The sequence below is a fragment of the Gobio gobio genome (assembly GCF_949357685.1).
Source record: "Gobio gobio genome assembly, chromosome: 10".
In the NCBI taxonomy this organism is placed as follows: Eukaryota; Metazoa; Chordata; class Actinopteri; order Cypriniformes; family Gobionidae; genus Gobio; species Gobio gobio.
In genome coordinates this window covers 46,247,182-46,391,360 of record NC_137116.1, presented here as the reverse complement: position 1 = coordinate 46,391,360, position 144,179 = coordinate 46,247,182, and the positions used below count along the sequence as shown (strand labels likewise).

Below are 144,179 nucleotides of genomic sequence, written 5' to 3'. Positions count from 1 at the left end.
GGTTCCACTCCAACCCAAGCGCTGCGGCGGCCCGAGACAGCATGGCTGTCAATTCTGGGTCCGACTCGGGCAATGCTGGCGCACCCGAGGGTGGCAGCACAGCCGAATCATCATCCTCAGATGACTCCAGCCCACCTTGTGATGCGGCGATAGACATCTCTTCGTCCTCCGCCGTGCCTAGCGTCGGAGCTTTGTTCCACACCGTCACCCTCAGATCACCCTGGCCACCAGCCAAAGTGCCGCCTCCGGGGGAAACCGCAGATTGGGGGGTGACAGAGGGGACTCTCGCTCCGGCATCAGCACGGAGTTCACGGAGTCTCGATCGTAGCACCGAGATGGCCATGTTCCTGCAGAGAGAACATGAGTCATCCACGAGCGCTGCCTGAGCGTGCTGAAAGCCCAAACACGTCACGCAGCGCTCGTGCCCGTCGAAAGGCAGAAGAGATCTACCGCACCCAGAAGTGCACGGACGAAACATCCTGAAAAGGACGTGTCACGTGCAAGCTCTTTTGTGAGAGGAAACTTTGCAGTCGATGCCGAAGCGCCCAGGGAAACACACACCAGCTGTCAGACAGACCACTGCGCAGATCAGCAGGCAGGAAGTATGCGATCACTGGAACGCGCCGTCACACCAACACCGACTGGAAAGCTGCTCGTCTCGAAGAAGCTGACAAGTCTCAGAAGGCTGTAGGAGTGAAGAGGTCCTCTTGGCTCCGAAAGCAGAAACATAATACGATATTGCCACGTACTTCCTTATACTGTATACTCACGCGGTGAGGCGGAGTTACGTATGCAAATTCCGCAGGCCCCATGGCATTGGCACGCCATTGGGCGTTTTCTCTAAACTCGAAGTTGATAGGCTTCTAAGCGAAACCCCCATTCGTTAGTCACTAACGTTACGTCGTAGTGACTGAACGAAAGGGAAATCAACTTTCCCTTGAGCTTTTGATATATAAAAGGTCATGGTAATATAAGAATATCCTGTAAGTTTCAGAGCTGAAAACTTCCTTGTTAGTCAAAGAAAAGCTTTTATTGACACCTGCCCCAGAAAACGAGAGCTTTCAGAATGTGCGAATCTCTTACGTAATAGGACCTAGACGCCGCCTCTACAGATAAATATGCTTCTGTAGCCCCGCCCACCGACTCCCTGCCACCGACGAAGGATCGTCCCTGCATAAGCTTCCTTCTGAACACACACTTATGTGAGTAGGCTAAAACATGTTTTTTTTTTTATATGTGTTAATTTTGCATAACATTACAGATCGTTTGAAATCTATTGATTACATACCCTAGAACGCTGTCACAGGGTGGAGAAGGTGTTATTGAATTGGTTCACTCGTGATCGGACTTGTAACGTTATGGGCCAGGCGTGAGTGTGTGTGTCTCTGTGTCCGTGCGAGTGAGTGTGTGTGTGTGTGTGTGTGTGTGTATGTGTGTGTGTGTGTGTGTGTGTGTGTGTGTGTGTGTGTGTGTGTGTGTGTGTCCGTGTCCGTCCGCGCGAGTGAGTAAGTGTGTCTGTCCGCACGAGTGAGTGTGTGTCCGCGCGAGTGAGTGTGTGTGTGTGATTTAGTGTTTGTTTGATATTTTGCGAGTCCTCTGAGCATTTCCCCCAGACGATTCCTGGGACAGACGGTAGCTGAAGCTCATTAAATATGCAAATATTATCCAATCCTAGCCGTGGGCGTTTACTTCCAAGTCTTCAGTTCGGCACGCCCATCAAATCTGAGTGTTTCTCAGAGAGCCTCAAAACCAAGGCAGAAAATAGCCTATTACTTATTCATTATGATGTTTTTGAATGTAAAAACCACACAAATGTCAAAAGTTGAACTCAGACAACAGTATACATTTTTTTCAAAAGCCAGTTCATGACACCTTTAATCAAGCTACAAAAATGGCTTGTGATATTGCGGGATCTGTGATGTCACATGGGCAAAAACATTTGCATATGACTGCCTCCTGAGCAAGACATCCACGAATAGTTATACAACATAGGCCCCGCCTACCGGCATTCAGTCGCTTATATGGCTGACATTTTCCTACACTGGATATCATCGTCGCATCTAGTCAAAAGCAAATAGAACGCATTATAATCACTGATACTGTCTACAATGGATACAATATACAGATGTGTGTTCAGTTTCTGACATAGACTACTCCATGAACTTTAGTCTGCTACAACTGTCACACCCGTAAACAGACAGAACCCAAACGCAGAGTGCGAACCCGTAGACGCCCAATCCCCTCGATAAACAAAGCTTCAAGTTTCATCAGTTTCCTTTGCTTTTCATAGTTTTTGGAAGAAGACGCGTTGTGAGAAAAAAGCCTTTCATTTACCTCTCAGAAGAAGAATGCAATGTGACGCGCGGCATTGATCCAGCATTTCTGATGTGTAAGTAATTTATTCTTAACTACATTAGTTAAAGGTGCAGTGTGTAGTATGTATGAGGATCTACTGACAGAAATGCAATATAATATACATAACTATGTTTTTAGTAGTGTATAAAGACCTCACATAATGAACCGTTGTGTCACTTCTATCTACATACACCGCGGGTCCCCTTACAGTGAAGTCACCATTTTGCGCCATCATGTTTCTACAGTATCCCTAAATGGACAAACTGCACTACAGAGCGCTAGCTACTCTCTGCTGTCTCAGACGATGACATCTTTGTCCTGTTTCGGCCACCGTTGATTCTCTATGTGCTTTGAAAGGGAGGGGTGAGCGGTAGACGGTTGCAATTCGCAACCTCACCTCTAGATGTCGCTAAAATTTACGCAGTGCACCTTTAACCTGTTATTGTTACATAAACTTGTATACATTTTACTAGTTGGACTTTTCCCAAACTATTGCCAGACTTAAATGTGTTAAATTGAGTGAAACATGTTGAAATCGCTCGTCAGTGGAATATGTTGCCTACAGAGCTAAAAAAAGCACACATTTTTATACCTTCACACGCCAAGCAAAGAAATGGCTTTTATCAAATCAAATTTGTCCCCACATGTGACCAGATATGTGTATGTGTGTAAGTGTGTATTCTAAGGTCTAAGTATATGAAAGGTGTGAACATGAACTTTTGTACAATTTTTATTTTATAATTTTTTTTGGCAAGTGTAAATCGTATTACTCATGTATGTTTATATATTGTAGCTTAACATCAGCCTGCCCAGGGACTACGGGTGAAAATTAGCTCTTGAGCTAAAACCTGGTACTATGCATCTCTCCCTTTGAGGTTAATGTTTATTGTACGCTGTCCCTGTTTCTTTAAATAAAAAAATAAAAAAATAAATAAAAATTATATATATATATATATATATATATATATATATATATATATATATATATATATATATATATATATATATATATATATATATATATATATATATATATATATATATATATATATATATATATATATATATATATAGGCAGGTATAGGCAACCTTTCATTGCTAAATGTCTAAATAAATCTATATGTCCTACACCGCGAAGATGATTTATGGTCTATAATATTATAAAGCACAAATGTTTACACTCTAACAGGAATGTTAAAATGTTTCGATTTCGATCAGTGTTTACTGTGAAATACTGTGTTCTTAAAATATCTGTTCGAACATAGATGTGCTAAATAATAATAATTAGTTTCTAAAATACAAAATGTTGTTTTTGTACATCATGATAATGCAACACATATGTGCATATATGACTAAAAAATCATGTTTTTCTATGAGTGGGCAGTATTAGGGATTACTGATATCAGCATCAGCATAAAATTAATTAATTGATTTATTTTACAGTGACCAGATACATGCACCGCAGATGAGTCCATGCTGACTTTCACATGATTCTATTCAAACTGTTGTTCTCTCAGAGCAGGTCATTTCAGACAGCGGGTCAGAATGGTGGTTAAAAATAACCGTTTTTCGACATGTATATTTGTTTTTGTTTTTGTGTGAAAAGCTTTATTAACATTAAGTAATCCTCAAGGAACATATAAGAAAAATCCAATACTAATACTTTTATGTGGCACTAGAGATTGGAAGACTCAGTTGCTCCATCACAGGAATAACATATATTTTTAAATAAATTAAAAGGGTAAACAGTTCTTTTAAATTGTAAATAATATTTCACATTATTACTGTACTTTCGATAAAATAAATGCAGCTTGCTGAGCATAAGAGACTTCTTCCAAAAACAGTACGGTAGTGTAAATGCCATGGGATCTCCAGAGCTGGTGAGGGCAGCAGTGACCAAAAGGTCAAGGTTTGGCTAACATTGGGGAACAACATGAGGTTGTAACTACACCATCTGGTTCTGAAAAGCAGCTTTCTCCACTGATGGCTATTTTAAAGGGGTCATGAACTGCGTTGTTTTATTGTTTTATGATGTTTCCTGGGGTGCACTTATAATGTTAGAATGCTTTTTACATACATTTTTTTTTCATAATTTATAAATAAAAGGCATTTTTCCTACCCCAATTTTAGCCCTCTGCTCTGAACGCTCTGTTTTAAGGGGCGTGTCCACTGGGAGACTTCAGTGTAAACACCCACTGCTGTGATTGGCTAACGTCTTTCCATTTGAAATAGTATTACTCTCTCTTTTAGCTCGTTTTTACTAGTCCAGCTCTCATGTTAACTAAACGTGAAAAGTGTTGCATTACATTTAGATCTATGGCATTATATTAAGATCTTGGCATGAAAGGTTGCAGTGATGATCATTGTTGCCGATCATACACATGTAGAGCGCATGAAAGCAGTGATCTCATCATTGCAACTCAGTTTCTGTACACTAACGAATGCTTTCATCTTCACTAACCGTGCAAACGTGATATAGTTAAGAGATGCGTTGAACAAAACGGGAGTCACTGATAAACACGTCACTGATAAACTCTCGCTGTTTGATTGACAGGTTCAGCAAGTGCTGCTCCAATGATTGCAAAGGGAGCTTTCTTTGATCGCTTTCTTTATAGAATTTAATTAAATAACAGATTATTTTCATCCTACTAAAAGAAACAACGCAAGTTGACGTTTAGTCCATAGCTGTCAACATTGAATATTGAAAATAAGGGAGATTTCCCGGAATCCATCCACAAAATAAGGGATTTTTTTTACACGATTCTTACCCAAAAACTTTAAAAAAAAGAGTCTAAAGAGTTTATAACTACACAAAATATTTTGATTTTGGCCGTCAGCGTCCTGATCCATCATTGCACATCACACTCATCTACTCTCCTTGAAGTTTACTTCCTGCTACTTTTTCCCTCTTCCTCTCGCCCGCCGCTGCAACTGTCTTCTTCTTCTTCGATAGTAGCCTAAGCCAGTGTTTCCCAACCTTTTTTCAGTAATTTTATCATACGTTACGCTAGGGGTGTAACGGTACAGTTTGCTCACAGTTCGGTTTGTATATCGGTTTTAGGTTCACCGTTTCGGTACGGTTCAGTATTTGCTATTTTCAGGGAAAAAAGGACTACTGTCAAATAAAAAAAAAAGAAAATAATAAGAACAAATCATTTAAATACAAGCAGCAGCACAAATAAATACTATCGAGCAAAGATAATAAAATAAACTATGCTTTTCAGGTTTTTCAGGTACGTCTAACATTAGTTTTCAGGTACAGAAATTGATCAAATGTAAAATAACATTGCATATTTGACTGTATAAATTAAAGATTAATCCTATTAAACTTACAAAAGCTATTCAATCAAGAGCAGTGAGTGATGCCCTTGTCTTTAGTTTGACATTAAACAGACAGCTGTAAAGGCTACTGCCCCTTTAAGACCTCGGATATGCGTCGTCTTTTCTGGACTGTGTAAAGTTTACTCAAGGCATATACAGACTATGTCTGCTAGAATATTCATCAAGATGGACATGTTGACATAATTTTTGCGTGAGTTTTTCCATTCAAGAGCAAGCTTGAAAGAGAACTCAATATTTGCGCGCTGAGAGACGTGTGCGCGCTCTCGGATGAGTGCACAGACAAATTTTCTCACAGTGCGTGCGACTTCTCATTCGCGTCTTCTGGCACTACACCAGATAGTTGCGTGTTCTGAGTTAACACAATCAGAACGTAAAAATTCGGGATATTTTACGGGAAAATACTAAAACGGGAAGACAGCGGGAAAAGAGCTAAAATACGTGAGAAACCCGGAAAAAACGGGAGGGTTGACAGCTATCGACTGGTTTGATTTACTGACACACAGACAAAGAACATCTGACTACATGAATCATTACATTTCAGATCAGGCATTAGAATGAAAATGTTGCATTACTGTCGAGCCCAGGCACAGCGTAATATCTTGCTATCTTCGGCATGTTTATTGCTCGGTAACGCTTTCCGTTTAGCTCCACGAGTCGGTGGGCGGGGCTACAGAATCAGGCGTACATATTTACGGTGTTGTGCAAGTTACTTCCAAACTGTAATACATTATAGATTTCTTATTACTGTTATTTAAAAGTAATTGTTTACATTACAATATTACTGTCTCAGAATTGTAACGCGTTACATTACTCATGTGTTACTTTTGAGTTACTTTCACCAACATAACTACAGAAGAAGAACTTAACATTCTTAAATGACTAAATGTACGCTACTACAGAGCATTTTACATCCAGTAGAAGGCTATCCAGGCTACTAACAATATAGCATATAATTGGCAAAGTGAAGGCTCAAGACAATGCAAGAAAGGATGACAGACTGAATCACAAATGATCCAAGTCTGTTAAAAGTATGGTAGAGGTGATTATCTGGGAATAGCTTGGGTCTATTCATATTAGACGCAACAGAACTGTATGTAAACTCTAATTCCATGACAAGATGCACATTTGTTCTTTTCTTATTGTTGTCATTATTTTATTCTCTTTGAATTCAAGAGGTTCACAACACAAAAACATCATTGCAAGTGCAAGAGATGTTTTATTTTTTAATTGCTAGTGCTATTTCGCGACGTCGATAGTTCTTTCGTTTTTAGACAAAGGTTGCATTTGACTGCATTTGCATTTGACTATTACGTTCTTCTTGTCCTTATCTCTGACAAACTCGAAGTAATGCGCATATACGCCCATCTCGCTAATGTAGGCCTACAGTCTTCTTCTGCCATCCTCATTCATTAAGCCTTGTTTATTTGCGTTTGGCTCCACAGTAAGTGTGAGCCTTCGCCTCCCCGTTTGGGGAGGTAGGCTATACACGATGTGCTCGCCGTTGTGCTATTCTTTGAAACGACAAAGCCTTTAAGCCTTCTTTAGCCGCTTTTCCACTGGCCAGCGCAAGCACAAAGGCCGAAATCATGCCTTGCGGCACTCCTGTAAAACCCGCCTTCACTGAACTATGTCACACAATACAAAAGTACACCAGCAAGAGAGAGATTAATGAAATAAATCGCTATACAAATATATCAGAAGCTGTCATTTAGTCTTTATTTACAAATTGGACACCACACGTGGCTATTGACTGACCACGAACAGGTAATAACTTGCATGTCATTCGTTAATGTCTTTCTGTTTCTTTTTTTTGGTTGTTACAATTAAATTTCGGGCTAAAAGTGTGTGTTGTAATGCAAGCCTTACTGAAAATATACTGAGTAAAATATTACGGCGTTTCAGCATACGATGACGTCAAGGGTCGACATATTCTGAGATTGAGCGTTTACTGGGCCTGGTGTCAATAAAAGCTTTTTTTTGACTAACAAGAAAGTTTTCAGCACCGAAACGTACAGGATATTCTGATATCACGGAGTACTTTTATATATCAAAGGCTCAAGGGAAAGTTGATTTCTCAATTCTAGAACTATATTTGAACAAAATATTTTGTATGCAACATATATTACATGATTAACTGCATACATTTTTATCAACACATTGAATTGAATTGATAGCCCTAGCCTGTCGCAGGTAGCGCAAAAGGCTTTGAATCTAAATGCCCCCCTCTTTAATTGCAGCCACCGATTCCCTTCTTCAGCGAGTTTGCTTTCTTTTCTCTGATGTGTCTGCAGCTTCTGGCAATTACATTCTGCCATGTGCATGTTGTTTACCACTGCTAACAATTCTAGTCAATAATAATGGCCGGTTCTCCCTCTCTCGCTCTGTGTCTCTGTTTCTCACGAGGGACACTTCTTTTACTACTATAAGCAGATGGAAAGAAACAGAAAGACACAGAGAGATGGGTCCATTTTCAGCTCTTTTCTGCTCCCTCTTCATTATAATTCCCTGAGAAGACGTAGACCATTCTGAATGGCTGCGATTTTGAGAGCAGAGTACATTTCAGGAGGCAGATCAGAAGATCTGGCCACTGTTTGATGTGTGACAGATTCAAACACTTCTCTGTGTATTTGGAGACTGGGCTTAGGGGCACCGGCTTAATATAAAGCCAAAGTGGACCCCCAAGACATATTCGCACAACACACTCTTTCCTTCATCATCGCAGCTCTCAGTGTATCGATAACAAGGTTAAAATCCCTCTCCAACCCTCTTGGCTTTTGGCCTGTGGTTTTTAAGAAGATCCTTCACCGCAGCAGCTCAATCTTTAAAGGGTTAGTTCACTCGAGGAAAAAAAAAAAAAAGAAGTAAATCCTGTAATCATTTACTCACCCTCATGTCATTCCAAACCTGTATGCTTTACTTTCTTCTGTTGAACACGAAAGAAGATATTTTGTAGAATGCTCTGGTAACCATTTTATGTTCCACAATTGTAATTTGTTAGGGGGTACTGTCCCTTTAAACAAGAAACTCCTCTGAGAGGGACCTGTCAGTCTTGTAAAAAACGCACATGGTAATTAGCATGTCAATTGATTATGCGTTCAGCCCTTCTACACTGTCATAATTTATGACAGCACAATATCTAATCAATTTCAAGATGAAAACGAAATGAATGCTAAATACATGCTGTCTGTTTTTACAGCCGATAAATGCTGCAGTTCGATTTCAGGTCCTTTTGCGTCAACTATTGGACAGATACATCATGCAGGCAGACTGCCTAAGTGCCGTCCAATGACTGTAGAGCACTCTAGGACATTTTGTACTCATCCGTTACTCTATTTGTATGATAGCATAGGTGTTTCCTCTTTGCGCATTGTGTGCACTGAAACTGTCTTTCAGGGCCCAATATGAATGCAAACTGCACTTGTCTTGTCTAAGAGCTGAAACTAGCTGCATTTTGCAAGATGGAAGCTGGAGAGAGACTCGTCCACAGCAATCATCTCTGCACTATGGGGCACCACAGATGGCTCTCATTTTCTCCTCTCATCCCTTTGGCTCTGGGGATGTGGATGCCTTCATTTGAGATGGACAGACAGACAGCAAAAAAAAAAAGAGAAAATGAGAATGATGTGTCCATAACTCTTGTTATCGCGTTCATTTATGTCTTTTGAAAAATGAACAATAGGAAAAGAAGGTTTGGGGCAGAGGAACGGAGGGCTGGGGTGCCATCTCAAGGTTTCCTCCTCCGAAGCTGTTTGAGAGCTGCCATCTCCCGTCATTCGTATTAAATGATTCCTTTTCAATACGAGTCAGGGCTATGAAAGACTTTTATGATTTTTTTGTTGTTGCTTGTTTTCTGTTCTCCTGAGGGACAGTGGGTGGCTTGAATAAACTAGCAGCGCTTTAAAAAAAGAAAAGAAATGGGATAATGAAAGAAAACTAGCTAATTTCACTTCTCCCCAAGTCACCCTTTGAGTTCAGAGACTGAGCGTCAATGAAGAAAATGAATTTAGCTACAAGTAGGTTTTATGTTAAATCAAATTTTACCTTTTTATTAAAGTTATTATTATTTTCATTTTACTAAACCACATAGCTATATATTCTGAAGGATTTGGACAAATGTAAGTCAATCATTAAAAAAAGGGTTTGGAGGTATGACGACTCTTTCTCATGAATATTTAATTAAGTAAGCCCCTTCATATATTACCCTATATATATATATATATATATATATATATATATATATATATATATATATATATATATATATATATATATATATATATATATATATATATATATATATATATATATATATATATATATATATATATATATATATATATATATATATATATATACACACATCGATCAGGTGTAACATTATGATCACCTACCTAATATTGTGTTGGTCCCCCTTTTGCTGCCAAAACAGCCCTGACCCATCGAGGCATGGACTCCACTAGACCCCTGAAGGTGTGCTGGGAATAAACTGTTGAATAAACTAGCAGCGCTTTAAAAAAAGAAAAGAAATGGGATAATGAAAGAAAACTAGCTAATTTCACTTCTCCCCAAGTCACCCTTTGAGTTCAGAGACTGAGCGTCAATGAAGAAAATGAATTTAGCTACAAGTAGGTTTTATGTTAAATCAAATTTTACCTTTTTATTAAAGTTATTATTATTTTCATTTTACTAAACCACATAGCTATATATTCTGAAGGATTTGGACAAATGTAAGTCAATCATTAAAAAAAGGGTTTGGAGGTATGACGACTCTTTCTCATGAATATTTAATTAAGTAAGCCCCTTCATATATTACCCTATATATATATATATATATATATATATATATATATATATATATATATATATATATATATACACACATCGATCAGGTGTAACATTATGATCACCTACCTAATATTGTGTTGGTCCCCCTTTTGCTGCCAAAACAGCCCTGACCCATCGAGGCATGGACTCCACTAGACCCCTGAAGGTGTGCTGGGGTTTCTGGCACCAAGATGTTAGCAGCAGATCCTTTAAGTCCTGTAAGTGGCAAGGATCGGACTTGTTTGTTCAGCACATCCCACAGAAGCTCGATTCGATTGAGATCTGGGGAATTTGGAGGCCAAGTCAACACCTCAAACTCGTGCTCCTCAAACCATTTTCTGAACCTTTTTTGCTTTGAGGCAGGGTGCATTATCCTGCTGAGAGAGGCCACAGCCACCAGGGAATACAGTTTCCATGAAAGGGTGTACATGGTCTGCAACGATGCTTAGGTAGGTTGTATGTGTCAAAGTAACATCCACATGGATGGCAGGACACAAGGGTTCACAGCAGAACATTGCCCAAAGCATCACACTGCCTCCGCCGGCTTACGTTCTTCCCATAGTGCATCCTGGTGCCATGTGTTCCCCAAGTAAGCAACGCACACGCACCCGACCATCCACGTGATGTAAAAGAAAACATGATTCATCACACCAGGCCACCTTCTTCCATTGCTCTGTGGTCCAGTTCTGATGCTCACGTGTCACTGTTGGCACTTTCGGCAGTGGACGGGTCAGCATGGGCACCCTGACTGTTCTGCGGCTATGCAGCCCCATACACAACAAACTGTGATGCACTGTGTATTCTGACATCTTTCTATCAGAACCAGCATTAACTTCTTGAGCAATTTGAGCTACAGTAGCTCGTCTGTTTGATTGGACCACACGGGCCAGGAACAGTGGTCAACCGGCGACAGGGTCATGGGCGACCAAGGCTCATTGATGCACGTGGGGTGTTCCTTCCCTGGACCACTTTTGATAGATACTGACCACTGCAGACCAGGAACACCCCACAAGAGCTCTGACCATGTCGTCTAGCCATCACAATTTGGCCCTTGTCAAACTCGCTTTGGGGGGTCTAATGCTATTTCATGCATTCTGAATTATTTACACTGCCAAAAAAAACTCCTGGTTTCTCAGAAGTTTCTGAAAGTTTTTTTCGAGTCTTATTATGAAATCATAAAGGGTGGAATTCCTTATGTGCATTTCTCCCGGAAGAGCATGTGCGCACGTCAACCAGAGCGAGAGCAAGATCACGCCTGTCATTCGGGTAACGCAAGTCGAGAAAGATTTTTCAACAATGTCACCAAAGAACTGTGTTTTTAGCTATCACCTTGTTCAGCTTCCCAAATAACCCAGCGTTAAGGGAGCAGTGGATGCAGATCGTTTTTCCTGGGCAGTAACGGAGTTGTATTTCTATGTTCCCGGCATTTTGGTGATGAATGCTTTGTAAACAAGGCCAAATTCGACGCTGGATTTGCTGATCGTTTCAAACTGAAAGATGGTCCCAGCGATAAAACATCCCGGTCATGAGTCAGAACTGCAGGCGGTGAGTGAAACTGCATCAAATGTCTGTGTTTGGTTGGCAATCGGCGTGTAAGTGCATATAATGTAAACAACACAAACTCTTTAGCTCCGCCCACTGCATGCCTTCACGAATTCGGCTGTTTTCGGTACAGCGTATCTGTCTTTTATAAATATGATAAAACTAAAGTTTTTTGGAGATATGAATAATGCAATACCGCTCTATAGGTACTCAAGATTAACATTAACATTACACTCCCTTTAAGTTACCCATTTTTGCTGCTTAACACATCAACTTTGAGGACAATCAAAATTGAGATATTCAGCGTTATTCACTTCACCTGTCAGTGGTCATAATGTTTTACCTGATCGGTGTACATACGTATATACATACTGTATGTATATATATTTATACACGCACAATACATACAAAAAATGATATACTGTATATACAGATTGACAACTTTGCACAATTACTTTTATATTACAGTTACATTTAAATACAAAATAATTCGCAAAATCAAAGCAATATATATATATATATGATCTGTCCTTTTCAAAATCCAACTAGAATGTGGCACAAGACAAAGCCTGCGGTCAGTACAAACACAGTCTGTCCAGCCTCGCAGTTCTTTAAAGGATGGATCAGCTTGGCAGATCACCATCATTCTCTTATGGAGCCAGCCCAGGTCCCTTGCCACGTCTGCCCTGATCACAGGAGGTTCGCCTGGGGCTACAGGAGGGTCAGAAGGATCTAACTGGCACTGGGAGAGATAGCAGGCGTCCCTGGGGCCCAGGAAGGTCCGGTGAGTATAGGATCATAAGAGATATGCACAGATGCCAGCTTGTTCATGGAGGGGGCATAGACTGCAACCACAACCCCCCTGGTATGACCATAGGCATTTTGACGGGGCACCGAGCTGCTCCATCTGTCCCAGAGAATCGAGCTCTGTGTTCAGAACAGAGAATGGAGCTTAACATGCCTATTCTGAGACACATCAGATTCCATCCCTCTGTCTTGCATGGCAGAATGCCAGTTTAGCACCAGGCCTGACAGACAGACCATGACCGAGGGCGATGTCCTATGCTACTTGTTCACATGAATCTGCTAACAAGTTCACAGAGCAGTGAGGATTTGTTCGCTATTGATAGTGCTAAATACATCTTTGTTGAAAAGGCAATTGGACTAGCAGTGAAAAAACTAAGTGTTGTTAAAAAATTAAAGCAATTGTTCCGCCAAAAATTGTAATCCTGTCATTATATACTCAAACTCATGTTGTTCCAAATATGACTTTCATTTGTGGAGGTATATTTAAGAAGAATATCTGTTAATGAGACTAGCCATGTCTGATATGTGAATGATTCATTTTGAGCCAGATCTTTCTGGTTCACAAAACTGAACTGAATAATTAATTATTGAATCAGATTGATCTTGTTAAATCATCCAGGCTCACTGAAGTGTAAGATTATTTGTGAATACATATTAACATTTCCTTGGTATAGACTGCTTTTATACCGCATTTGAATCCTTTTTTCATTTATTGCAATTGTATGAAACAAAGTGACTAATACATTATTTAAATTTGTTTTCCACATACGATTGAAAGTCATATAGGTTTGGAATGGCATGTGGGAGTAAATTATGACAAAATCTCCTTTTTTAATTTATTTGTACTACACTTTTTATAATAATATATGACATAAACAAGCTGATATGCAATCTGATAGTTTCTGCTCTCTGATTTGATGACCATTCTTAGCCAGCCATCTTTAAACCCAATTCACTATGCGTATGTGTAAAGACACACACATACATATACCGTTCAGCTCCAACCAGGTGGGCAGGATGGAGCATGTCGCGGCTTGGAATGCAAAGGTAACAGAGAGAGAGAGAGAGAGAGAGAGAGAGAAACATTTTCCTTTTCCCAGCCCGAGGTAATGAGTGTATAACACTATTTACCACCCAGAATCTCTGGGATGTTTTTTACTATATATTTTTTTTGATGTTGCTGTCAAAAATGACCTCAGTTTTAAGGTAGCTTTAAAGGAATATTTCAGTAATTACTGTGGGAACATTTGGGTGTTTTTAAAATGATGTGGCCTTGACAGTTTCCCAAAGAACAGATGATTAACTATCTCTGTTAAAACATGAGCCAAGAGGAAGAAAATAAAAAAAAGTATGCTGTAGGGTCAGTTTAGGATCTGTTTCCGACTGAAATGTGACAGTTCAGGTGGAGTATTTATCACACTTCCTATCATCACAGTATAATTGTTAGATGCAGATGGCTATGGAAGAAGTATGTTTGTTAATGAGGTGCTCTAATTTGTTGTAGTTATGTGTAGTAATTGGTCTGTAGTGGTTATGAATTGTCATTCTCACAGGTAGCACGTTGATCAATTTTTATGCAAAAATACATATTTTCAAAACTAGCGTGGGTTGACTAATTGGTTTTTAAGAATATGACAGAATAATTATGCATATAAAAGATAATTATGCAAGTTTAAGATTCCAACTGAATGCAACTGGATGCTTTTCTTGTAGAACTTGGCATGTCGGTTTTCATGCACTTACACTATCATTCAAAAGTTTGGAGTTGGTAATATTTTTTTTGTTTCACCACGGTTGCGTGTAAAATGTGAAAATATGTGTGAAATATTTTTACAATTTAAAATAACTCTTGACTATTTTAATATCATTTGAAATGTATTTTTTCTGTGATTTCTGTGTATTTTTTTCTTTTCAGCATCATTACGCCAGTCTTCAGAGTCACATGACCATTCAGAAATCATTCTAATTTGCTGGTGCTTAAGAAAAATGCATGTTTATAAAAGCTAAATGTCCTAATTAAACTAAGGCCTAATCCTGGTTTAATCTAAGCCTTGAAACCAGGCAGAGAATCTGGACCAAACCATCACATGTTCTTAGAAAAAGGAACAGGATGCAGTCATTTATCTTGCTAACACAGTGGATTTAGAACACGAGGCCTCTGGGTGCTTGGAAATGAGAGGAAATGAAAGGTGGGCTTTCTCATCTTCATTCATTGTACAATATGTATATATATGTATCTGATATCGTATAGCACTAATGCTCTCTCTGACCCGCATAGTTGTCTGTGTAATTGTTTAGTCATTGTTCTACATGCTGCCACGACTCCATGGCGGGCAAATGTAGAGTAGCATTGCATATCCCTGTTGTGCCTGTGGGTGTAGCGTGACCTTTGCCCTCTCTCAACGGTGCCGCGGCTGGCGAGATCCTCAGGGACTCGCATGGAGTCGCATTCATTACGCCTCAGTGCTTAATTAGCTGTTTAATGCAGTCGAGTGAAGAGCAAGCTGTTACTACTCACCACAGGAGGAGCTGTCTGCCCTGACACATTTATCAACACACTGCTTTTCTTTTCTTTTCTTTCTGTAACACAGTTTCTTCTGTCTAGTCAGCTATTATTAAAGGCAGGGTTTGCGATTTTGTTCCGGAAACATTTGTTATGGTGGTTGACAGTCTCTTCACATCCTGATAGCAATGTGTATATGTGTATATATATATGCTCTGTGGAAGGTGTAGGACCATAATGCAATGGTACGATGTCTTGTCTGCTTCAGCAGTCTAACAGTGCTCGTCAATGTCAAAATTATTAAAATGACCAATCAAATCAAAGTAGGCGGGGTTTATCGTTCGCAGAAGCGAAGCGTAACGCAAAGCGTCAGTTTAATGTTGAGAGTTACCCCTTTTCCACCAGAATGAACCGGGTGCTAGTTCAGGGCTAGTGCTAGTGCCAGTTCTTAGTTGGTTCCATTGTGCTCTCGCTGTACTCTGATGTCATACGCCGATCATCTCGAACAAGCCTTCCATCAACAAAAGGGAAAACGTTGTGTTACTATTGATGCTCATGGTAACATCGGCATCAAAACACAGCGAATCCAACACATTCGTGCAGCTCGCCGTGATTTGTATAGACGGAGATTACAAACGAGCAGCAGCTGTTAGCTCCATTAGCTGCTATTTCAAAAATGGCGGTCACAAGTTTGTATTCGTCTTGTTGGCTTAAAGGGTTAGTTCACCCAAAAATGAAAATTCTGTCATTAATTACTTATCCTCATGTCGTTTGACACCCGTAAGACCTCCGTTCATCTTCGGAACACAAATGAAGATATTTTAGTTGAAATCTGATGGCTCTGAAAGGCCTCCATTTGCACAATGCACGGTTCACTCTCAAGACCCTTAAAAGGTACTAAAGACGTCGTTACAAAGTCCATCTCACTACAGTGGTTCTAAAATAACTTTATGAATCGGCGATAATAGTTTTTGTGCGCAAAAAAACCCAAATAATGACTTATATGGTGATGACGATTTCAAAACACGGCATCATGAAGCTTCGAAGCGTTGTGAATTCGACTCACTGATTCATAACACTTCGAAGCTTCATGATGCCTTGTTTTGAAATCGTCATCACTATATAAGTCGTTATTTAGGGTTTTTTTGCGCACAAAAACTATTCTCGCCGATTCATAAAGTTATTTTAGAACCACTGTAGTGAGATGGACTTTGTAACGACGTCTTTAGTACCTTTTAAGGGTCTTGAGAGTGAACCGTGCATTGTGCAAATGGAGGCCTTTCAGAGCCATCAGATTTCAACTAAAATATCTTAATTTCTGTTCCGAAGATGAACGGAGGTCTTACGGGTGTCGAACGAAATGAGGGTAAGTAATTAATGACAGAATTTTCATTTTTGGGTGAACTAACCCTTTAAGAACCACTTTTCCTGGTTCGAGCTGGTGCTTAGGGTGTGAAAAGACAAAGAACTGATTTGAAACTAAGCTCTGGCTCCGAACTAGCACCAGCACTGCCTTGGTGGAAAAGGGGTAAGAGGGTTGCCACCCGTCCCGTAAAATACGGAATCGTCCCGTATTTACATGCAAAATGCCGCATCTCATATCAAACCAATACGGGATCCCGTATTTTCCATAGGTCCACACATAGTTCAATAAACACATACAGATTTTGTAGTGTGGAGAATACTGATAGAAAATGTAAAGAAATCAATTTCACAATAAGTAGTACAGGAGCTAATTTGTGCGTGATTGCGTTTTAGCGGCTTTGTTGCCATAGCGGCGGAGTCTCGAGAACATGCGCTGAGTGCCTGTAAACTTGCACGGTTTTTAAAATACATGTCGAGCTCGCCTCGCGTCCATCATTTGAACGCTAGAGGATCTCCAGATATAGAGCTGAATATCAAATATCATCAATGGTATCAATGGGTCTGTCTCACAATGAACCTCAGGCCAACTGCACACTTTATGAGAAGCATTTCAGTTGCTCAGACTGTCTGACTTAAAGCAGCAGCGCTGACAGACACATCCGTGCTTACAAAGGTAGTGGCCTATAGTTTTTTTGGATAATATATTAATATAATATTCCATACATTATCAGAGCTTGGCAGACAGAATTATTATTTTTTTAAGACAGGTTAAATCATAGATTATAGCCTAATAATTAATAATTAATTTATAATTTAGCTAGGCTATATTAATCATACATAGTAATCCTGTCATATAAAGTGTATGACATTTAAAAAAATATTTAGATACAAATTGGACAAATAATTACATAATAATATAGTCATAATTTAAGTAAATTAATTTAAAAAAAAAAAAAACTATTAAATTCAAAAAAGTGATTACTGGTTCAGAATGACTGCTTAAGGCCCGGGTATACTTCACTTACCGCGCCCGGACGCGTCACGCGCGCAGACCTGTCCGCGCGTATTTCAAAGGATCCTACATCCCGGATGCGCGCGGATGATCGCGTTCGTCACATGCGCAGTAAAAAAGTGTCTATGCTCTACCAGACATCGGAGGGCAGCACTGAGTCCTGTCATCAACGGAACATTCGCTGGGCATGATCGGAGAAGAACTGTAGTGCATCCACCATTGCAACATAGTTTGGAAGAAACACTGAATAATCAAAAATTCTCTCTTTTTTTTCAAGCGTGTTGTTTTTAAACCGGTCTTTGCACACTCTTCTTCGACGGCTGAACACTGTGCTCAATACTGTGTGTATTGCCACCTAGTGGACTCTCCTGTACTGCTGGCGCATGCGCTGTTGCACGCGGACCGTCCGCGCGGTCTAGAAATTTGGGCTGCGCGCGGACGGGGTGTGCGGCCGGCCGCGAGCCCTCCGAATGACGAAAATTACGTCATGCGGACGGTGCACGAACGCGGACGTCCGAAGTATACCCGGGCATTTAAAGGGACAGTTCACCCAAAAATGAAAATTCTGTCATCATTTATTCACCCTCTAGTTGTTCCAAACATGTATACATTTCTATGTTATGTTGAACACATAGGAAAATTACTATGGTAGTCAATGGTGCCCCCAAAGCAGCCTGGTTACAAACTTTCTTCAAAAGGTCGTGAATGGATGTCCCTTATTTTGCCACACTGAAGGTGGCAACCCTAGATGTAAATAGCAAAACATTTAATACACGTTAACTGTTTTGCGATAGAAATGTTAAACGACTGACAGTAACATCCAGTGATGCAAACTACTCAACTTTTTTCTCAAATATGGCAGTTTTGAATTGAAAATATTTAGGTGATATTTCCTAACCGAGTGTGAAGCTAGCTTTTGTGTACAAATTTTAATGCCAAATATTATTTGCAAATTGTTCAAAATGATTATTTCTCAACTAGAATTAGACCTAGAATTTCATTCATTGTTCTATTCCTTATACTTTATAAAAAATTGGTCCTCCCCCAATGTTCAAGACATTGAACATGGCTTTTGTTCATACCTCTGTGCACCCTGATCGCGCAGACGTCGGAGTTAGACAGACGTCAGTCACTGAACACCACAACCGAAACACCAGCCACCTTTGACAGTTCCATCGAGCTTATGCTACGTTCACACTATAACTACTTGCAAGAGATGGAAACCTGCGACTTTATACATGGAGTGGTTCGTGACTGGAATGTATGCATTTCAATGGCAACACTATCAACTGCCGAAATTAATCTGCAGCAGTCAGGTGGTCCAGGTCAGTGCTCTTTAAGTTGTTTATGTTTATTATAATTGTATATGTGCTTTAAGACATGAGGTAGTTCAAAACCGTCTCTCATTTCGTGACACTTTGCAGACTCTGCTGTGTGTGTTCATCTGTTTTGAAGGAGGCGTAGCTTTGGACAGCACTCTGAAGGGAGAGATCTCATGCTTTCAAAGCTAGCTTGCTATTAGCCGCTCAGAAAATTGCCTCCTCTACCTTTAAGGCAAGCCAGGCTTGACTGTACTTAGGCTACTAAACTGACATTATTATTTTAATTTCTGCTTAAAAAGTCTGTTTCTAGTGTGCGGGCAAGCGTCTGTGCACACCAGCAGCATTTATCCTCTCAGTGTCATCTGGCTTTGACTAGACAAACAAACACAGAGTGGTTGATTGATTTCCTATTGATAGTCTTTGTTTCTGCTTGTCATTGTTACAGTGGCAGATCAATCGCACATTTCACAAAGAAATCAGTCCAGCCTACAGCCCAGTCAGACACACACAACATACAGGTCAACACAAACCTGATAGCTCTCATGTATATTGCTTAGTTTATGTATTTCAGTGATCAGTAGATGAAAGTAGCTGATAACTACAGTACCACAAGTGACTGGATCTGAGCACTGCCATTGTAAACAACTTCTCAATACCTGACTGTATGTGAAAATTGGCTTTGGCGAGGAAATTAAATGTTGCTCTGCAGTTGGCAAATCTTAAGGCACTGAAACATATTGCATGTTTTAAAATGAACTGTAAGGATGATAGTATTACTTTTGTAAGTGATGCAAGCAATTCACTTCAAAAACATACAAACTTAATGAGGTGCATCTTATGACTTTTGCATGGAAAATTCATCGGAAGTTCAGAATTATATACAGTTGTTTTCTCCAAAACTCTCCAAAAGCAAGTTCTTACATATTACTGCATATAGTAAATACACACTCACTCACACACACACACACACACACACACACACACACACACACACACACACACACACACACACACACACACACACACACACACACACACACACACACACACACACACACACACACACACACACACACACACACACACACACACACACACACACACACACACACACACACACACACACACACACACACACACACACACACACACACACACACACACACACACACACATTTTTTATGTTAGTGCTGGGGAAAAATTATTCATGATTAATCGCATCCAAAATAAAAGTTTGTGTTTACATATGTGTGTACTGTGTAATTATTATGTATATATAAATACACACACATGCATAGACAATAATAGATAATTTATCTTATTTATAAATATAATTTTTTTAATAAAAATATAACATATTCTTCTTAAATATACATGCATGTGTGTGTATTTATATATACATAATAATTATACACAGTACACACACACATATATATATATATATATATATATATATATATATATATATATATATATATATATATATATATATATATATATATATATATATATATATATATATACATTTCTTGATGATTCGCAGAAAGACAATTCTCAATTCTCTGGCAATCCATCAGTCAATATTGCGCGATAATAATTCCCACCTTATGGTTACGCACCGGGGATAAAAAATAATTCAGCAGAGGCAGGGATACATAAGCTAGAAGGGGGGAAATCCCCCCAATTCCCCCCTACAAATATATATATATATATATATATATATATATATATATATATATATATATATATATATATATATATATATATATATATATATATATATATATATATATATATATATATATATATATATTCATTTAAATTATTTAATAAAAAAAAAAAATCTGAAATATCATATCCTGTAATCAGACCCTTATTAGTTGAAGCACCTTTGATTACAGCCTCAAATCATTTTGTGTATGATATAATATCGTATTGTTTGATGCAGGCATGTGGGTTACTTCAAAATCAATAATTAAGCTTCTTTTTACTATAAAAAATGCATTTAGTTAGGGTAATGGTGAGTCTTCTTCACGTCTTATTGAGAAATATCTATTCACTGTTTAGAGCAATCTTCTTTTCAGAAAATGCAAATATTCTTTTACTGCCACTCAGACAAATGTGATCTTTATTGAAGTAGAATTTAACCTGTCAATTCTGTAATGCTTGATAATAAAACGCATCACAGAATAGCCGCCAGTTTGGAACACTCTAATGAAGTGCAAAGCACCTGCCTGAAGGGAATCTCACTTCTAGAGTTTGTTTCCAGGGAAACTATAGATTACAGAATGTTGATATCATTGTTTGTAGGTTGAATAGAGTGTACTGAGCAAATCAGCAGCATAAAGTGAAAATGAGAGACTGAAATATGCTTATAGGTGATGTGTATAATGGTGTTTCCATACATTTTTCACAATGCAAAGTGAAGACAGCACTATCAAAAAATAGCTGTGTTTGTTTAAGCATCCTGACAGCCTGCTCTCATCGTTAATACATTGGTATTAATATATAGTATAGTAACAATATAGCATTAATCCTACACCTACCCCTAAATCTACCCATAACCATTTCTCAAAACTATGTACTGTTATAAATAAAAGCATAACGGACAGACAAGTGTAATCACAATATATATATATTTAAAAAAAAAAAAAAAATTTTTGCAAGAATGTCAAAAGCTCTACCAAAAGTAGTTCAAATGACGATGTGTTGCAGTCCCATTTCTCTCTGGCAGTATAGTTTTGTATGGGGTACAGAGCAGAATTTAAGTTATTAATCCATGAAAATGTTAATCCGGCTTCTTTCTGTGAAGGCGCACATTTCACATTTCAAATGTACATAGACTAAAACACAACATGTCGCAATCTGTGACGAAGCAGACGAGAGCCAATGAGCATTCGATACCACTGCCGTAAAACATGTCGTAACGTGTGCAAATTTTTTTTTTTTTATTCATAACAAGTCAAGCGTGGGATTTGACATTTATAAGGTCGCTGTTTTGAATTGAGATGAAGATGGCTGGATAAAGGGCTAAATTTGGATCTGTTCCTTGCAAACATATGGATTCTAAAGATTTTGATTACAGCAAACAAATAAATTTGATATCTTTTGTGAATTTATGTTGTGTTTTGGTGTATTGTATTTTCAGTCGCTGCATAGGAGAAATATTACAGTAAACATACTGAAAACATGTAATTGATATGACAATTAAATACAATAGAAACAAAACATTAATGCCACAATTTTAATATTCATGCATGGCAACTGCTACACATTCACACGGATACGTAAATATTTTACGTTTTTAATACTGTCAATATGTAAATAATTTACGTTTTAGTGCTCTCAATATTGTACGTTATAATGTGTATGAAAACATAAGTAAATGTATGTGTGGTATAACCACACTTTATGTAAAAATAGACATGTATTCTCATGAGATCACATTGATCCTGAACGGCTCAACCAATGCCGCGGGACTATATTTTTGAACAACCAATGGCAGATGGGAACAGTGTGAAGCCATCATTATTTTTGCTGTGGAATGTACACACTCATGTGGACTTAAATTTTTAACGGCAGACATAAAAGCCCCTTTCAAACCTAATCTGATCTGAGAAATCAGAAAGAACTAAAGACACAGAGAGAAAATGGCGTAAAGTCCACAATCTAATCCAAGATCTCTGAGTGAAGTTGCAGAAATGTGGCAATTTAAGTGCTGTCTCTTCAATATTAAAGTATGAAGAAGTTATATGACGTAAAAACCTGGAGTAACTGTTTACTTGAATGACTTGATTTCCAGGCAATGTGGTGGCAACAGTGGAGATGAGAGCTGATCTGTGTTTAGAGAGCTGGAAGTCTGTATATGACGGCCTTGTGACTACAAGATCCCGCTCATCTTTTGTTTGTATATGTGTGCTTGTGTTAGAGTGGAGTGTATGTGTGTTCCTCTGGCCCAAACCCTTCAAATAAATACATTATGTGTTATTAATAAAACAACTTAAACCAGCCGGTTTGCTGGATTTAGCTGGTTTATATGGAGGAGTTCTACATTGAATAATGTATGCATTTAAACTGGTACTTGTATTATTATTATGGTCCCACTTTATATTAGGTGGCCTTAACTACTGTGTCCTTACATCAAAAATAAGTACAGTGTACTTATTGTGTTCATATTATATTGCAAAACACTTTTGCTGATATTGAGGTGGGATACGGGTAAAGTTAGGGACATGTGTGGTGGTATGGGTAAGGGCAGGGTCAGGTGTAAGGGAAGTATCAAAGGTGTAATTATAAATGTAACTATAGAAATTAATTACTTGCAGGTAATTTAAAAAATGTAAAAACATGTATGTACACAATAAGTGCATTATATCAAATGATTAATTAAAATGGTATAACATAGTAGTTAAGGCCACTTAATATAAAGTGGGTCCATTATTATTATTAGTAGTAGTAGTAGTAGTAGTAGTAGTAGTAGTGTGTGTGTGCGCGTCTACAAGCTACTTTTTTTGTGTGGACAAGTGTTCCAACATAGTTTGCATGCAATGACATATAGGCTACACGAAGAAAAGGTGCGTGTCTTGACTTTTTAATGTGGCATAATTGTATTTACACAGGAATCACAATTGAGGGAAGCAATCTATCAAGTACTTGAATGTTACATTTTTGACGTTGCACCTGTGAGCTTCAGGGCAAAGCAAATCTACTGCTGCTTTGAGGCAACACCCATATTCTTTTTTTTTTTGTCTGCAACAAATAACAAGTACAACTGGATTCCACTGAGACAGATTTCTTTTAGTTTGTCATCAGTGTTTTGAAGTTTTTAAAATGTAAATGGGCTGAAATATAACTTGATTGCTCTCTGTGACATATAAGCATGACACACACTCTCTTGAACAATGTTCATCATGCTTGCGCACACTACACCATCTCCTAAAATGCTTGCAATTTGCCAAACCTACAATGTGTTTGTCAGTAAATAACTTTATATGTTTGCAAATGCGACTATGGTTCACTTACTTGTTACACAACAAAGTAATCTATGTAACATGCATTACTTGTGGTTTTGAATTCTGTATATACATTACAACAGATTTTTATTCATGTATAAAGCAGATGGTGTAGTCTTCCTAATCCCGTCCTATAAAAGATGCTTTCTTGTATGGTATTATAACCTGCTTTTATTTGCAATGCTTAAGATTACAGAACTCTGTGAAAGGGCATGAATACTGACACCCACAATGTTGTGATGGGAACAGTAAATCCCTCAGCGGTGCCTCACCCGAGAATCAAACGGGCAAGATGCCAGTTCCCAACGGCGGGCACATGGGAACACATCTGAAGCCTCAATAGTTGACAGCCAACCACACCTTCATTTGTGAAGGACATGGTCCTGTGAGAGCCATTAGCCTGGAGGAGGAGAAAGACAATGGCTTTGACAGCGCACTGCTGGGATCCAAGAATTCAATAGTATTCTAATATGAGCTGAATGTGATTGTACAGTGTAGTGTGACAGATGGAGGTGTGAAAAGGTAAACGAAGCCGAGCTTTGCTGTCTCCGGTCATCAGGCTGTCGGTGAAACTGAAGAGCAGCGCATAACTGCTATTAAATCACTTTCTGTCAGGCCTCCTTGTGTGTGGAGACAGCATATATAGAGTCACCGTTTCCAGGTGTGACAGACATGAAGGTACGCTAGCAGCTAATGGAGTGAAATGCATGCATGTGCCTGTGAATGAGCATATAGAGTGACTAGGCATCCCGATATACGATCAGGGGAGACCTGATTTCATTCCAACAGAGTTGCCATTTGTCCTTAAAATTAGTCTTAACCCTATGAAAAAGAAGTATACTTCAAGTTCATTTTATGAAGTATACTTAATTAATGTTCAAGTATACTTTATGTAGCAAGTATACTGATATCTGTAAAATCCAACAGTGATTCTAACTAACACTTTTTAGTTAACTTAATTGTAAAAATCTAGTAATCTGTACTATTCACCTACTATTCCTTGTTTACTTAGAAAACCCAAGTTAAGATTAATTGGTTTGAGTGCCATTTTGTCAAGCAAATTTTTAAAAATAATAATAACCTCACCATTATGGTGATCAGTGTTCACTTGGAATATTCATATTATTATAACTCTGTTTTATGCAGCGATGCAACAAGAAATCACAGTTATTTGGTTTCAAAGGAAGAGAAGTAATAAATAGGTTGCTTTTAAAAGTTGACCTAGCTTCTGACTGAATAATTAACTAATGATTTAGTCAGAAATGAAGGTCACCTTTTAAAATGTAATATTTCACTTTATGTCGTAATGATCGTTTACAATTTTATTGCTAACACTTACGTCATAAACACTTCTGAAATCTTTCAAATCGGGTTGATATAATCCCTCTGTTGCAACAATATTTTGCAGTTGACCATGCTTGAGTCACACATTCAGCACACAAAACACAACAATGGTAGCTATACTAAGTCAAGAGTAAATCTAAAGTAAAAGATCAAGTACTCTCTACAGTTCTTTTTTAGTAACTAGAACTCTTGTGTAAGTAAACTATATTAAGCATTTGTTAGCACAACATACTATTCCCATTTCACTTTACTTGTATTTTTTTTAAAGCAATCAGTTTGCATGCTTTTTCTTAAGTAAGTCTAACTAATTCGATTTTACAGTGTATTAAACTTATAAGTGTACTATATTTCAATACTGCTTGCAACTAAATTGGCCCAATTTTAATATATAAAGTATATGTTTAAGTGTACTATAAGTGTAACAGCAGTAAACTTTACGTGCACAACTAGTTCACAACAACCTTTCTCATTTGTACTGCATCTGTACAACAAGTAAACATATAAGTATGAGTAGTTTACTATTTTAATACTTGTAGCACACTTTTAGTTTGAAGCATACTTTCTGTAAACTACTAGTTTATACTGCAAGTATACTTTTAAGTTTTATTTAACATAACATCATACTTATAATTTACTATTTATATATTATTTGTGCACTTTCAGCACTACTATGCTCCTATTTAGGTATTATTTTGTTATACTTGAAATATAGCCTACCCTTAACTGTACTTTAACTCTTTCCATTAATTTTTTTTTAGCTTCATGCATCCTTTATCAACACTTGAATGCAGGTAATTTTCCTAAAAAAAGTAACAATGATAAAAACACAGATGTAGTAGAGTCCATAAACACCCCCAAAGCTTCACAGTTATTTCCTCTTCATGGGTTCAAAATTTCATTTGTTAACATTTGGCAGTTTCAGTGCCGCAGCTCCCATTACGCTGCGCGTAGGGCACCACAAGAAAATGCTCTCTCTACCCCCCCAATTTTAGTTTTCCAAAATTTGCGAACGCCACCACCGCGGGCATCATAAAGTGATTACGCTTAAGGCATCAAAACGGCCAGCGGCGGGACTGGTTTTGACTTGCTGTTTAATGTTTGAAAATCACATTGATTTACATTTGCGTAAGCAATATCTATCGCTTGTTTCTGCTTCTTCACCTGTGTTTTGATTCAGAGATTCTGTTCTGGAAGATACGCAATAACACCCCTACATATAACAGTGAAAACATGGATAGCCGGAAAATTCAGTCAATGGTGGGGAAAGAGTAAAGTAGATTTCCTATGTATGTACACTTCCAGTGGATAGCCGACACAAAAATTCAGATACTCAGTATTATATCTGTTTTCTTTATAAATCAATATTTTCAAACATTTCAAAGTTTATAAGACTGTATGTAATACTATGTGGAAAAAGGTATTTTCCAAATAGGCTATACTCATCAAAAGAGTAAATACAACTACAAGTTGTATTTAGAATACTTAGAATACTTGTACTTAGAATGCTAAATTATACTTTTAAGTATATCTTGATCAAAAGATTGAGTACAAGTATAGGCAAAATATACTTAGATTTTTCTGTCAGTATAAGTCAAGTATACTTAAGTGCAATTTTAAGTATATTTTCTGAGACGTAGACTGAAAGTTAGGGTCAGGCATACTAATAGCACATTTGAATAAACGTATTTTTCGTATGGGTAGATTTAGTTTGTTTGCGATAAATAAAATTACATCACTGTGACCTTTTCTCTCAAGAGCTGTATATCCTTAAATACCAAGAGTGGGTGGGTAATGTACTTTGACCCATTATTGAATGGTATGACTACATAAACCATTACATATACAGGTGACAACATCAGGTGTGCCCATGCATAATTATGATTTATTTTTCTAAATACTCTTATTTTATTGCCTGACATTTCAAGTAAATCAAATATCGGTAACACTTTACAATAACGGCTTATTTGTAAACACTAGTTATTGCATTAACTAACAATGAGCGACATATTTTTTACAGAGCATTTATCAATTATTATATGTTCACGTAAGTTCACGGTGCATTAACTAATGTTAACAAATACAACTTTTGATCCTAAAAAATGTAGTATTAGTTGAGATTAACATTAGCTAAGATTAATAAATGCTAGAAGTATTCTTCATGTTATGTTAACCAATGTTGTTAATAATGAATAATAAATGAAACCTTGTTGTAAAATGTTATCCAAATTTTAATTGGCAGTGATCTTTTTATAAATGGATTAAAACGGGAAATATTAAGAAATGTAATATTTAAAATTGTATATATATATACACTCACCTAAAGGATTATTAGGAACACCTTTTCAATTTCTCATTAATGCAATTATCTAATCAACCAATCACATGGCAGTTGCTTCAATGCATTTAGGGGTGTGGTGCTGGTCAAGACAATCTCCTGAACTCCAAACTGAATGTCAGAATGGGAAAGAAAGGTGATTTAAGCAATTTTGAGCGTGGCATGGTTGTTGGTGCCAGACGGGCCGGTCTGAGTATTTCACAATCTGCTCAGTTACTGGGATTTTAACGCACAACCATTTCTAGGGCTTACAAAGAATGGTGTGAAAAGGGAAAAACATCCAGTATGCGGCAGTCCTGTGGGCGAAAATGCCTTGTTGATGCTAGAGGTCAGAGGAGAATGGGCCGACTGATTCAAGCTGATAGAAGAGCAACTTTGACTGAAATAACCACTCGTTACAACCGAGGTATGCAGCAAAGCATTTGTGAAGCCACAACACGCACAACCTTGAGGCGGATGGGCTACAACAGCAGAAGACCCCACCGGGTACCACTCATCTTCACTACAAATAGGAAAAAGAGACTACAATTTGCACGAGCTCACCGAAATTGGACAGTTGAAGACTGGAAAAATGTTGCCTGGTCTGATGAGTCTCGATTTCTGTTGAGACATTCAGATGGTAGAGTCAGAATTTGGCGTAAACAGAATGAGAACATGGATCCATCATGCCTTGTTACCACTGTGCAGGCTGGTGGTGGTGGTGTAATGGTGTGGGGGATGTTTTCTTGGCACACTTTAGGCCCCTTAGTGCCAATTGGGCATCGTTTAAATGCCACGGCCTACCTGAGCATTGTTTCTGACCATGTCCATCCCTTTATGTCCACCATGTACCCATCCTCTGATGGCTACTTCCAGCAGGATAATGCACCATGTCACAAAGCTCGAATCATTTCAAATTGGTTTCTTGAACATGACAATGAGTTCACTGTACTAAAATGGCCCCCACAGTGAACAGATCTCAACCCAATAGAGCATCTTTGGGATGTGGTGGAACGGGAGCTTCGTGCCCTGATGTGCATCCCACAAATCTCCATCAACTGCAAGATGCTATCCTATCAATATGGGCCAACATTTCTAAAGAATGCTTTCAGCACCTTGTTGAATCAATGCCACGTAAAATTAAGGCAGTTCTGAAGGCGAAAGGGGGTCAAACGTCTCGGTTACGGATGTAACCCTCGTTCCCTGAGGAGGGAACGGAGACGTAACGTTAGTGACTAACGAATGGGGGTTTCGCTTAGAAGCCTATCAACTTCGAGTTTTGAGAAAACGCCCAATGGCGTGCCAATGCCATGGGCATGCGGAATTTGCATACGTAACTCCGCCTCACTGCGTGAGTATATAAGGAAGTACGAGGCAATATCGCATTATGTTACCTGCTTGAGGAGCCAAGACTGAACTCCTGCGTTCCAGGTAGCACAACTGATGTGGCAAGGGGACGTTACATCTCCGTTCCCTCCTCAGGGAACGAGGGTTACATCCGTAACCGAGACGTTCCCTTTCGTTCAGTCACTACGACGTAACGTTAGTGACTAACGAATGGGGGTCCCAATATAATCCCGCCACTCAGCTGTCTTCCAGTGCCCTGCGTAAGTGTGAGTACCCTGTCGTAAGGCTAGTACGGACGAAGGACTCCCACTTAACACAGGAATACCAAGGTACACTGGGAAGCATATCCCAGTGAGGAAATGCCAAAATGCCTACCCGTGGGGAGGACTTAAGAGACACATATGACCCGCTGAGGGTTGCATATGGAAGATCTCTAGGGTACCAGCCGAAGGTGGATTTTTAACCCTAGGGGTGGCGGGGACACGCCAAGGGAAGAAACCCGCTCACTGCGGAGACTTACGGTGAAATACACATGTGGGGGTCGCCGGAGGGAACCATGCACATGGGGCACCTGGCCGGACATGAGGGTCTGGGCTCGAAAGGGCAGACTGAACTGATGTCGGCGTCGACAGTGCTGGAGGAGCTCAGGGCTCTCGGGGAGCTCACCTGAGGAAATATCGCACGTATCCAGTCCGTGGAGTGGAGTGGCGAGCAAGCGAAGACACCTGAGCCTGGCCCATCACCGGCCCCTCGGGGGGGCGAGTACATAGTCGGACACTGGCTCCACTCGGAGATTGTAGAATCTGGCGAATGTGTTGGGTGTCGCCCAGCCTGCAGCTCTGCAGATGTCTGCTAGCGAGGCGCCATGCGCTAGAGCCCAAGAGGAGGCCACACTCCGGGTGGAGTGTGCCCTCACACCAAGGGGACATGGTCGGCCTTGCTGCTGGTAAGCCAAAGCAATGGTGTCCACTATCCAGTGAGACAGCCTTTGCTTCGAGAGAGCACTTCCCTTCCGCTCTCCACCATAACAGACAAAGAGCTGGTCTGAGGTCCTGAAACACTGCGTCATGTCTACGTAGGCGCGGAGAGGGCGTACTGGACAGAGCAATGCCAAGGCTGGGTCTGCCTCCTCCAAAGGCAGCGCTTGCAGGTTCACCACCTGGTCCTTAAACGGAGTGGTGGGAACCTTGGGCACATATCCAAGCCGGGGTCTCAGGATCACGTGAGAGTTAGCCGGCCCGAATTCCAGGCACGCTTCGTCAACCGAAAATGCCTGCAGGTCCCCGACCCTCTTGACTGAGGCCAATGCGGTCAGCAGAGCCGTCTTCATAGACAGAAACTTAATATCGACCGACCGCAAAGGCTCAAAGGGAGGTCTCTGCAGAGCAGTTAACACTACTGCGAGGTCCCAAGAGGGTACGAGAGGAGAGCGAGGAGGATTCAGTCTCCTGGCTCCCCTCAGAAACCTGATGACCAGGTCGTGCTGACTTACCTTCTTGTTCTCCAAGGGATCGTGGTGGGCAGATATTGCGGCCACATATACTTTGAGGGTGGAGGGAGACAGCCTTCGCTCCAGCCCCTCTTGGAGAAACTCAAGCACGGACCCGATCGGGCATTTCCAGGGGTCTTCTTGGCGGGAAGAGCACCAGGTGACGAAGAGGTTCCACTTCAACGCATAGGCATGCCGAGTGGACTCTGCCCTAGCGGAAGTGATGGTGGCGACCACCGTAGGTGGTAGGCCACTCAAACCTGCCGCGTCCCGTCTAGGAGCCACACGTGGAGGCTCCAAAGGTCCGGACGCGGGTGCCAATGGGTGCCCCGTCTCTGAGTAAGGAGGTCCGGTCTCAGAGGAATAGGCCAGGGAGGGGCTGTCGCAAGGAGTATGAGTTCGGGGAACCAGGTCCGGCCGTGCCAGTACGGGGCGACCAAAAGGACCTGCTCCTTGTCCTCCCTGATCTTGCACAGGAGCTGTGCGAGTAGGCTCACTGGGGGGAACGCATATTTGCGTAGGCCCCGCGGCCAGCTGTGGGCCAGTGCATCCGTGCCGAGCGTGCCCTCGGTCAGGGAATAATACAGGCTGCAGTGGGAAGAGTCGTGGGAGGCAAACAGATCTACCTGTGCGTCGCCGAACTGTTCCCAAATCAGCTGAACCGTCCGGGGATGGAGTCTCCATTCTCCCGGGAGAGGCTGAAACCGCGAGAGCTCGTCGGCTGCGTGGTTCAGGACTCCTGGAATATGGACAGCACGAAGGGACCTCAGGCGCTTCTGACTCCATTGGATGAGATGGCGGGCGAGTTGAGACATACGGAGGGAGCGTAGACCGCCCTGGTGGTTGATGTACGCTACTACGGCCGTGTTGTCTGTCCGGACAAGCACATGTTGACCCTTCAGCAGCGCTCGGAAGCGGTGCAGGGCAAACCGTACTGCCAGCAACTTGAGGCAATTGACATGCAGAAGGCGCTGGGGTCCTGTCCAGGAGCCCGCGGCTGCTTGTCCATTGCACATGGCACCCCAGCCCGTGGCAGAGGCATCCGTCGATACGACAACATGCCTGGAAACTCGTTCTAAGGGCACACCTGCCCGTAGAAAGCTGAGGTTCGACCACGGGGTGAGCGTCTGTAGGCAGGGCCGAGTCACTTGGACCCGGAGCGTGCCAGACTGCCATGCCCATCTCGGGACTCGATCGCGAAGCCAGTGCTGAAGCGGTCTCATATGAAGCAATCCGAGCGGCGTTACCGCGGCTGCAGATGCCATATGCCCCAGGAGCCTCTGAAATAGTTTCAGTGGAACCGCATTCTTGCTCTCGATTTGTTGGAGGCAAGTCAGCAGAGACTGCGCGCGCTCGCTCGAAAGCTGCGCGTACATGGCGACCGAGTTGATCTCCATACCGAGAAAAGAGATCCTCTGCACGGGGCAAAGTTTGCTCTTCTCCCAGTTGACCCGAAGGCCCAGACGGGTTAAGTGGTGGAGAACCAGATCTCTGTGTCCGCAAACCTGCTCTCGAGAGTGGCCAAGTATGAGCCAGTCGTCGAGGTAGTTCAGGATGCGGACCCCGTGCTGCCACAAGGGGCGCAAGGGCTGCCTCGGCGATATTCGTGAAGACGCGAGGGGACAGAGATAACCCGAATGGGAGAACTGCGTACTGGTATGCCCGCCCCTCGAAAGCAAACCGTAGGAACGGTCTGTGTCGAGGAAGGATGGAGACATGGAAGTAGGCGTCCTTCAGGTCGATCGCTGCAAACCAATCGTACAGACGAACGCATTCGAAAAGGCGTTTCGCAGTCAACATCTTGAACGGAAGTCGGTGAAGGGATCGGTTCAAGATGCGAAGGTCCAGGATTGGCCGAAACCCACCGGTTTTCTTGGGTACAATGAAGTAGGGGCTGTAGAACCCCGACCTCATTTCGGCTGGAGGGACAGGCTCGATCGCACCCTTCGCCAGTAGAGTGGCAATCTCCGCACGCATGACGGGGGCATGGGCCCCGGTCATGGTATAGCGGACTCCCCTGTAACGGGGAGGAGCCTGCGCGAACTGAATCGCGTAGCCGAGCCTGATGGTCCGGGCAACCGAGCGGGACAGCCCCGGAAGCTGAAGCCAGGCTTCCAGAGACTGCACCAACGGGGTCATACGGACGACAGACGTACCCTGGGTGGGGCAGCGAGGCAGCGTTACCGGCGCGGACAGGGGAGGCTGTTGGGCGTCCCCGGGTCGGAACACGGTTAACGGCTGCGCCCTGACAGAGGAGACCAGGGAAGGACTCGCGTTCCACTGGGGTCTGCTCTGCCAGGGGGCTGGCGACAGAGAGGGACGAGAGTGGCGAGACCCGAGGGTGGCGCGCACTGCCGTCACCGATCTCTGGGGGCTCAGGGATGGGGTTGTCAGTTCTTTCTTTAACCACATTAGGGTGCTGCTGACCCGGGGGCCAGCAGCTGAACAAAAGATTCTCCCCCGGGCCTCCACCGGGGGAAGGAGCGGCCCTGCCGCCGTCTCCTGGAAAGAACTGCCCATCCCTGAGCCGTCCGCATCAGGAGCGCCGCTTAGCCTGGCGTTTCTTCGCGGGCTGCGGGGCTGGAGCGGACTGGGACGCCTTCCTGCGGCTGCCTCTGCGCGGCCCGTTTGGAGGCTGCTGCTTGGGTGGCGCAGAGGCGGAGGAAGCCGCGGGAGGGCGTCCTCGGCGGTGAGCAGGCTGAGGCACCTGCGCGGGCGGTGGGGTGGAGGCAGCAGCTGACCGCCGGGGCAGGATGTATTTTATTGCCTCAGTCTGCTTCTGAGCGGCCGAGAACTGTTGGGCGAAGCTCTCGAGCGCTCCGCCGAATAGCCCATCCTGCGATATGGGGGCGTTGAGGAAACGTGTTCGCTCAGCGTCGCGCATATCAGACAGGTTGAGCCATAGGTGTCTCTCCTGGACCACATTTGTGGACATCACCTGACCCAGGGAGCGTGCGGTCACCTTCGTCGCCCGGAGAGCGAGGTCGGTGGCGGCACGCAACTCATTGCTGAGTCCTGGATCAGCCCCTCTCTCGTGCATATCACACAGCAACTTGGCTTGGTAAGCCTGAAGAGTTGCCATGGTATGCAAAGAAGCGGCGGCCTGCCCCGCAGCTCTATAGGACTTCGCCACCAGGGATGACGAAAACCTACAGGCTTTGGAGGGGTGCTTTGGGTCACCACGCCAGGACGAAGCGCTCTGAGGACACAGTTGCATCGCAACAGAACGTTCGACTGGGGGGACCCCAGTGTACCCATGAGCCGCGGCTCCATCGAGAGAGGTGAAGGCGGAAGAGGCCGCCAAACGTTCACGGGAAGACAACGGGGCCTTCCAGGAACGCGCGACCTCTTCATGCACCTCGGGGAAGAAAGGTATTGGAGGAGCGGCCGGACGGGTGTCCGGACGCGCCGCCCCCAAAAACCAATCATCCAACCGCGAACGCTCGGGCTGAGGCGGAGGGTTCCACTCCAGTCCAAGCGCTGCGGCGGCCCGAGACAGCATGGCTGTCAACTCTGGGTCCGACTCGGGCAATGCTGGCGCACCCGAAGGTGGCAGCACAGCCGAATCATCATCCTCAGATGACTCCAGCCCACCTTGTGATGCGGCGATAGACATCACTTCCTCTTCCGCCGCGCCAAACGCCACAGTCGGGACAGCAGGAGCCGGCCCCGATGTAGACGCCTGAGCGCGGACCGGGTCAAGTGCCTGAGAGGGGGGTGTGGGCCGAGGAACTAGCGTCGGAGCTTTGTTCCACACCGTCACCCTCAGATCACCCTGGTCACCAGCCAAAGTGCCGCCTCCAGAGGAGACCGCAGATTGGGGGGTGGCGGAGGGGACTCTCGTTCCGGCATCAGCACGGAATTCACGGAGTCTCGATCGAAGCACTGAGATGGCCAGGTTCCCGCAGAGGGAACATGAGTCATCCACGAGCGCTGCCTGAGCGTGCTGAAAGCCCAAACACGTCACACAGCGCTCGTGCCCGTCAAAAGAAAAAAGCGATCTACCGCACCCAGAAGTGCACGGACGAAACATCCTGAAAAGGACGTGTCACGTGCAAGCTCTTTTATGAGAGGAAACTTTGCAGTCGATGCCGAAGCGCCCAGGGAAACACACACCAGCTGGATGCAGACCACTGCACAGATCAGCAGGCAGGAAGTATGCGATCACTGGAACGCGCCGTCACACCAACACCGACTGGAAAGCTGCTCGTCTCGAAGAAGCTGACAGAGTCTCAGAAGGCTGTAGGAGTGAAGAGGTAGGTACTCTTGGCTCCGAAAGCAGAAACATAATGCGATATTGCCTCGTACTTCCTTATATACTCACGCAGTGAGGCGGAGTTACGTATGCAAATTCCGCATGCCCATGGCATTGGCACGCCATTGGGCGTTTTCTCAAAACTCGAAGTTGATAGGCTTCTAAGCGAAACCCCCATTCGTTAGTCACTAACGTTACGTCGTAGTGACTGAACGAAAGGGAACACAGTATTAGTATGGTGTTCCTAATAATCCTTTAGGTGAGTGTGTGTGTATATATATATATATATATATATATATATATATATATATATATATATATATATATATATATATATATATATATATATATATATATATATATATATATATATATATATATATATATATATATATATATATATATATATAAGCTTTATCGAGAGACTAGTCTTTTCAAAGAGCAAAGTAATTTTTGAGGACATATCAGTGATATCTCTCAGGTAATAGGGAAAATTAAAGAAAATCACTGATAGATGATGTAGATGATGAGATTGAGATTGTGGAACTAGTCAGTGTGCCAAGTATCTCAGCCAGTCATATTCAGCTAGCCTCTGCTTAGTATACTTAAGGGCAGCTGATAATTTAACCGTCGGATAGAGCGGATAGAGATTTACATGTGCGTGTTTTAAGAGGCTGACCTTCTTAGACACTTTTCTGCTGTTTTCTGAGTTTTGTAAATTAGGGATGTACCAATATTAAAAATATTGGTTATATGTTGTGGCCAATAAGTGATAAATGACAATTGGTGAACATTTTTGTACTATTTTGTATAACATTTTTAAAATATTTTTTAATAGCTTTATCGAGAGACTAGTCTTTTCAAAGAGCAAAGTAATTTTTGAGGACATATCAGTGATATCTCTCAGGTAATAGGGAAAATTAAAGAAAATCACTGATAGATGATGTAGATGATGAGATTGAGATTGTGGAACTAGTCAGTGTGCCAAGTATCTCAGCCAGTCATATTCAGCTAGCCTCTGCTTAGTATACTTAAGGGCAGCTGATAATTTAACCGTCATTGCTTACAGATGGTCGCCGCTGTCATCTGATAGAAGGCTTCAGATCGGCACCTCTGCTGCAGCTGTCAGTCACCAAATTTACTGTAGGCATTCGTGGCCAAGTGGAAATTGATTTATGAATGAGGGTTATTAGAGAGAGTCTCTTACACTCTCAGGAAGAGGGAGGGGAGGAAAAGGCAGATGTAAAGGTCGGATGTGTGTGTGTGTGTGTGTGTGTGTGTGTGTGTGTGTGTGTGTGTGTGTGTGTGTGTGTGTGTGTGTGTGTGTGTGTGTGTGTGTGTGTGTGTGTGTGTGTGTGTGTGTGTGTGTGTGTGTGTGTGTGTGTGTGTGTGTGTGTGTGTGTGTGTGTGTGTGTGTGTGTGTGTGGGCATGTTTTTGTGAAATATCAGGACACAAATGTGTATAATGACATGGGTATGACGTAGGTATTACAAAAAGAGGGTGAAATATGAGGACGTTATCCATGTCCTCACTTTTCAAAATGCTTATAAATCATACAGAACAAGTTTTTTTTCACAGAAAGTGAACTGCACAGTCTCCTGTGAGGGCTAGGCTTAGGGACAGGGGCAGTGTAAGGGGATAGAAAATACGGTTTGTACGGTATAAAAACCATTACGCCTATGGAATGTCCTCACATTTCACAAAAACAAACATGTGTGTGTGTGTGTGTGTGTGTGTGTGTGTGTGTGTGTGTGTGTGTGTGTGTGTGTGTGTGTGTGTGTGTGTGTGTGTGTGTGTGTGTGTGTGTGTGTGTGTGTGTGTGTGTGTGTGTGTGTGTGTGTGTGTGTGTGTGTGTGTGTGTGTGTGTGTGTGTGTGTGTGTGTGTGTGTGTGTGTGTGTGTGTGTGTGTGTGTGTGTGTGTGCTCTGCCCTAAAGCTGAGGGTGACTTGGAGGTGGGTCATGATTTGAGAAATGTCTGGAGTCCGGTCATTATTCACAGCTGTCAGTTTTTAGAACTGACATGATGAATGAGAAACATTTCAATTTGTCATTAAGTCGACTATAGTGTATGGAACTATATTGTGCCCTTGAGTGAGACACTTAACCCTAAGTTGCTCCAAGGGGACTCTTCTTAGTGTAATGTAATATATACTTTAGAAACAAATATTTGGTAAATGTCTACTATTTCAAGTTCAAAGAAAAATCTTTTTGCTTTTTTTTGCAAGCAATATACAGTATTACAGCGCATGTTATACTGTAGCATTGATCCTATCCAACCATTATGAATAATAATGTGAAAAAATACATCTTTTAAAAATGTCTTCCATAGTATTGTTAAAGTAATCAACTGTGAATATATCTGAGTCAGCATTTGATTTAAGAGACGCATCTGAAAGAATCTGCCTCCTTGAGAAGCAGACATTCATATGATCTGGTGAGGACAACAGACAGGTGCAATTATATATGATAATGACTCCCTGAAGAACTGTGAGGAGAATAGAGGACCAGACATCACTGCTGATCGAATATCTGACCCACATTCTCACAATGCCCTTGTACATTTACCTTTTCTGAGTAATGTATGTAGACAGCTATTGAAAGCACACAAAAAGAGCATTATTAATGCACACTCGTGAAAGACCCGAGATCACTGTATATAAGAGTTCAGATAAATAGAGAGGAACTTGATGATTATATATCCTCTGATTGTGTGTCTGGAACCTGAATGCTTGGGACAAAAATGAGACATAGCCGTTCTCACACAATATTTCAATACGTTTGATAGCTATCATCTCTACAGGGATTTGTGTGGTCTGGATAGAGATTTACATGTGCGTGTTTTACGAGGCTGACCTTCTTAGACACTTTTCTGCTGTTTTCTGAGTTTTGTAAATTAGGGATGTACCAATATTAAAAATATTGGTTATATGTTGTGGCCAATAAGTGATAAATGACAATTGGTGAACATTTTTGTACTATTTTGTATAACATTTTTAAAATATTTTAATTGTTTAATGTTTCGAAGCAAATTTTAATTTAAATTCAAATACATACTATTTTGTCAAAATAAATGATTTAAAAGAATCAACATGAAATCAACATGAAAATTGTAATGTTCCTTACACTCAAGGATGTTATAGGTTTTTTTTACCCTTGAGTTCAAAGTTTTTGACATTTTCTTAAAGGAAGTGAAAAGTGACTTTATATGAAAATATTCTAAAATTGGGATTACAATGAATGCATCTGGCTTTGTGAAGATGGAATTTACCTAGAAGACAAAGTAATAATGCAGTGTATTCAAAATCAACATCATTAGAATGAAAATCGTACGAAAAAATAATAGATTCTGTCAATTGTACCAATTTGTTACAGCATGAGAATACTAATAAGTTAACGTCTGACCAAAAAGACTTGGAGAATAGGCAATGATAATACAGATGTAGAATGTTTAGGAGTATTTACAACTTTCTTTTTCTTTTGAGTTCAACAAACTGACACATTTTTAGCTCATCTGAATTGTTTCAATGTTTTAAGTTTTATGAACTTGTTTCTTTTAATTTAGACAAACTTAAATTTAACTGAAACTGGGCTTTCTATTTTCCAGCATGCTTTGCCATGACACTCGAATGGGAGAGTAAATGCTAAAATTAAGTGTTATTTATTGATTTCTGTGCCAGATTAATGTAAGTGAGAGATTTAGAAATGTTTTGCAATGCTAATTTAGAAGTTTCTGTTTCTGTTAAATTGCTGTACCCATTCAGTAATTGCTATCATGCTATCAAAGCATTAGTAAGTTAGCATTTACTGAATTAGCTAGTTAAAGCTAGCCAAGTTTCCACTACTAAAATATTTAAGTTAAATATATGAATTAGTCTACTCAAATATTTCAAAATTAAGAGCTGTATTGTACAGTTCTGAATATACGGTTTACAGCTTGCATATTTTATTTAGTGTGTTGTCAGTATATGTTTGTGGGAATACACTTAATTGTTTTAACCATGCATCTTACAGCCCCTTTTCATTCTTAGCAGTGATATCACTCAATCTCATTTGCATAATGAGAGGCTATTAATGCAGGTGTGCTTATATTTTCCCTCTCAACTGTACAAACACAAACACACACACTGACAAACACCCTGCAGACATTCTTCTCCTCAACCGCCACCTCATCTTAGAGACATAAATCACTAAACACTCATCTCAAGTTCTGTCTGACAGTATAAACACACTCAACCCAGCTCCATTCAAATCCACTCAACGACATGGACAAACTATATTGTGTGTTTGACAGCAGGGCCGTAACCAACGTACACTGAAGAGGATGTGATCATACCTGTCAACACTCCCGTTTTTGCCGAGAGTCTCCCGTATTTCACACTCATTTCCCGCTTTGTTATTTCTCCTGGGAATCTCCCGTAATTTGTATGGCCCAAACCTCATTGAATAAATCACATCCACATATTATTCCAAGGTTGTTCAGTTGCCAGATCGTGTATGAAACGCATCCTACTCATAGAATCGACACATCTATAGACTGTAAAAAAGGACACAACATACAAATTTCAACCCATTTGTGACCTCGACCTGGGGTGTATTCCAGAAAGCAGGTTATGTGACGTACCCGAGTAAGTTAGCGGATAACCTCAACTTTCGGTTCCAAAAACGGAGGTAACTTTCAGGGTATGTAAGTACCATGGCAACTCACTCTCTGAACATAGCCTGCTCCGGACCAGGTTGGGAGCGGCGGCACTAGAAACGGGAGGAGAAGAAGCATCCGTTTTTTTCTGTCATCCTTTGGCTAGCGTTACATTATATGATCATGCTTTTATTCATGCAAATGCTTTTAAACCATTGAAGAGCGACAAGGCAAAGAGAACAAGCTGTCTGTGACACACACACACACACACACACACACACACACACACACACACACACACACACACACACACACACACAGTATCGCGCGCACAGTAAGCGCGCCAGATTCGAGTTCTCTTTCGAGCTTGAACAATAACACACACATGCCAAAATGGCAGTTTTGTTGAGTTTCCTCATAAGAGCAGCCTTAAAAGAGTTAAATAACCTCTTAAATGAACTTAAAGAGGTGTGAGAAAATGAAACGCGTGTGAGATCCGCTTCATGTGCGACAGCGGAAGATCTTAAAGTGACAGTAACTACTTATGATGACAATGTAAAGAAAAAAAGGAATTACTCACTAAATACGCACTGCTCTTCACTAAATAACTTTTGTAGCTTTAATAAGGTTCAATCTATATATAATTTATGCAGTGCAAACTGATAACTTTTCAATTTCTGTGTATATCCTACTTGTTATATATGTCTTTATGTTGTTTCTACATTCATTTGGAGATTAACTGTGAAATTTTATTATAAAATATATATTAAAAGGTGTTTTTAATGGCGATTAATCATGATTAATCACAGAAAAATATTAATCTAGTTATTTTTATTGATTGACAGCAATATAAAAAAATGAAGAAACTTATTCATTTATATAAAAAAAAAATTGTGTATTAATTCATGTTGATATCCGTGCAATTTATGTGTATTTAGCCTGTCTCTGCCATCCAGCACTCCCCATAACCCCATAAGTTACGCGCATTAATGACAAAGCAAAGCCGTTTATTTACCAGTGGAAATTCTCAACGATACTCGAGTTGCAGAGTTGTGACGTTAAAGGGATGTGCGCATAAAAGATGGCAGAGAAGAAGTATGTTGGTAGTGTTTTTGCTAAGTTATTTCAATCAGGCCACAGTTCTGTATTTAAGTAATATACACTTATATGTTTACTGTAGCCTGTAATTTAATCCTTCAGGATTCTAACAAGTTTGCTGTATACTAGCTCATAGACTACTAATGTAAAGATTTAAATAAGAATTATATGTTATATACCATGGCAAATGGGTTGTGTAAAAGTGAATAGTTTAATAAAAAAACTTGAGCTATTAAAAATGACAAAATCACAGCAAAATTGCTAAAACTTTATCTAAAACTTAAAAACTGAAAATTTTACGTTTTAAAATTAAAAGAATCTACAGTGAGGAAAATAAGTATATGAACACCATGCTATTTTGCAAGTTCTCCCACTTAGAAATCATGGAGGGGTCTGAAATTGTCATCGTAGGTGCATGTCCACTGTGAGACATAATCTAAAAAAAAAAATCCAGAAGTCACAATGTATGATTTTTTAACTATTTATTTGTATGATACAGCTGCAAATAAGTATTTGAACACCTGAGAAAATCAATGTTAATATTTGGTACAGTAGCCTTTGTTTGCAATTACAGAGGTCAAACATTTCCTGTAGTTTTTCACCAGGTTTGCACACACTGCAGGAGGGATTTTGGCCCACTCCTCCACACAGATCTTCTCTAGATCAGTCAGGTTTCTGGCCTGTTGCTGAGAAACACGGAGTTTGAGCTCCCTCCAAAGATTCTCTATTGGATTTAGGTCTGGAGACTGGCTAGGCCACGCCAGAACCTTGATTTGCTTCTTACAGAGCATGTGCAGAAAAACACCCCCGAAGCATGATGCTACCACCCCCATGCTTCACAGTAGGGATGGTGTTCTTGGGATGGTACTCATCATTCTTCTTCCTCCAAACACGTTTAGTGGAATTATGACCAAAAAGTTATATTTTGGTCTCATCTGACCACATCAATTTCTCCCTTGACTCCTCTGGATCATCCAAATGGTCATTGGCAAACTTAAGACGGGCCTGGATATGTGCTGGTTTAAGCAGGGGAACCATGACGTCTTAGTGTATTACCAACAGTAACCTTGGAAACGGTAGTCCCAGCTCTTTTCAGGTCATTGACCAGCTCCTCCCGTGTAGTTCAGGGCTGATTTCTCACCTTTCTTAGGATCATTGAGACCCCACGAGGTGAGATCTTGCATGTAGCCCCAGTCCGAGGGAGATTGACAGTCATGTTTAGCTTCTTCCATTTTCTAATGATTGCTAAAACAGTGGACCTTCTTTCACCAAGCTGCTTGGCAATTTCCCCATAGCCCTTTCCAGTCTTGTGGAGGTGTACAATTTTGTCTCTAGTGTCTTTGGACAGCTCTTTGGTCTTGGCCATGTTAGTAGTCGGATTCTTAATGGAAGCTTTAGCGTAAGTTCTGCCAGGAAGACTTAATTGTCATGTCACTTTAATTTTATCTATCCAATCACATGCTAAATACCTGGGTATAAAAGATCGGTACTTACTCATGTCTGAGTTCGCAGATGCTGACGCTCCCATTCACCGCCATCCTCCCCACCACCTCCAAGTCAAATCCTTCCCTACATCCACCCCACCACCACCAGGATGGTCCCTTCCATACCTCACGTGGGGGTCGGCTGCGCCTCTGCCTTCGTCTTCAGGCAGGATATGCAGAGTCCGGACCCTCAGATTGCGAGCTACGGACGGGGCCTATGCCAATATACTTTATTGCTTGCTGGGTTGTTAATAAATGGATAATTGTCACAGTATTTATTCTCCCGAGTCTTTCTGGCAGAACTGATTGTATGGGGTGGACAGGTGTCTTTATGCAGCTAACGACCTCAAACAGGTGCTTCTAATTTAGGATAATAAATAGAGTGGAGGTGGACATTTTAAAGGTCCCATTCCGCATGATCCCATTGTTCAAACTTTAGTTAGTGTGTAATGTTGCTGTTAGAGCATAAATAATACCTGTAAAATTATAAAGCTCAAAGTTCAATGCCAAGCGAGATATTTTATTTAACAGAAGTTCCCTTTCAAAGCCTACAGCGAACGGCTGGCTTGGACTACATCCTGGTACTTCCTTCTTTAATTACGTCAGTAGAGCAGTAGAACAGACTTACCTCCGCCCACAAAGAAACGCGAAAAAGGGGGCGCGGTCTTGTTGCTGTCCCACGTGGAGAAGCGGACGTGTCGCGTGGAGAAAAGGAACTGTTGCGTTGAGTGTGTTTATCGCCATGTCGTCGAGACGCTGTTATTTTCATCCAGGAGTCAAATCACCTTTGTTTGGCTTTCCCAGGGACGCTGTAGAGATTATTGAACGCATACATCTCTCCGTTAAGAGGCGTGACATTTCCAACGTGCGCTAAGCTGCTGTCGAATCATAACACAGGAACTGCTGGCACGTGCGCTAAGCTGCGGTCGAATTACAACACGGTAAGCGCTTGCACAATCAGAACTCGTTACGTATTTCTGAAGGAGGGACTTCATAGAAAGAGGAAATCACCAGCCGTTTTTAGGACAGTGGAAACAGCGGTACACAGTTAAGTACATTGTGTGAAAAATACTGTGTTTTTTTACACGCGAAACATGAACACATGTTATATTGCACACTGTAAACACAATCAAAGCTTCAAAAAAACACGAAGAACGGGACCTTTAAAGGCAGACTAACAGGTCTATGAGGGTCAGAATTCTAGCTGATAGACAGGTGTTCAAATACTTATTTGCAGCTGTATCATACAAATAAATAGTTAAAAAATCATACATTGTGATTTCTGGATTTGTTTTTTAGGTTATGCCTCTCACAGTGGACATGCACCTACTATAACAATTTCAGACCCTTCCATGATTTCTAAGTGGGAGAACTTGCAAAATAGCAGGGTGTTCAAATACTTATTTTACTCACTGTATGTACATATATTTATATTTAGAAATTTGGTCAGGTTATTATTTAATTTAACTCTGATTGTGTGCAGCTGAAAGAAGAAAGTCATCTACACCTAGGATGGCTTGAGGGTGAGTAAATTAACTATTACAAAAAACAGTTTTCCTGTTTGTTCATGTGATGTTCTGCATAAACCCTATTATAAATTGTTTTCATACTTTAAATGTTTCTTTTTGATTTTATTACACATTTGCAATACTCCAAGATTCGAAGTAAACAAGTATATGAAAATCATGAAGAATTACAAATATTTTTTTAATGATGGTCCCATAGCTTATTCCCTCATAAAACATATTTGTAATTTTTCGCATGATTTTCATATACTTTACTTTGAATCTTGGCTTAGAATTCTTTATTGAATAAATGTTTTGAAAACCCCATGGAGAAAATGAATGGGAAAACATTTGCACTCTACAGCTGATTCTTAAGCTTTTTAAATGTGCCGCCCCCAATCTTAAATATTTGGCAACATTCTTGGTGAGAGTCTGTTTGAGAGGCCATTTATTCACTTATATGACTGTCTCTCTCAAGCACAGAGAATCAGTCTACCTTTTGAATTGATGCCCACATGTTCATGTAGGAGTATGACATTGTTATCTATGTGCTTAACTTCACATATTCAAACATCAAGTGTTCATTGAAAGGAGCAGAGCACCACTCGTTCGCGATGGAGGGATGACTTGTCTGTCTTTCCTGCTCTCAATAAAGCAGGGAGGGCCGGACTCAGTTTGAGAACCCACTCTCCCTCTTTCACACTTTTTGATGTCTATCTGTCTGTCTCCCTCTCTGCCTCGCTGCCTTACACACATCAAGTCCCACAGGCACTTATATCCACTCATATGGTGGGTGTAGTTGAATTTTGGCCATTTTGGAGTAGATTTTAAATGCAAAGAGGTGGTGACTTGCCCCTGCCCTCCTCCACGGTTCTTTGGGCGTGTGTGGGATGGACAGGCGCATCTTTAAAGACCTTGCATTGCAATAGGGGAGTGTGATGATGATGTCATAGCTTTTGTTCCCACACGCAGGGCCGTATTTATGAATTCTGTATATCATTCTGTGCACCTTTCTTGCTTTCCTACAAAATGTAAGGAGGCCTGATGGACAGCACGTTGAGATATATATTGAAATATTAATATTATATTAAATATAGATATAGATAGATCACACAAAGTACAATTAAATTAGATTAGATTCATATTTTTTTTACTAAATTAATCATTTTAATGTCTAGTAAAATATATTGAACCCAACATTGATCGTGCTGGAACTGTTGTTTGCAAGACAAACAGTTATACAACATCACAAAAAGGGCATATCTCTATTGATTATGGAAACTGATGCTGGAACATTATCTATGTTCGTGAACATAATTCCCAACACTCTGCATGGCACAGGCATGGATCAAATATGTCTCTCTGACAGCTTCATGGCACCGACTGACTTAGCCTGCATTATTTATTTCTTCGAGTTATGCATAGGATGGGATCAATTAATAGATATGCCTATTGATAACAACTCTAGGGATTGAAAGACAATGCGTATGTGTTATCAATACCTGTCACTCATTGGCTCTAGATCCAATTTATCAGTTTGTTATAAAGTCGGCATGACCCTAATCCATTGTGTTCATTGACTAACTGACTCAAGCTTTAAAACAAGCGTCCTGTCACATGCTGTCAAGAGGAGGTGTAGTGGAGGTTGCTTGGCTTGCTTTGTTATAACCAGACTTTCAGTATATGCATATTTATTTGGCATTTAGGCACCTACATTTTTTTTGTTCATTGTTGTAATGCGAATTATTGATGCAAATGTTTATTGTTTTATATATGTTTAAGCAGTTTTTGAAATGCACAGTATCTGTGTTATGCTTTATTGTAAAATATACAGACAATGTGATGCTAGAAAGCAGTTAATTTGTCAAGAGCCAGAAATTTGACTATTGGCATTAAGTCTGGTCCAACCACAGTTGGAACGATCAGAACAAAGCAAATATAAAAGCATGTTCAAGCTTGCAAAACTCTTGAATAACCTCAAATTTTCAGTGCCAAATTTTGGCAAATCAAAGAATTATTTCTTTCTTGGAAGTGCTCATTATATCAACCCAACAACTAGTAAACATGACTTTGTTGTTGATGGAGTGATTAAAAACAGTTCCCATTCAGTCGGTCACGTTCGACGTACGTCGGACGTACCGACGAATTGGGATCACTTCTGGGAGCCCCTATCAGCTTCGAGCTATCTAGAACCGGCCAATGAACAATTGGCGTGCGAGATTTGCATCTCGCGCCCCACCCCGCGCCGCGGGTATAAACAGGAAGCGAGAGCGAATGCACGCTGTCATTCACTTCGGAGCCGCACAGGCATATGAAGGACTCACTCATCTTCACAGACGAGTATTTTCGCTGCTATCAAGCAAGAGATCTACAAAGGACCGGAGAGAACCAGAGGAGGACGCGTGTTGGAGGAACGGCACCTTTCAGCGGGACCGCGCTGACTCATCGAGCTGCCTCTGAGAAAACAGAGAAAATTGCTGTTATCACAGCAACCTCGTTGGTCTGGGTAGGGCGTTTTCCTGTTTGAGTACAGGCACGGGCTGCACTACAATCCCGTGCGCTGTCGCGGTTCCCCTGAGTGCTTCAGCACAGAGCGTTTTCCTCACAAAAAGAGCTTCACGGGTGACGTGCCGTCTTTTTCAAGATGTCTTACCACCCATGCGTTTCTGAATGCGGTCGTTCCCTGTCCCCTGCTGACGGTCACAATCGCTGTCTCACGTGTTTGGGCACACAGCACGCTGAGGCGGCGTTTGTGGATAGTTCATGTTCCCACTGCGGGAACATGACTATCTCGGAGCTTAGATCGAGACTCTCCTACCTCCGGGCTGGGGGAGTCCCCTTACCCATCCCACGAACTAGGTCTACCCCTAACCCGGGTGGACCTGCTTCTTTGGATGGCCAGGGTGATCTGAGGATTACGTTTAGGGCAAACCCGCCAAGCGATCCTCCGCAGGCCCCTAATCCCTCAGCTCCGCAGCCGGTTGAGCCTCCGAGAGAACCCGCTGGACCCTCCCACGGGAGACCAGTGGTGACTTTTGGAGCTCCAGCGGACGAACAGATGATGCTTGCCCGGGCCGCCGAAAGGGTTGGGCTCGAGTGGAACCCTCCACCGTGTCCCGAACCCTCTAGGTTGGACGATTGGTTCCTCGGGGTGGGTCGCGCTGGTTCTCAGCGTCCCGCCCCGACACCTTTCTTCCCGGAGGTGCATGAGGAGCTCACGAGGTCGTGGACGGCACCTTTTTCTGCCAGAAACCGGCCGAGTGACTCCTCCCCCCTCACTACCCTCGACGGTGGGCCAGCCAAGGGTTACGTGGGGATCCCGCCAGTGGAGTGCGCCGTCGCGATGCAACTGTGTCCGGCGACCGCCTCTAACTGGCGCGGTGAGCCACGTCTACCGTCCCGGGCCTGTAAGTTCTCTTCCGGTCTGACCGGGAAGGCTTACAAGGCTTGCGGACAGGCTGCGTCCGCCTTGCATGGCATGGCGTTGCTGCAGGTCCACCAGGCCCAGGCACTCCTTGACATGCACAAGGGTAGGCCTGACCCAGAGCTCCTCCGGGAGCTCCGGACGGCGACGGACCTCGCCCTCCGGGCGACGAAAGTCACCGCCCGTGCCATCGGTCAGGCGATGTCCACGCTTGTGGTCCAGGAGCGTCATCTCTGGTTGAACCTGGCTGACATGAGGGAGACCGATAAATATCGGTTCCTGGACTCCCCCATCTCGTCAGCTGGGTTATTCGGCGACGCGGTCGAGAGCTTTGCCCAGCAGTTCTCGGCCGCCCAGAAGCAGACGGAGGCGATCAAACACATCCTGCCCCGGCGGCCCGCTGCTGCCTCCACCCCGCCGCCGGCGGCAGCGCCTCCGACTACTCGTCGCCGAGGACGTCCACCCGCCGCAGCCTCCGCCCCCGCCAAGGCGCCGCAGCAGCCTTCCACCAGCCGTCGGCGTGGGGCCGGCCGTGGGAAGGACGTCCAGCCCGCTCAGGCCGCTGCCAAGCCAGGTGGCAAGCGTCGTCGCAAGCGGCCCTGAGACGGGCCACCCAGAGATGGAGGAAACTGCTCTGAGGGAGATGGCTGCAGCACCACTCCTTCCCCCGGAGGAGGGCCGGGGGAAAATCTTTTGTTTGTCTGTTCCGCCGCTGGCCCCCAGTGCCAGCGGCACCCAAAACTTCAATAAAAGAGCAGTTTCCAATATCTCTGGGTGCCAAGAGAGCGCGCTTGGCGGTGGTCGACGCTCCCATGCCTCGCCACCCTCAAGTACCTCTCCCTTCGCCAGCAAGGGACGCCGGCTGTCGGGACGCACACAAGCGGCCTCCCCACACTCGCACGTCCCCTCCGCGGATGCAGGTAAGTGTTGCACAGCACACTCAGATCCCGCTCCGGGCCGCTCCCATGCCGTCCGAGCCGGATCCCTGCGTTCCGCCTCGCTGCCCCGCTGCGGGTACGTCTGTGGTGCCGATGATCCCCCTTGCTCGGAGTCTGGGAGCCTGGCTAATGCTTCCCAGCCCGTCTCGGTGGCTCCTCCATACCATCAGATTCGGCTATGCGATTCAGTTCGCCCGGCGTCCCCCCAAGTTCAGGGGCGTTCACTTCACGACTGTAGTGGAGGCGAACGCCCCCGTGCTCAGGGCGGAGATCGCTGTCCTACTGGCGAAGGACGCGATAGAGCCGGTCCCTCAAGCCGATATGAGGTCCGGGTTCTACAGCCCGTACTTCATTGTACCCAAGAAAGGCGGCGGGTTACGACCGATCTTGGACCTGCGATTCCTGAACCGGTCCCTTCACAGGCTGCCGTTCACGATGTTAACGCAGAAGCGCATCTTCAGGTGCATCCGTCCCCGAGATTGGTTTGCAGCGATCGACCTGAAGGACGCGTACTTTCATGTCTCGATTCTCCCTCGACACCGGCCCTTTCTGCGCTTCGCGTTCGAGGGACGGGCATATCAGTACCGCGTCTTACCCTTCGGCCTGCCCCTGTCGCCCCGCGTCTTTACGAAGGTTGCGAAGGCGGCCATTGCTCCCATGAGAGAGCATGGCGTTCGCATCCTCAACTACCTCGACGACTGGCTGATCCTTGCCCAGTCGCGGGAGCAGTTGTGCGAACACAGGGACAAGGTGCTCAGTCACCTCAGCCAGTTGGGACTTCGGGTCAACTGGGAGAAGAGCAAACTCTGTCCCACACAGAGGATCTCTTTTCTCGTTATGGAGATAGACTCGGTCGCCATGACAGCGCGCCTCACCGAGGAGCGCGTCCAGTCAGTGTTGAACTGCTTGAATTCGTTCAAAGGCAGGACAGCGGTACCACTGAAACATTTTCAGAGGCTCCTGGGGCATATGGCATCCGCAGCCGCAGTAACGCCGCTCGGATTGCTTCATATGAGACCGCTTCAACGCTGGCTACACGATCGAGTCCCGAGATGGGCGTGGCACAGCGGATCCCTCCGTGTCCAAGTGACTCCGAGGTGCCGCCAAACCTTCGGCCCGTGGTCGGACCCTTTATTTCTCCGGGCGGGAGTTCCCCTAGAACAAGTGTCCAGGCACTCCGTTGTCTCCACGGATGCCTCATCCACGGGTTGGGGTGCCACGTACAACGGGCTTGCAGCTTCGGGTCTGTGGACCGGGCCTCAACTGCAATGGCATATCAATTGCCTCGAGTTGTTAGCAGTTCGTCTTGCACTCAGCCGCTTCAAAGTGCCGCTCAGAGGCAAGCACGTTCTGGTCCGGACGGACAACACTGCGGCCGTAGTGTACATCAACAAACAGGGTGGTCTACGCTCCCGTCGCATGTCGCAACTCCTAACTCCTCTTATGGAGTCAGAAGCATCTGAGGTCGCTTCGTGCTGTTCACATTCCGGGCCTGCTCAATCGTGCGGCCGACGAGCTGACACGTCAGCAGGTACTTCCGGGAGAATGGCGACTCCATCCCCAGGCGGTCCAGCTAATCTGGAGTCGTTTCGGGGCCGCACAGGTAGACCTGTTTGCCTCCCCAGAGACGACCCACTGTCAGTGGTTTTATTCCTTGACCGAGGGGACCCTCGGGTCGGATGCCCTGGCCCACAGCTGGCCCCGGGAAGAACGCAAGTATGCGTTTCCCCCAGTGAGCCTTCTTGCGCAGACACTGTGCAAAGTCAGGGAGGACGAGGAGCAGGTCCTGTTGGTTGCTCCGTATTGGCCCAACCGGACTTGGTTCCCGGAACTAGTGCTCCTTGTGACAGCACCTCCCTGGCCCATTCCATTCCACCTCCCTGGCCCACTCCCTGGCCCAAGCAGGACCTCCTGACTCAGAGACGGGGCACCCTATGGCACCCGCGTCCGGACCTCTGGAAACTCCATGTCTGGTCCCTGGACGGGACGCGGAGGTTCTAGGTGACCTACCGCAAGCGGTAGTTGACACCATCACTTCCGCTAGAGCCCCCTCTACGAGGCGCCTCTATGCGTTGAAGTGGAACCTGTTCGTCGATTGGTGCTCTTCTCGCCGAGAAGACCCCCGAAGATGTTCGATCGCATCTGTGCTTACCTTTCTACAGGATGGGTTGGAGCGAAGGCTGTCTCCCTCCACCCTCAAGGTCTATGTCGCCGCTATCGCCGCTAATCATGAGCTCGTAGATGGAAAATCTCTAGGTAAGCACGATCTGATCGTCAGGTTCCTTAGGGGAGCGAGGAGAATAAATCCACCTCGTCCTCTCTCCATACCCTCTTGGGACTTAACTCTGGTGCTAACTGCACTACAGAGAGAACCTTTTGAGCCTCTGCAGTCAGCTGAGTTGAAAGTTCTGTCGTTAAAGACAATACTCCTGACTGCGTTGGCCTCCATCAAGAGGGTAGGGGACCTGCAGGCATTTTCGGTCGACGAATCGTGCCTGGAATTCGGGCCCAGTAACTCTCATGTGATCTTGAGACCCCGGCCTGGATATGTGCCCAAGGTTCCCACTACTCCCTTCCGGGACCAAGTGGTGAGCCTGCAAGCGATGCCTTCGGAGGAGGCAGACCCAGCCCTAGCTTTTCTCTGTCCCGTCTGTGCTCTCCGGACTTACGTGGACAGAACGCAAAGCTTCAGGACCTCAGAGCAGCTCTTCGTCTGTTACGGAGGACAGCAGAAGGGAAAGGCTGTCTCCAAGCAGAGGATGGCCCACTGGATAGTGGATGCCATCGTCTTGGCTTATCAGTCCCAAGACGTGCCCTGCCCGCTCGGGTTAAGAGCCCACTCCACTAGGGGTGTTGCCTCTTCCTGGGCGCTGGCTCGTGGCGCCTCGCTGACAGATATTTGTAGAGCTGCGGGCTGGGCGACACCTAACACGTTCGCTAGATTCTATAGCCTCCGTGTAGAGCCGGTTTCTTCCTGTGTGCTCACTTCCCATAGTCAGTAACACCGAAGTCCCCGTTCTGGTGTCGGCTTGCTGCGCCATTCCCTCCCCTATGGTAGACGGATGCGTGCGCTTATTCTGCTCCAGTCGAGTTCCCCGGTTCGGCGAACCCTTTTGAGTCCTCCGCAACCCACGGCAGTCGGACGTGGCGGAGCGTTCGACGCCAGGTCTAACACTCGTATGCATTGGTGGTACTTGTGTTAGGCTGGGTTCCATATGTAGTGACCCCCACGGCGGTCCCATATGTGTATTCTTCCATGGTACGGCTCCCTACGGCGAGCCTGTGTCTTTCCCTCGGCAGAGGCTCCTCTGCCGTCCCAGGTACGTGTTGTCCCCCTCCTCTAATTGGCCGGGGCCACCCCTGGGACTTCCGTATGTTGTGCTGCCCACGGCCAGCCTATACGTGTATTCTCCACATGTTAACTCCCTCTGGGCATGATGTGGCTTCCGCAGCTGCCTTCACAGGCACGCTTCCCAGCGTTATCCAATACAGTCAGCTGAATGGGTCTTGCGGAACAGCAGCTTGGACTCTCCCTGCGTGAACTTTCCCGCCCGCATCAGATCGGGGTCTGAGGGGCTCATCGCTGGGGGCTGGAAGTGGTAGTAACTATGGCGTTTTCCATAGGGGATCCCAATTCGTCGGTACGTCCGATGTACGTCGAACGTGACCGACTGAATGGGAACGTCTCGGTTACGTATGGTAACCCTCGTTCCCTGAAGGAGGGAACGGAGACGTACGTCCCGTCGCCACAGTTGCTGTACCATCACTGCAGGTTGAGCCATTACGTGTGGCTCCTCAGTGAAAAACAGCGTGCATTCGCTCTCGCTTCCTGTTTATACCCGCGGCGCGGGGCGGGGCGCGAGATGCAAATCTCGCACGCCAATTGTTCATTGGCCGGTTCTAGATAGCTCGAAGCTGATAGGGGCTCCCAGAAGTGATCCCAATTCGTCGGTACGTCTGACGTACGTCTCCGTTCCCTCCTTCAGGGAACGAGGGTTACCATACGTAACCGAGACGTTTTCAATCCTAGAAATTGCATTTAAATCAGCCAATCAGATTAGATCTGAAAATTAACTTGGTTTTCAGCCAGCGTTTGCCATTTTTATGTGCAATATGCATAGGATGGTCCATGAATGATACATTGACAGTCTGTTTTCATGCTGTCCGAGGCTGATACGAGAGAGATTTCTTATGGTTCCTCTTATAGCATCATTAATGGGCAGGGGCATCATGACTCATACATCTATTTTTGAGTGTGGATAGGCAAGATAAGACATGACCAAAGCAGGACAAAAATACACTTAACTACTGTACTGAACAATTCTGAATTCTCTTTATGTTGCCAACTTACACTAACATACAGTTGTTAATAGAGAGGAAAAAACTGAAGAAAATGGAAAAACTCCTAGATTGCAAAAACAAACAAAAAAGAAATCCAAGGTTTCGATCATCTGATGTTTGTCAGGCATTCATCAAAAAAAAAAAAAAATGTGCGTATCAACAAATTTAAAATACCTTTTCCTAATAGAGTTATATTTATCCAACAGTATAAACAATGACAAATGTCTTATATGAATAGCATAAACAATAACAAATTGTATATGCTATAACTTAAAGGGTTTGTTCACCCAAAAATGAAAATTGTGTCATTAATTACTTACCCTCATGTCGTTCGACAACCGTCAGACCTCCATTCATCTTCGGAACAGAAATTAAGATATTTTAGTTGAAATCTGATGGCTCTGAAAGGCCTCCATTGGCTCAATGGTACTCTACACGCTCAAGACCCTTAAAAGGTACTAAAGACATCGTTTAAAAGTCCATCTCGCTACAGTGGTTCTAAAATAACTTTATGAATCGGCGACAATAGTTTTTGTGCGCAAAAAAACCCTAAATAACGACTTACATAGTGATGACGATTTCAAAACAAAGCATCATGAAGCTTCGAAGCGTTATGAATCACTGAGCCGAATGATGAATCGGATCGCGTGTCAAACCGCCAAACTACTGAAATTTGGCGATTCAAACCACTGAATCGGCTCAGTGATTCATAACGCTTCGAAGCTTCATGATGCTTTGTTTTGAAATCGTCATCACTATGTAAGTCGTTATTTAGGGTTTTTTTGCGCACACAAACTATTGTCGCCGATTCATAAAGTTATTGTAGAACCACTGTAGTGAGATGGACTTTGTAACGACGTCTTTAGTACCTTTTAAGGGTCTTGAGAGTGTAGAGTACCATTGAGCCAATGGAGGACTTTCAGAGGCATCAGATTTCAACTAAAATATCTTCATTTCTGTTCCGAAGATGAACAGAGGTCTGACGGGTGTCGAATGACATGAGGGTAAGTAATTAATGACAGAATTTTCATTTTTGGGTGAACTAACCCTTTAAAAAAGTTCAAAATATTGAATATTTTATGTTTTTGCAAGCTATAGTGGGCAGGATTTTTTTTCTTTTCTGTTCATTCGCTTATATCTTGCGCATCAACTTATTTTGGATGTGAGAAATATCTGTTAATTTGTTTTTAATAAGTAATTTATTACTGAACGTGGATAGCCAGTGGATACAGCACTGTAAACAAATATTGCTAATTTAACTTAAAAAGTTATGAAATGCTCTTTAATGACTTCTTATGCTGAATCAGTCCACAGCCTAAGCTATTGCTCCGCTCTTCTCCACAATGTTAACCCAGTTTCATTTAAATGTTTCTAATAATTTCAACCTAATTAAACATTAAACACTAATAAACAATATAAAGTCTCCCTTTTTCTCATTTTGCCCAAAAACACATAAAATAACACTTCATTTCAACAATTTTACTCTATTCGTCAAGTCCCAAGCAAAGCATGCTGGGAACTACAGTTTCAGCAAAAAATCATGTTCGAGTACTTAATTGGTTCACATTCACCCCAAATAATTGAATCTAGTAGATTGCACATGTTAGAGAATTACATTAATCAAATGCAAAGAAATCATGTTGAGAAGAGAAACACAATTTTGTTGCATGTAATATGATTAAGTAAATCGGACAATATGTGTTTTCCAGTTTTTTCATTGTAGTTACCTGTTTGCCTTAATTTTGAGTTCATTGAAATAAGTTAATACAGCTTTTTTTTTTGTTAATACAACAAAGGAGATTGGTTTAATAAATAGTAACTCAAAAAATGATGTTATTTGAATCACTTTAATTATCTAAGTTGATTTGATAAAAGATACAAATTTGTGATCACAAATGATGAAAAAATGTTTTTACTGTGAGCACATTTTCGTATTATGAAAAAAGCAGCTTTAACATTATTTTGTTTTGCAGATAAATTTTTTTTTTGAAAGTAGATGACAGATTTGTTGGTTTAAAACAAATGGACTGACTGAATTTATGCATGTGAATGTGTGAATAGACAAACACCCTTTTTCACCTACAAAAGACTGAATTTTCAGTCAAGAATTCAATTTTTTGCATTAAAATGTATTCAACTTATGCGGCACGTATGAGTGTTCATGATTATTCTGATAATCGTAGTAGACTGTGAACTTTACCGGAAAACCCTTTGCTGAATGCAAATGTTATTTGAGAAATCCTGTCGGCATATCATGACTGCTTATGTTCCTGGCACTGTGACAGTAATGAGGAACAGAGCTGGTTTCTATGGTTTCTGTGGAAGCGGTTGAGGGCACAGACTGACACCGGTAATGATTACTGACACTCATCCAACCAGGAGAAGAACAGCAGCTGTGTGTGTGAGAGAGAGAGAGAGAGCAAGACAGACAGTGCATCCTCAAGAGTTGTCAGAAAGTGTAGGGAAAAGAGAGACAGAGACAACCTGAGAGAAAGAGAGGGCGACAGGCAGACAGCGAGACAGACGTGACAGTCAGAACTAATGGGTATACAGCGTATGTGTAACTCCTGCCAGACACTGTAGTACTGTGGCTAATGATGCGTCCTGTCAGTCCATTATCTATTAGAAACCACACTTCCTGTCTTCAAATATACCGTATGCACACATGCTGACCTGGCTGCCTGGCAGGACAGCTACTGTTATTATTCACAGGGTTAGCATACCACATATGTGGCATTCTGTATATGGAGACAGGAAAATAAACAAGACTGTATTATGTGAAATAATGAATAGAAAGGACTGCATACCTGCTGAATGATTGACAGCTATGAGCAACCAAATGACCTGATCTGTTTGTGGCTTCCACAGCTGCAGATCCAACTGGTTATGTATAGGCTACATACAGAACACAGCAAGACTAACAATCATATATTTGCATTATACTTTATATATCTAACTATACAGTATATATGGCTTTGTAAAGCCATATTATAATTTATTTTATATGTGTGATTGTCTGTGTCTCAGGATAAAGTCTGACATTATTATTAATTATTATATGTCGTCAACCAAGTTAGACATCAACATTCAGGCATTCATACAACACAATGACAGTAAATAGCTCCTTTACCTAAGGGGCGATTCACAAATATATTTATAGTTATTATTCATGATGTGACAGCCTTTACACTGACGTATATATCCTTAATATGGGTCGTGTAGCCTACAACTGTACTAAATCTCGGCATTAGCCTAAAATATGATTCATCTAACGTTACAATAAACTGTTCTATCTCGGCATTAGCCTAACATATGATTAATGTACAATGGACTATACTAAATCTCGGCATTAGCAACTTACTTTACACGCCATTAGTCAAATCCTCCACACCCGAGCTCTAAAGATCACTTTATTCATGGTAATGAGTTAGACATGATGATGATTTAAGTGAGTAAACTGGAGACTCGTTCCAACCGGATCACTGAATCAGTGAGTTGTTGACTCCAAACAGCTGCAATCGGATCTGTCCAGTTTGTGAATTAAATGTTCAGTTCGCTTTTGCCGAGTTCACACAGCCCGATTTTGACTCCCCGACAGGTTTTGCGAAATCGCCGACAAATGCCCGAAATCATAGGCAAATCGGTGCTCGTGCACGTGAGTGACAATCACGCTGTGTGAGAGAATCGCTGACGCCCGTGAGATATTTGGCATGCTAAATATCAGGACCTGTCTGCGATTCAAACTCCTGCTGTGTGAAATGTGTTCTGACTGAAAAATACATCTGCGATGACCGACAGCCAATGATGAGTGGGCAAGATGCAGGGCAGCGGGAGGTTCAGGGTTGAGTTATAGACCAGAATATCAGTAATCTGTAATAGATATATTTACAATTCTATCAAACAGAAACAAAGCACAAACATTTGCTTGCCCGGCCTCAACAGCAGCACATTGCAAATGTATTTATTTACCTCAAACTCTCTTTGCAGAAAACAATCCTTGCTCCCTGTGTCTCCCCAACCATTTCCTCCGCCATAATCTTTTTTCTTTTTCTCCTTTTCGCTGCAATTCAGTGCACAGACAATTGGGATTGCAAACGTTCTGCATTTTATAATTTTTAATAACAATTTCAGTCTCGCGCGAGAACTCCAGTCTGACGCACACGTGATCTTGCATTGTTTACTTGTCACATCTCACGTGTTTGGTTGTGAAACGTAGTTTGTGCACCGGAGAGAGTTGTCGGTGATTCTTCCTATTGTAAAGTCATGCAGAGTGAAACCTCCTGTCGCCGACGATTAGTAGTGGGAAGTTCGGATAATTTTACTGACTCGGATCTTTGAATCTCGTTCAGCAAAATGAACAAATCTTTTTTCAAGTCATTTCGTTCCTTTCAGCAGAATCTAATTAACATGTTACATGCTACATTTTTCAACACCATTTAGTACTTTTGGAATAAAAAATAAACTATATGCTAATGCAGCCATGGCCAAGCTTTGAGAAAAGTTTGAGAAAAGAAAATATTAATGAATTGCTTAAGCTGGGTCTTCAGGCTATGTATGCAGTCTGTTAGTTCACCTCACCTCCCGATCCAAATGGTTCTTTCATTTGTCACTTCACATTTAATCACGTCTGTTCCCTGGAAAGTTTAGTTCACCTCTCGTGTCTTCGGGTATGAGCCGTTAGTTCTGTCATCATGTCTGATCTGGGCCGTGACAGCCTCATATGTAATACATGCGTCCGGAAAAAGTATTGATTAGTTCATCTCTCGAGTCTTCTCGTTCGAGTCGTTCATTCTTTTTTCACGTGACCACTTCCCTGTTCAGTGTCTCGCAACATATACATTACAGTCGTATTATTGACTGCATATTGTAATATATTTATTATTATAAAATCATCAGAAGATATGTGCAATAAACATGTGTTATGCCTATCTGTTCTGAACAACCCAATGTGTCCAGGCTTCATATGCAAATCAATTATTATACTAGCTAAAAACTGAACTAAACAAACATAAAAAACTACTCACTTGTTTGTAAGGAAGGTTGTGAATTAACCATAGACTGTAAAGGAATTAACTAATTTCTGTATCCAACACGGCTGTCACGTCACGTGACAAAAGAACGAGACTCGAGAGATGAACTGCTTCTGAATTCAGCCTATGGGGACTTGAACGAATGACTCGAACTAGAAGACTCGAGAGATTAACTAATCTTTTCTGTTTCCGGTGACTGCATAGCCTTGCCTATGGGGCTGGGACTTGATGAACGAATGACTCAAACCCGAAGACTCGAGAGATGAACGAATCAATTCTGTTTCCTGTACAGAACATATGGGAAGTTGCGCATGCGCAGTCAACTCAAAATGAACGAATCGCTCTCTGAGACAACCCGTTGTTCTCGAGTCATATTAAAGATTCGTTCAAAATGAACGAAAAGTTTATGAACGACACATCACTATTGCCGATCCATCGTGCAGTGACTGAAAGATACCCCATATAGTCATGCAGTGTGAAAAGATTCGTGGTTTGAAAATCGTGCAGTCTGAACTCGGCATTAGTGAATCAATAACAGGTACTTCAAAAAATCAAATAATTTTCACAAATCTACCATTGCCACAGACACAGAGCTGTATCAATTTCTTCAGTTTGAAATATCAAGGAACGATACGTTTTTATAAAATGTTGTGGATTAAAAAGAATAATATTATGCTTTGGAATGTAGTGAAATAAATTAAAATGTTTCCAAAATAAAAATACTTTGGTAAGTAGGCCTACAGATAATTGACCTTAAGTAGCTACTGTAAAAAAAACATGAACTGGTTATTACAGTTTTTCGATTGCTAACACACTATAACTGAATCATTGGCACAATTTCCCAAACCATTTATTCAATTCTCAAAACAAAAACACATTTCTCAAAACTATAAACACATTTCACTTGTTTTCACACACATTCCAATTTTCTTAATGATTTCTGCGAAACTAGGCAAAATATTGCCTTATATTACAGTGGTTTAAGTTAACCATGTTCTCGTTCAGTAAACACGTAGTATAATTAAAAATGTCACTATGTAAACTCAAACAACACACATTTATCCAGTAAACATTCAGTAGCAAAAATGATAACACACCAATCAGAATCTCATATAAACAGCAAATTGTATCCTAGAATCATACATTTTATACTTACAGTATAATTACAGTACACTGTAACAGTACTTTATATGACAGAAATTTCACTATTCTGTGTCCAGTAAACTGTAGCACATGTACACCCTCAAATCAGGAGACCAAAAACGCTATAGTACTGTACACTGTAATGACATTTGGCCGAAGGTGCAGAGTATGGTGAATTTATTTAATCAATAATGTGTTACTGTAATTGACAGCAAACTGTACTGTGTTGCATACACAGTTCATATTTAGTTCTTTGGTTTTTGAACTTTTCTTCTCTTGTAAGATCAACTATTTCATATACTTTCCTCTACTGGAAGATGATCTACTGTGAAATAAAAGCTTATTTTACTCTATGCACTCTTTCATTTATGGTAATTGACACGACTGTCAAATTATTCTTGAATCCCAATAAGAGTTTTTTATAGTTTTTTGTGACAGTGTTATGAATTGATCTCACTAGTGGCAGGAAAATAGTCTGTGTATTTGCAGGTTTTGTGTTATCTGAGGCCAAATTTTGATTTTTACAGAAGTGAATACGTTTTTGACTGAAATATTTGATTTTGATTTGGATGTTTGAGGTTTGTACAGGTCGGTGTGTAGTTACGAGTTTGTTTATAGTTGTGAGAAAATGGTGGATTGTTTCATGAATTGTGTGTTAGCAATTGAGAAAAACTGCAATATGTTTTTGGTTCATTATTCGTTATTATGAAGCATTATTTGAGCGACACAATTCACCAACTTTAAACACAATCTCAAAACTACATAGTATAAGCTTGTCCTAACCTCAAACTTCCAAGTCAAAAACATATTCTCTTTTGCCAAATCAGACTTTGGCTTCATGACAAAACCCAACAAACACACAGATAGGTCATTGTACTGTAATGCAATTTGTTCGAGGATGCTGAATTTATTTATTTTTTACCGTACTGTAATTGACAGTACGAAGTACACTGTATTGTATTGTATTGTACACAAAGTCATATTCAATTATTTGGTATATTCAACGTTTCTTTTCTAGTGCTTTTCATCTACTGCAAGATCTCTTTACAGAAGTGTAATGAAAACAAACTTTTCTTCAAGCTTATTGTTAAATTTCACTGTATCATGCACCCCTCGATTAATTCTGTATACTGTATTAGACATTGACCTATAAAAGGATTCCTATTTCCCAAAAGGAGGTTTTTGTAACAGTGTTTGAATTGACCTCACTAGTGTTCTCTAGGCAGTGGAGTAGAGCAGTTTCAGTCTTCTGATAAGACTTTCTCGTCGTCTCGCAGTTCTGCAAAAATCAGTTGGACAATTACGAGTTTGAGGGTGTACAAATTGTGCTACAGTATTTACCTTACATAGAATAGTGAAAGTTCTCTCATCTAAAGTACTGTGTACTGTAATTGTGTGTGTAATTAGCATAAAACCCCGTAGGTGACCCTGTAGACCAACTTCCATGCAAGAACATGGTCAAATTGTATTTCATCAGGAACAAATGTATTTTTACCCCATCCCCTTCATTTTTCTTTTTCTTTTCCTCTCCCCTTCTTCTTTCTCTTTTTTCCCCCACGACTAGGGTTCATTTTCCAGACCACATAATCCCCCGTGGCCCTATTTATATTATCCTGAGATTCTGATTGTTGTGTCATCAGTTTTGCTACTTAATGTTTTGGATAAATGTGTGCTATTTGAGTTCACAGACTTAATGCTATTGTGTTTGAGAATGAGGGCATGGTTAAACCTGTGCAAAATTAGGACTTTTTTTTGTGTGGAGTTTTGCAGAAAACATTGAGAAAATTGTAATGTGTGAAAACAGGTGAAATGTGTTAAATGTTTTGAGAAACGTCTCTTTGTTTCTAGAACTGAGTGAATGGTTTGAGAAAATGGGCCAAATGAATCAGTTATAGTGTGTTAGCAATAAAAAAAACAAACCTCACCCTCATGTTCCAAACCTGCAAGATTTTCTTTTTTCTGTTAAACACAAAAGAAGATATTTAGATTTCCCTCTCCATACAATAACATTCAGTAGGCTACAACCCAAATTTGAAGAAAATAATGCAGATCGACAGGAGGTGAATAAATGATTATCACATTTTAATTTTGTCTTCTTCAACTAAAGAACAGAAGCCATTTAGCAACTGCTAAGCACCACCCACAGCCAAGCACCACCCACATTTTCTTTAGAAATACAAACATCTATTTTTAACACATTGCAATTAAGTTGCTATTGACGCATTAAATTAATACGTGAGAGAGAGGGGGCTTGTAGCATGTGAATGTATGTTTAGTGTTTGAGTATGTATGTGTGGGTGTGGCTGAGAGTGCAGAACGTGTGTGTGTTTGTGTGTGGGTGAGTGGGTTCAGATTATGTGTATGAGTGTGTTTGTGAGCATGTGTGTCTGTGTGTGTTGTCAAGTGGGTGTAGGTCATGTGTGTGTGTGTTGTGGTATGTGGGGAAAGGGCAGGTTAGTGGGTTACAGTCATGTGTGTGTGTGTGTGTGTGTGTGAGTGGGTTGCTGCAGCTCTATTGGCAGTCCTCCAGAATACTGGAGTCTGTGTGGTGATCTGTTCTGCTTTCTGAAATATCGATCACACCCGCAGCCAGAGGCGATTCAGACACACTATTTAGACATACAAAAATACAGCCATAGAGTCCATTAGCAAGATACAGTTTTATAATAATATACCGCAGTAGTCATTTTACATTTGCAAAGCAAACAAACAAGATTTATGGTGATACTAACCAAGAAATAATGTGGTACTATGGATGTTTGGACATTTACCGTGGAAATATCACGTTTTTGAATATGTATTATGGATATGTCATGCTTTTTGGTCATGAACCATATCAATACCATGTTTTTTTTTAAATATGTATCATGCTAATGCTATGTTTGTTGGGGCATGTACCCTTGTAATACCATGCTTTGATCACATGCTGTTCTGTGTGAATGGCCCCTAATGCGGGTATTAGAGAGCGCGAGAGAGATCGAGAGAATTCAATGTTGCCATTATAGGATACATTCACCGATCAGGCATAACATTACAGGCATAAGGTGAAGTAAATAACACTGATTATCTCTTCATCACGGCGCCTGTTAGTGGGTGGGATATATTAGGCAGCAAATTAACATTTTATCATCAAAGTTGATGAGTTTTAAGCAGGAAAAATGGGCAAGCGTAAGGATTTGAGCGAGTTTGACAAGGGCCAGATTGTGATGGCTAGACGACTGGGTCAGAGCATCTCCAAAACTGTAGCTCTTGTGGGGTGTTCCCGGTCTGCATTGGTCAGTATCTATCAAAAGTTATCCAAGGAAGGAACAGTGGTGAACCGGCAACAGGGTCATGGGTGGCCAAGGCTCATTTGATGCACGTGGGGAGCGAAGGCCATCCCGTGTGGTCTGATCAAACAGACGAGCTACTGTAGCTCAAATTGCTCAAGAAGTTAATGCTGGTTAAGATAGAAAGGTGTCAGAATACACAGTGCATCACAGTTTGTTGCTTGTGGGGCTGCATAGCCGCAGACCAGTCAGGGTGCCCATGCTGACCCCTGTCCACCGCCGAAAACGCCAACAGTGGGTATGTGAGCACCAGAACTGGACCACAGAGCAATGGAAGAAGGTGGCCTGGTCTGATGAATCACATTTTCTTTTACATCACGTGGATGGCCGGGTGCGGGTGTGTCACTTACCTGGGGAACACATGGCACCAGGATGCACTATGGGAAGAAGGCAAGCCGGCGGAGGCGGTGTGATGCTTTGGGAAATGTTCTGCTGGGAAACCTTGTGTCCTGCCATCCATGTGGATGTTACTTTGACACGTACAACCTACCTAAGCATCGTTGCAGATCATGTACTCGCAACTTACAGGACGTAAAAAATCTGCTGCTAACATCTTGGTGCCAGATACCACGCCTTCAGCGGTCTAGTGGAGTCCATGCCTCGACGGGTCAGGGCTGTTTTGGCAGCAAAGGGGGGACTAACACAATATTAGGAATATTAGGTCATAATGTTATGCCTGATCGGTGTATATGTACACTCACCTAAAGGATTATTAGGAACACCTGTTCAATTTCTCATTAATGCAATTATCTAATCAACCAATCACATGGCAGTTGCTTCAATGCATTTAGGGGTGTGGTCCTGGTCAAGACAATCTCCTGAACTCCAAACTGAATGTCAGAATGGGAAAGAAAGGTGATTTAAGCAATTTTGAGCGTGGCATGGTTGTTGGTGCCAGACGGGCCGGTCTGAGTATTTCACAATCTGCTCAGTTACTGGGATTTTCACGCACAACCATTTCTAGGGTTTACAAAGAATGGCGTGAAAAAGGAAAAACATCTAGTATGCGGCAGTCCTGTGGGTGAAAATGCCTTGTTGATGCTAGAGGTCAGAGGAGAATGGGCCGACTGATTCAAGCTGATAGAAGAGCAACTTTGACTGAAATAACCACTCGTTACAACCGAGGTATGCAGCAAAGCATTTGTGAAGCCACAACACGCACAACCTTGAGGCGGATGGGCTACAACAGCAGAAGACCCCACCGGGTACCACTCATCTCCACTACAAATAGGAAAAAGAGGCTACAATTTGCACATGCTCACCAAAATTGGACAGTTGAAGACTGGAAAAATGTTGCCTGGTCTGATGAGACATTCAGATGGTAGAGTCAGAATTTGGCGTAAACAGAATGAGAACATGGATCCATCATGCCTTGTTACCACTGTGCAGGCTGGTGGTGGTGATGTAATGGTGTGGGGGATGTTTTCTTGGCACACTTTAGGCCCCTTAGTGCCAATTGGGCATCGTTTAAATGCCACGGCCTACCTGAGCATTGTTTCTGACCATGTCCATCCCTTTATGACCACCATGTACCCATCCTCTGATGGCTACTTCCAGCAGGATAATGCACCATGTCACAAAGCTCGAATCATTTCAAATTGGTTTCTTGAACATGACAATGAGTTCACTGTACTAAAATGGCCCCCACAGTGACCAGATCTCAACCCAATAGAGCATCTTTGGGATGTGGTGGAACGGGAGCTTCGTGCCCTGGATGTGCATCCCACAAATCTCCATCAACTGCAAGATGCTATCCTATCAATATGGGCCAACATTTCTAAAGAATGCTTTCAGCACCTTGTTGAATCAATGCCACGTAGAATTAAGGCAGTTCTGAAGGCGAAAGGGGGTCAAACACAGTATTAGTATGGTGTTCCTAATAATCCTTTAGGTGAGTGTATGTGTGTGTGTTTGTTTTTGAGGACACAAATTTGTATAATGACACAGGTATTACACTGGTATTACGACGTAAACATGAAATAAGGACATTTCAGATGTCCTCATATTTAAAATAGCTTTAAAAATACTGAACAATGTTTTATTAAAAATTTAGGTTTAGGGGTAGGGGGATAGAATGTAAAGTTTGTACAGTATAAAAACCATTACGCCTATGGAGAGTCCCCACAAAGATAGCGAACCAGACGTGTGTGTGTGTGTGTGTGTGTGTGTGTGTGTGTCCCGGTGGGGACTTCAACCTGAATGTACACTGACTCATGGGGACCTGTCAACATTGTGGGGAAGTAAATTAAGGTGTCCATGAGGAAACAAGCTTATAAATCATACAGAATTATTATTATTTATTTTTTTTTCAAATGTAAAAATGCAGAAAGTGTTCTGTAATGGGTGGGTTTAGGGGTAGGGTTAGTGTGGGGGATAGAATATACAGTTTGTACAGTATAAAAACCATTACATCTATGGAGAGCCCCCACATATATAGCGAACCAGACAAGTGTGTGTGCGTGTGTGTGTCTAATTAGTGTATATGTGACTTATTATGATTCATTTAATTAAATATCTGAAAACATTATGTCATTATTTGATTAAAAGTCGATTGAAAGCCATATTTGTAATGTAGTTATAGACACTGACAGTTCTCACAAAATAAATACATTTTCATTTTATCCAATGAAACGAACAGAGGAAGGATGGAAGCACCGATAGATGCGAGGCAGAAATAAAAGTGTCAGTCTGCGGGTTAATTAGTGAGTAACTGTGTCACCGCATGTGTGACTGATGGGGGTTCATGACACCATAACCTTCTCATTACCTTGTGAGTACATCAGCAAGAGAGACCGGCAGAGAAGAACCTCTTAATTTGTGTTACACACATCCACCTCGCTTTGATACATTTTTAATAGGTCTCTGCATCTTATCCAGAGAACTGACTGATTCTCCCCTCAATTCTTGTTCTTTCCAATTAATCCTCTTTTTCATTTTTGGAGTGTTTCTCATCTGATCTCTCTGTCTCTCGCTCTTCATATTCCCTGTCGAGAGTGTGCAGCCCACGTTCACTTTTCAAACTCATAGAGTCTGTGCATCCCACACGTGGAGAGAAAGATTGAGATGGAGGAGAGATGAGCGCAGCGTGTGGTACGTCCCATGTGACGCATAGAACGCCAGACAACAGGATTCCTTTTTTCAAGTCTGCGGGATGAATCTTCACAGGAGCTTTTATGCATTACTGATTATAAACTGAGCAAAGAAATGCAACTTACGCTGAAGAGATGTGAAAATATGCACGGATGTGGTTTGGTGTGGTGGTTTTTCATTTATTTGATAGAGATGAGTTTGACACACATAAGGCGGACTGACCAAAAGAGTGATTTAAAGTAGTTCACCCAAAATTGAAACTTTTTTCACTTACCACCATGTTATTTCAAACCTGTATGAATTTTCTCTAGATTGACATCATGGACATCACGGCACCTGTTAGTGGGTGGGATATATTAGGCAGCAAGTGAACATTTTGTCCTCAAAGGAAAAATGGGCAAGCGTAAGGATTTGAGTGAGTTTGACAAGTTATGATGGCTAGATGACTGGGTGAGAGCATCTCCAAAACTGCAGCTCTTGTGGGGTGTTCCTGGTCTGCAGTGGGCAGTGTCTATCAAAAGTGGTTCAAGGATGAAACAGTGGTCAACCGGTGACAGGGTCATGGGTGGCCAAGGCTCATTGATGCATGTGGGGAGCGAAGGCCGGCCCGTGTGGTCCAATCAAACAGACGAGCTACTGTAGCTCAAATTGCTCAAGAAGTTAATGCTGGTTCTGATAGAAGGTTGTCAGAATACACAGAGCATTGCAGTTTGTTGCGTATGGGGCTGCATAGCCGCAGACCAGTCGGCCCCACCTCACAACTTACAGGTTCTAAAGGATCTGCTGCTAACATCTTAGTGCCAGATAGCACAGCACACCTTCAGGGGTCTAGTGGAGTCCAGGGGTGTCATTAAAAACCGTTGTGTACGCACAAAACAGGCCCTGAAAGAGGCGTACACCAACATAAGTTGTAATTTATAAAAAAAACAAACTTGACAGGAAAATTTGCGCACCGGCACGCAAAAAACTCTTTTAGAATGAAATGAGGTAAGAACTATTTAAAACGCACTTGATATACACATTTAGCTATACATTCATGTTCCAGTTTCATTAATGGCGATATACTGAAATGAAAGTCATTACTCATAAGGTAAACAAAAATGATATGAATTTAGATCTCTAAACTGCAGATATAATGTTATGACAAAATATTTTTTGCGAGAACGTTGATCAGTGATACACACTTAGGCCTACTTCGATACTACTGCGGGATTCGGTGGTCGAACGGTCCATTGTCCGGTTTGAAGCTTGAATAGTTCCAATGATATTGGCTGTGTTGATTTCGTGTAAAGACATCTTCACAAAGTTATGAAAAATACCACTGTATTTGAAGGATACAGCTTGAAGAATACGGTAAGATTTGCACGTTTACTTTTAAAAATACTACTTTGTCAGTCAAGCGCCGAGTGAGACAATTGTATTTACACTTCAATAAATAGGCCTATTTCCATTTTTCCAAATTTCCAAATAGCCTATTCATCCTAAAAGTTATGTTCACGTTACCAGCAAAACTGCATGAATTTGATTTGATTTGATTTGAATTAAAATAGCCTAATATTTGGCCCGTGGAAATGAATGAATCAACTCTCTTCTGAAAACTTTATCTGAGAAGTATTTTATACAATTTTGTTTTTATGGATATTTTGATAGCCTATATTTGTTCTAAAAAAAAAAAAGGATATTGGATGATTTTTAGCGATGTAGGGCCATTTATAGTCCGTATCTAATATTTGTCAATGTCAGCAGGTTTTAAACATGGTGTCACGTGGATAGGAATATGCATGGAAATGATATGCAGATGAGGTTGTGCATAGTAAAACTCGGCGTTGTAAGCTCCATATATGGTGATTTCGAGGAGGAAACAGGGTGGACATGCACATACGCATACAATCTTCTGCTGACTGGGATTTATAAAGGGATTTCTGCGCAGGTTCTGGCGTACAAATGGTTTTATAAATCTGAATCCATAAAAAAGAATTGAATTTTGATTGAATCGCGACTTTAAGTCAATATACCACAGTGAGTTGTGAGGTGTTTGTGTTTGATTTACTATGAAGGCCTGAAATACAATATACTGGTCTGAGTCATTGAGCAGAGCACCATTGAGGGATCATCAGGGTCAATGAATTGAGCTCTTTTTCATGAATGAATCATCCATTCAAACTAGATTCGGTTCTTGACTTCATCTCACTGACTCACAGAAGTTCTAACAGTTGGAGGGGAAGATTATCAGTAAACAATATGAATTTTTCTTTTGTGTTCCACATAAAAAATAACGGGTTTGGAACAACATGAAGATGAGCAAATAATAACAGAATGTTTATTTTTGAGTGAACTATTCCATTAATTTTAGTCATATATAGGACAAATATTTTGCTTCCTATTGCAGTGCGTGTTAAATAAAGAGAGAAGCTCCAACACACTCATACGCAAATACAGACATACAGACACGCCACCCCCATCCCACTCCGTCTGACGCCCACAAGGCCCCCCCCTGCTGTGTGTTCCTCCTGTGAGCTCAGCTCTTGGTTTCTGAAGCCAGTGGGAGGTTCTTTCATCTCCATCTCACCAGCGGGCACCGCAGTGCCAGCCTGGCATAATCGGCCTGGCGCTGACATTTTAGCATCTCTTTTAGCAGGTCTGTTATTCCTCTCCACCTGATGGCTCTCTGTCTCGCTCCATCTCACTGGGTCACCAGCCCTTAAGCGGGAAAAAACAATAGAAACCTGCTAATTCTGTCAGAGCTGTGGCCTAGTGCATGTGCTCCAGACATGATGAGATCATTTGTCATGTCTAGAGACCTCTTAAAATGTACTGTCTCTATTAATATAAAAATAGAAAACCACAACAATGAAACATCAACATGCTTCTAGTGTGAATTCTATTCTAACAGATTTTAGTACTTTAACATTGGATCAGTTATATTTATTTATTATCAGGCTTTCTTCTTTTTTTATTATTTAAAAAAATTACATTAAAATTTTTCATTTTTTCAAGGGTATTTTACAAGATTTACAGATATAGACAATTCGACAGATGACAATTTCATCCAAAAACACCTGCAAATTAAAAAGCATAAATCAGAAAGTTGAGAGAGATTTTCTCTCAGAAATACCACGAGACATGCTTTGAACAATTTTGTGTTTTTTGCTATAAATAATCTCATTTTGCCGTTTTAAATCATTCTCTCCTACCATTTTTGTTACTCAGCCTCCAATCTCACCAAGGTGAAACTCCAAGGTTTAACCTTGAGAAACACATTGCCTTTGCAGTAGCTTCCACTTGTTTGCGTATATCGCTTGACTTCAGAAACCATCGTGACCGCTGTTTGTTTGTGTGTGGGGAAATCCAGCTCAACTTTTACACATCTCACATTCTCAGCTTCATTTAAAACCAGCTTCCAAACCAGTGATCCTTTTTAGGGTGCTTGCTGGCTTGCTATCTTTATCCTGTGAAAGCTCACAGTATCACAGTATCTGTAACCCTACTACAGGCAGGTTCTCCCAACTAACACGTTCATACACTCACGACCACAGTGGGAGTTTAATGGCTCCTAAACGTAGCCCAAAGGGACCGCACCCTGCATACTGTGGGATGCAACAGGAAAGAGAAATGACTGCTGAGGAATCACCAACTGTGGGAAACCATTTAGTTATGTTCTTGTTTTTTTCCCATTAAAAAAAAAAAAAATCTCTTAATTAAAATATTCCATAGAAAAGTCAATTATCTAAATTTAAAACAATTTAATAATTTAACAATTTAAAATAATTGTTTTCTATTTTAATAAATGTAAACATGTAATGTATTCCTGTGATGGCAAAGCTGAATTATTGTGTCTCCAGTGCATGATCCTCCAGAAATAATTCTGATATGCCGATTTGCTGTTTTGATACACTGAACAAAATTATAAACGCAACCATTTGCATTTGAGCCACCATTTTTCATGAGCTGATCGAAGACTTTTTCTATGTACACAAAAGGCCTATTTCTCTCAAATATTGTTCACAAATCTGTCTAAATTTTGGCAACAGCTCTGGTGGACATTCCTGCCAATTGCATGCTCCCTCAAAACTTGCGACATCTGTGGCATTGTGCTGTGTGATAAAACTGCACATTTTAGAGTGGCCTTTTATTGTGTCCCGCCTAAGGCACACTTGTGCAATAATCATGCTCTCTAATCAGCATCTTGATATGCCACACCTGTGAGGTGGATGGATTATCTCGGCAAAGGAGAAGTGCTCACTAACACAGATTTAGACAGATTTGTGAAAAATATTTGAGAGAAATAGGCCTTTTGTGTACATAGAAAAAGTCCAGCTCATGAAAAATGGGGGCAAAAACAAAAGTCTTCATAATTTTGTTTATAATTTTGTTCAGTGTATGAGCGGCAAATGTTATGCTGTAAAATCAGCCTACAGAATTGATGAAATCCATTGCTAATACTTGCAGAAGTTTGTGCTGTTTTCTCACAAAAAATTTTCACTTCTTGGACAATGTAATTAACGAATTGGCTTTTGTAAGTTCAAGTTCAAAAAAATATATGGCACCAAAAATGTTTCTTCGTCGTAATCATAGAGGAACCACTTTTGGTGCTATATAGCACCATATCTTAACATGTTCTGTATATGGTAGCGGTGCTATATAGCACCATAGTTAGCGGTGCTATATAGCACCATAGTTAGCGGTGCTATATAGCACCTTAGTCAAAGAACTGGTGAAGAACCTCTGAAGAACCACTAAAGCACCAAAATTGGTGCTATATAGCACTTAAAAAGGTTCCCCTACGATTACGAGCCAAGAACCATTTTTGGTGCCATATAGCACCATTTTTTTTAGTGTGTATAATCTATATGCTGTATTTGTCATTGAAGAATATTTTGGTCAAACCAAATGTTTTTTTGTTTAATATACACCTATGTTTACTTATTTGTGATTTTGTGATAATAGAAATAGTGAAACAGTACAATATATATGAAAATGTTGATCTACTGTATAATAGAAATTTATAGTTTTATCCTTCTAAATACTGAAGAATTTCCATCTCTCCCTTCAGAGACCAATCACAGCAGGATGGCCTTTAGGGGCAGGAGCTGTTTGATGGGTACTGTTAATCCACGCCTGGTGCTTGTGATGGAACCAGCAAAAAGAACACCAGGGATTTTTGCCCCCGAATTTTCCATCTGGCTAAATTATTAAAGAGGGCTGCCGAATAACAACTATTAAAGGTAGGGAAGGCAATTTTCAGAGCGCTTAGCAATAGCAAGCAGCTTTGAAAGCATGAGATCTCTCCCTTCAGAGCGTCTCCAAAGCCATGCCTCCTTCAAAACATGAACACACACAGCAGAGTCTGCAAAGCGTCACGAGATGAGAAACAGCTTTAAACTACCTCATGTCTCGAAGCACATAACATTACAATAATAGCATCAACAACTTGAAGAGCAGTGACCTGGACCACCTGACGGCTGCAGATTCATTTCGCGTTGATAAAGTTGCCATTGAAACGCATACATTCGAGTCACAAACCGCTCAGAGTATAACGTCACAGGTTTCCATCTCTTCCAATTTACTGTAGTTATTGCGAGAACGCAGCATAAGCTCGGTGGAACTGTAAAAGGCTGTCTCAGTTGCGGTGCTCTGAGACTGACATCTGTCTAACTTTGCATAAAAACACGCTGATGACGTGTGATGTCTGCTCGAGCAGGGTGCGCGGAGGTATGAAAATACATACGGACTTGGATGAACATTTTATGATCCTACGCATTCCACAGAGGATATACCTACAATAAAATTCTTTATACATACAGGAGTAGTGCATTTCTGAGAGTATAAGGCAGGGGTGTCCAATCCTGCTCCTGGAGGGCCACTGTCCTGCAGAGTTTAGCTCCAACCCCAATTAAACACACCTGTACCAGCTAATCAAGGTCTTATTAGGCATACTAGAAACTTCCAGACAGGTGTGTTGAGGCAAGTTGGAGCTAAACTCTGCAGGACAGTGGCCCTCCGGGACCGACTTTGGACATCCCTGGTATAAGGCCTTTATAAGAGCAGTTAAACCTATTTTATTAAGAATGTGGGTATGTCATTTTTAGGTCAGCTTTTTTCCGGTGTAAAATGAATACAGTGAACTAATTGTTTGCATATGTGTGGTCGGATGTGAGTTTATGTTCAGCAGTAGCATGCGGACGGACAGACAGAAGAAGAAGAATCAATAATCCAACTTCATTTTTGTAGTCATTCCCCTAGGAGATTAAAGAAACTACATTTCCCACACCATCACTTAGTCTTCATCATAATCGAGTCTGTCGGGCCAGACATCCAGTCACACACAGGGTCAACTGGAATTGACTGATGCTCTTCCCCCGAGGTCCACTGATTCAATAATGCCATCACTGTTCAATGACACGTTCAAAACAGAGCGCTTCCCCCAGCTGTCCGACAGCACGATTTATCATTCCAACAAGAAACATCCGTCTAGCAATGCAGTCTCATTGCAGAAAAAAAGGGTTTGATTACAAGCAAATTTGCATAAAACAAATTAAATATGGATAATTAATAATAATAATAATTATTTACTAGGTCAGAACATCTTTAAAACTGTGGGGTGTTCCTGGTCTGCAGTGGTCAGTATCTATCAAAAGTGGCCCAAGGAAGGAACAGTGATAAACCGGCGACAGGGTCAAGGCTCGTTTGATGCATGTGGGGAGCGAAGGACGGCCCGTGTGGTCTGATCAAAAAGACGAGCTACTGTAGCTCAAATTGCTCAAGAAGTGAATGCTGTTGTGATAAAAAGGTGTCAGAATACACAGAGCATTGCAGTTTGTTGTGTATGGGGCTGCATAGCCGCAGACCAGTCAGGGTGCCCATGCTGACCCCTTTGCACTGCCAAAAGTGACCACAGGGCAATGGAAGAAGGTGGCCTGGTGTGATGAATCACGTTTTCTTTTACAACACATGGATGGCCGGGTGCGTGTGAGTCGTTTACCTGGGGAACACATGGCACCAGGATGCACTATGGGAAGAAGGCAAGCCAGCGGAGGCGGTGTGATGCTTTGGGCAATGTTCTGCTGGGAAACCTTGTGTCCTGCCATCCATGTGGATGTTACTTTGACACATAGCACAACAATGTGAGGAGCACAACAATGAGTTTGAGGTGTTGACTTGGCCTCCGAATTCCCCAGATCTCAATCCAATAGAGCATCTGTGCTGAACAAACAAGTCCGATCCATGGAGGCCCCACCTCACAACTTACAGGACTTAAAGGATTAGTTCACTTTTATACAAACTTTTGCTGATAATTTACTCACCCCCATGTCATCCAAGATGTCCATGTCTTTCTTTCTGCAGTCAAAAAGAAATTACGTTTTTTGATGAAAACTTTCCAGGATTTTTCTCCACATAATGGACTTAAATGAGCTCCAAACGGTTCAAGGTCCAAATGACCGTTATAGTGCAGCTTCAAAGGGCTTTAAACGATACCAGATGATGAATAAGGGTCTTATCTAGCAAAACGATCAGTTTCTGCAAAAAAGCAGTATTTATGCTATTATTTTACCTCTTATCAGACGAACGTGATCATCTCTGAGCTCTGCCATAACTTCCGCTAAGTGAGGTCAAAATACGAGCGTGATCATAGATATATTGATCGTAGATGTCTTATGCCACTGATCCGTGCAAGCGCTAATGAGGCATCTACGTATACGTCTATGACCACGCTCGTATTTTGACCTCACTTAGCGGAAGTTATGGCGGAGCTCAGAGATGATCACGTTCCTCCGATAAGAGGTAAAATAATAGCATAAATACTGCTCGGTTTTTTGCAGAAACGGATCGTTTCGCTAGATAAGACCCTTATTCATCGTTTGTTATAGTTTAAAGCCCTTTGAAGCTGCACTGAAACGGTCATTTGGACCTTGAACCGTTTGGAGCCCATTGAAGTCCATTATATGGAGAAAAATCCTGGAATGTTTTCATCAAAAAACTTAATTTCTTTTCGACTTTAGAAAGAAAGACATGGACATCATGGATGACATGGGGGTGAGTAAATTATCAGCAAAAGTTTATTTAAAAGTGAACTAATCCTTTAAAGCAGGGGTCTCCACACTCGGTCCTGGAGGGCCGCTGTCCTGCAGAGTTTAGCTCCAACCTCAAATAAACACACCTGAACCTGCTAATCAGTGTCTTACAAGGCCTTAGTTAGACATTGATAAGCTGGTTCAGGTGTGTTTAATTGGGGTTGGAGCTAAACTCTGCAGGACAGCGGCCCTCCAGGACCGAGTGTGGAGACCCCTGCTTTAAAGGATCTGCTTGGTGCCAAATACCAGATCCACAAGATCTAGAAATGAATGGGACCAACTAAACATATTTTCTTTACAGGATCAAAACATTATGGGCCTGATTCTTGTTTAAAACGTGCGTATGCACAGATTTTTCCTTAGAATGTGCGCACGCTAAAATTCACGCCAACGTTCATATTTATAAAAACGGTCTTTGACGTTTTTGCTTAGCGCCATGTCAGAGTCTAAGCAGACCAGGATGTTGACTGGTGCTCTTTTATACGTTACTGTTAATGATATTAATTAGGGGCGTTTACAAAGCAAAGATCTGAAACCATTCAGCTGCACACGATTTCAAGGTCCTTGACGATTTTGCACGTTTTATTGTGCGCAAGTTCCTTATCTGAGAAAAGCTTGTAAGATCCAACATAGGACGGTTTCAACGCAACGAGGCCCTATATGCTGCAAAAAGAATATTGCCCCTGAATTTATAGCTAATATAAATCTAAGTGTGAAAAGGGTATTTGTTATTTCAAAGAAACGTGACTGAAGACTTAAATAACAAACAGAACAAAAGACTTCTGGACAAACAACTTTATTTTTGATTATGGGTCTATACACTGTACATCCTGACACTGCAGTATATAAGCCGAACTACTTTCAACTCTAATCTCATAGAGCTCTCTATCTTACATTATAGTCCTTGTGAGGGGAGAGGGGAGGTCTAAGAGGGAGAAATTGGCCAGATCTGGGTGAATAAGTGGCATCAGTAGAAGAAGAAAGCATACATTAATCTCTTACATAAAAATAATTTCAAGAGTTGCAAAGTTTATAGTATATCGTTATAGCAGCAGTGAAGGGCTAATATGATATCGGCATGGGGGGAAAAAAGAAAACAGGTTGTTAAAACAAGAAACTGAATGTGTGATTCAACCAGAACTGATGTATTTGATATTTAGTTGAACGTAACAAAACATTAATAACTGAAAAAAAGAAAGGCATTCAAAAAAGCAGACTGAATATGCTTGCATTGGGAATACAACCTTTGAAACAATTATTTTGTATTTTTGTTTTTAAAAACACAACGTAAAATATAACAACTATTATGTAAGGTTTTTTTTCTCATTCTGAAAAAAGAAAAAAAGTAACACAATATACATTTATGATACAGTTTTTGTAAAATGAAAACGGCTATATACATTGGTGAATTTGTACTTTCATCGTCAGACTGGCTAATCCTGCTCATTTATCAGTGATGTTATGTCGTTATTGCTGTGTTTTAGCTTTTTTTGTTAGCAAAAATGGCTCTTTTAGAAAATCCACATTTTTATATTATATCGGGAGCAAAGGAGCCTCTGTGATCAATTTCTCCCTTTTTTCATAGAAAACCGTGAACAAAGTAAACTACACATATGAATTTGCGTGTAAAAACAACTACAAAACAACCTCATCTGAAATAATTTTTTCAAATTTTTTGGTCTGTAAAAACGCACAGCCTCTTGCTACTGTTAAGACACTGAGCTTCCTTTAGACCCCCCGTTTAGTTTCTTCACCGTAGCCTGCAATGTACAGGTCAGGGCATATCGTATCATTTCAAAGGCTCTTTTTACATCTATAGCAAAAGTAACCTCTTAAATATATTTTGTACTCCTTAAAAACAGAGAAAGAAAAGAGTTGATTTATTCTGACGTACATTGAAAAGCTATCTTAGTATAAGATTTAAGTTCTTTACCAGTGGCAATTCGAGCATTCAATTCTGCTATGCATTTTTCTTTTCTTTAATTATTCATCGATTTTTGAAGAAGGAAAAAACATCAAAGGAATACTGACAAACTGGCATTAAAACCTATCAAATAAGCTGCGGCTGCTCTTAAGCAATGATAGTCAAGTTCGTTCTGGCAAAATGGGGTGAGCAAAAGAGTGCAAGAAAAATGCACCACAGAGCTCCCCCAAATGACAGTGCAAATGGGACGGTTTCCGCTTTCATCATCTGGTCGGTCACCGTGGAAACTAGCTCAATAACTCCTCTTCTGGAACCCCAAGGGCCCAAATACAGGCACTTGAGGGTCTCCAGCATTGCATATGCGCATAAGGTTTGTATTTAGCCCAAGAGTAATGCTGTTAATGTTGCGTTTAAGATTGTTAAGAGCTGGAATTTATTGTTAAAAGGGTTTTGTTTTCCTTTGTAGTTAAAAACAAGATTAAAATTGACGCTTTATATTGCATAACATAATCAAAAATTACATATACGGTTTTAATGCCCAATAATGAATATATGAACGGCAGACTTTTTCTTTTAAATTCCATGCATATGAAAGAAATTACATAAGCTTGCTATCGAAAGAAGGAACATAAGCAATAAAATATTCACACAATCTGAAAAAACAACAACAACAACAACATCAACAACAAAATGAAAAGAGCCAAAACGTAACATACATTCTGATTGCATTGTACCCAATGTATATAAATCACTTATAAAATATATGTATTTTCAACAAAATCTATCTCAGCTAAGTGTGTGAGATTTTAAAGATGCATTTATTACGTTCGTTCGTTCATTCATCCATCCTCGTCTTGTTTGTACACAGTAATACGCTCTTGCTCACAGCTGAGAGGAGCACCTGCATTGATATTCAGACTCCCTTTTACCAATGCTAGACAATGTGTGTGTGTCCTGTTCGTTCTGAGCGGCTTTAAATTTGATTTGGAAATGTTCAAAACCTGTAGGAATCCAGGACAGTAACAATAACACTTGAGCAACGATTATAATCATATATCGATAACTATGATAAATGTTGAATCAAAGTCAGATTGAGGGGACGGCTGTGTGCGCCATCCACGTTTCGGCAAGCAAGCATGTAGAACCTTTTTTCTTTTAATTCTTGCGGTTTTATTTACAATAGTTTGTCTTAAACACATGATTACATTGCATTTATTAGAATGGCATATAATTAACAAAAATGCTTATTTCAATTTTATACTTAGGAATACTAAAAACTCTCTGAGATAAATGTGTGGGAGAGTGTGGGAGCGTAATGCATTTAGACAGTATTTCGTAATGACAAAGTGCGATTCATTATTGTAAAGATAAAAAAACAAAGCGAACAGAAAAAAAAAAAGAAACATTTTCATATTTACATATTATAATTTACTTAAAAAGAACAACTTGTGGTTCTTGATCACATGACACCTCCTGCCCTAGAAGCTGTATTTTTTTTTTATGCTTTTAGTTTATTCCTAAAAAATGGCCGCCCACAATCATGAGCCGTGCCAGTTGTAAGCACCTCAGCCCACGGAGAAGCTGTACGCGTGTGTGACGAGAAGAAAACCCAAACCGTCACGGAGAGCAAGAGCCACAAACCTCCAATTCCACCGTGATCTTAAGATCCGCCGGCAGGTTTTGACCTGCACTTGTGGCGTATCACACGACAGCTTGTGTTTGCCATTAAAAGAAAGTGCTCATGGCTTGATCATAACACTTACTTGAATACAAGTATCTCTCCCTTTCAACAGGGCTGAACTTCTTCACCTCTAGCTCTCCAAAGCCCTTCAACGCTCTCCTGACCAGTATCTCTTTAACATTGTTAAAGATACAAGTGTGTGTAACCATTTGTCTCCATGGCTTTTTTTTTTTTAAACCGGCATGACATGTATGTACATGTTAAAGAGGGGTAAATTTGAGGCTCGCTGAAGTTTTTATCTCACACGCTCACTAACAAAAAATCTCTTAAATAGCTTATTATGAAGTGATTTTCCCCATACTTCCTCAAAACGAGCGAGGAAACAGGGATTTCGGATGGGATGGTGAGTCCTTGTCTCTTCAATAACAACGTGGGGTGGACAGCATGCCGTTCAGGTCATCATAAAAATCGCTGTGTAAAATTTTTCATTGCATCACCAATTTGTTTGTCATAGAAAAGTCTTCATTTCAAAATGTATTCAGTTTCAGGCACAGTTAGCTTTTGTGCTATTGGCTTCTTCCTTTCCAAATGGACTTCTTTTATTTTTATGTCTGGTTGGAGGCGAGGTGCATTTTCAGTGCTCTCAAAGTAAAACGTTTACTAGAATGTGTCTCAAGAAACGTTCAGGATACTTCCGGTTTTGCGCTGGCTAAGAGGCAGATGGGCGGGGCTAACCCGCATGCTAGTTGACATGATTGGGCGATTGGTGCTGTCAATCAGGGCGGTGTTGATGTGGATTGGGCGGAGTCAAGAGATAGAGAGAGGATTAGTTGTTGGAGTCTTTGGCGGGTGGGGGTGGTGCGTCTGTGCTGTTCTTGCTGGGGCTTTTGGGCCACAGCTGTTCCTGTAGCTCCTTGACCATTCTCTCCAGGTGCTCCCGTGCCTCCCGCTCCTGCATCAGATCGGCTCTCAGCTGCTCTCGGTCTGCCTCGGCGTGCTGCAACTTTACTTGCAGATCCTCGATCTGAAAAAAAAATCAGCATATAAAAGATGAATAAAATCTTTTGCCAACAAATCACGTAGAGCAGGGTTCCTCAAACTCGGTCCTGGAGGGCTGCTGTCCTACAGAGTTTAGCTTCAACCCTGATCAAACACACACCTGAGCAAGCTTATCAAGGTCTTCAGGATCGCTAGAAAATCACAGGAAGGTGTGTTTGATCAGGGTTGGAGCTAAACTCTGCAGGACAGCGAGTTTGAGGAACCCTGATGTAGAGTGACAAAATGCTACAGCACTTTAGTCACATCGTATTAGTTTTCATCTAATATTTAACTTGCAATCTAAGCCTTGTTTCAGTTAACACATTTGAATAGTTTTAGGTTTAGTTCAGATGGTACTTGTAAACTAACCAGTCAAATTGAGTCCCTGTGCAGAAGATTGTGCATGGAATTTGAGCAATTGTATTAATTGTAAAAAAAATTATATATATATATATATAGAACCTCGTTGTTCTTGTGTCAGATAATGGCTGTTCTGATTGTAAAAATGAATTATATCAGCTGGTATTGATATTGTTTTAGATTTAAATAGCATCAGTGTAGCTACATTTTGCTAGTAGATGGTAGTGTAGCTGACCACTTTTTCAAAAAGGCTGCACGCACGACATACAAACACACAAACACACAAACAACGGCAGACAAGCATCTCAGTGATGTCTCTCTCTTGTTTAGTCTGAAGCACACATCCCTGACAGGAAGTTAACCGGTTTCCTTCTGAGAAATGAAACGCATCTCATCAGACTTGCAGGGCCACACCCAGTCTGAGAGTTCATTTGAATGCGTGTGTGGGTGGGGTGTCATGTTGCATCAATCCAAGCATACTTTAGATTACTCTTCATTAAACAGACACTTGTTTATCCAAAGCCACTTCCAGTACATTTATAGCACAGGGACAGTCACTGTGGAAGAATCTGTGGTTTAATGTTTTGCTCAAAGGAATCACACCTTTGAACCCACAACCTTTGGGTTACTAGCCCAATTTTTAAACCTCTGTTTTGGAAACTGTGTAGGTAGGGATGTGATTGAGCTAACCTGTGCAGAGTACTTGGCTCGCAGACGGCCTGCCTCACAGCCCTTGTCGCACACTCGAAGCTGTCTGGCCTGCTCCAGCTCTCTCTTCAGCCGTATACGTGACTCGTTTGCCTCTCTCATCTTCCTCTCACTTTCGGCACGCAGGCGCTCGATCTCCTTGCGCAGGTTCCTCTTCGCCTCAGTCGCCTCACGGAGCTTCTCCTTCTTAGCAACACGGAGAAACTCCAGCTCCTGTGGAAGGCATGGGAATACCATGATGATTATTCACTCTTTTAATGAACGTGATGATATGTATATATAATAAATATACAAGAGCTTATTTATGAAACATGAGCATAATGGATGTCTGTATAAATCATATATCCATTAATAGGTCATTTTTCCCACTGATTTGAATGCAAAAATCTACATAAGAATGGTTTTAAATGGTCTTTTACACACTAGGGTGGACATGTCTTGTTTAAATAAAAACTGGAGTGTTTTTGCCAAACTTGAACACCAAGTTGGTCTAAATTCCTCAAGAATGGTGTGTTGCACTACATAGTTGAAAAGGAGTAACAGCAAGTGTTTTTTGCTAGTTTCAGCCCGACGCAATTATCATTTTCACGTCCAGCGCCACGTTGTTTAAATAGTAAAGGCACTCGCACCCATCTGTTCGCCCATGGGCGTGCTGGTCTGAAAACAAGGTGTGTTCAGGAGCATTGTTGGCGCGTTGCTATTTTGAGGCAACTGAAATCGACTGCGCCATTGACTAATAAAAACCTGGTCTAAAGTCGCAGTATTTTTTGTGTTATTTAAAGGGCGTGTTAGTAATGTGCCCAACACGCATACACTCTGCTTATTACACACACAGGGATGCGCAGCTGCACACAAACATTTTTAAATATAAAAAATAAAAGGATTCCATCTCTGGAGAAGCGTTCCTCCAACGGTCTTTCCGCTCGCAAATTCCGCCATGTAAATAGCAAATCCTCCATGGCATGAGCGCAACTGGCTTTTAAAGGGAATGCGAGATAAGACTCTGATTGGGTTATTGCATGTTACGCCCAAAACACACCCATGACTCATTAAGAGAATAGCGACAACCCTTTTGGACCATGCGCCGACCGTTTTTTCCATAGTTAAACTAGCAAAAGTGTATTCGGACATGCCCTAAGTGCACCGGCGTCATGCGCTTTATACCATGCGGTCAGATCATTAAAATAGGGCCCTTTTTTTTCTGGTTGAGAATCTGGACGATATATGAGTGAAATAAAACATTTTGACTACTACTAGAACATTTTAGTGCCGAGTTTCAGTTCTAATCCCATTAATTCTAATTATACAGGATATTATATTAAACAATTACATCTAACATTTATACGCTGAACATTTATGAAATTGTACAATTTACGTAAGAATAGATTTATAAAAATTTTTTTTTTTTAAACATTTGCCTTGTGTTACATAAATAATGTCTGTGTGTGTTTGTACCTGCTGCAGGCTCCGTTTGGCCTGTAAGGCGGATCCGAGCTTCTCTTCCTGTTTTACCCTCATCTTCACTATCTCGTGTAGAAACTTCTCCTTTGACTCTTTTGAGTCCAGGCCGTTGTCCAGTGCCTGCCTTAGCGTCTCCAGCTCTGACTCCAGGTGCGTCATGGCGTGCCCCTCCCCTCCAGACACCAGGGGGCCCTCAGGGGGCCCGTTGGCTGGTGTCAGAACTGCTGGTAAGGTGGCTCCGGGGCCGGAGGGAGAGCTCAAGTCTTTAGCGGAGCTCGAGGATGTAAAAGATGGGGAGGAGAGTGAGGAAAGTGATGAGGTGACTGGGGGAAAAAAAACAGAGAAGAGGTTTTGAGTGGCGGATCGTGGGTTTCATTAACTCCTATGTCGGCAGCAATAGGACTGTTTTTTCAAGCACCTGTCAAATACACAAGACAAGCTTTAAAATGAGCCATAAAGATGAGGAACGAAAGAACCCTTATTGATTTTCTGCCGCATTCACACAAGAGCTGTTACCGTTCTAATCCACCTCTCTCCAGAGCGCTCAAGGTTGACTGAAAATGAACTGTGTGCAAATGAAGTGTGGACGAAATCTCAATGTATTTAAACGAGCGCGTTTGTTTCACAACACAGTTGCCTTTCTAACACACTTAAATGCGTTAAAGGAATGTGAGATTCTTTCATTAATTTGAAAGAACATAATTTTGACTAGTCCCTCAGTTTGTAAAAACTTGAGCAAGGCATTTCAGAGGGTTAAAAAGCAGAAAAGCACATTTTTGTCAAAGCACATAAAATAAATTCCCCTGCACAAAATGTGTTATTTAGTGTGTCTGTGTGAAGTTGTCTAAATCATCTTTTTAGTGGTGTTAAAGGTGGATGAATCTCTGAATTTTTTTTTAACTTTCTGATATCCTTGTGCATACTGTGTGCAGGTTATTGGGTTTAACGGCTTATATGTTTAGAGTGACAGTAAGTAAATGCGTTTAAGTTGCACAGAAAAGGTTTGTAAGTCATTTTGTCACACTAGTCTCATGTATAATGTTAAGAGTTGTGGCTTTACTTTCTAAAGTGTGTATTTTCCCATATAGACTTCAATCGTCATTGTAGTGTTTTTATAAACCAAAGGACAAGTCAAAATTACATTCTCTGATATTACATATTGCATTAATCTATATAAATGATATACTGTTATTTATATAAAAACAGTATTATTGTGAAAATGCTGATTTGGTGCTCAAGAAATATTTCAACAATTATTGCTTTCAATATTGAGAACAATTGTGCTGCTTAATATTTTTGTGAAGATTGTTATACTTCAGATACAATAGATTATTTGATGAATAGTCAAAAGTATAGCATTTATTTGATATAGAAATTTTGTTTAACAATGTAAAAGTCTTTACTGTGCGTTCTTGCTGCATAAAAGTATTAAATGTGACATTGTATATATACACCTTTCTGTGGTTATTACACCACAGAAGCTGTCAATAAAGCTTAACTTGCTTTGAACCTGGAACATTTATTTATTGAGGTGGAGCAACGGTGAAAGGGCACGACACTGTACTCACATTCTTCACGGCTCTCCACTTCCACCTCCACGTCCGAGTCTCGCTCCTCCTGAGAGGGTAGCACGGGCTTGCTGGCTGTGGCCGAGGGGCAGGGTTGTGGGCTGGGGTGGGTCTCACCCGTCAGCCTCCTCTTCCTCCCATGGCTGGCGCCTTCGCTTTCTGCCCCATGCGGGTGTGAGCTGCTGGGGGCAGAAGGAGAGGCCTGTCCTCCTTTCTGGAGGGGCGTCAGAGCTACATTGGGGGCCACAGCGCTCTCCAGGCTCTTGTAGTTGTAGAAGCTGCGGAAGAGGATTTGGAGTGAGTGAGCAGACTACGTATGCAGAGATGCTCATTTTTAGTAACAGTTCACAAATGATGCACTACAGGCTGCTGCTTGTGTAATGCCGTTACCTAACATCATCTTAAAAAGTATGGGTAGAAGTGAATAATCTAAACCAAATGGCAGGTTGACAGGAAAAAAGCATCTCTGCAACCCACAAACGAAGGGTGGGGAGAGAACAACGAATGTTATGAGCGGTTTCAGAGAAACTGATCTGGGCTCGACACGGTGACTCACCCAAACCCTCTCTAGTTATGATGGTGAGGTTAAAACCACACACATCTAAGCAAACAACAGTCAACAAGCTTGCATCATTCTCCTCTGTACAGAAGATCCATATCATGTATTTGTTTTACACAAATCAACGTATACACACCCTTTCTTAAGGTTACTGTTTCTATCTATCTATCTACTATCAGACCACAATCAACAACCTGATCAACTCTATGCGAAGGGGATGTTTTGCACTGCGTGAGGCAAATGGTGGTCACACCAGATACTGACTGGTTTTTGGACCCCCCCCAACCCCAACATTTTAGAGTGGCCTTTTATTGTGTCCCGCCTAAGGCACACCTGTGCAATAATCATGCAGTCTAATCAGCATCTTGATATGCCACACCTGTGAGTTGGATGGATTATCTCGGCAAAGGAGAAGTGCTCACTAACACCGATTTAGACAGATTTGTGGAAAATATTTGAGAGAAATGGGCCTTTTGTGTACATAGAAAAAGCTCATGAAAAATGGGGGCAAAAACTATCTATCTATCAATCTATCTATCCATCCATCCATCTATCTATCTATCTATGCATTGCAGCAAAAAAAGATAAACTGAAATGATTTTGTTGAACTGGTTCATTTACATGAACCGTCTAAACAAACCGATCCAAAACAACTGAACTAATATGATGCTACTCTGCAACAAGTATTGACCAATCAGAATCAAGTATTTTAGAGTGTCATGTAATTTTTGTCGTTATTTTTTACCTGTCACGTAACATGCTGGCAGGTCTGCCGGCTCCCTCCTTATCGCCAACAGAGATGTTTGGAGACCATGGCCTGAAGGCAGACGGTCTCTGTCTGGGTTGGATGCAGTTGAGGCCCTGCAGCACGACAGAGAGAAGTTAATAGACGTCACTTGTGTTACATACAAGGTTTTCACAGTAGTAAACTGCATTCCAACATGACTGCAGAGAACAGCGACCATCTGCAGTTTTAGCAGGGAAAACAATATTTAAGAAATGCTTGCTGAAAATCTCTCAAATTGAACTGAGAAAGTGAGAGAGACGGATAAAACGAGCTTGAAGGATGACCAGCAGCACAAGTACACCGAAGTCACTGTGTCTGCTTGAAATCGGAGAACTGTGCTAGCCTATTTGCAGGCTCTCTTCATTTTAGGAGAATTGATTTTTTTACAAAAGAACATCAGTTATTTTAGGTTGAGATCTTGTTTCAGAAGAATCTGATTCTCCGTGGCAAGAAAACAGTTGCTTGGCTCCAAAAATCTTCTCAGGAATGGCCAAGTTTTGTAAACAGGCTGGTATATTATTAACATACAGTATATACATAGATAAATATATAATTATCTGAACTCTACTCTCATACAACTAAACACATGTATCCACTGACAGAGGAAAAAAAAGCTTTGTAACCTTATTGGCTGATGCAGAGAGGGATCGTAGCCAATCGGGTTGCTTGTCTTTGTCTCCTGAGGGCGACTGTGCTGGAAAGTCATTGTGTTTGGACTTCTTGGCAGGAATGGGATCAGACGCCTAGAGAGGGAGAAAAAGAAAGCCAACGAGAGAGAAACGATGAGTGTTGCTCAATATATAAAGAAAAATGAACTCCTCATCAGTCTGATTTTTTACATTTCATGTTCCTGCATTTGGTTCAGCGCGCATTGTGCCGCCTAGTCAGGCGTTCTGATGCCCTACAGCCCTCGGAAAACTACAGTACAGTGATAGGATCGATGCAAGCAGTCGGCCACATTAAACGAGAGCAGCACTTGAGGGTGTCTATCACCTCAGACAGAACTGTGAACTGCACACTCAAAAAAAAAAAACCTCACTAAACTTAATTCAATTAAGGAAAACTTTTTCCACCAAATTGAATTACATTTTTACAACAAAATCAAATTAGTTTGAAACGATTTGTTGTATGAATTTAAATTAATTTAGTCAAGACTACTAAAAAAATTGTGTCATTCCAACTAGATTAAGTTTTGCTATGCCTGATAGAGAATTTTTTTGGGGGGGTTACCATTGTGGTGAAGAGGTGAGCTTGTGCTTAGGTTGCGAGTAGCTGCAGCACACACACATACATGTTCCAAGTATGTGTGAGAGGGGTAGAACGGATGACCATATGTAGACTGCGGGAACTGAATCAATCTAACTTATTTTATTTATTTCAATAAAAACTAATTACCAACACAAAACTTGTTCACATGCTAAGTGTAGTGTAACTTTTGTAGCATGCAAGTAATGATCAAGTAAAACACTTGACCATTAGCACAGTTACAGCTCATTGAGAACAGACTTATTTCAGGTAGCCACCCACAGCCTAACCACAAGGTCTACACTTCACGACAAAACCTCAAAAATCGACATAACAAACTCTTTTAAATGTGAAATATAACTGAACACCAAACTTTAACAGGTCTTTCCCTTTACTAAAAAACACACTCAATTTCAACATTTACTCTCCTTGTTTATCCCTATGCAAAGCATGCTGGGAACTAGAAATACACTGCCCAGTTCAGTCAGTGCATGATTCATGTAGTCCCAACACAAATGGTTTAGCAGGTTAACTTAGCACATTTCATTTCATTTAACATAATACAATTGAGTGCAAATGGCAATTAAGTAAAAACCGAAAGATTTGCGTTTCAGCTTTTAATAAACCGAGCAAATAGCTAGAATAATATTTTTTGGAGTGCAGGAGACAGGTGCAATGGGAACGTATCTGAGGGCTAAAACTGCGAACATTATATTTAGTACGAGTGTTCACACTATGCGAGACTGTATGTATGTGTGTATGCCGGAAGGAAAAGGTCCTTTGTATTGCTCAGATGCTTAATAGGCTGACACAACCATCTGCTTTTATGTTGCCACGTGAGCATGCGGGTGCAAATACACGTCAAAGCAGTATTTGTTTAGTTTTGTCACTAATGTTTGTGCAATGACCTCACTCCCGCTGGATTCCTCACCGACTGCAGTATAATCCCTAAAATACACTGACCTTCCTTTTCTACACACTCATTTACTCCAGAAAACCTGCGGTGTGCACCACCCACACATTTCCCGCTTATTAACACAATCCGCAGACATTTAAATGCTAAAATAATGCCGAGCAACTGGACAAGCGGTATCAGCCTCCGGCTATAAATCTGCGCCAACTTTGTCTGGTGGACTTCGAGAGCCTGCGAGAGCTATTTTCGAGCAGGGCTCCTCGTGGGAATGTGAGAGAAACTCAACTGACAAACTGCAGCGTCCCGGCCTAGTGCCCTATCTGGCCCCAGCAGCAGGGGCTTCTGGGTAAGATGCTTCCAACTGGGTTGCATGGTGTCTGGCGGGATCGACACAGTCATCCAATCGTATGTTAAGAGAGCTTTGTGCTTAAGTCTCTTTTCTTGCAGTCAGAAATGTAGAAATGTTGTGTTTTGAATCAATGCAGTAGGGGAGTCGATTACTTGCAGAGAGAAAAGAGAGTCATTCAAGCAAAAGAACGCGCTGATGGCCCGGTGCCGTTTGCATACATGAGCGATTGCATCACGTATGACCTCATTCGGCAGGCCGGTCTGCTTGGGCGTGGTGAATTTCCAGCTGCAGAGCGTGATTATGTGACCTCGAAAGCAGTCACTTGCCACGTGCCTGTGTTTATTCGTGGATTAGACCTCTGACATAAAGGCACCAAATCTGGGAGATCTTCCCTAATCTGGGCTAGAGGAAAAGTCCATCTCTGACACAGGGTGATTACATAGTAGAAAAAAAACCTGAAGAATGAGATCCAGATAGAAAAATGTAAGAGCCTCTGGACTAGTCAAAGGATATGTCATTTTTAATATATGTGTGTGTGATTGTATAAATAAAAATCTACATCATTCACTTATAGCATATTAAGAATTCTGTATGTGTGTGTGTGTGTGTGTGTGTGTGTTTTTGTATAGTTTAAAGAAAATAAAGAAAAACTCAACTGGATTGTTTTAAATGCTACAAGTTAAGTTAGGCATCATAACCTTACAATGTATTTTAGGATATGTACAATGAAATGCTCAATATTGACCGATAACAATAACATGCAATAACAATATATATCAAATCCCCACTTGCGCCACAAAACCCCTATTGTAGTGAATGGATTAACAGTATTTTAGACTCTATTAAGCACCCTTATAAGACCATGCCAACTGAGGACAGTCAGATGACCACAGCCAGGCCACACTGCAGGAGAGAGGAAATGACCTATAAATAATATCATTGTAGCTGTTCTTTAGTCTTGTCTTACAGCGGGACCCTCTAAAGCACACACCAGCACTCTGACACTGACTGGACAGCCTTTTGGGTCACTTCACTTAGATCATTCTCTCTCTCTCTGGGCTTGATTTTGACGGCCTGCAGGGCAAAACACTCCCGAACGCATTGGGAGTTGAGAAGACGGGACAAAGACGAAAAAGAGAAGCCGAGATTCAAATTTAAAAGCGGACTTCAACCCGACAGTCACTAAAGTGTGGACTTGAGGGCGGCATTCGAGAGTCTGATCGGAGCCTGCGTCTATCAGTGTGACGTTTTCGCAGTCGTTGCTTCCTCTTTCTTTCATCTGATGGGCAGTGAAGCGGCCTCGTTTCAATGCCCCTTTTAAACTGTTCCCCAGCTTCCATTCTCACATCAAACAATGTGTTTACGGGTATGAAAACGGCACCGACCCATGCAGAATCTTAGCTTGTGTGTGTGTTTGTGTTGAATGTGACATAAAGGATGCTATAGACAGACATCCAAAGCACTGTGAGACGTGCAGACAGGAAATCACACCTCTTGATAGGAAGCAGGACGCAGCAGCATGCGAGAGACGTACTTAGATGTGCACAAAAAATGCACCGATACATTGTCTCCTTTTTGTCTTTCTAAGGAATCTCACACTTGGCTTTCATCATGCTACCTTTGGTATGGAAGACAGTGCATATACACCTTCAAAATGACTAGATATGATCCACACACTCTAAAAACAGGAGTGCACACGATGGACAAGTTTCTGCAAAGTGGTTTAAAACTGCAGGTGTCTGAGGAAGGGCGGGGTGACACACACCACACACACACACACACACACACACACACACACACTGCCTTGCACATTGGTGTGAGAAGGTTTTTTCAAAAGGTTTTTGCTCGAAGGTTTTTTGTTGCTCGCTTGAGGGATGACAAAGGAAATGTGTTTTCGAAGGGCTGAACACCCACACGAACATTCACTTCTTGCTACATTACACACAATTAGCCTACTAAACTAGCTAACTGAGTTGCTAAATCGCCTCTCCTGTCTCGTCATCCTCATAATGCCACCCCTCCCTGTCTAGTCCTGTGTTTCCTGTGACACAGATTGCAGGATTTCCCTCTAAACAAGCAATCGTGATCCAAACAAACATAACTGACAGAAACTTCACGACGTAACGCTGGCAATGTAAACATCTTCATTGGGTCTTAAATAAAGCAAAAAGAGAGAGCCATGAATAATTTTCTGTGATTTTTACCACAGGTAAAGGGTATTTTTATGCACAACATGAAGTCTAAGATTTGTTGTATATTGATATTAATTATAATAAAAAAAATCAAATTTTAACATTCAAATTATTGACAATTTTTTAATAACATTTTTTAAATTATTTTTAGTCATTTACTATTTAAGTAATTTATTGAATTATACACAAATATAGGATTTTTAAAATATGAATAATAATAACAAAAAGTAGTAATAGATATATTAATAACAATATTGATATCAATTAATATTAATTGTTTTAGTAATACTTTTAGACAACATGAAGCCTAAGAAATAATAAAGCATTACAATTATTGGTATTAATATTCATGACAAACAACTGAACTATTCAAGTAATATAGTTCATTACACAAAAAAAGTGTATTTTCTTGAAATAAAACGAGTTAAGACTGCTCATCCAATCAGAACTTAGAGTCGCAAATATCTGCCGATGATTAAATCAATTCAAATGTTGTGACTACTGTGCCGTGTTTTGTTCTCGTGTCTGTGAGGATCTCCAGGTCTCCACAGACAGGTTTGATTGATGAATGTTTCTATTTAACTGTGAGACAGGTTAAGACAATGAGGCAGTTTTTTTAGAAGCTTGTGTTACAAGCTTGTATATCCACGCAAGTGTGAACGCCAAAAGAGCAAACCAGTTTTTTGTTTGTGCGAGTGTCAGTGTGTGTAAGCGATACTCCACCCTCTCTCTGACCTGAACATGGCCTCCCCCTTGAGCTAAGCTACAGGCCTCAGCCGGAAGGGAGGAACTTCCTGTAAAACTAACAGAGCGCAGCTCTCCCTCTCTCCCTGCATCTCTTGCAGTCTTCTTGCAGTCGTCGTATTTCTCACCAGGCAGTGACCACAGAAACCTTAAGTGTACAGGTGTCAGACTGAGCATGATCTACATGATCCACGGCGTTGCATTGGAGAGAATTTTTGTTTATACATCAGCGCTGAAACTCACATTTAACTTCAGTAAGAAAGCTTCTATGAACTTTCTTTGCAACAAGCATCTCAAAGACGTATGAGTGCTATACAGATCCTGTCATTCAAGGTTCTTCCTAAAGGAATACGACTCGATTGGTGGTAAACACGTGTTGTCCTCTGAGAAATCTGGGTTTTGGGGAGGTATGGTGTAAAGTGAAACTGAAATGAGTTGTTTTCTCTCTCTCTCTCTCTCTCTCTCTCTCTCTCTCTCTCTCTCTCTCTCTCTCTCTCTCTCTCTCTCTCTCTCTCTCTCTCTCTCTCTCTCAAGTGTGTGAGGCCTGCACTCTGGGCCAGACCCAGCTCATTAGGACTGCGTCTGTACACAACACTGCTAGACAAAACACCTCCCTAACTATGCCAACACACACATACAGATGTCTCACTTTCCCAGACTATCAGATGTTTGGCTATCAAGTTGAGAGATATTTGTGACACTTGGTTGCATTTAACCTGTGGATTCAATCCACAAAAACGTTCACACAGAATCCAGTTTCAAATAGGAATGGGGAAGGGGAAATTATGACACACTGATCTCCTGAATGCTGCCCATCATGCAACCCTTTTTTTTTCAGGGGGGGGATACAATTGTTCTTGCTACTTATATCATCACATACATCAGTGTTGTTATTGTTAACTAAAACTATTCAAAATGGTTTTCAGTAACTGAAATAAAAGCTAATTATGAATTAAATAAAATTTATATTAGATGAAAAACTTGAACGAAAATAGAAATGTTTCCTTGGCATCTAACTAAAACTGAAATAAAAATTTATTAAAACTATATAGAAATATAAAAAATAAGCAAAATTACAAAAACTTGAACTAAAATTAAAATGAAAACTAATAATTCAAAATAAGAGCTAATTCAAAATATTAATAAGTACTATAATAGTATATAAACAATACTAAAATAAAACATAATTAAATATGTAAATATTTAATCATTAAAAAATAAGCATGCAAGACTTTATAATTTTTTTTAAACTAGTTAATCAATTTATTAACAAATAATAATTAATATTATTAATAAAATGAAAACTAATAATTCCAAATAAAGCCAATTGAAAATATGAATAAGTACTGTAATAACATATAAACAATACTAAAATAAAACATAATTAAATATGTAAATATTTATTCATAAAAAAATAAGCATGCAAGACATAAAATAAGCATGCAAGACTTTATCAAATAAAAAAAATATTTTCAAAAACAAGTTAATCAATTTATTAAACAAATAATAATTCATATTATTAATAATAATTTTAATATAAATAATTAAATATATTAATAATAGATTATTGTTTATATTATTCATTTAGTTTTAAAATACGTGTATGAGAAATTATTAATAAATTGCATGCAGTCAAATTTCAAAAATAAAAAAAAAATCGCATTCAAAATTTAAAAATCTGAACGGGTAAAGGGCATGAAAAACACATCACGTCTGGGCTATTTTTAGCACTCAGATTGCATGGTGGTTAGAAGTCTTTTGCTGTACATTGTTGGACAAAGGTCTCGGCAGAGGACTCAGGCCTGTCATTAGTGTCTGTGGTGTGTGTGTGTGTGTGTTGAGGTTGGACTTCCAGGAAGAGTCCAGTGACTCCAGACATAACAAGGCTGCACAACACTCACAAGTGCACCACAATAAGGCAAAGCAACTAAATAAGGACCATCTTCTGCAATCGCACTAGCAAGGTCCAGCACAGACTCCCTTCCCAAACTCAAAACCACAGAGCAACACACAAACGCCGCCGCACACACAAAACCACATCAAAAGTGAGCCGTTCTGTGCAGCTGCTTGCTTGCATATTCAACTAGAAACACACACACACACACACACACACACACACACACACACACACACACACACACACACACACACACACACACACACACACACACACACACACACACACACACACACACACACACACACACACACACACACACATAAACCTGGTGTTTTCTAAACTTGGTCACACCAGAGAGGAGGGATAGGGTTCCACTTCCTCTCCAAATTTGCTTTGGCAACGGCTTGTGTGGGAACGCAGTAGACCCTGTTCCCTTCGGACACATAGGGGGCAAATCCGTAGTTCAGGAAAGACGGTACACGTCCTGCTTTTTTTCCACATTCATCACACATGTCATTGTAGTCAAAAACAAATTCAAAACTGCAAAACAAAACTTCCTTCAAAATTAGAAGCTGCCAATGCAACCGTAAAGAAAGAGAGCGAAATATATATAGATAGAGGACGACGGAGAGAGAGAGAACGAGAACGAGAGAGAGAGACAGAGCAAGAGAGAGCCCTCGGGTGCATGCAGAAGAGGGGAGGAAACAGAGGAATCCAGAGAGAGGCATAAATCTATGACTCATTTACTCTCAAAGTTAAAAGCATCTAAGAGCAAGATAATCACATTTCAATGTTTTTCAAAAGTTGTTGAAATTGCTGAGGCTGGACCCTAATGGACGCTTATTGATCTATAAGTGTGTGTATGTTGCTTTCTTCTACCATGTCTTACCTCATGTCTACTAATAGCCAGATCTCTAATATCTTGTTACAATCAGCTTTTTTTTTTATTGTGAGCCGATAACCAGTATAATAACTTATTTCATAAACCTATATGGTTTTGTCTGTTGTTGATTATAATTTTTTTAAAGCAGTGTTTACAATGAAATATCAAATGTACAATTGTATTTTTTTCTGTCAGTGAGTTTACATACAGTATATACAAATATTTAAATTATAAATGTTTATTATAAATAAATTAAAATGTTATGGACGATAAACCGACTGATTGACGGCTTAATCTATGGATAATAAACATTACATTTATTATATTATACATTATTTTATAATTAATAATAATAATAATAAACAAATCGATTTGAAAAATTCGATAAATAAATGGCAACCTATACTAATACTAACTAAAAATGCAACTATTTGACAATGCTGACTTTGTCACCAATAAATCGTGTGATTATAAACTTTCCTCGGAGTGTGAGACAGTGGTGAACTTGCTTTTCGGCTTGCAGATGGCAGTCGTTTCTAGCAAAGTTCAAACGCAGTGACAGTTTAAACCCCCTCAGGAGAGAAGCCTCTTTCAGCCAGGAATCGTTTTTTCCCTTCTGCCTTCTTTTCTCGCTCTCTTTTTAATGACTGCCTTTCAGCGCTGTCAAAGGAGCCGCCGTCGCGAGTGTGCTCATAAAAATATTCAGAGAGCCTCACCGAAAAATTCCAGTGTTTATGACCTCATAAAGTCAACCATAGCGAGATAGAAAGAGTCGAAGAGAGAGATTTCTCTCATTCCTCATACGAAGGGGAGGAAAGATAGACAGAAAGAGAAAGAGAGCGTTAGGCTGGGCGACAAACAAAGTGACATTTTCAAAATCCGACTGTGATGGGTTTTATGAGTCAGTTTTGAAGGATTCCCTGTATAATTAGTCTCGTCCCGATATCAAAACCAAAAATATCTAAGAAAAAAAATCCAGTCAAACTCACAAAAACGACTAGTTAGTTGTTGGACAACCCATCCCTATTAAGTTCCAGTACAGACACATATAAAATAACTGTGGATTAGTGTGCATGTGTGTGTGAATCTGTGTGTGCAGGCATGTCCTGTTTCCAGACAGATGGCCTGGGACGGGGGGCTCACACACACACACACACACACACATTGGTGCTGAGTATATTACTTGGGGGCAGTGGAACACTGCAAGGTATTTCGGTAGTCTCTGCAGAGTCAAACACACATGTCTATACATGTGACGGACCTGAACGAAGCGCCAAAACAAACACATACTCACACAGAATAGGAAACACACACACACACTCACTCATTCAGGGAGATTCAGAGGTCACAAGCTCTTGAAAGAAATGGAAGGGAAACAAAAGGTGAGAAGAGAAATGAAAGAGTGGTTGATTCAGAAGACGAGGACGAGTGTGTGTGGCATTGACACCGATGCTGAACTAGCCAGTTCAGACAAGAATGTGTGTGGGTCGTCTTTTTGACTTGGTAATCCATTTATTATTGTAGCTAACCCCACGATTCTTCTATCACTTTCTCTCCTCTTTATCAATTTCTTTTTCTTTTTTTTTGTCTGAGTGGCCTGGAATATCTCAACCGTTGATTTGAAAAAGACACTTTAAGGAGCTGTACATTTTAGCCGTTTTGCTCATTTCCAGCATCCAACTTTAACCACACTTTTTCTACAAACCCTGCCTTCAAAAAGGTATGACAGCCAAACATTAGTTAGCAAACCTACACAGGCACAGCATTTCTGATGCTAATTTTGAGGCAAATTTTCAAAATCGCTATGCTTGGTTAGCTAAAAAAGTGATTGTCTTTTTTTTTTCACATAGCTTACAGTCGTAACAGAGACAGATTTTTTCTAGACACCCATTTCATCTGTCTGGATATTTCAAAACAAATCACTTATTTAGCAGCAATGCTAACGTAGCATACACTACTGTTCAATAGTTTGGCGTCAGTAATTATAATATTACACAATATCACTCTTTTGACCGTATTTTCAATCAGATAAATGCAGCCTTGGTCAGCAAAAGAGACTTCTATCAAACACATTACAAAATCTTACCGACTAACCATATCTTAATCTAATCTTCTCTCTTCAAAATTCTGTACATTTTACAGAACCCTGAGAGACAAGCAATCTTTTCTAACTCTCATTTGTGATTAGTCATTTCCTATAAGCAGGAAGTATAAAAAATATGACAAACAGCGGTTGAGCAGCCGTCTCTCTACCCATCTGTCTCATAATGCTCCATTTTCCCTTTTTGTAACTCCATAATACTTGCAGTCAACAAGAATTGAGAAATCAATGGTCCGTTTACATCAGATTTGGGTAAACACCAAATCAAATAAAACAAATAAATGGCCCCATGTTTCCGGCTTGCGCTGAAGAAACAATTGCGTTATTAATAAAGAAATAATTCGGAAGGGGGCCGTTAAAAATAGCTTAAATAGGGGATGACACACAACAGGACGAACTTAAACGACCCCACCTCCCGTGGCAATTCGTACATGTGCGTGCTGTGTCTTTCCCAGCATGCGCCGTCTAGTCGGAACACACAGGGACACGTCGGTCATAACTGGCTGAGAGTCATGAAAGCATTCGGAAGTGTTATGGAAACCCGGGACCATTATGGAAAGTTGGAGACCACCGGGGAACGCTGGGGACAATGCATGGCCTCTGTTCCTGACGCTGACCCACCCGGACCGGAGCGCCACACATACGGGATGCGGCTCGGGGGTGTGAGCCGTTTTTAATTAGCTTGAGCGCTCTTGTTCCGCAGCGGCAGGAAGGAGAGACTGAAATAGAGAGGGAGCTATTAACGGCAGGCCTGAATATAGCAGCGTTGAGCCGCCGCACAACTGCCCAGCACCCAGCAGTCTCCTGAACAGGGTCGGAAAAAGAAGAGGCGACTTTTCTGGTGGAAAGTACAGCTGTTAGAGAGAGAGAAAAGAGAGGGAGAGAGATGACCATTCCTGACCATAACTTTCTCAAATCTCTCTCTCTCCCTTTTGCAGCTGCGCTTTACACTAGAATATTCTGTTCTTTTTCCACTGTCTCCCATAGCAACTGCAACGCTGTATCTGAATAACAGAACAAAGACTACTTTCCTTTCTTTTCTCCCTCCCTCTTTCCTTCTCTTTTCTCCCTCCCTTGTTCCTTAGCTTTTAGTAAAGCCTTGACGTTCAGATGTATCCTTCCTTTAGAGGAATAGTTCACGCAAAAAATTATAATACTTTTATACTAGCCTGGATGCCAGCCGAACTTAGCCCTGCCCACAACATTTTAACTCGGGCAGTTCGGACTGGACTTGATCGGTAGAGAAGTAATTATGCCCGAACAGAAACTGTTCGGACCAATGAAATTGTCAGGGCGGGCTTTAGACGATGATGGACAGATGATAAACAGTAACGTAATCATCCACGTCATCAAAGGCGCTTGGGTTGAATTTGTTCTAATCTTAAACGGAGAACTTGTTCGTATATGCATTCACCTTTACTATTTCTCTCAGAAATGATGATCGTGTTGGTAAGTACTCTGTGTATCCTTAAATTCTTTTTTAAAAACACCAGCAAAGATCGTTTACGCTCATCTTTTTCTTCTAACGTTACTTATTCCAGCGTGCGTGCAGACAGGGTTGCCAAGTTTTTACAACAAAACCCGCCCAATTGCTACTCAAAACTAGCCGAAAACAAGCCCAATAGCTTTCCGGGGGGAGTTCTCCGGGAAAAAAATGGCATTTGGGGGGTAAAATATGTGTTATTTTGGCAGGGATGCCTGCTAGAATTCGCATTCCTGGGTCTGTATATCACATAATTGGCGTCACTTCAACCCATGGACATGGAAAAACCCGCGGACTTGGCAACACAGTGCAGTTGAGTTCTGTTGACATTTGACAACTAACGTTATGCGTCGCTCCATTGCTCTGATTGGTTGTAGGTCTATCCAATTGAGGTCTTTCCTGGTTCGGTTGAAACACGCCCCATAATCACAGCCCAACGGAGCAGTATCAGTCTCAAATTCTGACTAGAATTGAGTATGACGACGTCAGGCTACTTTTATACAGCAATGATGCATTAAATTGATCTAAAGAGAAAATAAAGAAATGAATAATGTTACAAAAGATTTCTTTTTCAAGTACCGTAAATATTGTTCTTTTGAACTTTTTATCTATCAGAGAATCTTTTAAAAAGTATCACAGTTTCCACAGAAAAACATTAAGAAGACCAACTGTTTTCAACTGTTGATCAAATAAACAAAGCATTGGTGAGCATAAGAGAGTTTATCAAAAACATTTTTAAAAAATTACCTTTTGTGTAAATATGAAGTATTAAAAATCATAATATTAATTAATTTTACCCTCTCCGTACTTGACTGAGAATGTTAGGTGAAGATAGATTCACAAACTCCAGGGATGATTTGACATGCTTGTAGCGTCAATGAAAACGCTCTATATAGATAGATAGGAACAGGGAAAACAGGATGTACACCCACTCTCTGAGAGGTCAACGGACTGCCAGTGCTGGATTGAGGTCGCAAGGTGGCGTGAACGTGGGACGCTGACCTGGACAGGGGGGCGGAGACGATGACCAATTGGATGGCACCACCAGGCCAGGGTGATTTAGCATGCTAATGCCAGGTTCGTTTACAGCCAGGCTCCAGACTGTGGCAAATGAATGGTAGATGGCCCCGGTCTAACACAATCACAGCTGACCCAGACAGTGCTCCAGTAATGCGGACCTCGCTCTCTGGCTTTGTGCCTCACATGCTTAACTGCACGCATGCACGCTTTTGGCTTTGTTAACATTTAGCGCGACAGTATTGTATCTCCATGCTAACACAAGCGTTAGCAGAGCTAAGCCTACACACCTCTCCTCTCAACAAAATCACCATTTCAAGGACGTAAGCGCTTAAATTACAACTCTAAATCCCTAACTAACAATCATGGCGTGTTCTTTTCTCCAACAGACAGACAAATCCTCTGTAAAAGAGCCATGCTAAAGGGATTTTTCACAGCATGGCTTCATATCACCACAGTCTGGTGGTGGCTTCTAGAAAGCAGTCCACACACACTTACACAGGCAGTCCAGACAAACCCAGACCGGACAAACAGCTTTCCTATCTGAGAGGAAATGGGTCGTCATCATCATGGGTGGAAATGGCCTCCCGTAGACGGCGAGGAAAAAGAAAGCTTATTGTTTCACAGCAAAAAACATTTCCATTCAATTATTTCCCAAACACACACACAATTATCTGTCTGTCCGTCCGTCGTTCTGTATAGTAACATATGTTTATCTTATAAAATATCTTTTATAACAAAAGACTGTGTTGTAAATATGTATCTTTGACTACATATGAACAACCAGTCATCGGTGATACTGATTCAAAATATGCAGTTATGTTGATTCAGTAAATGCTGAATTGGTGTATGTATTACAGTATTATGGATGAAGTTATTCTGTGATGACCCATAAGTAGTAAAACCTTCTATCTCTCTCCCTTGCTTCCCTTCAGCCGAAGCATTTTGTGGAGGTGTGTCTGCAGTTGTACTGGTGTGTGTGACGAATCAATAAAGAATGTCTCTGCCCACTAAACAAACCGATCCTAATTGATCCGAGACAAGTCGTTGGCATTGATTCTATCTTTACGTTGATGTGTGGGTTAGGAGAGGCGACATAAACTAGGACAATCCAAAGATTCCCACCAGATAGTACACTGATTCCTAGAGGAAAACAGACAGACTGGGTGCTGGGTGAATTGCATGTGTGTTGCCGGCTCGGCTCTTAATCCGCGAAGTACGTTATCCAGCGACGGGCAGATGGGATTATAATCCACTCGTATTAGTTGTCCCAACGCAAACCGACAGACTTTTAAATGAATATCTTAAAACCATAATCCAGATCCTTACCAATACCCATAGGACTAAAAAAAAAATTTTTCCCATTTGGTTTGCATTATATATGAAAATAAACTGACCACTGCCATGATAGTTCACCTCATTCCAAACAAGCACGCACACATTACCCTATTCTGACCCACAGAAATGCAAAGAACTGCAGGTAGCCCACCTGGTATTAGCATCCCAGAGCAGGAGGTCTTTCTCCTCTGAACGCAGGATTGGAAAGTGTGAAAGAGAGAAAGAGGAGGGAGACAAAAAGGGGGCATGGGAAAAATTACTCCGTGCCCAAATGCCCTGTCCTATTTCTGTCAAACAACTCCAATGCCTGTCTTGTGCTTGTCAGATGCATTTTCTATGTACATCAAGTCAAATTCATTTGCACAGTGCTTTTCACAATGCGCATCCCCCTCAGGTGAAATCGTGTTTCGGTCCCCCCCGGATCAAGGCCGGGGGCCCCTAGAATCGTCACCACCCTTCGCCCCGCTTGTGCTGCACTGCTGAGTTCAGGCTTTGGCCCTCTTCTAACCAGCAATCAATTATCAGTCTAGCCAGAGCAAGGGCAGGACACATGAGACCTGGGTGGCTGTGTGTGTATGTGTGTGTCTTGGCTGGTGTCCATTGCAGCTCAGGCAACTCTGAGCGTGTGCATATGTGTGTGTGGGTCTGCTCGAGTAATGGTGTTAAAGTCAAAACCAGCACCTGCTGCTCTTAAGCTAGTACATTAAAGGCCTGCAACTTGAGAACTTACATGAACGCACGTGCACCACAGCCCCATTTTCACACTGTCAACCTGAATGAAAAAATATTTTTTTATTTTGGACGCGTACCATATCAGCTATCAGCCGATATTAGTGATTATTTTCATTTATCATACTGGAGTGCATCAGAAATGTAGCTTGTCCTGTCCTCCGCTTCTTCTGATTGGCCCATTGTTTTAAAACTGACACTGATGCACTGTGTAAAGGGTCAAATTATTGTATAATTTAATTTATTATAATAACATTATTTGATTTAATTATTATTTTATGTTTTACAATCAAAAAGACAAAGATGTGCAAAAGCCATCCTTCTGATACATATTAAAACAACACAAAACAGCCAGATAATGCAACGCTCTTATGTTTACGACGGTGCCTTTAAAGCATCCATGGGAAACAGACCGTTTACTGATGGCATCTTTTTTTAAAACACAGTGACCACAGCGCTGATGGAAGGACCAGGTGTTAAACTGATAAACAGTGAAAACTGAAATAAAGTGGTAAAACGGAGAGGGGGAACAACAACTATGGGGTGTGAGGGATGAGTGCAAAGGGCCTATGAGGGCTGTAAAAAACAGGGCCTGTAAAAAACCGGGGGTGAAGTTGGGGTCGAACGCTCTCTCTCTCTGTTTAGGTGGGTTCACTCAAAGGTGAGTGACCAGTCCTGAGTCGTAAACAGTCTGAAGTTTACAGCCATCATTCCGGTTGTTGTGCCCCCCCCAACCCTAATCAGGCTGAAGAAAGCAAGACCGCTATAAACTGCACGCGGAGAGGGGGACAACTGCTCGCCAAAGCCAGGTCAGGGCAAGCCAGAGGGGGCATGTGGAGTTCAACTGTCCTCCTGGATTCCCAGGATATCTTTAATGTTTTGATGCCCTGTGCAAGTAAATGAGAATGTGTTGAATAAAAAAATTAAATAAGCATAAAATAAAATAAAATACTAAAAGAATTAAAGGTGTGGATTTGGTCAGTATCTACAGTAAAATCAGTATCTATATATTAGTTAGATTTTTATTATTCTAGAAAGCAAATAAATGGATTGCATTTTATTCATAAATGTGCATTTTTTTCATCATGAATGTGGTTTTTAAATGGCAGTTTCGTTCATATAGGGAAATGGTTTTATTTTAAAAATGAAAATATATTTTATTTGGTCAAAACTGTGCAATATTGGCAGATATGATTAAGGATTCTCTTAAGTTTGATAGGGACATGTTGCTACCATTTATACCCCAATCTCCACTCACGACTTGGCTAACAGAAAAAGAAAAGTAGAGGAGGGGGGAAAAGGGAAGAGATGTAAAGAAAAAGCAAGTGCCGAGTGGGCCGGGGGTCACAGAAGATCCTGATTCCATCTGGTCTGTATCAAAACAAACATGAAGGGTGAGAGACAGACACTAACGTTCTCCTCCTTGATGAGGGGAGGTGTTAAAGAAATAACAGCAATGAAAAAAAAGAAGCAGGAGGAGGAGGACAGAAAGAGGGGTAAAAAGACAGGATGTTGTGGTTAAAAAAAAGAGAGAAAAAATAGGAAAGGGAAAAAAGCTTGGCACTTTTCTCACTGGAGTTGGTCTTAATTAAAAAGGATTGGTTTTATGTGACTGCCGGAGGGGAGAGACAATTTACTGCAAACATGTTCAGACAGACTGAAAGAGAGAGAGAGAGAAAGAGAGAGAAAATATCTCAGTCTGGGTGGTTCTGTTTAACCTCATGTTTAACATGAGTTATAGACAGTGAATGCTCATGTTTTATGTAAGCAAATGTAAGGGAAGCGACATGGTCAGAAATCCTTTTTAGCAGGTAGAAAGTTGTCATTGTGGTTCAGGTTTGACTGGCTTGGTTTTTATAACTAGGCACCAATCTTAGACAAATATGACACCAACAATCAAGTGTTGTGTTTACACTGACGACAAGTCATCATGATTAAGAGTGACATAATTAGATTGGTAATGTTTACTCATGCACATCATTTCGATTAAAGATGTGCTGGCGGCTCAAGTCTCACACCCAAGTCTGACATGGTTAAAGGATGTCTAGGACAAACCTTGAGCGGGTCAATTAAACCTGCCATTGTACCGTAATTCCGAAGACACGCGTTTCTCACTAACCGTTTAGCGCACAGACAGGAAGATGACTATTTCCTCAGCGAGAACAATCTCGCTTTCCTCATCGTGTGTGTGTGTGTGTGTGTGTGTGTGTTTGGGTGTGCCAACAGCGGTGGCAGAAAGAGCAATTTCACTGAAGAATGTGTCAATGCAGGAAAGTCTGTCTGACACTATAACGGCACAGAATAAGGAAGCGCTGACCTCGTCCTCACCCCTATCAGAAAACACATTTCAGTTATTCATTCACTGCATCCACACTCGCATTCCACGAACACAGTCTGCTTAAAACCGCAAGAATCTTTTATCGCTTCATTTGCCTGGAGTTGCATGAATTGCTACGTATACATGAAATATTCTAAGGCTGAAATGAGGGAAAATATACACTAGAAAGTGAGATGAAAAGTTATGAAGCACTTTAACGTACGCTGATCTGACCTAATAAAAATACAAGACATTTTTTGCATGTGAATAGTTTTTATACTAGTAAATGTGACTTCGACAAGTAATAGAATGTTTTGCCCCGCCCAGAGTGAAATCTCATTGGTCAAATCTGCATCCGCATAACAGTATTTTAAAGAGGACCTTATTATGCTTTTTTACATTTTCAAAGGTACAAAGCACAACGTCCATTCCATTCCACGACTCTATATATCAGCGAGCACTGTTTCTGAACTCCCTGAACTGCCTCGATTGTAGTCTTGAGTTTTCTTCCGGGAATGTACACACCACAAAACTCTCCATTTAAATAATTCCCACCCCAGGTATACGCAAAAAAGTGGCGAGGCCTGGTTGAGTTGCATTAGTAGTGTGTCGAAACGCGGTTATGGTAATGTAGAGACATTTCCGAAACACGCAGGAAGCGGATGACCAATCACAACACACTGCTCCAGCCGACCAATCAGAGCACAATGTGCTTTTTCGGAAGGAGGGGCTTCACAGAGACAGAAACTAAACAGAGCATTACTGACAGACTGTGAAGAGAGGTGCTGTAATAATGTAAAAATAATGTTTTTTGAACAATCAAGCATAAAAACCTATTCTAGTAGACTCTAGTATCAACATGTTCTGATTGGCTGCAGTTTTGTTACATTTTGCATTTTACGTTTTAGTGTAAACAGACGAATTACAAAAAATGTTGTCACTATAATGTTATGAGGGCAGATTTGCTAAAAATGTTAACCGAGATTCAGAGATGTTTCTTTAGAAACGCAGAACAAAGGCTCCTTGCTGATCTTAAGAAGATACTTTTCATACTTCTTTTGCAGACTAAACTATCACGCACTAGACAAATTTTCAAAGCAAAGCCAAAAATGGCAACGTTATCCAAAATGTGATCTTAATCCACTGACCAAAACATAAGGGTCCAGACGAGAGCAATTCTCCCATGCGTCCGAGCAAACAAAATCCTGCCAGCTCTACCGTGCCACAGACGTTACTATAGCAATTCCCAACACAGCGCCAATCAAAAAGCGGCCTTCAGTGTGTGCTTATGTCTGTGTGTCGGGAGATTTGTGCCCTGTTTGCTCCAGCAGTGTAGTTAAAGGGAGTGCCAGCCTCGTAGATGAGTGTGAGCTTGTCTGCTGTGTATTTGTTTGTGTGCACCTGCCTCTAAAGGTGGGCATGATCATGTTGGCATTGCTCAAGTCCAAATGCTGGGCCACTGCATACCTGAGCACACCTGAACTCTGAGACGATAATCTGATAGCGGACGTACACGTACAGACACGAAGCTGGAAATTCCTTTCCCTCGTTCACAAACCCGAGCAGAAAAAAAAACGGGCCATTCTTTCTTGCTCAGTCTCTCTCTGAAGTACAGAGGCGTGTCCAACTGTACATCTGCGTGTCTGCGTATTTGTTTAATGTAAATCTGTCTTTCGAAAGTCTTCAGTGAGGCAGAACGAAACCTTAGACTGTGAAACAAAAAAAGACACCCTTACAAAATCACCAATCCGCACCCACCCACCACATCTGGGTATTCACCCATACAGTACATACAGAAGGCAAACTGGTATTTAATCATTTTCATTTATAATAAAATACAACTTTTCAATATATAAAATAAACTTAGCATTAAAAAATGTAAGTGATGATGCAAGTGAATCATTGAATGGTTGAGTTCAGAATCAATTAATTGATTACATTTCATGTAAATGAATCAGTTAAAATTGTCCTTTTCAAGGGATTGATTTGGAACTCAATTCATTTGCATCATCACTTAAATTAGTCCCCAAAAATCAGAGAAGCTATTAAAACATCTCTTTCTTAACCCTCTGGAACTCAAATGTCACAAGAAAAGTCTTTAGGAACATTAAAATCGTCATGATATACCAAATAATGCTTAATTTTAGATCGCAAGCAAGTCGTATATAGCATGAATATCTGATATATCGCAAAGCTCTTCCATCCAACCATGTGCCCAAATGTTCACATCCACCCTCCCAAATCCCCCTTAAATTAAAAAACCTACACTAAAACTAATTTCCTACTCTAGGAGACGAGTGACTCTCTCTCTTTCTCACACACACACACACACACACACACACACACGCACACTAAAACACACAGTAATTATGAAAGTGCCTTGGGTTCTAGAGCCTTGCTCTCTTTAAAAGTTGACCTTTGCCTCAGTTCAATCTGTCGAATAAAACTCAAAGCATCAATCATCCCTCTCAGAGCTCTATCTTTCCTTTTCTCTCTCTTTCTGCCTCTGCTAATGGGTCTCATCCCTCATTCATGAAGACAGACAGGAGCGAGTTGTAACTCACCTCATAAAAGAGACAGATAGCGTGTCATACGCAGAGCATATGCATCATGAGAGGAGCAGAAGAGAAACGGCGGAGGGGAGAAGAGGAAAATAAGCTTTCCTATCCTTTTATCTTGTTTCATTAACGTTTCATATTAGCATATTTTGGGGGCGTCGAGAAAAAAAAAGAATGTGCGCGAGACTGTGCGTCTGCACATTATTCATCATTCAGTACTGCGAGATACACTGTCCGTCTCCACACCCTAGAAATTCTTGGATAGACTTTTGTCTTTTTTTCCGACTTGCGTTTTCTTTTGCTCCCCTTCTCTCTCCATTTGCTTCTTTCGTACTTGTACTCTTCAGTGTCTGGCAGGGCGAGTGTTTTTCTCCATGGAAACCGACATAACAGTCTGCCTAAGCCAAACTCCAGCTCTACAAACAGAACCAAATCAAATCTATCATCCAGTCCTGTTATTCCTCCCTCTCCCTCTCTCTCTCTCTGTTTTTCACTCTCTTGTTCAGCTCAGCCAGTTCTAAAGGATACAGTTCCGAACACAGACGTCATTCCCAAACTCCTGGGGATCGTTAATATTTGTATGATGAGGTTGCGCATGAAACGAGAGCGTGCGCAAGAAATATAAGGGATATAAAAGATGAAATCACTGACGCCACACGAGGGTGTAAATTCATTTTGAACGGTGTGGTTAACCTTCCTGAATGCTAACACAATTTTGAGCGTGCATTCGTGCATTCAACCAGAAAACTGCCCTTTTTTGTTTCAAACCAACTTTCAATGACAAAACCCACAAAAATGGATATTTGTCTTGGTTACATAAGCGTTTAGCCCGCAGATGGAAAAGTTGACGGATGTCGAGAGGTAGCCTACTACATTTCCAAAGGCTTTCCCAATGAAACACATTGTTCTTTCTGGATCTGACAGATGCATTTGAAGGCTGGCTTTAAAAAAGTCCTGGTCTTGCAGCATTGCATAAGACTGCATGCAGACAAGGTAGAGTGTATTTATCCGTCTAGTGTGTTGAGTGTTTGAGGTTAAGTTCAATCTATAGACTACAAGGTGAAAGGTCACACACTGTTAAGAAGCTTAAAAATACCAATACAGCCAATTGACTCGCTGGCTTCTTCATATTAACTTCCGCATGCATAAGGGATTTGAGGGCGTGTGTGTGAGATTTCTAACCGTCGTATTACTGGTCCAAGTCCACCGCTACGTTACAAAACAACATTTCGTAAATAGTGTTGCTTTTCTCACCACAAACCCTTCTCTGTGCCATCTTGTTTTGTCTGTGGTGATGTTAATATTAAGCGTTTAAAGATACAGAATACAGAAGAACATATTTAGTCACTCTCTAATTCCTTTGTTTCTTTCTTTCAATGGGAAATATATGTAATAAAAGATCAGCAATAAAAGCAGTGAAAAGTCTGTGTTAAATACTGAAGAAATTCGTAAATGAAAAAGATAACCATTTCCAACAAGAGTAGAAGCTCGCACACATAATCGTAGAAGATTTTTGCTAAATGCTTATATTCAGGAGGACAAAAAAGTGCAACATACTCAGCGCAAAGACGCGATGTTTTTGATGCACATCATCAGGAAATGTATGGAAGTGATACACAAGTACTAGTATAATTAATGTAGCCATGATCTTTCCCGTTTGTTCTGATTCAGAAGGGCTTCTCAAAGTGACACAATCACAACTTTTCAATGACAGAAAGGCTTTCTGCAACTTAAACTGCCATTCACAATAATGCATAAGGAAAGCATTTGAGGGGGAAAAAGAAGCTTTGCATAATTTTCCACATTGACTCAAGAGTGCGTTCCTTGGCTTGGCTGAGGCTTCCGCTTTTATATTTCCCCAGTCAGCCTGTGATGCAGTTTGTGCTCAGTAAAATCCTGAGTGAGAAAAAAATCGGAAGAAGGCAGCTACCTCTCAGCAAAGAGAGAGAGAGAGAAGGGGGAAGTTACAGCGGGGTTGGGGGTGTGTGGATGAGGAGTAGGATGTACCAGCGTGAATTGGCAAGACCCAGGATTTTCCACTGACATGCCTCCCCTAAGGTTCCCCTGTCTCTTCCACTCTCGGACACTCACATATCCTCACTTTCTCCCTTCCTCTGAGTGGGACAGTGTTCGCGGTCTCCGAGCAAGCGAGAGGGGCGTGTTTCCTGCTGTTCTCATCGCCTGTGTCTTGGCTCAGAGGAGAGCGTTTTCCACACCAGGAAAAGAGATGGTGGAAAGGAACAGAAGAGGTGGGGAGGTTGAAAAAAAATAAGGCACAAAATGGAAGGAAGTTGCAATTCGACTCGTCTTAAGAGGGCCTATTTTCTTGAGACAAAAACTTTTCAAAAAGTTCTTTTTACAATATCCATCTTTTGATTTCCTGTGACTATACATGGTAAGCTGTTAACTCACCATAACCAGAATCTGCGAGACTTCTTCAGATTTGAACGGTTGAATTTGTTCTCAATAAAGATTGAAAGCATGATCGAATTAGCCAATTCAGAGTAAAGGGGAAAGAGCTCTGTTTACGCCTTGTTGTATGCCTTTGTCTAATTAAAGTAAACATGCTATTCTCTCCTCTCTTTCTGCAGTCTTCGTGCATGTAGTCTTTGCAATGTAAAGAATTCAAATGTATGCATTTTCACCTGCAGGGCCGCATTTTAATAACCTTGTTGGACAGGATGTTTTGGTCTGTGGTTTGTGTTTTGGTAGCTCAAATAGTTTGCACACAAAACCACAAAACTTTTGTCTTCACACAGGCGTGTGCTTGCTTTGCGCAAATATTTGGACTCAAATCGGTTTCGTTGTTTGAAGTCTGGCCTGCAACAAAACACTGGTGCGTTATCACGAACTAAAACAAATACTTTTTCGGGTTATTGAAAGCTGAACTAAAATATAATGTAAATAATGCATGAAAAATGTAAGCTTGAAAAACAAACTTAAACTTAAAAGAAAAAAAAACCTAAAATAAGTACAAAAATGACTAAAACTGAAAAAACAAAAAGCCATAAATAGAAGTTTAAACAAAGCAAAGTTACTCAAACGAATACTGAAAATATAAAAAGAAGGTCTAATGGCAGAGACCAAATGTCCTGACGATAACATCGCTATTATAGATATAATGTACACTGAGCACACAGAACAAACCGATCAGATTTCATCACTTACAATATGAGCGGGCAGTCGGCGCTAAAGATCGGATTTGAAACCCAAATCTGATTTATGTGCAGTGTGAACAAAGCCCTGGAGTCCAACCCAACAAAAGCAAACAAATGAGCACACTGCTGCTGAAGTCAACCAGCCAAAGCTGTGCCCTACATGACCACATGCTATACTGCAAAAGATTGCCTGCGCCCTGATGGCAGACATCTTAATCTCTCAAGGCATTGGCTGGAGCGTTCTTGTGCCAGCAGTTCTCTGAACAGCAGTTGGGCAGCTGTGAGCGTTTTAGGGGGAAGATTTGCACCAGGTTTCAACCATAAACAATGAGCTCATTCTTTTGCATCTGCTCCCAAAGACGCCACTCACTCAGCCTGAACTCGTGCTAGAGCTCTGCAAACCAAGGCCGTTCTCAATTTGAATGCTTTGTATTGATATTATACATGATTTAACACCTTTCAATCATACGTCAGCACCGGAATAATGATTTGATGTGCGTAAAATTGGCCTGCTATGTCACAACACTTTTTTTTGTTTGTGCGCTCATTCCTGTTATTATTTTTCCATTCATTCACTTACATCACATCAAACACTCTTCTGGGAAAAACTGACCTGAGATCAGCAGAAAAAAGGGAAACATTTATCAACACCCAATATGGAAGCGAGAGAAACATCAAGCCATTTTGTCTAAGCCATTTCCTGTTTAAAGTAGGATGTGAAAGGATAAGAGCCTGTAAAGCTTTCCTGATGGGTTCTTTACTCTTTAACAGAGTCGCCTCTCTCTCTCACTTTTTTTTTTTTTTTTTAACAAGTTCTCTCTCGGTAAACAGCATTTCAATTAACTTGGCCTTCGTTTTAAAGGGATGTTTTCTGACTTTGTTACTTTAATGTTGGAAACAAACTGGAGTTACATGGCAAGGGAATTTTTTTTTATAAAGGTGGTTACTGATAAAACATTTCAAAATGTACTTCAAGCACCCCAAAAGTTAATTTAACTATACATATATTTAGATAGACAATCAAACATATGTGTATGTAACTATATCTATATTAACAATACATTTACGACAATCTTTTGCCATATGGGCTGTTTTTGGGTATGGGTTATTAAAAATGATATGGGTAATTTTAGTACTGTTATAATTTACTAACATTCTCTAAAATATAAATGTGGGTGCCCCGTCAAGGAATAGGCTTCATGCTAAGAGAAAGCTCAGATCGGAAAATTATTCTCAATAACAGTTTAAAGTGCATTTGGCTTTCATCTGACTTAATTTGGCTCAGAGACAGAAAAGGTCGAGTATACGCTTTTCTCGCTTTGTGTGTGTGTGTGTGTGTGTACACATCACCAAGCCAGGGGAGGTGCAGGGGGTCACAATGTGTTGTGACTGCCGAGGAGGAGGACAGTGCATTTGAGTGTGTGGGAGAGAGCAAATGCCAGCCATGCGGTGGGGGGTCTCTGCGCATTTTGACTGCAGTGCGAGGACAGACAGATGAGCAGGTGGCGCTCAGGTGGGGGTGAGTGTGGGGGATTGTGGGTAATGCCAGACTTCTCTGCCCTTTACGCTCCACATGTCTTCATACTGCACATGCTTCAAACAAGCGCAACCCTCCCCACCAGTTACTGTGTGAGCCTACAGCACGTGTAAAGTCTTTTTAACATACATTTTACAGTCTGAGCTGGGTTGAGCGGTAATAAGCCAAATGCTCAAATGCACCGGTGAAGCTCTGTGCTCAGATTGTACATTGTACAGTCAGCAGGGTCAGTAAGACTAAATCGATGTGTATGTGTGTACGCATGCATGATAAAAACAGCTCCTGACAACATAGTCATTCTCTGTGGAGTCCCTGAATAAACACTGAGCAATCGGGTCTAATTATCTCATTGGACACATGCTCAAGACAACAACTCACAACAGTCAATGCGCACTTGAGAGTGATGAGAGCGCTGATTCGTCAAACAAGTTACTTAATGGAGGTTGTTTATTCAATGAACAGCGGCATGGTGGATTATGCAAAGGTTACAAGGATCTGTTAGAAATCACAATGACGAAATAGTTCAAAGCACTGACACTGTCTACAAGGGTGGATGGGAGTACATTTGTGTGTATGAGTTCAACAAAAATTTAAAAATAATTTAAATATTTTGAAAAAAGTGCAAAATATACATTAGAAATATATAAACTTCATCAAATAACGTTTCAGTCAAAAACCTTATTAGGCCTTTTTCAAAAATGTGTTTAAAGGCACAATATGTAAGATTTTTGGTTTAGAACGATATTATATATTTTGTTGACTTGTGTACTTACATTATCCCAAATGTCGAAATCCAGAGAAATAAGCAATTTTAACCAGAAAACGGACCGCCTATCAATTACTTCATACCCGCGTTACCCTCGATTTCCAATTTTACCCTTCTATTTTGTATTATTTTGTAGAAACCATGGAAACACCAAAGATGCTTTAATATGTTATGTGTTTTATTAGACAGATGAGCAACTGTTTGGATACATTCATTGACAGAAAACGAATAGCTCAACACAGTTAGTCTCATTGTTTAAATTTACCGCGATTACCATGTTTTACCATGCCTAATATCGATCTAGCTTACTGCAATGTGCAACAAGTGTCTCACAGTAGCTGCGAGCGAACACCCAGAGTAGCATTATAACTTTCAACACACTCAAATGTATCTAATATGATTAAAAAAGTGCTGCATTACCCCACATACGCATGAACGGAAGAAGCGGACGTCTGAGGCGTGATAAAAGCTAAGCAAAATCAAGGCGTCATCAAGCTACGCCTTTGTTTTGAATAAGCAACCTCTAGTGGCGAAAAATTACATATTGTGTCTTTAATAACGTTTTGAAACAACAACATATGGGACTTCTATGTGAGTGTTAGGTGTCTATGCAATTGTTATTTAGCTTTACAATAGAAGTCTATTGCATATCCTCAAGTAGATAGCTCTGTAAACATGAGTATGTAAGACAGAAATGAGGGAAGAAAGTCTGCATGTAATATGAGCAATATTGGCTTCACGCAGCTGTGAACACAACTTCATTAAAACATAGACTCAATCTCATGTGAAGTATATTCATTTAAAGTGTTTCTAACGATGTAAAATCGTCTCTTCCTGGTCAAATGTTCACTTATGAAGGTCTCTGTGCAATTTGCATGCAAGGTCATTGAAGAAAAGGGCATGGAATTGAGCCAACATTACCTCTCTGTCTTTCTCTCTCTCACACAGGAAGTCAATAAGTTTCAGCAGTCTAGCCAGAAGGCTACAGGCCCAGACTACAGATGTTCCATCTTCTCTTTCTCTCTCTGCAGAGTTACTGCAGACAAGCCTATTTTGGCTCTTAAAGTGACAGGCACAGTTTTTCTGGTCTCAGTTCACTTCAGTTATGGTCGCCGCTAACCAGGAACACAGAGCGCCTTTCTTCTCTCCCTCTTTTTTTATCCCTCTTTTCCCCACATTCCTCTCTCTCTCTTTAAACAGAATGACTGGCCGGAGAGGATATAATGCGAGCTGGGCAGAAAAACTGTCGGTCTTTCAGGTGACGCTATCAGCCAAGACGGCTTGTAAAGTTCTGCTATAAAGATGGAATCACAGCAGCATGGCTTTCTTTATGAGAAAAGAAGGACCGAGTTCTTTTTTCTCTTAAAGGTGAAGTGTGTGTTTTTTATGTGTAAATACTTTTTCCAGTATTTATTCCTATTTTAAAATTAACTTAGTTTTAATCTTATTTTGTTTTAGTTTATTTTGTTATGTGCGACTGTCACTATGTCATTTTATTTCAGCTTTTTCAAATAGCAAAAACTATTTAATAGTTTCAGTTTTAGTTAACAATACCAACACTATTCATTCGTTTGTTTGTCTTACCATTGGGTGTAGCGTTTAAAAAAAAAAACCTGTTTGAAAACAGTCAGTGCTTTTGTAATTCCATTTGGTTGCACAAGTGATTGCACACTTTGCTTTTATTATTTACTTTTTTAGCCATTTGCCTCGCTTTAAATATATAGACCTTATACACCACAGAAACAAGCGCACAGACATATATAGAATATTGTGTTTGAGCTTCCGTTTTTGCGGTAGCTCTGTATATTTTTATGGCATCGCTGTCGAAGAGTAACTAGCTAGTGAAGTGGATTTACTTTATTGTAGAGTTAACAAAAGTCATCATGGGCATTGTAATGTTTGAAGCAGATGTCATAACTAATGTCAGTAGACGGGGAAGATTTGAAAATGAGCAGTTCATTCGTAAATCCGTAAAATCTTACCTCCATGCAGTGGAAATACAAACCGGAAGACAGAATTTGAACCTAAATCAATGACTACAAGGCCACTGCTCGAACACACGCCTCAACTTTAAAGAGAAAACAAATGAATACTGATCGAGACAATATGCGAGTCGGATTTAAACCTTCAAAGCACTTGCTAACCAGTGCAGCCTTGAATTACGTCTATGATTTGAGCGTAGTTGCATGCATCACTGCTGAAAGTTCAAAACTATATGAAAAGCGTTGCCACAGCTGAATCGGCGGTGTCTCGCTCTGCAGAAGCAGACGCTGCTCTCCGCAGCCAGACACTAGCATGTGTCTTGCTGAGCTGTGCTGAGACTGTCAGCATTAGTCCTTCCTGTCCTTCGCTCTGATCTACCTGCTCAGTATGCACACTTGCATCTCTCTCACTCGCTCGCTCTTTCAGGCTTTTTTTCCTGCTCGCTGAGTGAAAAGTGGAGCCTCGTGCCAGCCAGGAGAGGAAGCCATTAAAGTTTAATGAGAGCTGAGAGATACAGAAACCCGCAAGGGTGTGCCTACCTCTTTCACACACACACACACACACACACACACACACACACTCCTCCACAAACTACCGTCAGCTCTTTTTTTATTCCTTGACATTCCTTGCATCACCATCACAACAGAAGTCAGCTCCACTGTACACTTTCTGAATGGCGATGAAGAGTCAAGGATAGAGAGTAAGCGATTGTGTGATGTAGTAATAGAGTTTTGCGGCTCTTCCTGACCTACATGATGATTCACATGATTTAGCCCCACACATTAAGCCCAGAGACTTTTGTGGGGAAATAGATTTACTGAAGGAAGAGTGGCCTTATCAGATGTCCACTTAGTAGTGTGTTCACTCCCCCCTCCATTGCTCATGTTTTAGCCCGGCTTTTTGATGAAAATGCTCAGCAGAATGATTTCTGAAGGCATGTGATACTGTGCACACAAAGATACTCACTTCCCTTTCAATTCTGCCCTTCGTGAACCTTACAGATCAATTTGACATTTAAAGGAATGTAGTGGTTCAAGTTAGGCTATAGCAACAGCATACAATTTATTTTGACATCCCTGTCATTTTTTCATAAATACTTACAAATGGAAGTAAACCAGCGCTCTGGATGGTTAAAAAAGTCAAAATATGATGTCCTTCCTAAAATATTACATAGAAAAATTATTATAATAAATAATATTACTTAATAATATTGTATTTAATAATTTAAATAATACTTTTATATTAAATGTTAATGTTGTAGTAGTAATCATCCTCATCATGTTATTATTATTTACATTTACCAATGCAATTCTTGTTGGTTGAGCAACATGGTAAAAAAAAAAACAATTTGGATATAACTTTCAGACAATGTGAAGGCACATGCTAATTATTTTCTGTGGTAATTCACATCAAGACACAAATGCAGACGATAGCGCTTAACTTAAACTCGGAAAATCACCAGTCACCCAATCATACAGAGGTGTCTGACTGCTGTGTACCTTTCCGATAAGACTGTGTGTTAGAGTCGGGTGGTAAACCGTCTCGGTCGCGGCAGCAGTCAGTGTGGTGTGTGTCTCGGTCTATCTTAAAGCCACGCTGGCCTACGCGGCAGTTTCACTACATTTTCTAAATTCATGTGTGTGTGCGTGTGCACGTGTATGTGCACTGCAAAAAGCCGCTACCGCAAAACCATTTTACCCAGATCCTCCCTTGCTTAGGTCTAACACACACCCACATGCATCTCCATATTCACAACTTACCAAATTTTGTATATCAGGAAAAACGACTGACACTTACCTAGAAATGGTAGAAAGCAGGTCCAGAAACATGAAAAAGAAAAAGGAAAAAACAGAGTAAGTTAGTTAGTTCAAGAGCACAACCCCCCAAATTGCAAAACACATACAATTTTACTTATTCTGTGCATGTTTTATAGAGAAAAAAGCCAGTATCTCTGAAGTTGAAGGGAAGGAAGACAGCCTGAAGCCTGACTCAGTTAAGCACGTACATTTTAGTTCAGAATAAAAAAAGAAAACAAATTCCGCCCACACAAAACCACAAGGCTGCGTACTGCCACATAAACACACACAAAACACACAAAGCTTGTGAAAAGGAAGACCTCTGCAAGTCTTTCTGCACCTATTTGCTGATCTCGCTCGATCTTTCTTTCTGTCTCACTCTCTTTGTCGCTCCTCTCTGTTTTCTCTAACCTCTGTGTAAGTGGCGGAGGGCAATGCAGTGGAGCTCATTAGAGGTAGTTATAGCTGAGAGAATTTCAGCCCATAAACCCGCCGTCTGTTCCCCCCTTTGCCTCAGAAAACCACCAATTACACACAGACACACACACACTTTTTTCAAAGATTTGTTGTACACAAAGACTCAAAATGGCACACAGCTTGTCTTTTTACACACATTTTATTAGTAATTCCATGTCTTCTTAATATCTCATTTCCAGTTCTACAAATCCACAGAAGACCATAATTGAATTGTGGTCTTCTGCTAGGCTAAGCAAGTTAGCCGCATGAGTGATGTGTATTTAGTGTGGTCAGATAAGAGCAAAAATAGTGACAGCGAAACAGATTTACTAATCTTCAAAGTGCAAAACCAAACCTTGACTAACTAAGCTGTTCTTTGAGCATCCAGGCAAGTTTTATTTGTGCTGAAGGCAAATACTGCGCTAGCGCTAAGCTAACGAGAACCTCATGGCTTGAGTGGAACTCAAGTGGGACCTTTTGCTTTACAAATAGACACACTCGCATGCTCACATAAGAAATGCATGCGCACACACAGACTTGTTCAGCTAATGAGGTGAAGCCTTAGCAAATCTGTTTGCTTTTCTCACCTCACCCCCTCATTACGTCCTACTTCAGACACCCACAAACGATCATCATTCACCGTTATTCAACAGAAAGAGAGAGAGAAAAGGAGGAGAAATGGAAAAGGGAGGATAGAAAAAGTGTGCAAGCCCCTAAATCCTGAACGCTAGCTTCTTCTGTGTGACTTTTGACAAGGAACGGATAAAAAAAAAAAAAAAAATCAATAGAAGTTTAACCCTGTTCAATAACCCTGTTTATAGACTGTACAGGTGTCAAAATCAGGCCTTTTCAAACTTTTTGACACCACAGACCTTCAAATATGGCGATGCCCTTCAAAAAGGATTCTATTTGCTTTTATTTTCATTTAAAATTGTATAATAATAAAATTATATCTCACTAATTTTACGGACTATTTCTAAGGTAGTAGGTATTTTGCTGTCAATTCCTCATCTCATGCTGGTGGAGGCTCAAACCTTACAACTGGAAATGGGTCACTGAAGAATTATTGCGCATCAGTTTTTATGTTACGTCCTCAGTTGACAGAGATGTTTGCTTTGGTAGCCAGGAAAGAAACGCATAACCCTCTTTGAGGGATAAACTGCGAATATCTGCCGACGGCTGGGATGCAGACAGATCAGCTGAAATTTTAAGGTGGATGATTCTCTTCAAAGACGCCACTTTCTCATGGAGATTAATCACTTAAGGAGATTGTCTTCCCCTCTTTTTCAATACCGATGCTGTTAACAGGATTGCTTTGGCTAATGTTCCTTATTTAACATAACCCAGACTGACTGAAAAGTGGCACGTTTTCATTTGAAAAGGGATCAACCCAACAGACAAAGAGTGAGAGATGATAGTTCTTGACTACTTTTTCTCTTTCACATTCTTTGCCCCTCTTTTCCCTGTGTTCTTCTTTCTGTTTCTCAGCAGGCTAAGTCGCCCGCCAAGAGGTCTTGGTGCTAGCTGGGGGGCTAGGCTTTCTTTTCTCTTGCTTTGTCTATAAACTTCCCAAGTGTATTTCTCCCCTTTTTCCTCATAGCTCCAAGACCCTTATCACTGTATAAAATGTAGTCTCGCTATCCCTGGTGGGACACATTGCCCCGCATACAAAAGTGGTGATAGGGGGCTCCGTTGTGTTTATCTTTCTTTAACCTTTAAACCCTAGTCGCTAACTGTGAACGCCCGGTTTAGCTAGAGTCCATCTGAGAAAGACAGCGCATTTCCTTTCTCACTACCTTATCGGCAAGGGCGCATCTGAAAGCCCGGTCTGACTCTAGTTCTGTACAAGAGTAATGTTCAGAGGGGAGAAAAGACACAAAAATGAGATGAATAAGAAGTGAGAATGGAAAGAGGAAGATGTGAGTACATACAATAGGCCCAAAATGCTGTTTTCGTGAAGCATCTGTCGAAAGTGTCAACCAACAAAACTCACTAGAACTGAGAACAGTCGCCCTACTCTGACTCTTCTCAACTTCTCAATAGACTTTCTGAAACACGCAAGGCCTCGAGAGGAAGTGCTTTATTCATGCTTAGCAATTTGTAGCTGTCATTTATGACACTTTTAAGATAAACATTGGAAACAGCCAGGATTGCAATAAAGACAATGTGTTGTATATCATACATATATATACATATATATACATATATATATATATATATATATATATATATATATATATATAGTTTTTATTTTTTTTAACATGAACTTTTTTTATTTATTAAATGTACATTTTGTTTTTATTTCTCTCAAATGATTGTGGTCTCTGCTTTGACAATCCCTTGCGCATACAAACTCCGATATAAACACTACAGTGTTGAATTGTATTACACACAATGCTTGTATGACCTTGAGATAATGTCATACATTTAGAAGGACCCTCCTCACCCCTATTAAGACCAAAGGTTAGGCGGCCATGTCACTTTATGGTTGCCAGATGTTATGGAACCCACATTATGCCTGTGAACTAGCCTGAGCCTCTGTTAAGAATGACCGCTTGACCCTGGTCACATAAACTGGGCATTCAAGACCTCAAGGCACCAACAACACAGTGGCAGAACAACATCATGGAAAAGTGCTACATAAAAACTGTGAGAGACAAACCATGCTGTTGGCAAAACTGAGGATGTCTTTGGTTGCATTTTCCATTTGATTAAATTCTTGCAATTTGACTTTTATTTTCAGGACAGTTGAAGTACTAAAGGTGACCAAAGTCCTTCATCCCTTCATTATATGCTACCATACAATCAGTGCAGCGGAGACAGAACTCTGCTTGTTTTGGTGAGGTCGCGAACCCATGACCGCTCCACGTAACGGCTCACACCCGTTTGGGTTTATAACCCTTCACACTGTAAAGTTTAGGAGGGGCAGTCTGGAGCCCTTTTAAGAATAACAGCCAGGCACTTTAAGTGCTATCTTGAAAAGTGATCAGCAAAGACAAATCAGCTTAATGACGCCAAATGCAGCCTAATGAGCGTGGGTTTGCTAACGGCCCCTGGCCCGGGTCAGTCTCAGGTCAGGTTGAAACACAGGGCGTCAACTACCCAATGACAGGAACTACAGAGGGAGGGAATGAGAGGTAAAGCGAAAATAGCGCATGGATGGTTGGAACGAAGAATGAAGGAGAACCAGAAAATCAGAGAGTGTCTTCTTTAGAGGTTTTTTAGACCGTCAAAGGGCAAAGGTTGTTTGAAGAAAACGAAAGATCATATATACACACCCGTTTGTTTCACTATATTAGTGAGGACATTACATAGACTTCCATTGGTTTTATATCAGGTTAATGACATTTTCTATCACCTAACCAACCCCTAGCCCTAAACCCATCACAGAAACATGCAAAACACTAGATTTAAATAAAAACATGTTTTATAAGCCAAAATGTCCTCACTAGTCAGTTTTCATAATATTTCACGGTCATACTTTAGATTAGGGTCCAGTTTTCCCTATTAACTATTAACTCCTAATTACTGCTTATTGATATTTAGTAAGGTGGATGTTAAGTTTAGGTATTGGGTAGGAATTGGGTAAGATTAGGAATGTAGAATATGGCATTAATATGTACTTTATACGTACATATAAACAGCCAATATCCTAGTAATAAGCATGCTAATAAGCAACTAGTTAATATTGAGAATTGGACCCTAAACTAAAGTGTTACCTATTTCACTATATCAGTGAGGAAATGTGTCCCTCACAAGTATAGCCAAACCTGTACAACATGTTTAGTATGATTTATAAGATGTTTTCCTATTCGTCAAATAAACAATACGGTAGCATTATATATTGCACATCCCTACTAAATACTTCTAAATAATACTTTACTGATGCTACAAGAGATAAGATATAGAGACCAACCAGCTAAGTTTATGCGAAACACATCTGCCATATGTTCAAAATATTACGAGAAAATAGGGTATGATGTGGCAAAAATTGTGGTAAGCTTTCCGCAATCCCATAATTCACCATGACAAAAGCAGGGCATGCAGTGAAATTGTAACCGTAAGCATTTTTGCGCTCCTGATAAGGAGGCCTCTCCTCCGTTAGAGAGAAAGAGGGAATTTGAGATTGTTAAGAGCAGGAGAGAAAAGAGGCGTCCATTTTGTTTTACAAGATCCTTTTTACTGCACGCTTTTATTCCCCTCTCTAGTTCTATTACACATCTGGAGAACAGGGAAGTCACCCCCTCCATCTCTGTTTCTCTCGCTCTCTACTGACGTCATCTTCATTCTCTGGGCTGATTGATAGCACATGAGGGTTCAGTTGATGGAGATGGGGGGGACTGGAGATGCATAGCCATTTTCCTCCACAAAGCCCACTTATCAGCTATACTCTACAGCCGACAACTTTTCTCAGTCCTTACAACATAGATATACTTTAATATACATACATAAAAAAGTTATAAAATATACTCTCAAATTAGCTCTATATTTGAAACAAAATGACATTTTAGTAGAATGTCTAGAAATATCTGCAGTTTCCAGCTCTAGCTTCTGTAGTGTGTGAAAGGGTCAGATGCACAGAGGCAATAAAGGCCGCTTTGTTCCCAAGCGAGAATCACTCTCTCTACCTCAGCCATTATCACCAATTAGAGTGTCTGCCCTCATTTTTGTTGGGTGGCTCTTGTCTTCTCCTCCCCTCCCCTCGCACATAGATCCATGCGCAGACACCTGCCTGAGGAAAAGCTTCTTCGTCACTGTGTCCTTATGCCCTTCATTACAAAAGAATATGAGTCAGGATCTCATGTTTAAAGGAAATTGAGAAAAGTGGAAAGAAAGAGATACAGAGTTGGAGGCGACTTTAGTACGTTCACACTTCAGAGCTTCAGAGAGTGAGCTGGGTTTCTGTTATGAGGAGAAACAATCTCAGCCCTGAGGTTCGGCCATTGTGGGGTAAAGATGCTCCTCCAATCTTGCCATACACACGGTTAATGTGGCATGGTTATATTACCATGAGCTCAGATGATGGGATCTCTTTCTCTCGAATTAATGATTATGGGTGTTCCGAATGCCAAGCACTTCATATTTTTTGTACCAAAAGTATTCGCTCTGTGAATTGTCTGAGGATGCCTCTCAATCCGCGCGCCGGATCTTTAGATGCATGTAACAGCTGGCTAATGCTATTAGTTTAGGATATTAAGGTGGGGGGGGGGGGGGTGAATCATTACACGGCAGTCAGATAAGCCTGCATAATGAAACACAAAAACATCCCTGCGGTCTGAAACGCAGGTCAGCGTGTTTAACCCATCGAATGCAGACGGAGCTGCCGAAACCAAATCTTAATATCATTTGTATGACTCATGAGAATGGAAATAAAACTTTGATGATAATGATACACACGCTAAGCTGAGGTGAGCCTCAGGGGACTGTGGTCGAACGTTAAGACAGATGCTCTTCTAGTGAACTAGAAGCGAATGTGTCTATAGAAAAGGCAGTTAAAGTGAATAATGTACACTTTGCGGTTGATAAGCCTTTCGTGCCAAGACGAGGTGCTGATTACCTGTTGTTGACGATAATCTGAAAAGCGGCTTTAGGGGGTTTAGAGATGCGGAAAACCGGCTGCTGCCGCGACCTGGAGAAAGGTCTCTCTGACTGGAGGTGATATCACCGGTAGGCCACAACTGAGATGGATTAGATGGAAGGATTGATTAAACCTATTGATTATCTAACCTTCTTCTGATTGTAATTTTAACTCGTTTGTGAGTTCAACCCCTCCTCTGAGAACAAACACACCTTACGTGATGATTGTGGTGTTGTGGAGAGCCTGGCTGCATCTCGATTTGCATACTATCTGTCCTAAATATTATGCAAATTAGGATTGGTGCTCCCAAAGCATAGTAGGTTAAAACAACTAGCCTATACTAAAGGTGTCTAGATTGTGATTGTGTTTAGAGTGGGTTTTCAAAGTGTGAATGTAATATTACCCACAATCTTGCGCTGTGGAAGAGACGTTGTTTATGAGTAAAGTGGTAAGAAAATAGGTCTTAAAATGAATTTTGACTTTAGCTATATGCAAACTCATCAAATGCAGATGAGTCTGTGATGTTAAGATGAAATTTGATGCCGTTGTTTTCGCAGTAATCAAAATTGCTTTTTCTGACCAGTTAATGCTATGCTAAGCTTGCTAACAGAAGGCTAAGTGAAAACACAAAGAAAGAGAAATGTTTCAGCCCTGTTTTTTTTTTTATTCAAACAAACTAGGCTCTTTGGAAGTACGTGCTTGTGGCGACATTTCAGCAAATTGATATTACACGGCTTCTTACATGTTACACGACACTTTCAAAGCGAAAAAAAGCGAGTTCAGTTTTATCCAAAACATACCCAAGCATTCCACATTGCGCTACATTGTCTACTACAATAGAAAAGTCATATGGAGCTGATTATGTGATGCAAACATCCCAATGTATGTTTACAAATCATGTACTATGTTATTTGATGCAGTAACATAGCATTGTGCAAGGAACCATTCAAAAGTCTTTATTAATCGCTAATCTGCCCCGTAATCATAATTTGTGTGAAAAGGAATAAAAGTTGATGGTGTTTTACTGCCGTAAGTGTTTATTTCAGGTGGAAACGGCAGTGAATTGTTTGTATAGGTACGTTTTCAAGAGCAAAAATGTAGGTAGAGGTTTTCCCAATGAGCCTAGTTTGAATTAGAAGACATCATTTCGTCACTATTAATAAAAAAACAAAAACAAAAAAATGTCCTTTCATTTCCAAACAGGCTCTGAATAAAATAAAGTGGCTGCTTTAAAAATAGTGCCAGACTTCCTTAACTCTCCCACGACACGAGCAGCCACACAGGCACAAACATCACCACAGAGGCCAAAGGTGCTTTGCTAGCAGAGCGATAAGCTAAGACTAGCAGTGAGGGCCTCTTTTTGAAGCTGAAGGAAACTGTTTTGGCCCTATCTGAATGACAACAGAGGCCTCTCCTCTTCCCCCTCCCAGCCCTTCATCTCTCATCTTGTCCCCCAGAAGAGATCTCTCACTAGCTGATACGGTGAGGCGTGCTGTATAATGCAGGCTAATGTCACACTGGTGGAGGTACTTGGAAGCGGAGAAATGAGCCCTGCCTGTTCAAAACTGGCATGAGTAAAGGAGCAAGGGCTATCTTCTGGCACAGAAAAAGGAGACTAAAAATGAGAAAGAGTGACAAAGAATGGAGGGATTAAAAGAAAGAGAGTTGAGTAATTGGGAGTGACAAGCCAGTGGTGGCGTGTCAGGCCTTCAAACAACAGGGTTGAGTGAGTAATAAATGGAAAGAAATGAGAGCGAGAGAGAGACAAAAGAAAGGGGGGTTGAGCTTTACTTCTGAAACCTTCGATGTTCAGGAAAAAAGGGGAAAAATATCTTCTGAGGTTGCCAAGAGAGAGCAGCCTTTTAGAGGTGACCTGTGATCAAAGCCACCAGTGCATCCCAGATCCCCCCTGTTGGGAATAACCTAACACTCGTTTTCTCTCTTCCTTGGATCCAGATTAATCTCACCACATCTGCCCATAAATATCACAGATTATATCAGTCTTGGATCTGCCCTCTACGGGGCCACCCTGCCCGGGCCAGTCACTGGGAGGAGGGAAGAGTAAATGCAGCCATGCGTAAAAGCATTACGCTAAACTAGGCACGGCTACTCTGCATGGCACTGCAGAACCTGTCAGGCGCACTGTTATGCAGTCTGATCCATAATAGAGCGAGAGAGAGTTCGCCACACTTAGCTGAATCAGGTCACACACTATCAAGCACACAGATGCAGACTCAAAACTCCACCTATGCACAGACACTTTCACTCTTGAACACTAACTAACCTTTAAAAAAAATCTGAATATTCAAACTCTTTAAATCCTTTGAGAATACTTTGCTTCTTTTATGAAAATATGATGCCATAGATATACAATAAAAGACAGGACTTAAAAAAAAATATCATTGTGACAATTAAAAAAAAAAAGCATAAAAATAAATATAATTATATATAATTATAATTTTTTCTTTTGACTTTGGGATGAAATATGATCAAGAAATCATTTTTATTATCAAAACAAAATATCAAAAAGGAAATCAGATTTGTATGACACGTCCATTGCAAAAAATAAATAAATAATTAAATAAGACTCCTAATTTATGACTTTTATTACTTACCCAGCAAGCTCAGATCACCAGATAAAATGCTAATACCCTGCAGCATACTATACACCCTGATCTTTGGTCTGGCTCCACTGCTTCACTTCTGTAATTAAAGAACTTGGACGCTATGAAATCTCACTCCAGCATGATGGACAGTTGACCCACAGCATCAGGATTGGCTTTCACGGAACGACCGGCTAGCCGTCTTGAGTGTGAGAGACCATTACACACATGCGGTTTACATGTCTGCATGGCTGCACGGTGGAACTGTAATGTTACCTTACAGGGTTACACATGCCTACGTAACCCCGTGCTGTAATGGCTAGTGTCCTTTTAAGCATTGGCCAGAGTAGTAAAAGGTCAAAGGGTCCACATTTAAATAAATAAATCTTACAGGAAAGAAGTGAATGAATACACGGCCAGATCTTATATCCTTACAGTGATCGTTTAATTGGGAAAATGCTCGTTTCCTGTCGAATGGATGCAGCATGAAAACAATGAGTTGGGCAACCCCCCTCAGTAATGCAATTATTCTCTACATGAGCACACTAGCAAAGCCCCATTTACCACTGCATGTCTGCAGCAGTGTATGAGCGTGCCTTTCCAGCCCACCAGCCAGGAAGCAGTCAGTGGAACTCTTATTAGCACAGGAAGCACAGATTTGCTTAGCAACCACATTAACTCTCCTGTCACTGAGGTATTTGGAATTATACCTCTTTAGTGACAGCCAGGCGTGCACGGGCAGGCATATGCGCATTTTCCTGATATTTGAACTCACAGAGGAAATACCACTCCTGAGACGCTCACAGGAAAAGCTCTGAGCGCTGCTGTGCGGTGCCATTCAGGACTGTGTTTTTATTTACACTCTTAAAAATGCCATCTTTGGTTCCATCTTGGGAAGCTATCCATTGCGAAAAAAGGTTCTTTACAGTGGAATCTTTTTTTTTAGATCATTAAATCGTTCTACATGGAAAAGTTTTTCGGGGAACCCATTTTGGGTTCTTCTAAGGCATTGCGGTGAAAAGCCCCTTCTGGAACCTTTAATTTTTAAGAGTGTACATATATGCAGACAGCCAATCAAAGCTCAGATTGAACCCGATTTCAAAGCCGCTCGGCCATGAGAATGCCGCTCTGTAGTTCCCACAGCCAATCTATGGGGTCTTTGACTGCAATCGACTGATAGCTTGACTCTGATAGATTGTTTCTATCACGGGCCGGAGGAGATTAATGAGAGAGAGACAGGAAGTCGAGCCAGTTCCACTCAACAGAAGCTGAAGAGGCCGGCCGATATGTTATCGAAAACTAAATAAACATTTATCAGCGTGCATGCTCTGCTCGGCCCAATCACTTCCCTGTCTCCGCGTCTGGGGCCCCAACTCAGGTTTCAAAGTTCAGCCACACAATTTACTCGCCAAACATATCCTAAACTCGGTTCCTATTAAATATGAGCACGAACCAACGGCTGTGATTATTCTCGGTCAATGTGCCGTCAATCACGCACAATGAGCCGGTACGCGGTGGGGTTTGGTCGCTATCATTTGTCGGTTTTCACACAATGATTTCACAAGAGAGATTACCTTTAGCTGAGAGGATTGCTTGTTTACACAAGCGTCAATGTGAAATTAAACACTTTTCATGTGGGCTTTTTATTTGCCAGGGCTTTTGAAACGCGAACGGAGCTTTTACTGAACGAGTTTGCTTTACAATCTGCTCTTTTGATTCCTTTCAAGTTGGTTAACAGTGTCGAAATGTTCCAACAACTGGCTCCTGAGCAAATTCAACAGTTCCTGCTTGGTGAGGGGTTTTGTGGATGGCGAATTGTTGCGCTTGTTGGTGCTGCTGATGTTGTTTGGCAGCCCTTGTCTTTGGGAGAGGACAGTACAAAGGAGCTTTGATTGGAGTGTGTTTTTGTACGAGTTGTGCTGACATCTGTGTGTCTGTGTGTGTGTGTATGTGTGCGCCCATGAGTCTCGGAGTGGTGTTGGCCTCACTGAACGCTCAGCAGGTTGACTAGAACATGCTGGCTCTTTCCCTCAAAGCCGCCAGCATTCTGTTCCAAATGAGTTCAGCTCGGGGAGAGCCTTCGCTCTGGGGCACAATCACAAGGCTTACTGTTACAGGCATACAAGAGGGGTGAGGGGGCTGGGACCTGTGAATTGGGACAGGAGAGATCCATCCGGAATGAGAATTAGGGACAGAGAGGCAAAGGGGAAGTGATCGATAATATTTTATAACATGTAACATTTCTTGTTCTAAGGTTTTGCTTCGGAAGTTAGGTTAGGACTCATAATGAAAGAATTTACTCTTTATATTAATGATACCTATATACCCATCTATCTACTTACCTCTGTACCCACCTACCTACCTTTCTACATAACCATCTATTTATCATCGTCCTACCTATCTTCTCATGTATCTATCTGTAAGGCCTATAAACCTTGAAAAGGTTTTAAACTTTTTTTTTAAACTTTAAAACAATACTTTGTCTGGCTATGACTCAGCAGTCAAATGTTAGACCAGTGCCAAATTAGCCTGCAATGACAACATTCAAGATCCCCGTTTCAGGTCACTGTGTAGTTCATCTAGAGCAAGTCTGACAAACTGAGTAGACCTTAGGTAAATGGAGAGCCCCAGGAAGTGGAAGAACTGGCTGAGACCCAGCGAGAGCGACTACACCCAGGCAGAGGAGCGATCTGGGCCTCCTCAGGAGACAGTTTGAGCAGCAGAAAAGAGACGGGTCTGATTTCATCTGATAAGCAGGCAGAGCTGGAATAAGGTCCCTGCACAGGGGACGTAGAGAGTGTGTGTTCTTTTGTCATTGCTGCCAAAAACTACACACTCAAGAATAGAACCTGCTGGCTTAGATCCTCTCTTTTACTTTAGACCTTCTCTCAGTCCTTTAGACTCCTTCTATCTATCTATCTATCTATCTATCTATCTATCTATCTATCTATCTATCTATCTATCTATCTATCTATCTATCTATCTATCTATCTATCTATCTATCTATCTATCTATCTATCTATCTATCTATCTATCTATCTATCTATCTATCTATCTATCTATCTATCTATCTATCTATCTATCTAATTGACTTGTATTCAGATTTAGGAATTGGAATTTAAAGACATGGTTATGAATGGTGCACAACCCGTTATGGAAACAAAAGTGTAAGTGGTGAATAAGCCATTTCATAAGCTGGAGAATGCGGCAGCTCTGTGGCTGGAGTGTTATTCAGAAAAACACTGAGCTGTAGCCTATTATTGTGGGCAAGCGAGACAGAAGTCTGTGTCATTGGAGAGCTGTTGTGTCTTTAAGCAAGGACAGAGGTTGAGCTGTTTTGTCTCCGTGTCTGAGGGGAGGTAAGTATACACGCTCTCTCTCTGTCTCTCTGTCTCTCTGTCTCTCTCTCTCTCTCTCTCTCTCTCTCTCTGAAACACACACACACTGTCAAAATGCCTTCACATACGATGTCTAAGGAGATGGCATCAAATTCAGGAAGCCCAGTGTAACATCAGAATGTGCTTCCTGCAGCAATCAATAGATCTCAGGGCCACACACCCCCACACATGCACAGACTTTAACAAGGGCGTGAGTGGATAAACAAATTGCCCTTGCACTTTAATCAGACTTGGAGAGAAACAACAAGCCTTTTGCAAAATTTATGTAATCGTTGCTTGAACAACGGCTTCGCCATTTCACTCTAGTTTTGCTTTAAAAGCCACTCTGCGATCGACCAACCACTTAAGATAAGCCAAAGCCAAATCGCAGTCAAACTGAAATATTACCAGCTCTAAGAGACACCTCATCTATATATCATTGATAGCCATCATATTTATGGTCATTATAAAGTATAAAGTGTTTAAATATGCTCGTACTTTGAATACAAATATGTCTGAAGTGTCGGCCAGGTCCGTGTGAAATCGTTCAAGCGATCCATTGAGTTGTAGATCGATGCAGCTCCTCGTGGCCGAAGAGAGAGACAGCATTGAAGCTGATGCTAATTGAGACAGAAGTGAATTGATAAGGCCTGGGATGCATAATAAGCTCGCTTGAAGCTAACACAGGCTAATGTTTCCATTAGCGTCGGTGAAGAGATGGATGGAGCAATAGATGGTGTTATGGAAGGCTGAGTGACAAGACGGATGAGGCCGAGAGACACCATTTACCGACCGATTTGTACGGAATCCAATTTTTTAAAAGATCCTATGCTAACTTTTAAACTATAGAATGGGTAACCGTTTCTTATTTGTGTTTTCAGTGTTTGCTAAATGTGACTAACAATAAAAATAACTAAAAAAATCTGAACATGCACTTAAATTTAATTTGAATTGAGGTATGCAAACAGGATGTGGAATTGCAATTCAAATGAGAATTTTAGGAAGTAGAATTTAAATAAAATTCAATGGAAGTGAATTTAATTCCATTGTCATTCCATTTCGTTTCGTAAAGAAAAATGATCAGCTCTCCAATGGAGTCTGAACATACAAAACCGGGACACACCAAGCCAATGTCAAAGAACTAGAGGCGACAAAAACTGACTGTGATGTCACCTCTTGTTGGCTGTGTCTCGGCCAAAAAGCTGCGCTTGAACACACCAAAAGGACTACAGGCGACTGTGAACTAGCACATGCATTCTGCATTTGTGTGTATGTAAATATCTGTCTATATCAGCAGGTATCAATAGTCTATTTTTGTCATTCAAAAAGGAAAACCTAGTACTGAAGATAAACAAACCGTAAACAAAGCAGCACTTGATTACCATTTTGAATATCAATCACGCTGCTCACTTTCTTCATTCCAGTCGGCTCATTATGAAAATATTTGTGCATTTGAATGCTCAGGTAAGATGACGTAAAATGATAACAGCCTTCTGTCTGTACCATCTTGACTTCTTTGACTTGACTTCTCGCTTCCATCACTTTCGTTTTTATTCTCGTGCACTGACTCCTTTGCTAAGCTGAACAGCCAATCAGTGTTCTCTCTCTCACCGACTCAAAAAATGGCCTGACCATCGGCTTGGTGTGTCCCAGCCTTAAAGCTCTTTGAGGCTGTTAATATTTAGAAAAGCATGTTCCATTCCATCCATACAAATAAGTCCTATTATTTCAGTACAACTGCAGATGCATGGTGTACAGTCTTGACCTGAGTATTTAAAAGCACTATGTTACTGGCAAAGAGCTGCAGAAAAACAGCAACCACCTTGACCTACTGATAGAGCGGATTCTTAGAAGCCAAGGTAAAGAGATAATTAAACAGACTGATAGGCCTAATAGTGAGATAAAGGTCAAAGTGAAGAGAAAAAAGAGAGCACTACAAAAGTCTGTACAGTGCAAATGTAAATAGTAGTAACCTGTAATTAGATCCCTCTACTGGTGCGATTTATTTCAGACATTGTAGTTCATTGAGACAGTCTTGTAGGGAGCAAACAATGAAGTATTGTCAGATATAGGATGCCCCTTTAAAACCGGGCAGGCTAGTTGGAGGGTACAATTATCTTCAATTTCCTCTTGGAAAAAAAGCTGGCAGAGATTGTGTTCGGCTTTCTCTCCGATTCCATGTCTGTGTGTGCTCGTGTTTGCATGTGAGCATGTGTGACAGCCCCTTTCAGAACAAGATTACATGCGTGGGCATGCGAGGAGTGGCTTCAGACAGTAAATCAATGGATTCCACTGTAGTGGTGTTGTAGAACGTCTACAGGTTAGCGCAGAGCGCAGGGGGAGCCATGCGGCTTTAACCTGAGCCTTTACCTCCTTTCGCAGACACACACACACATACACAGCTCTGGTTTCACACACATTGTTTTATTTAGCATGTCCGTTGTCAGCTCATTTGGAGGAGTGGTACTGGGTTGGAATAGTATTAATTGCGAGGGATCTATGACCTACGATCACTAACCTGAAGCACCACACTAGTCCGGATGCTAATGGTATTAAATGCCATTGTTTCCAACACTTTTAATTCACCTGGAGTAAGCCGAGAACACACACACATTTGTGTATACCTTCGACCCCTAAACCTCATGGCCTTTCTGAACAACTAAGAGGTGTAACCAGACCTGCATTCGTCCAATCACTTCTCAGGGAGTAGCCTACGTCTCCACTTCCTCGACTAAAGTTAAATAAAATTACATTCACAAACAGATAAATGTAGGGCCAAGCCAGACTTGATTTTGTCCATTTGTAAGATATATATATTTTTTTTTTAAACACATACAATGAATTGCTCACAATTAGACCAGTAACAATGACACCCTATAATGTGGTGGACTGGACTGACAAATTTGTAAAACTGAGACAAAGATTCACTCATTTAAATAAAAGATTCAACAAAGATAAAATAGCTAAAAAATTTTGCATTCATGTTTATCTAAGTCGATCAGAAATAAGCAACAGATCATGCGCCTGTACTTTTAACAGGAAAAATATGCTGGTTTACCATTCAATTTATTTCACATTGTTGAAAAATGTAATTCAGTCAGAGCTCTGATTGGTCCTGCACCCCACCAGCATCTGTCTCATAAATCAATTGAACTAATTATGAATTTGAAAATAAAAAGTTATTTGCTAACCACAATGGGAAAACATTGGAAAACCGCAACATGATTCATGTGGGCCACCGACTAGCGTGCCATTGTTAGCGCTTGACAGCAGAGTCTCTCCCGAGAGAAAGCGCGGGGGAAGGGTGCTGTTGAACGGAGACAGACATTCTTTTGTTACCTGTTCAGCAAAACCAAAATAGCCTGCAGGCTTTAAGGCTGGAACTGATACACCGCGTCCCTTAATCAAAGAACAAAATGACAAGCTTTCTGTGTCACGCCTAGCGCTGCCTCTCCACTACAGCCACAGGGCTTTAACTGGCAACCATCTTTAGCAACAGCAAACCAGGAAGTGATGAAGTGATTATATTGTTGTGTCTGGTGAAATGGCAAAGAGCTCTTTTTTCAACAAAAAAACATATTTAGAAAATCTGTACAGAGCATTACAAAATAAGTCTTAGCATTAGCATAGGTACTGAACTACAATTGATATTCCCCTGAGAGCACGCATGCATTCAACGAGGCATTTTTAAGGAAAATACATTCCCTTGCAGATGTTAGATCAACATTAACTGAATGTTTACATAACATTTGTGATTCAAAATATAGGTACAGCTGCCTTTTTTGTTTTTATGTAAACATGACACTTAAAACGGTGCGCAATGCTATGTAGATTAATCATTTAGCAGACATTTTGCAAACGTATGTGATCTACTGGTTCTGTACCTCGCGTTTCTCTCTGTCTGCGCTACATACATCAAAAATCATCAAAATGTTAGCTATGCTAGCCTTAAGGCTCGTTCACGCCTAGAGCGATAACTATATTAACATCCGCACCAACACACAATAATGCTGTTTATTCTAAGCGCGCACTGCAGTTTAAATGCTCAAGCTCTTTAAAGTCGGGTGGATTCTGATTGGCTGTCAATCTGTATCATTATAGTTGTGGTGTGGACTTCCCTATTCTCATACTATTAAAACTTCATAGTTATCGTTAAAGTTATTGTCCTTGATGTGAACAGCTCTTTAGTCTGGAGAAAACAGGACAAAAAAAATGAAGCATGGCTTGTGAAGGCCACAGCCAAGACAATGGTCTCAGGCCTGGGCTTTGTCTTCTAGTCTTAGTCCTGTTCCTGAGCTCCAGCTGATCCTTTTTAAACATTTGAAGGACAAAAGGAGCCCAGTTGAACCTCAGGATGAGAGGTGGGACCTTGGCGTGCTCTCCATCACCCCAAAGACAAAACCCCTCTCGTAACCACGAGTGTCCCTCGACATTAGGTCTGCATCCTCCCTTTATTTAACATTCACCAAGACATACTCACGCATGCACAAAAAAAGGACAAAAAGACTCCGATTTGCCTCCCCATGCAATGCAAACACGCAGGAGACATCAATGGCAGAGCCGTGCTGTGTTTCAGACCGTAGCGTTGTGGTTGTTAATTTAGACGGGGTGTGAGCGCAGGCCTTTGTGTGGTTAGACTGATGTCCGCACACACCAGCACACACTCGCCCTCTGCCCCAGTTGTGTGGCCTGTAATCTTGTAATTCTTGGCCTGTGGCCTGTAAAAGGTCAACTTGGAAACAAGATTACTATGTGTTCTGCGGTCAGGGTTTCACCTGAGTGATGTCACAGTGGAATCTACACGTCCGCTAACTCAGATGTTACTCACCTTTTAGTAGACCAAAGCATAACCTTTTTCATAGAACGGCTTCTACCAAAGAAAAAGCCGTTTGAGGCCAGAAAAATGGGCTGGACCTTTGGTACAAAACTTTGAAACACTGCTTATATTATACATTTTGAAACGCTTCATGTTATGCTTTACTCCCACGTATTTTATTTACACATATAATGTGTGTGAATTGATTTGATTCATTCTCCCTTCTGATTCATGATTACATAAATGCGCTTTAATATATCTTTTCAAAATTGTGGCATGTTTTTTGTGGGCAGGTTATGTAGGCTTGTGATTACGTCATCGTTCAGCTCTCGAGTCAGTGGACACGCTGGCTCCGGCACTATCACCATTTGTGTGTGTGTGTGTGTGTGTGTGTGTGTGTAAATGTGTGGATGTTCTGATTCAATGATGAAGCATTTTGGGTGGGTGACAGACAGATGGAGTTATGAGTGAGTAAATGTATTTACCTCTTTACACACATTCACGCTGAATTGTACAATTAATATCATCCATACCCTGCTGCCGATCTGGAACTGACAATAGAACAGCAGTCACGATAGCAAACCCATCATCTGTCTCCCTCTTGCTCTCTCTCTCTCCCTCTCATCTCTGTAGATGTAGCCAAGAGCCCAGACAGCAGCGTTTCACCCTACCCTGCATTTCCACTCTCAGCAAACATAACTAGAGGATTTGAGTTGCATATTTTCTAGCCATGTACTGTAATAGTATGTCTGTCTACTCATTTCTATGTCAAATTACACATTATAAAGTAGGCTCCTTCTGTGTAGGGCACGCTTCAAAGAACAGCAGTTCTACAAGTCTGACTAACCAAACCAAATTATGGTGCATCTCAAACCAGTGCAACTGGGCCCAGACGAACGCTTCATTTAGAACGGGGTGAGGAAGTATGTCGTGTGTCTATTTCTTTCTTCCAGAGGCTACGTTTACAGGGCTTAACATGCCTGTAAAAAGAACTTGTAAGGTACACACGTATGAAAAAAATTGTACAATGTGAAAGGCTGTACAATTAAAGAACGAATGCAATAATTCACGCCTTATTCAAAAGGGAAAAATGGAGACCTTTTTAAAGATTTTTAGCATTATTACATTATTTTCATGACAGTTAAATGGATTAGTTCACCCAAAAATGTAAATTCTGTTATGAATTACTCATCCATATGAATTGAGCGGTTTAGTCCAAATTGTTTGAAGAGGCAGATAGAATTTAGGCTTTTATTCACATATAAACATTCATTATCTCACACATGAGTTGTGGTAAAGGGAAGCTCAAGCATGAGAACCAATGAGGTTCATTCTCTTGTTACGCAGCACGTTTGAGCTTCCGCAAGAACCAATGAGGTTTGTTTTCACACGTCAATCAGGTTCGCTTGAGCTTCTGTTTATGTTCACTCATCAATGTGTGAATAAAAGCCTAAATTCCACCTGTTCTCTTCAGAAAATTTGGACTAAACCGTTCAATTCATATGGATTAGTTTTATGATCTTTTTATGAACTTTTTGAAGCATCAAAGTGGTGGTTGCGTAGCTGTCAATGGAGGGACAGAAAACGCTCAAATTTCATTAAGAAGATCTTCATTTGTGTTCCGAAGATGAACAAAAGTCTTAGGGGTTTAGAACGACACGAGGGTGAGTAATTAATGACAGAATTTTCTTTTTTGGGTGAACTATCCTCTCCCAAATTTACATGCTGCAACACCTACCGGGCACGATCACTGTCGCAACAGCTTGAGGCCGTCTACCCTGGACGCATCAAAATATACTAAAACTGGGTTTTAATTTCTATAAACAAAATATTTTATGCAATATACTCGAGAAACATGGGATATTTATGTAGATCTACAAGCACATCTACTGTACGTTATGATCGTTCCTACAAGCTGCGGCATGCAGATTTATAGAGAGCTGCTACATAGGGGCAGTGTGACTCCAAACGGGGCAGCGTAAATCCAAATATAGCTCATTTTTTTCAAAGTCATTCAGTTTGAGGAAGTGTTGCTGTCTCTCAATGTGTGTTTATATGTCATGCTGCCTCTGTCAGACAGCCATCTGTCCGATGGGAGCTGTATGGAAGCATCTGATTGGTCAGTCTGCCTGAATAGAGAGGGGTTTGATGGGAAGGGTCATGTGTCAGACTGCTCTTAGACACACAAACACACAACACACTGCCAGCTAAAGTGTGACTCACTCCGTCACACAAAGACAAAAGGGCTCAGCTGACATTGCAGAAAATCCCCATGGACACACCAAAAAAAAAAAAAAAAAAAAACATATTTTGCTCAGCGATCTTCAATCACAGTGGCAGTTAAAAGAACTGGCCAGAAATTTGTGTGGCCCTGAGAAAAGAACTGGCCAATGAGAATCGAGTATTCCAGAGAGCATTGTAATATACAGCTGGAAATCCCACGCATATTGTACAAAAATCGAGCTTAAAAAACGACATAAAACTACTCAAAAGTAATTTGACGCATTTCAAACTGAATACTCAGCAGCAAATAACATAGGACATGACTTGAATGCATCTGTCTGCATTTGATTGGATTGTGAAAAGTAGACTATGACATTGGTAAATATAATTTGTCCTTGGCTACATCAGAGGACAAAAAAAATTGTTTCAAAATAATGCACAATCCAATCAAAATGTTAAAGAAAATAAGTGCGGTCAAATTTGTTTTTTACAAATACAGAAAATAGATGAAAATCTATTATATGTTGAAGCACAGAAAGAGGCTGAAACACAAGGTTGCGTGATGAATTTTTCAAAGCCAAAGTTGTCATCATGTTTCTTTCTATCCGTGCTTAACTGTCATTAATAATACATATCAGTGCCATGAATGAATGAACACAAAAAAAGTAGGAATGAATGAGGTTTTATTTGTTTAAAGAGTGCAAAGCCAGTCAGAACATTGGATCTAGTTCCTTTCTTTCCTACTTCATTCATTCTTTCCTTATTCATTCATTCACTTGTACTTGCCTATTCCGACAGTCTGCCTGAAATTAAACGGTCACAATGTCTTTCATTAAATCAAACATTTACCTCACACTTTATGTATTAGCACATCCAGTCTCGCATTGACAACCACAGTAACTGAGGAAACCCCCGAAACGCATCTATTTTCCCACCCCTCCTCCCTGTTAATGCCAGACAGAGAAAAAGCTCCCTCCTCCATCCCACACTCTTCTGTCTGCCAGACCCCCATCGCATCTTCCTCCACCTCCCCCGGCCGCCCCTATCAGGCAGGTATATGAATGCTTTCCCAAAGGCCAGCCAATACAAACACACACACACACACACACACACTGACTGGGCTGACTGATGTGTGGGGGCTGGTGGAAGGAGTGTGAAAAGAGAGGATGCCCTGTGATGAACCTCTCTCTTTTATCTGTGTTTATCTCCATCTGACATTAATGAGATTTTAGCTACTGCATCCTGGGGGAGGGGGTGGACAGACTAGGAGGCTTAGCAGTGTGTGTCTAAGAGGGTGTGATATAATGTCACAACAGAGCTTAAGCTGTGACGAGGGGAAGTTATGTAAGAGGGTATCATTTTCCAAAATGTCTTCTTTTCGATTGCAATATAACTGAAATCCCAATGTTTCTTCGTTCACTTGGAAGCTCTGTAACTGTGTAGGCAGTGAGGGCTTCAGGTTAGCTCTCTTGAGTTGCAATGCTTTCAGTCCCAAAACCTAGTGAACTGCCTACTATGCAGCATACTAACTACATTACAACTTCCCTACTGACTTAATGTACTGATACATTCAATATAAAATGATTTACATTTATAATCAATATTTTTCTCTCCAAGTTAGCCAAAATAAGGCATCTAAGGAGGCATTATTGTTATAATGTGGGATTTCTTTTTTTTTTACATTTCATTTGATGTGAATTAAAATGAGGCTGTCTGGCATTGAAGTACAGTCTCTTCACTATCATGTACATGGATATCAGTTGTTCAAATGACAAAACATCGGAGCTTCGCCTATACAAAACATTTCCAGAGGACAGCACATTAACAAAAAAGCATTTCCATCCCTCAGCGCTTTCGTTTGCATCAAATTAAATAGGGCACCTAGTGTGAAATAAGTCTATTTCCTAAATATATTTGATCTCTCAGGCATATTTTTAAGTCAATGATGAACAAAAAAAACAGAGAAAGACTTACTCCCTGCTGAGGTTGCTAAATAACGATGAACAGCAAAGCTGAATAAGTGCCATTTTGATTTGAAAATTCAGCTCAAGAGGTGAAAAACTGATCAAATTAGCTAGGATGTGGCAAATAAGCCAAGCGTGAATCTTCACACATGAACTGAACTGTTAGTGTAAAAAAAACTAATGAATTGACTTGCATTTGCATTCTATTAGAGCCACAAAAGCAATTAGGGCTTGAATTGTTCCAGGGAGATGTTCGTGTCTTATCTCTAAAACAAAGCCACATATTTTCTCTCTTTGCCTGGTTAATCACAGTTATGATCCATCAGTTCGGGCTTGTCAGTGACGGACTATTTAAAAAATCTTAATTAGCACCTATAGGAGACCCGTTAGAACACTCAGCTGCTGCTCACTCCTGAAAACAAAAAAAAACCTGTCGAATTTAATAACCACCCAGGACTACACATGAGGGATTTAAAAAAAAACGAAAAAAAGAAATCAGGATCAGTGAGAAGAATGAGCCTTGTTATGAAAGCAAGAGATTACCGTGTTTTTTTTCCAGAGTTTCATACTTTGTAAAACTGTTCGGGTTTCTCGTCTGGCACTCTTGCGCAACAATAAAAATGACCCTTGCGGATATCCAAACAAAAGCCTGTTCATATCAGTAACCGACTGAACAACACAGGGTCCGTTTCTCTGCCTCGCAGGTCTTTGAACTCACGAGTCCAAGTTCTGGAACATACTTATGAAGACTTTGACCAGTGAGGTCTCAGAACAGCCGCTCGACTCGGTTCTCAGACGGATCCTCTGGTTTATATCGTCGGCAGCTGCAGGACTATCGGCACACGTGGAGCCCCTCGCATTCTGCAGGGGAGGCAGAGAAATGCGCAAATGCAGCTTTTCGCGCTGCAGCCATTGATATGCATACCAGGGGCCAGCTGCTGCTGAGTCGAGTTGAGCCATCCTCTGTGTGTATGTGTGTGTGTGCAGCTTAAGAGCGATACGCCTGGCGAATGAGACGGGACATACCTAATATCCCCTTAGGGAACTGGCTTCCTCTCCCAAAGCTCTTGCACCCTCTCAGTTCTCCACCAGATATCCCAGAATTCTGTGAGGCGCTGGGGGTGGTAGAGAGGGGGTTGGAAAGATGCCACACTCTCTCCCTCTCCAAAATAAAAATCACAAGTCAGCCGAACCGAACGCGGAGGACGGAAGAAAGAAAATGAACACGCAAGGTGTTCATCAAAAGGATTTTCAAGGGCGTGATTTAGAGTAAATTACGTAGCTTTGTTTCCAAAGAGCGAACAATTAAGCGAGAAAACGGCTTCAAAGGCTGAGAGCGGTTCAATTCTGCTTTAATGACTGGATGATTAGAGAGGTTTACTACCCACTTCCAGCACCTGGGGGGAATTAAAGATCGAGAGAAAGGGTGGAAAAAAAACACTTGATTGTAGAGGAGACGAGGAGTCAGCAGGGGAAGGGTTCTGACACCGAGCAGGTGTGTGTGTCTGTGTGCATGTGCCGGCAGACATGCAGCGAATGCGAAAAAGAGAGTGAGAGGGAACGCTTCATTCATGCCCATTCATACTTCCATTTGCATAATCAGTCTCTCGCTGCACTTTGGGAGTGGCTGTCCTGGAATGCGGCTGTCGCAACTCTCCCTTCCCGTCACTGAGCTGCGGTTTTCCTGCACTGGCGGCAAGAACGCGCCGTCTGCCAAAACTCTCGAAATAACCCCTGATAAAACGCCTCCACATTTAACAGGAAACTCAGAGGGGGAAATCAAACGCATGACTAAGTGGGAAATGCTCATGATATGGGCTTTCCTTTGCTCGCTGCTCTGAAAAATGAAAATGCCAATTATTTCATCAAGAAAATCTGCCAATGCAAAACGTGCAGAGAAAAAAAACACAATTATAACAGGGCTGTACATGTAACAATCATTTAGTGCAAATCATTCGATAAAAAAAAAAAACACATCTCACATTAATTTCCATCTTGACACGTTTACAATTTTAAAATAGTTGAGACATAATGCAAAAATGCATCTTGTGTGAAGTCTACCTCAGGCCGATATATAATTGTAAAATGGATTTTTGTCCATTTAACGCTTTCGTCTGCCATACTAATGTATGAAAGTGATCTTCATTTTGGAGTTCTCATCAAATATTGATTATTTGTGATTCGTCTAATTTATTCATCAGCGCACCATGTAATAAATTAAGTTTTAATCAATTGAAGTCTCTAAAATGGAGTCTCATTAAAGGCATTTAGTCACTTACTATGCTTGTTTACAGTCTAAAGGCCGTTATATACTTCAAGCGAAATTGAAGAAAGAACTGATGTGACGTAATTTCGAACAAAATCAGGTCAAAATGAAGTTTGTTTGGAGTTAGAAACAGTTCGATCCGGCTGGAAAACACCTTCATACTACCATTGGTCCATTGCGATTATATCGGGGCCTTTAGGGTACGTTTACACGATATTAATGTACTAAAATACGCAGAAGGTTGCTGGTTTCGATCCCAGCGGTCACCACCAGTGTGTCCTTGAGCAAGGCACTTCACTCCATGTTGCTCCAGGGGGATTGTCCCTGTAATAAGGGCACTGTAAGTCGCTTTGGATAAAAGCGTCTGCCAAATGCATAAATATAATATATAATATATAAATATAAAAGCGTAAAAGTTTTTCCTTTGCGTCTTTCGGCGTACAGACCCCCATTGATCCCCGTACACACGGAGCTGCAAAAACTATTAAAAATGCTGTATTATGCATGCCCGGCCAGTAGTTGTAGTGTTTGTAAAGAAAATCTGCACACCTGATGTAATACGCATGACGCAATACGTCACCGTTTTCCCCAAACGCCATTTTTGTGTAAATAAACGGCCAAAACGCATACAAAGTTTTCCATTTTTAGTGTCGTGTAAATGTGCCCTAAAGCCATTTTGCCCTTAATCACCTAATCATTCAGCGCCACTCCTGACAATTACACCCAGACATTTTTATCAGTATAAAGTAATCACGATAGCTCATGAAGCCAACTCAACACCTAGACGTACACTTTGAACCTGTATACTACAGTTCAGCAAACTCAAGCCTTGTTTATCAAGCTGCCAAACTCTTTTGAACCCTTTGAACAAGATCTCAGACACGGGCAACACAATTTTTTTTCACCACAGAGTATTAAAAGATGATGCGTTTGGACCTGAAACAGCTTGACAGAACATAATGGCTAGGTACATTTTACGCTTAATTATGACTGTGTGTCTCAGCGAGGGACACAGAACATCCTGTCTTTCTGCGTCTTCCGGCTGCTGACTGAAAGCACCAGACAGACACACACTCACAAACACTTACACACACACACACACACACACACACACACACACACACACACACACACACACGTATATGTCGAGGGAGGTGGAGTAACTACACAGTCTGTGACCTTCTCTCAGCAAGCAGCAGAGAAAGAGGAAGTTCCTTCACCCCACCCAGAGACAGAGAGAGAGAGAGAGAGAGAGAGAGAGAGAGAGAGAGAGAGAGAGAGAGAGAGAGAGAGAGAGAGAGAGAGAGAGAGAGAGAGAGAGAGAGAGAGAGAGAGAGAAAGAGAGAGAGTGAGAGACTGCCAGACTACTTTTCACAGATGAGGAACAGTAAGATCTGTAAATAACTCAGCAAAAAACAAAATAGCTCTGTCACAATCGCACAGACAGAAACACAGTATACAAACTGTTACATCTACATTACTTGAAAGTGGAATGCTTGTTATGCAAGGTTTCGAATGCATAAATTAATACAAATATGCACATATAACCATTTTCAACACTGATCATAATAAGAAATGTTTCTTGAGCACCAAATCAGTATATTAGAACGTTTTCGGATGGATCATGTGACACTGAAGACTGGAGTAATGATGCTGAAAATTCAGCTTTACCATCACAGGAATAAATTACATTTTAAAATATATTTAAATAGAACACAATTTTTTTAAATAGTAATAATATTTCTGTATTTTTGATCAAATAAATACTTCTCAAAAACATTAAAAAATCTTATGAATCCAAACATTTGAACTGTAGTGTATATGTATATTAATAAAAAATATAGATTTTATATATTATTATTATATAAATATATTTATAATATATAATAATGTGTTCTTGTGGCATAGAGTAATAGAGTGTGTTACTGTGAAAATACTGCACCATTAAACCAAAGTAGCTAGCTATTAACATATCGACAGTTTAACTAAATTTACCATAACTAATTTTAATTTGGTTTGATGCCAGTATTTGACCGGAACAGAAAAAGATGACCGTAGAAGAAGACAGTTTACACTGACACTTACTACAGTGCCCCTTGCAGCAATTTAGAGAACTGCATTTCACCGTGTTGCATTACAAATGAACGCTGACACATTTCACATTACAATAACGTGAAATCGAGCTTGTGTAGCTCAAAGCATTTGCATCAAGCGCGTTTCAAGCCTCAGTCTTATTCTGCAAACATCTGAGTGGCAAATGAAATTGTGTGGAAGCCATTATGAAGTCATCAATATCAAATCTCAGACTCTTCCTGGCAAAGGAGTGACCGGGCGGTCGGACGTATGTAAAAATACACCGAATCTCCCTCTCTAGATGGATATACTGATATATTCCACTTCCGTTTCCAGACGGTTTGAGAGTGTTACCTCTTGTGTGTGGTGAGAGGCAGGAAAGCTTTTGTGATGAATAAAAGCCTGCTGTGGGGGGTCTGATAATGTGATAATGCAGAGAGCTCCGGGACATTTTGGTCTCACTCGAGACCGAGGGAAATAGCTCGATGTTAACGAGGCAACGTCATTCACCGTAAGGGCCCATTCAAACTGCGAAGAAGCACTTATGACACACATCGCCCGTGCAAAAAGAGACCGAAAATGGCAAATGTGTGTAAACACGCTGGAGCGCAGGCCTCGGTTTACATTCTCTCGCTCTATTCATACAGGGAAAGTAACTGGGTGAGAGCTGGAGGTGGTGGAGGGCTGATCACAGAGAGATGGGAGGGAGGAGATGTTGGTGAATGCACTTCTTTGTTGGTTCATACTCCGTTTCCACCACAATACTCCAATCCCTGCATCATCAGCTCCATTCAAGGGAAACAGCTCATGCAAATGGCCAGGCCTGCCATTCACCGAGTGTTTGTGTGTGTGTGTGTGTGTGTGTGTGTGTGTGTGTGTGTGTGTGTGTGTGTGTGTGTGTATTGGAAGGGGGGCACATTACTAAAAAACTTTTCCTCTAATCCTCTACCTCACAAACAGGACCCTGCCTGCAGCAAGAGTCAAGCATTAGAGCCCCAGGGGTAAGATGAGCCGCCACACATGCGAGTAACCCGAGACTGGAGACAACCCAAAGCAGATAAACATAAAACAATCAGCCCGAGACCGCTTTATCGCATTATTCCTTCCAAAAATACCCAGAAAATTAACTTTATGATGCATATTTAAGCAGCAAACTTGGTTGGAGTGCTGCTCAGAAAGCCTGTTTTTCCCTCAGCAGCCTCGTGATTAAACCCTCAATGGCCCGATCATTAAAAACACATCCACTGTCAAGTACCTGTGATAGCTAAACGGCCCATTTCAGAATTACCATAACATGACGCCGTTGCCGTGGGACATGTGGAAGTCATGCTGAGCTCGAGAGAGAGAGACAGATGGAGGAACGAGATGATAAAAAACAAGCACTAGACAGAGAGAGTGAGAGAGAAATGAAGACTTACAAGCACCCTGGCCTTTAATGGCTCTAAATGATTGTTTGTTTACGCAGTCAGCACTGTATCTACAGTAGAGGTCAGCAGGACAGAGGTTGTGACACTGAGGGCTAGTTGTTGGTCAATTCAATTCAGCAAAGCTCAGAAAGCACCTCGAAACGCTCTCTGTGATTTTTTGCATTGGTCTGCTCAAGTTAAATATTTCATGCCATTAAATTTAGGCCACTGCGGCGGCTATTCTATCTTGACGTCCGCCCACAGAATCCACATCTCACCCCCCCTCCCGGATATCAGGTTGTAACATTTGGACTGGGAAACCAATATCATGATAGTCTCTGGAGTCTGAAGACTGGGTCACCAAAGAACTGACACTCTTGGCCCCTTTCCAAGCACTCATCTAAGGAGGGAAACTGACACTACTTGGAATATGCCAACGCAAAACTTAAGACATACAAATTTCACCCTGGTGGTGTGGCTTAGCGGTTTAAAACATCAAGGCCTGGTTTCACAGACAGTGCTTATAAGCAAGAATTGGGACATTTGAGTAGTTTTTATAAACACGGTGTGCATCTCGAGGCAAAACAATGGCAGTGACATATTTTAAGGTATCTCAGTGCAAGTTGCTGAGAACCCAGGGGCTAGTCTGCCAACTTTAAGATGGTTCCTTGGAATTCCAGCAGAGGTGATTCATGAACATCGCCACAGTGCCTCGTCGCACTTAACCTCAGGTTGTGCCAAGGGGAATGTCCCTATAAGAGGTGCACTACGTCTGCCAAATAACTACTTACTGTTGAGTCTGAAGTTTGTGTCACCAAAGAACTGACTCTCTTGGCCTTTCTCCAAGCATTCATCTGAAGATGGCTGTGGCAAGCCAATTCAACAATATCTATATTTATGTTTGTAATACTTCTTTTTGAATTACTGACATATAACCGAAAAGTGACCAAAGTTTCAATTTCACTAATAATTATATCACTAGTTTCAATTTGTTTTTTTTTTGTTTTTACTTGCAATGACTAGTCAGAATGACTGTTTTATAGTTCAATATAAGGAGTATGATCCAATTAGTTCTAGGACAACCGTCACAGATACTAGAAGATAAACTATTCCTAGTAAGCCAGGATGAATATTAATGCATCTTAAATAGTTGGAAAACATGCAAGTTGGAAGTGAACCGTTGATGTCTGAAGCATTGAAGTGAATATTTGCTACTACCAAGATAATAAGTAGCAGCAGAGGAATACGTACTAGTGTGCAATGAATGACTTGATACATAGGATTAATTGAATAGGCACTAGTCACTACTGGAATAGGTATCTAATGAAAAGTTTTTTCCTTGAAATAGGAAAACATGGCAGTCACTACTGGCTTGTTAAAAACAAACAGCAACTACTAATATAAAAATAGGCACTAGTTAGTTTAAAAGGATCAAACGGCTCGTCACAGACATCTGACACTTGCAGTATACACTACAAGAAAACTTCATCAGTTCTCCCTGCACTAGAGCAGGGGACGCGGCGCAAAATGCAACAAACTGGCTCACCCGTGATGCTTTCCGCTTGTATTTATTGGCGAAGTCAAATTTCTCCTTAATGTCATCCAGGAGCTGCTCCAGACGCGCTTTCTCCTCTTTCCCCGTGTAATCCGGGCTCAGGAGCACATACGCCCTCCAATTTGCCGAGTCAAAGCCCCAATGGCAAGTCCTGTTCTCCAGCGATTTGTGACTGTGCACCACGAATTTCTGGGTCGGGTACATGAGCCTGCAGTCCATGCATTGGATGCAGGGCGCGTTGGGACTCGTGTAGAGCTCCGGGACCAGCAGACCCTTACACTTCCCGAAGCACTCGTGGTAGATCTTGAAGCTCTTCTCGGTGAGTTCCAGCTCGATGGAGCCGTAGAGCTCCTTCTTGGAGTGCGGCGGGTACGTGCCCCCGTAGATGAGCGCGTTGCAAAGGCGCTCCGCGTCCGTCTTGGTGATGAGTCCGCAGGACGGCGCTGAGAACGGCAGGATGCCCATCACCTTCAGGATCTCCAGCTGGTCGGCGGTGCAGCGCGAGCAGTAAATGTGCAGGTCGTCGCACACCGAGTTGATCTGCTGGAGCGAGAAATCCCGCAGGACCGTGTTTAGGATCTGCGGCAGGCACAGGCGCTTCTCGCCGCCCACCACGAAGCACGAGATGATCTCGGCCTCCAGGACCGTCTCGCACCTCTCCGTGGAGCGGTCGGACGGGACGAAGAGCGGCCCAGGCATCACCGGAGGAGGCTGCATGGAGGGGAGATGCAGCACGGGCTCCGGGACGTCTTTGCCATCCTTCTTGAAGAGCAAATCGTGTTGCCACCTGGCCGAGAAAGCGGCCGGTCCTCCGAGAGAGCTCATGGAGCTCAGGTGAAACTGTTTAAGAGTTTGTTGCAGTCCCGGGTGAGGCTGGAAACTCTGCCGTGTTACTGTTTCCATGTTTCGCGCACCGCGTTGTCGTTGAAACCGAGCGTCTGGCGAGAAATACGACTCAAAGGTCCTGGTACCGCGTCTCCAAATCCAAGTCTGTAAAAACAAGCACAAGAAGGCCGATAGGGCTTCATGAAATCCCCACTCAGACGAAGGTTAACACCGGCGTGTCTTCTTCCCCTGCAGCGGGCTCTCTCCTGTCCATATCCACGGACAGACGCGTACAGAAAACTCAAGTGTAACACAAGCAAAAGCGCGCAAGTTGCAGCAAAACTATCCCACGGGGGAGCCGAACTTGTCCCACGTCAATTTCAGGAGTCGAATACACAATCCGCGAACTTTAAATCCGTATTTTTCCTTGCGAGTCGAGATCGCTGCAGCCGGACACGGCGCGTCGCCTCCGCTCCTCTGCCCCTGCAGTTCAGTATGACTGAGTCAGTGAGCACAGCCTCTCGCGCTCTCTCTCTCTCTCGCACTCAGTGTTTGTGTGTGTCTGGCTCAGTCATTGAATCCCAGCCAAGAATGTGACTGACTCCGCAGGCTGTGGCTCTTCCAAGAACCAGCCTTCACTCCCCACTGCTGTAGAAAGACAGTCACTGACTGTACGTAGGCTACTATAATATCTATATATATGTTTTTTCATAGAAATATTGATGAATATTAGGCTACTATTTATATTTGTAAATAGCCTACTTTAACGTTTTTATTATCTTATTTTTATTGATTTATTACCTATTTTTTATTTAGTTATCAATTATGTAGTCTTATTAAATTACACCCATTTAATTATTAAATATTATTTATGTAATATATTTGACAGCTTTATTTGTCATCATTTACAATATTGTCAAAGCGCATTCAGCACGTAAAATAGATAAATTAATGAAAAATGAATAGGGTGAGGTACATAATTAAATGTTTGAAATGTTCTAAATATTTTTTCTATTATAGGCTATTTATTAAATTACTTGTATACCACATTTGTTCTATTGTTAGTGTACTTTGTGCACTTTTTACTTGAATAATAATACATAATTCATCATTATGGTATAAGAGCATTTTGGTTTCCATCAATCATTTCTGTTATTTCAAATGTACGCATTTCATTTGAAAAAAATGAGTCTCAGCTCATTTTTATTGATCACTTCAGGTTGTCACTTTTAAATGAAGGCAAATAGTTTGTAAAACTGTACATTTGTACACACTGAACACTGTAAATTAAAGCCTCTGAGAGGAGGAAATAAGAGCTTTTTTTTGCAGGCAGGCATCAGTGGGTTGATGGGTGGAGTCTGCAACAGACGCTCTAATTTAGAATGACTGCGGTCTGAGTTTGTAAGCTTTGGTTTTCCTGAGACTTCTAGACTGAGATGAGTACAGCAGACTAAACTGGGAAAGCACTACATGACTAATACACATATGACAAATGCATTTATTTCGCCGCTAATAGGCCTATCAAACAATTAGGTCAAGCACATCAAGCAAAAATAATATATCTCCTTGCATCATCATTCTCCTCAATCATCATGTTTACATTGTAAACGGATGTAAATTATATAAAACGATATTCAGTGCCACCATTACATCACTTGTTTATGCTACAGACCTTCAACACTTCCTTTCTGTGAGCTATATTTTCATATCTTGCTGTTTAAATCAGTATATGTATGGATGTCATTAATGGTTATGGGATTCGTTTCATTCATATTTCCTCTAACACTACAGTACTGTACATATGCCAGTGATTTATTAATAATTCTCTTCAGATTGAGTCCAACAGAGGTCAATGTAATCTGTTGCAGTAGCTCCCTCTAGCTCCAAGGTGATGTTACTGCAGGTGGAATACAATGGGACAAATGGCCTTGATGCATTGATTCAATTGACCAATCCATTTGTAGAAGGGGTGAAAAGAAAAAAAACAAAAAGTCCTGGAATATAAGATATCAGCGCACAGATATACATTTACAATGGCAAAATAATGTAAAATGGAGCAACAGAACATTCGTACATCTATGGTTCAATTAAAACTGGATAATGTGTATAAATCACTTGTATCTGTATGAGCTAAATGTGCTAGCAGTTCTTCCTTCGGATAGCTTTAGTTTTTCCACAAAAGTCTATATGTGATCTCCGGTCTTACAGCTTCGTGATAATGCGATGAGAGAAGGGAATTCTTTTTAACAGTGCCTTAGATTCCTTCTTTCAAAAGTTTTATTTGGATGTGCGTCATGGATTTTGGAAAAGCCCAGCGAGTTTGACCAAAATATGATCATTAGGCCTCTGCTGTCTCTCACATTTTTGCACATATATGGAAATATATTCAAATGGGTTGTGTGGATATGAACTGCTGAACCAAACTCGTCGTTTCAAATTGCCAAATATTACTCATCCATCATAATGGACGTGCAATCAAAAAATGAATAACAATAAGCAAACTTTTTTCATCCTATTAAGGCTAATCGCATTAGATGTTTCAGTGTTTCTGTCCTTGAAAAAAATTCCTTTGTTGGCTACCAACACTAAGTAGACGAGTCAGATAAGCACACGCTTTATTTAGACAGCTGTAAAAGCATATGAATATATAAAAAAAACCTCTGGATCCAAAGATAGAAATCCATTTTGTGCCTATAACAACAGGTTTGTATAAGCCAGACCCCGAAAAACACAAACGCATTGGGATTGGTTGTCTTTTGTGTAGGCGTCATGACATGTCTGCAATAATTACATTGCAGAAAAGTCAATTAGCTATTTAAATTTATGCAGTGACAATTTAAGTGGCAGACGCATTACGAATGTTTGTTTTGTATGCCCTGGTAACAGTGTGGGAATCGGTGAATCAGAATTGCTAATTCGTTTATTTAATCTATTTACTTAAAAAACAACACCACACTTGATTTTTTTTCTGAAAGAGGTGGACAAAAATGGAACAAAGAGGTGCGAATAATTATATTA

The 144,179-nt window shown here is 41.3% G+C and overlaps 1 protein-coding gene across 1 annotated transcript; it reads right to left on the bottom strand.

Moving 5' to 3' along the window:
• Positions 1-73,706: 73,706 nt before the first annotated feature.
• skia (v-ski avian sarcoma viral oncogene homolog a) lies at positions 73,707-141,708 on the bottom strand. The gene is made up of 7 exons (XM_079826715.1): positions 140,328-141,708; positions 83,634-83,753; positions 82,969-83,084; positions 81,665-81,942; positions 80,091-80,419; positions 78,618-78,848; positions 73,707-77,553 (listed from the first exon to the last, which is right to left on the bottom strand). Exons 1-7 carry the CDS (start codon positions 141,237-141,239, stop codon positions 77,356-77,358), a joined length of 2,184 nt encoding a protein of 727 aa, XP_079682841.1. The 5' UTR covers positions 141,240-141,708; the 3' UTR covers positions 73,707-77,355.
• Between the last annotated feature and the right edge of the window lie 2,471 nt (positions 141,709-144,179).

Bases quoted from the DNA above. Each gene is read 5' to 3' on its own strand.
- skia (XM_079826715.1), bottom strand. From the start codon at position 141,239: ATGGAAACAGTAACACGGCAGAGTTTCCAGCCTCACCCGGGACTGCAA. The intron at 83,754-140,327 runs GTGAGCCAGTTT...CTCCCTCTCTAG, and splicing joins ACAAGCGGAAAGCATCACGG to GCGTCTGATCCCATTCCTGC. The intron at 83,085-83,633 runs GTTACAAAGCTT...GTCGTGCTGCAG, and splicing joins TCTCTGCATCAGCCAATAAG to GGCCTCAACTGCATCCAACC.